At 45.1% G+C, this 144,179-nt stretch overlaps 2 protein-coding genes across 3 annotated transcripts; one reads left to right on the forward strand and one right to left on the reverse strand.

Annotated features, from left to right (window-relative positions):
• Positions 1–44,432: 44,432 nt before the first annotated feature.
• OGDH (oxoglutarate dehydrogenase) lies at positions 44,433–97,835 on the reverse strand. Of its 2 annotated transcripts, none has more exons than XM_083184709.1 (23): positions 97,681–97,835; positions 88,520–88,775; positions 76,264–76,452; positions 72,131–72,233; positions 65,010–65,125; positions 64,745–64,899; positions 62,091–62,237; positions 61,837–61,927; positions 61,547–61,726; positions 61,331–61,459; positions 60,663–60,842; positions 57,216–57,368; positions 56,997–57,099; positions 56,796–56,924; positions 56,558–56,708; positions 53,988–54,115; positions 52,100–52,278; positions 50,790–50,861; positions 48,922–49,047; positions 48,433–48,505; positions 46,901–47,064; positions 46,575–46,729; positions 44,433–45,897 (listed from the first exon to the last, which is right to left on the reverse strand). In XM_083184709.1, exons 2-23 carry the CDS (start codon positions 88,739–88,741, stop codon positions 45,777–45,779), a joined length of 3,066 nt encoding a protein of 1,021 aa, XP_083040835.1. In that variant the 5' UTR covers positions 88,742–88,775; positions 97,681–97,835; the 3' UTR covers positions 44,433–45,776. The 2 variants fall into 2 exon arrangements, with proteins under 2 accessions (XP_083040835.1, XP_083040836.1); XM_083184710.1 differs by lacking the exon at positions 72,131–72,233 and adding an exon at positions 72,475–72,568.
• A 37,178-nt stretch (positions 97,836–135,013) lies between these two features.
• TMED4 (transmembrane p24 trafficking protein 4) lies at positions 135,014–144,035 on the forward strand. Its single transcript, XM_083184711.1, has 5 exons — positions 135,014–135,368; positions 137,457–137,557; positions 139,384–139,509; positions 140,504–140,650; positions 142,182–144,035. The coding sequence occupies exons 1-5, from the start codon at positions 135,221–135,223 to the stop codon at positions 142,329–142,331; spliced, it is 672 nt and encodes a 223-aa protein (XP_083040837.1). The 5' UTR covers positions 135,014–135,220; the 3' UTR covers positions 142,332–144,035.
• The last annotated feature ends 144 nt before the right edge of the window (positions 144,036–144,179 follow it).

Genomic DNA, 144,179 nt, shown 5'->3' on the forward strand with positions numbered 1-144,179 from the left:
GAAAATCAGTTACACTGCGGACACACAAGTCTGGAGAATTACACCAACCGGCCCCAAGCTGGAAATCACAAGGTTCCGGCTGTTTTTTTGCTTCATTAAAGGAACAGAACCCCAACATTTCTAAAGCTTTCCCATATGATTTATGTAATGCATTTGTAAATAAATATATTGCTTGTAAAATGTGAAGCAAAAGGCTCTGCAAAGTCTGAGGCAGCGCAAAGCTACGCACACAGCCATAACACCTCCCAAATGTCCTGATATTGGCATGACAGTCACCATATGAGTGCCCTATCTAGCTGCCCCTGGTGGAACTGCATTGTCCAGTGGGCTGGGCATTAATGATAAATGTCCCAATGGTGTGTGCGGCAGTGAATTGGTGGTTCCAAAGCTGCAAAAGTGGATAAGGGCAGCCAATGAGTGACCACACCCCCGCCGTGATGTCAGAACAGCCTTTTTTATGCCGTGAACACCGCCCCTGTCCTGAGCTGACATGTTGGGAGGGCTTGGCAGTGCTGTATGTAAACAAAGCCATGGTCTCCCACACATAAATCTTTATACAGACAGAACATAAAATCGCTTCTTCCTGGCACAAAACACAAATTATAATTCCTTCAAATATTAAATAGCAATATTCACAATACTTTCACATTTCATTCTTTATTAAGCAATTGAACACATTAGACAAGTATGCAAAAAGGGGGATGCAGGTGCACTGTGCAATCATTACTCCTCACATAATATATACAGGTTGGGTCTCCCGTATCGGTGTATTCGAAAAACCCAAAATAAACAATAAAAAATAAATACCCATAAACACTACACTGGCCTGTTTGACAGAGGGCCTGTAGTTACAGGGCAATGACCCCCATACTCTAGTCTACCTCTAAATGCATAATATACATTTGACCATAGAGATTGCAAGCTCTATCTATCTACTAAAGCTTTGCAGAATCCAGCACAGGACAACAGGCATCAGACTTGGTCACAATACTTGCTGTGTATACAAAGTACACTAATCGTCTCATCATACACAACTACTGCATGACACAAATGCATGTACGCAAAACAAGCAGCTCATAACATATTCATATATCTCAATCTGTGTGCAAACTTCTAAGGGTGGGTCCAGGATCTATCTGGATTAGTGTGGTACTTGTCCTGCCCTGAACTCATTCATCGGCCAGGAATGTGACATTCTCTGTCTGGTCCTTCCCTGTGGGAGAGTGCAGCAGCCAGAACCTCCCACAGACACAAAACACTAACGAACCAAAACACTCATTTATTTATTTATTTTATTATTTATTAACAGTTTCTTATATAGTGCACACAGATTCCGCAGCGCTTTACAAAGCATAATTAGGAGCAAAAACATATATCAAATTACAGTACAAGACAGTTTAGGACAAGTACATGGTAAATACAGATAGTTGCATCAGGGGACAGGACACTGAAGCAATCATCAGGGTGGCAAAGGTTTATATATTCTAAGAAAGGCACAAGAGGAGAGAGGGCCCTGCTCGTGAGAGCTTACATTCAATAATTTGTAGAGAACCGTTACTTCAGATCAACTGTAACTAATATCAAAAAATAGAAACTGTTGCAAAAAAAGATGATATAATATCAAATAATACTTGTGGGATATCCCCGATAACATTGATTTTGGGAAGATACCAGCATATATTAAGGATCCCCTGGACCCACACCTATGGGGGCTGCTTAAATGGCACAATTAGCTAGTAGATCTTTGGCCCCGCAGATAACTCCATCTGCAGATGGCATTGGTCATTGTCATGGTATACGGTGTGGAGTTCTCTTTTTTTGGGGGGGGGAATGTGGATAACCATATAAAGTATGTATTATTGTGTAGCTCAGTCATAAATGCCCAACACATAGGAGGTAATTCCAATTCGCATCCTTGCGAGTCAACCAAACCCCGCCTTGCAAATGGTGGCCTGGCCACCACCCATTTGCATCCTGTGTTCGCACGCACTGACTGCAAATGGATGTTTTATATAAACATCCATTCGCATCCAGCGGGGGAACAACCACATCATTTCATGGTCGTCGACCATCGAATGATGTGGAACGAGCACGCATATCTAAGGTTGCGCAGAGCAACCATAGATGTGTGTGCACATTCTGAGGGAAGAGGGCCCGGCACCCACGTCCTCAGCCGATTGCCATGGGAACACCCATCATTTTCATGGGAATGCCCATGAAAGGCTGGGCATTCCCATGGGCAAGTATCCCTGCCCGCAGACACAACCTGGCGTGGGATGCCAGACTGCAAGGCAAACCACAGCGATTTGGTGCTGCTGGGACACCATGCCAGCCCGCTGCACCAACAGCAGCTCCAGCAATGAGCCTGCGGCAGAGTACTGACCAATGCGTGGGTAAGACGCTTGTGCAAGTGACGTTTTCCTGACACATAACTGTAAGGTGTGCCTCATGGGCTTGAGTTAAAAAAAAAAAAAGAGGGTCTTCTAGAATTGCATTAAAATACAGAGGTTTATTCAGAGCATCTTTAGTAGAAGTGGGGTCACAGAGAAGCTGGGCAGTGGGGACTCTCTTATGAGATGCCTCTAATGCTGGGTACGCACCAGAACGATGTAGATCGTGAGCGGGTCAAAAGAAGATCGTGCGACCCGCTCACGATCTGTGGAGCACACAAAACCGCTCACAATCTGCATCTGATCCAGGCCCGATCCGATCGCGACACATACCCACTACAATGGTCGTTTACAGATCCTATCTGCTGCAGGTAGGATCTGAGAAACGACCTAACGACCCACGGGGCCGCGCATCGGATCGGGTTCAGAACAGAAACGGCCCAAACATGCTCAATTTACATACAATCGGTCAAGATTGTATCTAAATTGGGTAATTTTGGGCCAAATCGTTCTGGTGTGTACCCTACGTATGTATTGAAGCTCCTATAAGAGAGATTTTTGCTCTGCCTTCTTCCTCTTCAGTATTGAGGCCAGTTAGATTAATTTGCCCAGAACATAACATTTATGGGATTTCTACACTGCGACACTGGAGATCTCTGGCATTTCATTCGTTGAAAAATAGTTGTGATGAGCTGATTCTAGCTGAAGCTTAGAGCAAGAGTCGGCCAAGCTTTGTGCATTTCAGACGCCATAAGCATTGTTTAATAGAGTAGTAGGTTTTTAGTGCTGCGCTCTGCCTTAATGTTATATTGTGTGGGATCTGGAGTTAATAATACAATGGTTAATTACAAAACACACTTTACTTGTGAATTTGAAAAAACATATAAAAAACATAAATTTGCATATAACATGCATACGAGTGAATAACTTCTGATAACCTACGCGGCTAACAGTGATTGCACAGTCTAAATATCCCAAATGTTCACGAGGAATACTTGTAAATTGTCTCCAATGTGCATACAATCCCCAATGTTTCAGACGTGTGGTCTAATCTGATCGGGCTATGTGTATGCTCTATTGGAACTGCTGATTGGGTCCAATTGAAACGTCAGAAAAAAGGAAATCTTCACAAAAATAATGGGGAGGGGGGAGGATGAGATTCGAGTCTTTTCTGTGCAGTCTCAGATTTCCTAAATGAGGGTGGCGTCCCGCTAACTCAGATACATTTGCTGTCTTCAGGTACCTCTTTAGTGATATTGACATTGGTGGTAAGTGGTTTTCGGAAGAGGGGTGGATGGTGCATGCAAGGTGTGGCAGATGTCGCTTTTTCACCCGCCGATTGTCTGCCGCACACGTGTGGAAACACAGCGTGCAACACCTTGGCTGTCCGTGGTGACTGCGAGTTACAGGGATGCCAGACGCGCCGCTCTGGTCACCTTCGGTAACTCGTGCGCCGCGTTCTGACCCCCTGCCTGCGAACCCTCCTGCCTCGCTTCTCACTCACTGCCTCCTACTTACCCGTCCTCTCGATTGTTCCGTCTTGCTGTCAGTTCCTGGCTCACATTGTTTAATAGAGAATATGAAGTCAACAGTTTCAAGGAGACATGTGGCAAGACCAATGTCAGAATAATGAAGAAGGTGAAGAAACCCAGGCGGTAAAAACAGGTAACCAGCTGTTACTCGTAGAGGGTGCATCTTGCCTTCCTATGTCACTTTTTGGAGGGTCTAGTAGAGAGTCCCAAGACGCCGAGCTCTGGTACAATGGGCCAGTTCAAATCTCCAACAAAATCAGGGATAACGTTACCAAAGATTGTACTTGGTCGAGGACCTTGGTGAGAAAGCCTGTTCATTCTGTTCAGGAGTGAAAATAGTAAAAAGAGTATGATTGACCATAAACCTCAAGCCCTTTGCCTTCTAGCAGCACAGTGTGCAAGAAATCTTGAAATACAGTTACTCTTAAGGCCCATACACACTGGGCGACTTTGAGCTGAAAGCCGCTCAAAACAGCATGTTTGAGCGGCTTTCAGCTCAAAGCCGCCGAGTGTGTATGCCCCAGCGATGAGTAGTGAGCGCTGCTGCGTGCTCCCGCATCATCGCTGGGGAAGCCGTTCATCTGCTGGTTATACCAGCAGACGAGCGGTTTTGAGGACGGCTTTGCATAGCTCTGCGCTATGCAACACCGTCCTCCCCCATCTGTCGGTGCCGGGCAGGAGGAAAGTGCTCAGTGTGTATGCACTGAGCGGCTTTACCCTCAGCGATGATTAACATCATCGCTGTCCATACACGCTGGGCATAGTCGCCCAGTGTGTATGGATCTTTAGTGTTTTAGCACCACTATCGTTACGGGGGGAAAAAAACAGTGGGCTATTTACAGTTCAAGAATCTCGGGGAGACCCCTGTTTTGAAATGTGTCCCAGAACAAAAACCACTAAATAATCTCGTGGGGCCCTAGTACGCTTCTCGGGGATAATAAGTCCCCAAAAGTACTTTAATCATTTGTACTCACCCATTAACCATCATCGTGTAAGGCAAAAGGCCCTAGGTGAATAGGGTGAAGGAAAAACTCAATAGAAGTGGAATTAGGGGAAGAGACACCAGCAGCAAACAATATAATTGACACTTGGAAATAAGTAATAATGCAATGAAGTAAACTGAAAAAGAAACAACCACCCCCTTGGGGGCTCAGTCATGATGGACATGACTGAGGTCAAGGTATATTCAAAAAGGTTGAACTTGATGGACGTATGTCTTTTTTCAACCTCAACTACTATGTTACTTCTGTATGTAACTATTTAAAGCAAGAATATACTACCACCACTTGGGAGCTTGTGGGTGAGAAGCGCAGCCGAGACCAAGAAAAACAGAGGATCTGTTTTAAACGTTTGGACTAAATTTGTGTTTTAAATACTCTTTTTTTTAATCTATTACCTTGGATCTTTTAACTGCAATATGAGCATCACAGAGCTCCAGGGCCTATACTACTGGTTTAAAGGACAAGCTTTCATTTTATATGTAGCTCATTTACCATGTAATATTTGCAGCTAATTCCCAGAAATCACCTGTTTTCGGAAATATTAATTATTCCCCGCAAGCATCACGGAGGGACTGCAGCAGGAATGCCCCACCATCAGCTGCACCCCCCATAGGTGTCTATGGGGGATGCGATGCAATGTATCAAAATCGGGCAGCATCGCATTGTATCCCAGGGCTACCACCATTCTGAGATGGCAGTAGCCCATTGTAGCCTATGGGGCAGTGCGGTCAGCGAGGGGAGTGGCCAAACATGACCACTCCGAAGCCGTGTATGCAGGGTAATACATTCTGATGAAAGGAAAGCATATTGCAATGCGATCCTGGGCGCTAAATGCATTGCATATGCAATCCTTTAATAAATGGGCCCCTTAGAGATCGAGTAGATTTGACCATGGGATTATTATTACGTTTTGACAAGGACATCGCTACACACAGGTGTACGAATGTGCACTGGTCCCAAGTAGGAGGGAGATATTAATAGGCATTTAGGTGGTATTTGGAAAGCCCAGATTTGAGACCGCCTTGTGTCCTTTATATCTTAATGTTCTAGTGCAGTCATTCCCTTAGAAGACTGCATAATTATTATCTTTTATTTATATTTGCACCACAAGGGATCTGCAGTGCCCAATTACAGAGTACGGTACTGCTTTCCTAGCACGGCGCCCGTCTCATTGATTGTATGCCTTAAGTTTAAGGTACTTAAGGCATAAAATCAATGCGATGGACCCGATTTTTTAATCTCATGGATCTTATGCATACATAAGATGCATAAGATGCATGAGATCCATGAGATCCATGAGATAAAAAAATCGTGAGCCCCCAATAACCATTACCACCACCAATAACGAGCCACCGAGCCCAAAGCGCGGCGAGCGCAGCGAGGGGACGCGGACTACTTTACATGTAGTCCGCGTCCCCTCGCCACGCTTCGGGCACGGTGACTCGCTGCGCTCGCCACACTATATAAAATCAACTCCACGCCGACGTGGATAGTGGGGGTATGAAAAGGTCGGAGGACGCGTACCGTAACCCATGAGGGGGGGTTAGCAATTAAAATTGGGGTTTTGGGGGCTTTTTACATTGATTCCAATGTAAAAATCTCGTTGATCGCGTCGATTGCATCATCTCATGCATCTTATGCCGCACAAACACATAAGATGCATGAGATGCTTGAGATATCAGCCCCACACATACAATCTAGATCGTGGGCGCCGTGCTAGGAAAGCAGTACCCAGAGTACATAAATGAATGAGCAAAACAGTGACTTACAGTTTACTACAACAGAGGACAAGCACAGGTTACATAGGCCCTTATACTGGTTGATTCATTTGGATACACATTCGCTCGCAGCCGAGCAAACGGACCGCACAAACACACGGGGAGGGAAGGCACGCCTATAAGGCCACCAAAGCTGTTTGTTCGGATCAACACACAAAGGGGAGTGGCGTGCTAATGCACGTACACTACCGCGTGCATACGGATCTTTAGCCTGTTTGCTCGGACTTGCAGCATGCAGACGATCGAGCGAACAGGCTCTGCTGGTGTTTAACACGCCACAGCACGAATCCGCACAGAGTAATGCTCAAACCATTACCCAATTACCCAAAGTGTGCTTCCCGTGTTGCTGCCATGCAGTTAGTTAATGGATAAATGAGAGAAACACCTATGCTGCATGAGCGTATTGCATGCAGCTGACTTTTTCGTGCAAGTGTTTGTCATGTGTAACAGCCCGAGCGCTCAGTGACTCGAGCGAAGGGTACGCCCAGCACTTGTTGTCACCACCCACATGCACACGCCCCGGTTACCGCCCAGTTTTAATGCCGCACCCTTTGATACATTATGATTACAAATCTCATTACACCTACTGTGTCCGAGCGTGCTCGGCAGAGTATTTCTGTTCGCTGAGTCATGTCCGTACATCAGTGCTAATCGCTAATAGGAACATTCACCATGTTACAGCATTTCTTCCCAGAGAGCTGGTTAATGCATGTGACAATCCAGAGATACTGCATGTGTGGTCACCTGATGGGTTGATGAGCTAGACATGGATAAATCATGACATGGAATTCTCAGTCACCAGATCTGGATTACAGGCAACCATCCAGTGATGTTCTTGTGGAAGATAGAAAGAATACACAACTGTCATTATTCTACAGTACAGACACTCAGTGGTGTAGCTAGGTGCCACAGTGCCCGGAGCAGGGCACGTTTCGAGCACCCCTGACTTGTAGTAGGTGGGGCTCTTGCGTGGCGAAAAGGGGCATGGCCTACCGCAATGCCCATTGCACATTTTAGAGAATTTTGTAATACCCATTACACATAAAGCCACATGCCGTAATGCCAATTACACATAAGGCCACACATGATGCCCATTACATACTATATAACAAACTGTAATGCCCATTACACATTTGACACATAAGTGCCACTTACCTACAGGCTTGATGCCAAGGGGCTTCATGCTCGATGCCAAAGGGGACTGAAATTGCTTGTTGCCAAGGGGGACTGAAATTGCTTGTTGCCAAGGGGGGCTGAAATTGCTCGTTGCCAAAAGGGACTGACTTCTGCTGCAGCCTGTTCCCCCGCCCGTCCAGCTCGCCCGTTCCCCGCTGTGCCCGGCTGTCCCTGCTGGACTGCTAGCCAATAGGTGCTCGCAGTCCAGCAGCCACCAATGCTGCTTCTGATTGGCTGCTGTACCGCAAGCGCCTATTGGCTAGCGGTCTAGCAGGAGATCTGAATTGAACATAGTGGCAAACAGCCAGGCACAGCGAGCGAGCTGGGTGGGCGGGGGTGAGCTGGCGGTAAACAGCTCCGGCGTCCTGTGGTCTTTCGGCGCCCGGAGCTCGTGCTCCACCCTAGCTACGCCCCTGCAGATACTAATGGCCCAACACTCTACAAAGTGACTTTATAATGGTGATTACATTTGTTTGTTCATTACCTGACAATCCTCTGAGATAGCCATTGGCTTCAGTTCTCTGTGGAAAACTCTCTGTAAAAGATCATGGAAACAAGATTTAAGATAGCAATTCCTAATCCCCCTACTTGGGATGTGTATTGTGTGGCCCAAAGTCCTATAATACTATAAGGGGGAGGTATAGGTTCTCCCTGTGCTGCATGTATTTCCTCCCACACTCCTAAGACATACTGGTAGGTTAATTGGATTTTGATGATATTGGTAATTGTGTGTGTTTGTGTGATAGGGATTATAGGTTGCAAGCTCTCCTGGGGGTAGGGACTGTTGTAAATGACTAAATCATTTCTGTAAAGCTGAGTTAATATTAAAAACACAAGGGGGTAAGTTGAGTACTTACCGCCATAACATGAACTAATATACCTGGTATTATTTATAGTAGAGAGTATGTATTATATCTAATACACAAGCTTTAATAATAAGCATTGAAGTGATTTAATCAGAACTCAATGATCGGAAGACAGTGGTTATCTTGGAACATCCATACACACACACACAAAAAAAAAAACTACAATGTTGTTTGTTAAATAATCTAAATGAATAATTTTGGGGGGTACTTGTTAATTATACAGCCACCGCTAGAGCTATGAGTCTGACACTAATTCCACTTGACTCACCTCTTTTCAAATCTCTGGCTTCCTGGCTATTGTGATCCACTATTATAAGTGATTTAAAATAAGGAGATACAGTGGCATCCAGATAATTAACAGGTACCAAAAAAAAAAAGAAAAAAAACTTTATTCTATGAGTTGACCGTGCGCCCTCTAGTGGCTGGACACGTCACTCCAGTGGCACATAAGATGAGCTCCTGTTTTATAGAATTCCCTGGGTGGCCTGTCATGCTCCAGTCTGACACTAATCTACAATATAGAATAAACAGATATTAACAGAATATTATTATTCAGCTTTGGCTACATATTGGCAAAATATCTTTTGGCAATGTGTGCATGCGCACACACTCCATTGTATGGGTACTGCAGTCGCATTGCGAAAACTGGGCCACCAACTCAGCATTTGCATGGGGGGGGGGGGGGTAGCTGTCTGGACAACACAGGACCATTTGGAGGGGCCGTAATGGCTGCATGTCTTCTCATGCGGTCACTGCGTCCCAAAAGATTGGGGTCTTGCGACTGGCTTTGCAGCTACACTGTGCAGCTAGGAGGCCTTAATGTGCAAGGGCTTCTCTATGCAGCGAAGTGCTATGCACGATAGAAATGTATTTGCAAAATGTCATCGCGAGGGGCGGCCAGCAGTATGATGCAGAGAAGAGTTGTAGTTTTGCGACTCATCACAACATGCTGAACAAGGCGCATTGTCAACTCCCATCTAAGCTTGAGCTTCTGCAGGGAATGACTTGAAACATGTCACACAAACTAGAATTCAATATAGCCTACACCTAACCAGGCTAGGAAATGACATTGCCTTACAGTCGCTGTAAGGGATTGGATGTGTAACACTTCCTACTTCACTGTGTCTAGACTGGGAGCAGGGGCGACTTAGGAACTGAAATTGGCCCTGGGAAATGTTGTAGAAGTGACCCAACATGGGCAGCACCAGAGGTATAACGTGGCAATGGAAGCATCACTGGATGGCAGAGGTTCTGTCCTGCAGAGATAAAATAACAGAATGAATGTGGACAATGCAGTGTGGTGCAGTGGGCTGTCTGTCCTGCGGGGGATGGCGCCACCATAGGCACATCTACGGGGTGGTCCGGGGGTGCACCGGACCACCCATTAGACCACCGGCCGTCCTGCCCATTAAGCAATTTAAAGCTGTGACAGCCTGGCAGAGAGCTGTGCGCTGCCCGGCTGTATACTCGAAGCAGGTTCACCGCTATTTTCAAATCTCGCGCTGGACCGTGAGCCAATAGGAGCTTGCGGTCCAGCAGCCAATCAGGAGCAGCATTGTTGGCTTCTGATTGGCTGTCGGACCGTGAACTCCCATTGGCTAATAGTTGAAAATAGCGGCGGAACTGCTTTGACGCTCTCTCTTCTCCGCTGTCATTGCTTTAAATTGTGTGCAACCAGCGTCTGTCAGTCTTACAAGGAGCGGCAGCATTTCACCCTCCCCTTGGCAAAGAGCAATTCCCACCCCCTTGGCAACAAGCAATTCACTCCTGCTTGGCAACGAACAATTTCACTCCCCCTTAGCAATGAGCATTTAATTCCCCCTTGGCAACGAGCATTTAAATCCCACTTGCCAACAAGCATGTATTCCCCCTTGGCAGCAAGCATGAAGCCCCCTTGGCATCAAGTATGAAGCTCCTTGCATCAAGCAAGAGCGCCCTAGCACCGGGCATGGCAGGCGAACCCTCTCGGATGTCCGGTACAGTAAGGATCGGCACACTAGAATTTTCTTTGTGGCTGACATGTTTAGGCCCAGGGGTCATGGAAGTAATAGACTCAGGCCCGGAGACCACGGAGGCTGGCTCAGAGGCCACGGAGACTGGCCCGGAAGCCGCAGAGACTGGCCCGGAAGCCGCAGAGACTGGCCCGGAGGCTGCAGAGACTGGCTCGGAGGCTTCAGAGACTGGCCCGGAGGCCGCAGCACACAAGTCCTCATGCCTGGAGGCAAGGGCAGATAGGTCCTCATGCCCGAAGGCAAGGGCAGCTGGGTCCTCATGCCCGGAGGCAAGGGCAGATAGATCTCTACCAGGAGTGACAGACCTGGAAACCCCACCTGGGGTGACTGGCTCGGAACCCCCACCTGGGGTGACTGGCTCGGGACCCCCACCTGGGGTGACTGGCTCGGGACCCCCACCTGGGGTGACTGGCTCGGGACCCCCTTCTGGGGTGACGGACTCGGGACCCCCTTCTGGGGTGACGGACTCGGGACCCCCTTCTGGGGTGACGGACTCGGAATCCCCTTCTGGGGTGACGGACTCGGAATCCCCTTCTGGGGTGACGGACTCGGAACCCCCTTCTGGGGTGACGGACTCGGAACCCCCTTCTGGGGCGACGGACTCGGAACCCCCTTCTGGGGCGACGGACTCGGAACCCCCTTCTGGGGCGACTGACTCGGAACCCCCTTCTGGGGCGACTGACTCGGAACCCCCTTCTGGGGCCACTGACTCGGAACCCCCTTCTGGGGCGATTGACTCGGAACCCCCTTCTGGGGCGATTGACTCGGAACCCCCTTCTGGGGCGATTGACTCGGAACCCCCTTCTGGGGTGATATATAGAGCCCCTTCTTGAGGCAAAGTGCTCAGTGGCCTAACCTGGGAAGCCACACTCAGAGATCCTTCCTGGGGTGTGGCGACCAGAGGATCCTTTTGGGGTGCAACTCTCGGAGATTCCTCTTGGAGTAGTGTACTCAGAGGACCTTTTTGGGGTACCACTTTCAGAGACCCCTCTTGAGGAAAAGGACTCTGTACCCCTTCATGGGGCTCGCCATTCTGAGACCCCTCTCGAAACTCAACACTGAGAGAGTCCACTTGGGGTGAAACACTTTGATGCCCCTCTTCGGGCAAGACACTAGGAAGCTCCTCCTGGAGCACAATTCTCGGAAACCCCTCCTTGGGTCGGACTGACAGGGCCCCCATCTGGGGCTGGCTAGACAGAATCCCATCTTTGGGTTTAATACTCGGACTCCCATCTCGGGTCTTGATACTCGGAGCTGGAGACGGTGGACCCCCACTCGGGGCCTGGATCGAAATTTTACTGGTTTTAGGTAAAAAGATTTTAGTTCTTGGACCCCAGTGATAACCACAAAACTCTTCCTGAGTGGGCACAGAAGCCATAACCTTATTTCTGGCCTCTCGGAGGGAGCAATCTCCAATCAAATGGTCCTGGCCTCCACAATAAAAACATAAATTTAAGGACCTGCACCGCTGGCGTTCCTCCTCTGACAACTGGGGACGAGGCCGACTCCTGCACTTGTCCTTAAAGGGCACAGATGTATTTGCCAATGGGGTACCCGGAGTGGAATCTGAGGGTCTCGCAAGCACCGAACCCAGAGTAGACTCGCCGAGCAGTTTGCTGACTAGGGTAAGGATGTTAGACAGCAGCTCCTGTAACTGCTGTATTAGCAGGCGAGGCACCCTAATATACTCTGGATCAGAAATCACTGGTATTGGAGAGGATGTAGCGAGGTCCATTTGCTGCTGCAGAGTTTGCAAGCTTTGCATAATCAGAGCTTGGTCCTGTTCTTGCTTGTCAACCCGGACCAGCAGGTGTTCCAGGAGTTCTTTGTGAGACAAACCACTGGCGGAATCCATATTCCAGTTATGGCCATAGTATTCTGTCACAAACTTGGGGTGCACTACCACTCGGGGATTGGCTAGACCTGACACAGGGGCGCGGAGTCTAACCGTGCCGGGGGTTTTCTGCCAGTGACCCCTCCAAGCGGGATATGGGCTTCTGCGGCACCCGACACGTCGGTCGCGGCCCCCTGGTCAGGTTCCCCGTATGAGTGGCGGTAGCTTGTGAAATATGGAAGCGTGGTCGTCTAGCCGAGTTGGTATCAGTGCGGGCAAGTAGGAACACAAGGGAAAGGCAAAGGAGTATCCAAGGACAGGCCGGGTCATACACTGGAAGCACAGTTCGCGGTACACTGGGATAAGGCTGAAGAATAGTCAAACGGCAAGCTGGGTCATACACAGAGTCACTGGACACGGTACCAAAGGATCAGGCAGGAGAATAGTCAGGAAACAAGCCAGGGTCAAATATGGTAATCAGGAAACTGGTAATATACTAAGCACAAGGACGCTGGAGCTGGTGTGAACCTATACTCTGGCAGCTTCTTTCTGCCAGAGGCTGCCTTTTATAGGAAGCACAGGGAACTCACAGGTGAACTAATCAACGGGCTGAGCATGCTCAGTTTACACTGAACTCTCCTGCAGGAGAGAGTTACCAGGTGTTACTAATTAGCTGAGCTCAGATCTCACAGCACAGTTCAACTATACAGAGCTTGTCAGCAGCAAGGACTCCTCCAGGTGCTGTAATTAGCAAAGCTCAGGCCACACAGAACTTCCTTGCAGCATGGAGCAGGCTGAACAGACAGGAGAAGCCACAAACCAGGTAAGAAACAAACAATAACTGAATGTTGTGACAACACCATAATGTCCATTACGGATTATGCCAAACACCATAATGCCTATTAAAAATGATGCTACATAAGTGCTGCTTACCTACATGCTCATTGCCAGGGTTTCCATGCTCATTGCCAGGGGTTCCATGCTCATTGCCATGTGGGATTACATGCTCATTGCCAAGGGGGAATACATGCAAGCAGTAACTGGGGGACAGCCGTCGCCAGGCAGATATGACAGCCATTGACAGCTGGGCAGAGAGCAGGGGGTTGCCCGGCTGTATTCAGAGCACTGCAGGTCCTAGCTATTTGAAATAATACCCCTTTCACACCAGAAAATGCAGGGACTTACCCGGGAATATGGTCCCAGGATCATGCAGGGACATTCCCAGGCTGGCCCCTTTTACACCAGCCTAGTCCCTGCACTTTCTGGTGTGAGGGGGAGAGAAAATCACCCCCCTTTAACCAACCAGCTTTATCTTCGGAACCAACTGACCCATTTACATGAGACCAGTATCATATTGAAGAACTTTTGAGTGGGCTTCAAATGATTTTGGTCCCGTGAAACTGGGCCATTTGCTTCCAGAGAAACCTGCCCTTAAACAACATGAACAGCCATGAAATTACATTTCAGAATGAAAAAATCGATTTACCCGCAATATCTCTGGAACCAATGAACCCATATGGACCAGCCTGGTATCAGATTGAAAACTGAGATCAACCTCGAGCTTTTGTGATGTCGGAGGGGGAACTGGCAGCCCAGTGGCAGAACAAGTGAGTTGTGGGCCCAGGTGCAAAAATATGTTTTGGGCCCCCCACCCCCACAAAAAAAGTGTTGTTTTTTTGTTTTCTTTACTGCAAATTTCAAGGGCACGCTTCTCCTCACACTTCCAGAAAAACAGCCGGGTAACAATCCTGTCAATCAACTTGCAAACAACTAGCAATTTAAAAGAAAACTGGATTTTATTGCAGTTTGGCCTTGCGCATTGGTGTATATTCAAAGATCCAATTCAGCAAGTTGGCAGGCAGTCAGGCCATATTATGGCCCGATTCCCTGCCAGTATGCACGGTTTTACTTGCCTCTGCTATTGAAGATGATAAATAAACATAGTGTGCTGCCTAACACTCCTCTTAAAAAAAAGAAAAAAAAAAAGAAAGGTCTCTTACTTTAGAAGAATATACATCCAGGGGACAATCAGTCATCGTCTCGTGTGTCACAAGTACAATTTTCACAGAAAACCTTGTGTCATAATTCAAAAAAAGAGAACGTGTTATTCTTAAGGCCCCCATACATTACACAGGGTTTGGGCATATTTCACCCGTTCCTGACTGATCGGGGCGATAAATCGGCCCAAATCGTATGCCATTGATCCTGTGCACATTGTACCTGAGACCGCTGACTTCGGACCCACCTCACAGCAGTGGGGAACAGGGGTCACATGAGATACATCACATGATTTATTATTTATTTATTATTTATTTGCAGTTTCTTGATACATCACATGTGAAAGGACCCGGGCGGCTTGCGAGGGATCAGTTGGCCATACACTGCTATGATACAGTACATCACAGTAGTGTATGTCCACCTTTATCTCGTGTTTCTCTAACATTCAATCCAACTGCCTGTCTGACTCTGAGTGCAGTGTATTCTGGGCTACCATTCAGCAACAGGCAGCCTCACGATTGGCTGCCTATTGCTATGCTGCAGCTGGTGACATTGACAGGAGGCGGAAGGACCGTCACCCCCAGCATGGATGCAGATGTCGGGACTGCATCCATACCTGTCAGCTGTCCATCGCCTGCCCAGCGGCATCCTGTCAGGTGCGTATCTCCCGGCCGTGGGCCCGCACACCCACACTGCCGCTGCTTTAAGATAAGAAAAACCGGAATTGGCAGGTATCGGGGCCGGATTAACAATGGGCCTGATGGAGCTACAGCTCCAGGCCCATTCTCCAAATAAGCCCATTTTGTAGCTGAGGGCCAGGGCTTTCCAACGAGCCCAGCCCCACGTCGGTAGCCCCCCCGGGAACCAGAGAGACCGCCAGGCAAGCCTGGAACGTTTTCCCCATAGGATAACATGGGACCCGCTAATTCCGAGCTCCACCCGGTTCCAACGGCTGCCAGTTCCCCCTCCGGCATCACAGAAGGTTGAGGTTGATCTCAGTCTAACCCAAATCGCTGGGCCTTCAATCTGATACCTGGTCCATATGGGTTCATTGGTTCTAGAGATATTGCGGGTAAACCAATGTTTTTTTCATTTCTGAAATGTAATTTCATGGCGGTTCATGTTGTTTGACATATTTCTCTGGAACCAAACGGCCCAGTTTCACGGGACCAAAATCATTCGAAGCCAATGGAGTAAATGGGTCAGTTGGTTCAGAAGATATAGCAGGTTGTTTAAAGGGGGGCGGGGTGGTTTTCTCTCCCCCTCACCCCAGAAAATGCAGGGACTAGGCTGGTGTAAAACGGGCCAGTCCGGGAATGTCCCTGCATGATCCTGGGACCATATTCCCGGGTAAGTCCCTGCATTTTCTGGTATGAAAGGGGTATTATTTCAAATAGCCTGGACCTGCAGTGCTCTGAATACAGCCGGGAAGCCCCCTGCTCTCCATTACAATGGCATGCGATGCAATTTCTAATAGTACTGGCACCCTGATGGGTGATTACTATGTTAAATGCACCCACAGTGTTAACGGCACCCCCACTATCAACGTCAACCCGAAGCGAGCGAGCTCGAAGGTTGGCGAGCGTAGCGAGCCCCGCGAGGGGAAGCAGAATACATATGAAGTTATCCGCGTCCCCTCGCGGGGCTCGCCACACTATAGAAAATCAACACCGCGCCGACGAGGATAGTGGGGGTATGAAAAGGTCGGAGGACGCGTACCACCACCCCCGCGGGCTCGCTGCGCTCGCCACGTTTCGGGTTGACGTTGATAGTGGGGGTGGCATTAACAATGGGGGTAATCACCCATTAGGGTGCATGTACAATGAAATCATCGTTTTCATCGCATCGATCGCATCGATCTGGTCGCATGCGATGCGATCAATGCGATCAAAACTGTCATAAGAGTAAAATCGTGAGTGCCATGCTAGGAAACAAGTACCTAATTTTTAATAGACATTATGGTGTTTGGCATAATACGTAATGGAGATTATGGTGTGTGGCTTAACATGTAATGGGCATTATGGTGTCGATTTTTAATGCGCGCCTTTGGCGCACAATGCCCCTATTTATGAAGCATGTTGTGCACTATTGCTCAATCAGTTTGGTATAATAGTGTGTATTTTGGCTCAATCCATGTGGCATAATGTGTAAGAAGCAAGTACAGTATAAGGGGGTTACTATTGTGTTGCATGATTTGTATATAGGGTATATGGTGTGGTAAACTTAGGTGACCACATAAAAGGTGCTGAAATGTTGTCTACCAAGTTTTGGCTTTCAGTATTTTTTTTTATGACTGGAGTGCCGCCTCACCCCTCAAGTATCTAAGGACATCGGCATCCTGCGGGTGCACCTTTGGAGGGCACCCGCCAATATATCTCCCTGCATTTTTCTTATGCCAGTCCCCTGCCTTTACCAGGCATATATAATTAGTTGAAAGTATTTACACAAATAGAGACACACCCATGAGCAGACCACCCAACCAGAACACTGGTCACGCCCCCACATTATTAGGTGCTGGCCACAACCCCTATTATTGTGCATAATAGGCCCTTGATCATTTTCAGCTCCAGGCCCATTTAGACCTTAATCTGGCTCTGGGCGGTATGCGGTGCAGACGGCAGCGGCGGTATGCGGTGCAGACGGCAGCGGCGGTATGCGGTGCGGACGGCAGGGGCTGCGAGCCCCATGATCCTGTTGGGCCCCGGTGCACTGCACCAGGTGCATCGGTGGTAGTTCCGCCCCTGTGGCAGCCGTTGGAACCAGGTGGGGGTCAGAATTAGCGGGTCCCATGTTATCCTATGGGGAATACATTCCAGATTTGCCTGGCGGTATCTCCGGTTCCGGGAGGGCTAGTGACGCAGTGCCAGGCTCGTTAGAAAGCCCCAGCCCTCAGCTAAAAATTGGGCCTATTTGAAGAGTGGGCCTGGAGCTGTAGCTCCATCAGGCCGATTGTTAATCCAGACCTGGGTATATAGATGGCAGCTATTTAACTCTATTGGCATTTGATTGATCTTAGAAAATAGTTTAAATGTACATTTTATAATATCCACTGAATATTACACCTCTTTGAATATTAAAATAGAGATGAGGTTATTAATTATAATTGTATTCATATTATTTCTGATATCTATGATAAAATATGTTGGTTTTATACAGACACAGGTTATTATTACATTATATAGCGCTGCAAGTAGTCCGCAGCGTGGTACAAAGGCAAACACTAACACAAAACAGGGTTAAAACACGACATTACAGTATTCAAACATAAACAGGACACATATAGCTGATCACTAGAGACAGGATTATATGCATTTGCATATTTGCATATGCATTTGCATATTTTGCCCATTCTCACTGGTTATTGCATATTTTACCTAAAATCTAGTGATGGTGCATATTTTAGGCCCGTCCTCGTCCCACCTGTGAATTACAGCACTGGTTTTCCCTGCTGCTGCTGGCCAGGTAGTGGTAGAGTGTGCAGGCTGGGGCAATATGTGCGCAGTGTGGGGAACCTTGGATGTACAATCCATGTTGATAAAAGTCAGTCAGGGCGGATGCCATTACGAAGCTCCTGAACCTTTGCCTGCCCCTGGCCTGGGACTTTACACCAAGAGACAGACTTCTGCAGCAGAGGAGGCGGGCGGAAGGGTTGTGACATCACATGGCGCGGAGGAAATGCCGTGTCACAGGGAGTATGCGGCGCAGGGAGGAAGCCTTTCACTGCGCCGCCCTCACAGCTATGCTGACATTTGATCCATCAGCGCTGGAGACGATGGTCCGTGTAGTTAATGCAAGAAGAGCTCTGGACGCTGCAGTCTGCTGTAGCAGCCAGGAAGAAAACAAATCCCGTGTACAGCACTAGACATCTGCAGATGCTGTGGGCCTATTTTTTAGGTTTATTTGCAACTAATTGTATGCTGATTTTTAAATAAATAAGTTCAAAATTACTTTTTTTTATTATTTAATGTAGCATATTTTAACACTTTTCGTGCATATTTTAAGTATTTTTCATGCATATTTGCATGCATATTTCAAGCTTTTTATGTTGCATATAATCCTGTCTCTACTGATCACACTGGCCCAGTTCTTGCACAGCTTTCTCTGCCATGGGCAGTGGTAGGGGATTCCGGTGAATATGCCAGTGGAACTTTTGATACTATGCAGTTAGTATACACCCGTTAGCAACTAAAGTGATTGTAATTGATCCCAAATAAAGATTAGCTGTCCTCTAGGCTTTCGCTGCAGTTTTCTTGGTTGCCAAGTGGGACATCCTTGTTCTACATGAAGCCTTGCCCAGAGGGATGCAATAAGCCACAGTATATCCCAACTTTGACTCCAGTCACAATGTAATTCCAAAACCTGGACTGAGCCTTGTTCTCCGTTGTTTCCCAATTATACTTGCCTACCCTCCCAGAATATCCAGAAGGCTCCGAAAAACCTGGTGGCCCTCCCGGCCTGCTAGAAAGGTGGGCATGTCCGCCACATCTCTTTAGACTACCGCAAGTCCTTCAGATCCCCCCCTTACGAGCACAAGTGAGTGGACCAAGGGGTCTCGCTGCGCCATCAACCCCCCCCCCCCATACACACACACATAGAGTCTTCCCTCTTCACCACACCTCCCAGTGTAGGGGACAGAAAGATCAACGACTAGGTAGGACCTTCATACATACTTGCCTACTTTTGAAAACTAGTTTCAGGGAGATTATAATTGATAATAAAATGTTACTAAGTGCCCCATTGAGGGGGCGTGTCAAGCTCCTTGTAAAGGGTGTGTCAAGTTCCATATATGGAGAGATTGTAAAAAACGATGAGCAGACCACCCAACCAGAACACTGGTCACGCCCCCACATTATTAGGTGCTGGCCACAACCCCTATTATTGTGCATAATAGGCCCTTGATCATTTTCAGCTCCAGGCCCATTTAGACCTTAATCTGGCTCTGGGCGGTATGCGGTGCAGACGGCAGCGGCGGTATGCGGTGCAGATGGCAGCGGCGGTATGCGGTGCGGACGGCAGGGGCTGCGAGCCCCATGATCCTGTTGGGCCCCGGTGCACTGCACCAGGTGCATCGGTGGTAGTTCCGCCCCTGTGGCAGCCGTTGGAACCAGGTGGGGGTCAGAATTAGCGGGTCCCATGTTATCCTATGGGGAATACATTCCAGATTTGCCTGGCGGTATCTCCGGTTCCGGGAGGGCTAGTGACGCAGTGCCAGGCTCGTTAGAAAGCCCCAGCCCTCAGCTAAAAATTGGGCCTATTTGAAGAGTGGGCCTGGAGCTGTAGCTCCATCAGGCCGATTGTTAATCCAGACCTGAGTATATAGATGGCAGCTATTTAACTCTATTGGCATTTGATTGATCTTAGAAAATAGTTTAAATGTACATTTTATAATATCCACTGAATATTACACCTCTTTGAATATTAAAATAGAGATGAGGTTATTAATTATAATTGTATTCATATTATTTCTGATATCTATGATAAAATATGTTGGTTTTATACAGACACAGGTTATTATTACATTATATAGCGCTGCAAGTAGTCCGCAGCGTGGTACAAAGGCAAACACTAACACAAAACAGGGTTAAAACACGACATTACAGTATTCAAACATAAACAGGACACATATAGCTGATCACACTGGCCCAGTTCTTGCACAGCTTTCTCTGCCATGGGCAGTGGTAGGGGATTCCGGTGAATATGCCAGTGGAACTTTTGATACTATGCAGTTAGTATACACCCGTTAGCAACTAAAGTGATTGTAATTGATCCCAAATAAAGATTAGCTGTCCTCTAGGCTTTCGCTGCAGTTTTCTTGGTTGCCAAGTGGGACATCCTTGTTCTACATGAAGCCTTGCCCAGAGGGATGCAATAAGCCAAGTATATCCCAACTTTGACTCCAGTCACAATGTAATTCCAAAACCTGGACTCAGCCTTGTTCTCCGTTGTTTCCCGATTATACTTGCCTACCCTCCCAGAATATCCAGAAGGCTCCGAAAAACCTGGTGGCCCTCCCGGCCTGCTAGAAAGGTGGGCATGTCCGCCACATCTCTTTAGACTACCGCAAGTCCTTCAGATCCCCCCCTTATGAGCACAAGTGAGTGGACCAAGGGGTCTCGCTGCGCCATCAACCCCCCCCCCCCCATACACACACACATAGAGTCTTCCCTCTTCACCACACCTCCCAGTGTAGGGGACAGAAAGATCAACGACTAGGTAGGACCTTCATACATACTTGCCTACTTTTGAAAACTAGTTTCAGGGAGATTATAATTGATAATAAAATGTTGCTAAGTGCCCCATTGAGGGGGCGTGTCAAGCTCCTTGTAAAGGGTGTGTCAAGTTCCATATATGGAGAGATTGTAAAAAACGATGAGCAGACCACCCAACCAGAACACTGGTCACGCCCCCACATTATTAGGTGCTGGCCACAACCCCTATTATTGTGCATAATAGGCCCTTGATCATTTTCAGCTCCAGGCCCATTTAGACCTTAATCTGGCTCTGGGCGGTATGCGGTGCAGACGGCAGCGGCGGTATGCGGTGCAGACGGCAGCGGCGGTATGCGGTGCGGACGGCAGGGGCTGCGAGCCCCATGATCCTGTTGGGCCCCGGTGCACTGCACCAGGTGCATCGGTGGTAGTTCCGCCCCTGTGGCAGCCGTTGGAACCAGGTGGGGGTCAGAATTAGCGGGTCCCATGTTATCCTATGGGGAATACATTCCAGATTTGCCTGGCGGTATCTCCGGTTCCGGGAGGGCTAGTGACGCAGTGCCAGGCTCGTTAGAAAGCCCCAGCCCTCAGCTAAAAATTGGGCCTATTTGAAGAGTGGGCCTGGAGCTGTAGCTCCATCAGGCCGATTGTTAATCCAGACCTGGGTATATAGATGGCAGCTATTTAACTCTATTGGCATTTGATTGATCTTAGAAAATAGTTTAAATGTACATTTTATAATATCCACTGAATATTACACCTCTTTGAATATTAAAATAGAGATGAGGTTATTAATTATAATTGTATTCATATTATTTCTGATATCTATGATAAAATATGTTGGTTTTATACAGACACAGGTTATTATTACATTATATAGCGCTGCAAGTAGTCCGCAGCGTGGTACAAAGGCAAACACTAACACAAAACAGGGTTAAAACACGACATTACAGTATTCAAACATAAACAGGACACATATAGCTGATCACACTGGCCCAGTTCTTGCACAGCTTTCTCTGCCATGGGCAGTGGTAGGGGATTCCGGTGAATATGCCAGTGGAACTTTTGATACTATGCAGTTAGTATACACCCGTTAGCAACTAAAGTGATTGTAATTGATCCCAAATAAAGATTAGCTGTCCTCTAGGCTTTCGCTGCAGTTTTCTTGGTTGCCAAGTGGGACATCCTTGTTCTACATGAAGCCTTGCCCAGAGGGATGCAATAAGCCACAGTATATCCCAACTTTGACTCCAGTCACAATGTAATTCCAAAACCTGGACTGAGCCTTGTTCTCCGTTGTTTCCCGATTATACTTGCCTACCCTCCCAGAATATCCAGAAGGCTCCGAAAAACCTGGTGGCCCTCCCGGCCTGCTAGAAAGGTGGGCATGTCCGCCACATCTCTTTAGACTACCGCAAGTCCTTCAGATCCCCCCCTTACGAGCACAAGTGAGTGGACCAAGGGGTCTCGCTGCGCCATCAACCCCCCCCCCCCATACACACACACATAGAGTCTTCCCTCTTCACCACACCTCCCAGTGTAGGGGACAGAAAGATCAACGACTAGGTAGGACCTTCATACATACTTGCCTACTTTTGAAAACTAGTTTCAGGGAGATTATAATTGATAATAAAATGTTGCTAAGTGCCCCATTGAGGGGGCGTGTCAAGCTCCTTGTAAAGGGTGTGTCAAGTTCCATATATGGAGAGATTGTAAAAAACGATGAGCAGACCACCCAACCAGAACACTGGTCACGCCCCCACATTATTAGGTGCTGGCCACAACCCCTATTATTGTGCATAATAGGCCCTTGATCATTTTCAGCTCCAGGCCCATTTAGACCTTAATCTGGCTCTGGGCGGTATGCGGTGCAGACGGCAGCGGCGGTATGCGGTGCAGACAGCAGCGGCGGTATGCGGTGCGGACGGCAGGGGCTGCGAGCCCCATGATCCTGTTGGGCCCCGGTGCACTGCACCAGGTGCATCGGTGGTAGTTCCGCCCCTGTGGCAGCCGTTGGAACCAGGTGGGGGTCAGAATTAGCGGGTCCCATGTTATCCTATGGGGAATACATTCCAGATTTGCCTGGCGGTATCTCCGGTTCCGGGAGGGCTAGTGACGCAGTGCCAGGCTCGTTAGAAAGCCCCAGCCCTCAGCTAAAAATTGGGCCTATTTGAAGAGTGGGCCTGGAGCTGTAGCTCCATCAGGCCGATTGTTAATCCAGACCTGGGTATATAGATGGCAGCTATTTAACTCTATTGGCATTTGATTGATCTTAGAAAATAGTTTAAATGTACATTTTATAATATCCACTGAATATTACACCTCTTTGAATATTAAAATAGAGATGAGGTTATTAATTATAATTGTATTCATATTATTTCTGATATCTATGATAAAATATGTTGGTTTTATACAGACACAGGTTATTATTACATTATATAGCACTGCAAGTAGTCCGCAGCGTGGTACAAAGGCAAACACTAACACAAAACAGGGTTAAAACACGACATTACAGTATTCAAACATAAACAGGACACATATAGCTGATCACACTGGCCCAGTTCTTGCACAGCTTTCTCTGCCATGGGCAGTGGTAGGGGATTCCGGTGAATATGCCAGTGGAACTTTTGATACTATGCAGTTAGTATACACCCGTTAGCAACTAAAGTGATTGTAATTGATCCCAAATAAAGATTAGCTGTCCTCTAGGCTTTCGCTGCAGTTTTCTTGGTTGCCAAGTGGGACATCCTTGTTCTACATGAAGCCTTGCCCAGAGGGATGCAATAAGCCACAGTATATCCCAACTTTGACTCCAGTCACAATGTAATTCCAAAACCTGGACTGAGCCTTGTTCTCCGTTGTTTCCCGATTATACTTGCCTACCCTCCCAGAATATCCAGAAGGCTCCGAAAAACCTGGTGGCCCTCCCGGCCTGCTAGAAAGGTGGGCATGTCCGCCACATCTCTTTAGACTACCGCAAGTCCTTCAGATCCCCCCCTTACGAGCACAAGTGAGTGGACCAAGGGGTCTCGCTGCGCCATCAACCCCCCCCCCCCCCCCCATACACACACACATAGAGTCTTCCCTCTTCACCACACCTCCCAGTGTAGGGGACAGAAAGATCAACGACTAGGTAGGACCTTCATACATACTTGCCTACTTTTGAAAACTAGTTTCAGGGAGATTATAATTGATAATAAAATGTTGCTAAGTGCCCCATTGAGGGGGCGTGTCAAGCTCCTTGTAAAGGGTGTGTCAAGTTCCATATATGGAGAGATTGTAAAAAACGATGAGCAGACCACCCAACCAGAACACTGGTCACGCCCCCACATTATTAGGTGCTGGCCACAACCCCTATTATTGTGCATAATAGGCCCTTGATCATTTTCAGCTCCAGGCCCATTTAGACCTTAATCTGGCTCAGGGCGGTATGCGGTGCAGACGGCAGCGGCGGTATGCGGTGCAGACGGCAGCGGCGGTATGCGGTGCGGACGGCAGGGGCTGCGAGCCCCATGATCCTGTTGGGCCCCGGTGCACTGCACCAGGTGCATCGGTGGTAGTTCCGCCCCTGTGGCAGCCGTTGGAACCAGGTGGGGGTCAGAATTAGCGGGTCCCATGTTATCCTATGGGGAATACATTCCAGATTTGCCTGGCGGTATCTCCGGTTCCGGGAGGGCTAGTGACGCAGTGCCAGGCTCGTTAGAAAGCCCCAGCCCTCAGCTAAAAATTGGGCCTATTTGAAGAGTGGGCCTGGAGCTGTAGCTCCATCAGGCCGATTGTTAATCCAGACCTGGGTATATAGATGGCAGCTATTTAACTCTATTGGCATTTGATTGATCTTAGAAAATAGTTTAAATGTACATTTTATAATATCCACTGAATATTACACCTCTTTGAATATTAAAATAGAGATGAGGTTATTAATTATAATTGTATTCATATTATTTCTGATATCTATGATAAAATATGTTGGTTTTATACAGACACAGGTTATTATTACATTATATAGCGCTGCAAGTAGTCCGCAGCGTGGTACAAAGGCAAACACTAACACAAAACAGGGTTAAAACACGACATTACAGTATTCAAACATAAACAGGACACATATAGCTGATCACACTGGCCCAGTTCTTGCACAGCTTTCTCTGCCATGGGCAGTGGTAGGGGATTCCGGTGAATATGCCAGTGGAACTTTTGATACTATGCAGTTAGTATACACCCGTTAGCAACTAAAGTGATTGTAATTGATCCCAAATAAAGATTAGCTGTCCTCTAGGCTTTCGCTGCAGTTTTCTTGGTTGCCAAGTGGGACATCCTTGTTCTACATTAAGCCTTGCCCAGAGGGATGCAATAAGCCACAGTATATCCCAACTTTGACTCCAGTCACAATGTAATTCCAAAACCTGGACTGAGCCTTGTTCTCCGTTGTTTCCCGATTATACTTGCCTACCCTCCCAGAATATCCAGAAGGCTCCGAAAAACCTGGTGGCCCTCCCGGCCTGCTAGAAAGGTGGGCATGTCCGCCACATCTCTTTAGACTACCGCAAGTCCTTCAGATCCCCCCCTTACGAGCACAAGTGAGTGGACCAAGGGGTCTCGCTGCGCCATCAACCCCCCCCCCCCCCCCCCATACACACACACATAGAGTCTTCCCTCTTCACCACACCTCCCAGTGTAGGGGACAGAAAGATCAACGACTAGGTAGGACCTTCATACATACTTGCCTACTTTTGAAAACTAGTTTCAGGGAGATTATAATTGATAATAAAATGTTGCTAAGTGCCCCATTGAGGGGGCGTGTCAAGCTCCTTGTAAAGGGTGTGTCAAGTTCCATATATGGAGAGATTGTAAAAAACGATTGTGAACGTGGCACCTAGAAGCGTGGGTGTGTACTGCTACATCTAAGAGGAATCTTTTACAATGACTTATATCCAAATATAGATGATCCCCAAAGCAGTTAGTAAGAGCTACTATACTTGGTAAAGTGCTGGGAAATGGTGCTGATGTAAATGCATCTATCTCTCATTCCTTTTCCCCCCAAAATGTACAGTGTAATGTGGGCTAGGTGAAATGAGGGAGATTGCTAGACTAATGAGGGAGAGAGGGAGTCTACTGCAGAATGCAGGAGGGTAGGCAGCTATGCCTTCATGTCCAGTGGATACATTTTACAGCCTGTCACACTGGAATACATTGCTAAAAGGACTGTCAAGCACTCTGTCCACTTATCTGGTAATAACCAGAGATGTGCAGTGACCCATGTATTTTGGATCTGATTCATTTTTGTATTTTGGTTTCGGTTCTGGTCTTGCAAAAGAAATGTGTTGGTTTTTTTTTAAATACAGATTCAAAACCAAAAGAAAAAAAGCTAAGCAGCTCAATGGTTCAAATAATATAGCACATCTATGAAACATTGAAGCACAACAGTGGCAGATAGGATGTTAGCTTAATTAACTGGTTTAATGACATCATAGAAAAATCACAATTTTAACTGTAAAACACATCCAAATAGAAATCAATGCACCATCAAACCAATGCTGCCAGTGCCAGTGTGTAGCTAGGCAGTAATAATACCCTTTCTGTCCTGATGCCAATATACACAGTGCCATATTCCTAATGCCCATCTGCACAGATCTGCTCCATATACCTCCATCTATACAACGCCGGTCACCTATACACACAGTGTCAACCTGTCCCATCTCCAGTGCCAACCAATACATAGCAGTGCCAGTCACCTCTATATATACTGAGACATATATATAGTGCCAATCACTTCTCTCTCACCCACCTGGTGGTCCCTGCTGCCAGCCCTCACCATCACCTGCGCCCACCTGATTTAATAATACTCACAATATGTATCTTGCCTCTGGGCAACGGGGGTGAACATAGGCCACTAACACTGATGAGGGAATGGATAATAAAACCTATATGTGACACCTAGACTGGCCAATGTAAACCCTGCTGTGTGTGGAGCTGTGACTCGCACTGTGCTAGATTGGGGATGCCGGACTGGGCTGGCGCTACTCCCCTGGGTATTTACCCAAGGGCCCACTGCAGGCTTACCCATGCAGCACCGACTAGTCATCTGATTACCTGCCTACCATTAACTGTTGGCAGACTTACCATTTGGATCCCACAACCACTGTTCCTGCCTATTGTCTAGACCTGTGACATCCGGGAGTTCTCCCCCTTCAATTCCTTCCACGCTTGTGTTGGTTTGGATGCCAGTAACCTGGGGATGGAACTACTGGACTCGGGTGCTGGTTTGCTCATTCCTGCTTGTCAGTGGGAGCTGTGGTGTCCTAGGGTCTGCAGAGGTCGTGCACCTGCATTGCACTGGTCATCCTCAGTAACCGGGCCAGGGACACACTCCAGCAGCACAGGTCCCCCAGTGTAGTTCCATAGACTTTTGCCTGTCAGATCTTAGCAGCAGCACCTATCATTTTAACAGGCCACTGGTTTGGCTAAGAGACAGCAATTCTCAGACAGTCATTGGCCTGTTACCATGCTAGCGGCTGCTGATTGGATTTGACCAAAGAAAGCATTCCTGATCAGGGACATAAGTTTATACCAAGCGCCCGGAGGCAAAGTAGAAGGTGGTGCAGTGGCTTCAGCATGCACATTTGCTGATGTCCTAATTGCAGTTAATTGTGGCAATAATGAATCTTTATTTTTGGGTGCTGGCTGAAAGTGATATTAAACAGACAAAATTGTGAGAACTACAGTACCAGCCAATCCGCTTCCGCCCTACATTTTACAATGCTTGAAAAATAACAGGAGCGGATTGGTTTGTACATTATCTCTCACAAGTTTATCTCTCTCCAAGCTTTGTTAACACCCTATAAAAGATTTAATAAACTAATGAATGCATTGGCTTAAAACAAATTCTGCTCTCCTGTATTTCATCACATAAGTCACAACAGCAGACCTGTAGTGCACTATACATACATTCCAAGACTCTCCAGCTCAAGGGGGCTGCAAAGGGGTTTTGTGAACTTGGACAGCAGCCAGCAGGGACTGTAGACAATCTCTATGAAATGAGTGGAGAGAGATCTGTCCTGGTTCAGCAGCCCCTCAGTCTTCTTTTCTTGGTGCCCCTCTGACAGCTGGTGACCAGCAGTCAGTGCCTCCAATGTCTTCACTGTGCCAGACCAAAACACAGAGTACCTACGCCGGGAAAAGGACTTTTTGCCTTTTTTTTTTGTGGGGGGGGGGGGGGGGGGGTGCTCAAATTTGGATGTTTGAATAGATTATCGGAGAAAAGTCCTGCTATTTAAAGCATTGCTTTAAGAGCCAGTGTTGGGATATATTATAGTTAAATCATCATTGGTTTCTTTTGTATACTTATTTATTTTAATAATAAATATACGTGCCAAATTGTAAAATTTTTTTTTTAGTTAATCCATTAATTGTTGCTATTACTATATATAAACACATAAACACTAGTACAGAGATATAAGTTGTTTAAAGGCATTACATGTACGGTGGATTACTGAGAATACTACCATCAAAAAGTGAATACAATTTGGCACAACAGGGACATGGGTAAGAGAGGAGCTAGTCAGTTTATTGATACTCCATGTCGACAGCGCAGTGTCAAGATCATTATGCCGACATGGCTAGTTAAAGCATATTGTCTGTATTGGAAGTACCTTAAATATGGATGTAGTATGTGTTTTGAAAGTTGTACTGCCATTAAAATGCTTTAAACAACATTACATCCACCTTGCCATAATGATGTTGGTGCTATCCCGCTAGCATATTAAGCGCTGACAAACTGTATGCATTCTGCCTCGTTCATGGCAGAGTTGATGACAGGACAAGACCCATAAGGAAGTCGAGAGGCCTACAGCCCGGAATATCTGGTAAAAACTGGTCACCACCCCATGTGACAACAATTGTTTCTGACTTGTTTTTGTTGTCGGCGAGATCACATTTAGGAGCATACTGTAAATCGTTATCACTATGCCAGAAAACATTTTCTACTTGCAGCAAAAGATCTAGCTATCCTGATACCTAATATCAAAAGCAGATTCTATAAAATAATAATAACAATAATAAAAAAAATGTTATGTTTTAAAAAAAAAAAAAAAAATGACTGTCCCCCCCCGCCATTATCCTGCGATGGTAATAGTGATCAGAGGACGGTGTCAGTATTTAATAATTAAGCAAGGTTGAGCTTTACCATGCTTTGACTGAGTGGCTACACCCACGATAGTGTTTGCTAATCAGAAAAAAAATGTCTATCTCCATTTAAAATAGCCAATTTCACAAGAGAGCTGGCTTTTCGGGGGTTTAGAAAATAAAGCCCTACAGGTGTAAAGAGATCAAATATGATTTATCTTGATTACAATCTAATATCACAAAAGCCTGATATTTCAGTAATGGTGTTCAGACTTTTTCTATCAATTGCTTGAACATTCTATTGTCCTAACTAGTTATGCTGCACCTTTAAGTGGTTAATGGGAGATGGTTGGAATGTGGGTATATGTGATTATGGGGGAATATGTGATAAATGGTTGGGGAGGTGGGAGATGAGGAAAGGAGGAGGGGGGGGGGGGGTGTTTTAGTGCAATGGAGAGCTAAGTGGAAAGTCATTGCTGGCGCTAGCTGCCTACCGCCCCCTCACCCCCTCCATGGCTTGACAGACTCAGGTTGCCATGGATACAGACAGTAATGCAGCTCTATATAATGGGAGGGGGAGTTTAGATAGGAACAGTCTGACTGATGCCAGTTTAAGGGGGCCCATTGTCTGGGCATCTTATAATTACCATCTAATAATGGAGTCTGTAGTGTTTTGACAATGTAATAATCGTTTTTCCGGCTGGTAATACAAATCTATCAGAATAAAAAAACAACTAAAATAACGTTACATGTGTTATATATATATATATATATATATATATATATATATATATATATATATATATATATATATATATATATATATATATATCCCAGTGTTAATGCAATTATGTTCTCATGTATGCATTGTTGCGTAGAATGTGACTGAGACCGTAATGATGGTGTTGGTATGGAATGAGTTAATGAGATATGCAGATTATTGGCAGGGAAGAGGTTAGCCCGCAGGTGCCTCACTGAGGGGAGGGGGATCTGCACAACTCCGGCCAGCACAGGAAGGGTTAATAAAAATGCAGCTGAGTTTTTGTCAGTCAGGAATCCACCTTAACACGTTCCTGGGTGTGACTGGCAGAGGAGGCAGCTGAGGAGGGGGGCAGAGTAAGGAGATAATCACAGGGTGGGAAGGAGCTGGGAAAACCTGGGGAGCTGGGCAGATAATGAGGGAGAGAGACAAGGCTGAACAATGGGGAGGAGGTGGGAGTTGCAGCAACTGAGACAAAGAGGAAGGGTGGAGAGGGAAAGATGGTGGAGAGGAAGGGAGGTCAGCAGAGCCCTGGCACTATGACAAATGGAGGGGGATGGGTAAGGTGCTACATAAGGACGGGCACAGCCTGGCAGGGGCAGAACCTCCTGCTCTTCAGTGCCCGGTGTTTCCATGGAAACAGCCAGGTATAGCTGCTCATCCTTCTACATACCTGGGGCAGCAGGGATTAATTAACCCAATACTTCCACATACAGTATTATCATGTACACACCTATGCTGCAGCTGGCCACCCGCAGCCATTACCTGACACGTGTGTATGTAGTGAGGCTGAGAATGCTAGTCTCACATTTATTTAATGTTTGCAGAGAAAAGCCAGCCTGCACTATGGATTAATAATGTATACATGGCATATACTTACACACATGCAGTGATATTGGAGTACATGGGGAATGTCATCATTAGCAGTGGCGTAACTAGACCAGCTTTGGCAAACTGTAAAATGTGTCTTTACTATATGTAGCAGGCAGTATAGTTCTCATGAGCTCAGTGTTTCCCTCCCAGCTAACAGCAGCTATTACACTGGTGGTTTTGCTCTTCTGTGTGTGGCCTGCACTGGTATTAAGTAAAGGCATAAAGCAGTCTGCGGCTCCCCCTAATTCCTGGTGCACCCTGCTGTTGTCATCACTGCGGTAATCCAGGTTTTTTTTACTAGTTTGTACTTGTTGTGTGGTGGCGCCACCTTGTGGTCAGATAAAGTAGGCGCAAATGGCAAGGACAGAATGCTGTGGAGGGAAAGATCACCCCCACTGTTTCTGTTGCCGCGGGCATTAACCATGCCTATTAACATAGAAACATACACTTTGATGTCAGATAATAACTACTTGGATGGTATAACTGTTAGTAGTGCAGGGAGGAGGGTACTCTTTATCCAGGCACCTTGGAGAAACCTTCTAAGGAGAACAAGAACTTAAGTTGCCCATAGCAACAAATCAGCTTCTACTTATTATTTATCAAGTACATTCTATAAAGGTAGAAGTTGGTTGGTTGCTATGGGCAACTTCTCCACATGTCCGCTGTAGAAGGAGGAAATGTGGCAATAACTTTGACTTTATATTAGCCATGCAAATCAGCATGGTTTAAGATTATTGATCGACTGCATGGGTATGGATTGTAATACATGCCTGGGGCCAAACAGTGACAAAAACAGCATTTGACTGACAGGAAGACGGCTTTTGTGGGTGATAACCTGACATTTTCTGGGAGTATCAGCAAAAATGCAAATGTGCCCAGGCGTTTTTAAGGCCTCATGTGACGTCATGCCCTCCCTGAAAACGCCTGGGAACATCTGCAATTTTCCTGACATTATCAGAGCAGAGTTGTGGAAGGGTCAGGGTTTGGCACAGACTGCACACGCTGGAAAAATCATTTGATGGTGAGTGAGTTGCGAATGGATTTGCAGCTGTACAACAATCAGCAATATTATTCCCAGACATGCACAGGGTGGGTTTTCACTCTGTCAGGGCTCTGCAAAATTGCACAGCAGCGATCATGTCTGAATGATGTTGAAAAATGCTGGTTCGTTAGAGCTAAAGGGGCCTATAATAACACTGCTGAGCAATGTAGATGGCTCTGCAAGATCGCTCAGTGGTGTGTCAAGGGCCCTACATACGCAGAGATGTGTGCCAGAGATACATAACGGGAGATTCAGCACAAGAGATTTCACTCTTCTGGCTCATTTCAGACAATGAGCCACATACAGAGAGATTTGTGTCAGAGATTCAAATTGGGAGATTCAGCACGGGAGATCTCAAATCTGTCACGACTGTCACAGCCGCACATGCCATCAAACTGCACTGTGTATATATATATATATATATATATATATATATATATATATATATATATATATAATGTGGTATAGGGGTCCCCATCCCCATTCCTAAACATAGGCGTCTAGTGCAAACACACAAACTGTACATATAAACACACACACACACACACTGTATTATTCTTTATTATTGACTTTTTTATTTGTAAGGTGACAAAGTTTCCGCAGCACCATATAAGTATCTATACAACTACAAGTCCCAGCACATGTACTCTGACTAGCCTGACATTAGCCAGGGAACATGCACATTATTGACATCTGCAGCCACCTCACCCATATATATGGGGCAACCAGACATTTGCACCAATGTGGGAGAGCATTTCATCACCAGCCCTGCAGACAATTCTGCCTCCATTGATTACTAGAACACAATGGTCCCTGGTATTTACAAGCCAATGCTGGCTGATGTCTGTGATGGGGCAGGGCAGGCTGCTCCCGCCTATCATAGCAGCAGCTTCCCCGCAGACACTGCCAGCTCCCCAAAAACCACCAGGTCCCGCCATTAAGGTACCTGTAATAAGCACCGGCTGAAGTGGGTGCCTGTCACAAATGGCGATAGCAGCGGGTCCAGTCATTAGCGCCGGCTACCGCGGGTCCCGACTCCCATTAATGTCAGTGGACCCTGTAATCACCTCGGCAGCAGGGGTGCCTGTCCTGTCATTAGTGCTGCGGCAGCGCCAGCGGAAGTAGTAGGACAGCCTATAGCGGGAGTAATATATGACACTGCTGTGTGCTGGGTGCCCGGGGGTGCGTTGCAGGGAGCTGTGAGAGAAGCCAATACTTACTTGGAGTCGGACTGACGCAGGAATGCTTCCGGGTGGCAGCGGCTTCAGTCGGCGGTGAGTGACAGCGGGGCTTCTTGTTGGCAGCGTCTTCAGTGACGGTCGCTCAGATGGCCCTGCTCATCCCCGCGCCACACATGCGGGAGATGAGCAGGAGCATCTCAGCGACTGCTCTGAATTGACAGACAGGTCCGTTCTGAATCTTGTGCAGATTCAGAACGGCGGGGGCGCGCATGTAAATCGCTGTGTGGGCTATATACACAGCGATTTACATGCATTTTCAGGCATTTTCTGAGCGATTTGTTCAAATCGCTCAGAAAATGCCTGAATATTGTGCTGTGTGTGGGGCCCATCAGCGCTGTGTGCTGAGCAATCTGTCAGGGCCAGTGACCCTGACCAGTGATGTAACTAAGTTTATCCAGCATGCTGGATATTAATCACCGGGCGATAGCGACGCTATCTAGTCAGATTGCTTAGAAAATGCCCTGAAATCGCCCCGTGTGTAAGCCCCATAGCTATTTCCACTTTATATCTTCCCAAGTTTTTATAAATACCCCCCTTAATGTTAGTACTGTATATATGTTGCTTGCCAGAGGTTACATATACAATCCAAACAGAAAGGATTCCAATGGTCCTTTAAAACAATCAGTGGCGTAACTACCATATTTGCGCCCCCTGCCAAAAATATTGGCAAAGCCATCCGCCCCCCCCGCTGACACCATGCCGGGCAGGGGGGAAAGCTGCTCATTGTGTATCCACTGAACAGCTTCCCCCCCAGCGATTGACACCAATCATCGCTGTCCATACAAGCTGTGCAAAATCGCCCAGTGTGTATGGACCTTTTGGACTTGATGAATTCCTATGTTGACATGATTTATTTACCTTGTCTGTGTTTCTACACCAAATTATAATTACATTAATTATAACTTGCAAAAATAATAGTTCTTTCTAGTAAAGACATAGGGCGGGATTCTCTAATAACCCCCGCAGCACATCGCCGGCACTCGCAGTGAAAATAATCGCATATGCAGTAACATATGCGATTATTAACGCAAAAGTGATGGCCGGCGATGTGCTGCGGGTCCCCCCTCCCTCCCTGAACCCTTACCTGGCTGTGTGAGGGCTCCTTTTCCTCCTCCCTATAGAACTGGCGTAACCCCCCACAGCGAAGCCCCAGCGGTGGGGCTTTGCTGCATGTGCAAATGCGGTAAAACCCCCGAAAACAGGGTTTTTACAGCATTTTTAGTTTGGAGAATCTCGCCAAAAAAAAAGTTAAAAAAAATTTCTGCTCAGGAGAATAATGAAAAGTGAATTATCACAGTGTTAAATATTATAATATGTCATAATGTCATTATAATTATGGTGCAAAAAGTATAGTATGATCCTCATGTTCTACAACCAAGGCCAGCTCTATTATTAGGCAGCAGCCTAAGGGCTCCAGGATCTGGGCGTCACCCTGAGACTATAACAAATGTAACTGACTTGTCCTTGTTATACTTAATGCAAATGGCAAATGATGAACGTCTAAGATGCGACCTCCTCACTTTCACCTGAGGTTCTGGAAAGTCGGTATTGGTGTGTGGGAGCAGTAAGCTGAAGTTCTGCCTAGGGTGCCCACAAACCTTGCACCGGCCCTGTCTACATCTGATCTTTTCCCATTCCCAAGAACACGAAGTATATTTGTTTTGCCTTAACCCTTCTAGATAATCTATGACCAAGAGATCAATGATTTGTTCAGGCCCCATATTTTGCGGAGTAGGCCAATGATCGGTTACAGGTTTACCAGTGTAAATGACATGTCGCAGCAATAAATAATGGAGTACTGTTGGAATTTACTATGAAAACACCCACCTGCTAGGCACAAGGAAGTGCTGATGTGAGTATGAAAAAACTCCCACGCATGTGCACAGTCATGTGACCTGGTGGATATCTAGCAGATCCTCCCCAGCTTTGCTGATCCCCATTGCTGGTTATACCCAACACCATACTTGCCTATTTTGAAAACTAGTTTCAGGGAGATAATAGTTGGTAGTAGAATTTTTGCATAATGTGTCACGCTCCACCCAAAGGGCGTGTCTAGTTCCATATATGGAAAGATTGTGAACGTGGCACCTAGAAGCGTGGGTGTGTAAGGTCGACAGTCAAATCATCTACATGAGTTTCCAAAACAGACAGTATTTCATACCCTACCATCCACTAGGGCGTGGAGGGAGAATATAATAAGTGTGCCGAGCGCAGCATGGCGAGCGCACGTGTTACACTGATTAAGTGTCCATGTCAAGTTATGTCAAACTTCAGGACAAGAAAACGTGAAAAACTCAACATTCCAACCATAGCCATTTCAAACTATTTTATGTGTCGACCTAAGCCCTATCATCCAGGAAAACCTTCATGGTGTCAACCCTGTGACCCATCCATAAAACCCGTACTGTAATGGTTATGCCGTCTTAACCATAGTGGCCTATGGGGACAGCTGTAATGTTATGTATATAGTGCTGTTCTCTTAAAAGGACACAATGTTTTACATTGCGCGTACAAGCAAAATACAGTAGCCTTTAGTCACTGGTGAGGTATGATTTTTCTGGGTATGGGTCAAAGGTCAACATACATTAGGTCAACCAGTGAAGGTTGACAGGCCTTGGGTCGACACATTAAGTTTACCCAGGTATGTCGATATGATCAACTTCCAAAAACTTTCCCTGGTTGGTAACAGTTTGTTAACAGCAGCTTCCAATGATCTTGTTACTTGTGGGTTAGACCTCTGAGGTACCAGTATTTTTTTGTAAGTCCCTAACCGCCAGAATCCTCTGAATGTTGACATTTCACATGTCAACATGGAAACATTCTGAGGATTGCCAACAGCTTGACCATGTGACAGGATACCGTTAGTTATCCAGCTCCCGTCTCACTTTTTTTTTTTAAATTGGAACATGGGAAAACAACAAACAGAGGAATACATGGAATGCTCCTCACATTTAAAAAGGGGGAACTGGCTGTGTGGGCATTGTGTGAGTAAACAAATGTGACAGTTGATAAGAACTATATGGCCCAACCGGTCTGGGCTTTCCCATGGGTGAATACCCCAGTCTGCCACCCCCCCACCCCACATTGTTGGATACGTGCACCCGGCACACAGCCTGTTCGCTGTGGCCGCACACATCCGGCGTATGCACATGTGCAGAAAAGTAATGCGGCTGTGCATGCGAGCAAACAGACCTGAATAAGGTCCTTAAAGCATTAAAGAGGAGGAACCAGAATAACAGTCTACCTGAAATCTCTACTACATTAACATCTATTTTAAGGAAAGTGCTCTATGTCCTCTCTCCAAATCAAACACCTGGACAGTACTTTCTGGCTACCCTGCCATGTAATAACATTGTTAGCGAATACAGGAAAACCAGTGAATATAGTGGGAACCGCTCCACAGATTTCTGCATGCCGGCAAACACATCTGATAACGTGTTTTAAAGTATCGTAACTTTTTACCCAGGCAGGGACACAGCCAGAATGTTGAGGGCCCTGTGGCATCATTTCGATGTTGCTTAATGTTTCTGGAGACACAGCTCTGTAGTGGTATTATGCTTCATAATGACGCCTTAGTTCATGATAAATCAAAGTTCATATTATGAAAATGTAGATTGCCAGCTCACAGAATGCCTCATTGTGACATCAGTACACATTATGCAATGTCCGTGTTCATTCTACATCAAAGACTGGTATCTCATTTACCTGTTACCTTATCTCACCTTATTAACAGGTGGCAGCACTTCAAGTGCTCCATCCCCACTGGCAGCTTTGGAATCTTAAGGTGCGTACACACTAGCCGATATATCAATGCACCATCGGCCAGTGTGTACTATCAATATATTAGGGTATCGTGCTTTGTGTATGATCTGCTGACCACCCATACAGGGAGCTGGCCGGTGGTGGGATGACATTAGTTAAGGTAAGTGTATAAACAGGAAATGAGGAAGTGGGAACAAACAGGCTGATACCTGAGGGTGACACTTCCTAATAGAGGAAATTTCCACTTTCGATGGAGATCTTGCTGTACCTTTCTGGGGTGTCCTAATCTCAGAGCTCAATCTCCACCCACAGGGCTCACTTAATATTGCTTTAATCAAGAGACGCATATTCTTCAACAGTGCCAGGCTCTTTGATTGGCTCAGCTGTGCATGTAAGGGTGACACAGGTGAATAATCACATGGCTGTGGAGCTTTACTGAGAGGGAGAGACAGACCACCACGTACACAAGTGCCAAATCCCATTTTCAGGCAGGACACAGTTGCTTAGCAGGCAATCCCAGGAACTTGGTAAATAATGACCCGTAAGGAGATCTGCATACCTAAAGGTACATTAGGGCGACTTCTCTGCCAAGCCTGCCTGGCCCAGCTTCTGTGCAATATGCATGGGACCGCGCATCGCATCGGACCTGCTGTAATTCACCTGCAATTGGGCTCTTTATCTGTGATTGATTAGTGCGATCACAGGGAAATAGCCCAAATTGCAGGTAAATTGTATAGTGTATGGGAGTAATAAGTCTCTGGGCCCCTAGCAATGGTACCCACATATTCTTTGCGAGTCTTGTTCATGAATGGAGTAAAAGGCTTTTTAGAGGCATATTTATCATCTGGTTCTAGACCCAATAATTATACTTTTGCCAGTTATAGCAGCAATATGAAATGACTGTTCCCTTAAATAATCACACGCAGTGGCAGGCACAGCCTGCCCCTACGTGTCAGAAGGGATCAGAACCATTCTTGTGCAGTGTTGTTGTGCCCACATCTCCTGCCCTTTCCTGGTAAATACTGGACGAAGCACACTATAGGCTACAATGATAATGCGCTCTGCACAAGATCTGCGTCTCTCATCGGAACTCATTACTTGCTCCCACTTACACACCTTTTGTTATGCAGCACCCACCCTATGGAATGCCCTTCCACGCACAAGAAGACTCTCCTCTAGTCTCCAAACTTTCAAGCACTCCCCGAAAACTCACTTCTTCAGGCAAGCTTATCATATTTAAGTACCACACGCATAACCCTCTGAGGCACTTATGTATTACAGGTTGAGTATCCCGTATCCAAAATGCTCGGGACCAGGAGAATTTTGGATAACGGATTATTCCGTATTTCGGAATATTTTAATATTTCAATGATGTATTTTGAAGTATCTTGCATGTATGCTGTATAAACACATAATATACACACAAATATATTTTATTACCACATAAAATGCACACAAATATATTTTAATTGTTCAAAAAACAAGGTTTCAAAACGTGAAACAAAATGTGTGTACTATCTCAGCACTGAATTTGAATGCCAAGCAATCATTGTCTTGCACATATATAGTGGCAGTTACATATCATGTCCCCAGTGATGCTGTTACAAATGTCCCCAGTGAGTTTTTAGCAAAAAAAAAATTTTTTTTTCACTTTCTGGAATGTCCATATTTCGGAATAATTCGGATAACGGATACTCGGATACGGGATACTCGACCTGTATAAGGAATCTGCTGTGCTATATAAGAAACTGTAAATAAATATATTGGCTGGGGCCTCTTCTTTATACATCCCTGTACGCCGCATTTCCCACTGTCTAGCGCTGCAGAGCATTGCATAAATCAGGGACAATGTTCTTCAAAATGCTCACAGCGTGAGTCTGCATACATTAAGAAATGGGTATGCGGTGTATGCTACTGAATGTTGCCACATATTACCGATTAGGTGGTTCCACGGTTTATCAAGCAGGAAATGTATAGTCATGAGCTGACAACAGGCCCACCATAACAGTGCAATTTATCATTTTACCTTTCAATATCCAAGTTCCAGGTGAGAATTTCTTTCAAGATCGAGACCATTAGAACTTACGTGTGATGATAGCTATTTTCCTAAACTGAGCAATTGGTCACAGACCTTTGTTCCTGGTAGTGTACATTGCTGTCCTTGTGAGGAATATCCACCAAAGTGACTTACTTTATCAAGCTTTGATTGGTCCCCTTGGGTAACCAATCAGAAATGTTTGCGATGGCTAAACCGTAAACAGGAATGACATACCGCATAGTACTTTTGCAGGGTGAAGCACTGAGAAAAGGCTATGTAATAAATCAAAATGAATGTTTGTAAATTGATCATTTCAATTACATTGAAATCAAAAGGAAATTCAGTTTGAAAAAAAAGAAGTCCCTGGTACTTTTTGAACTAGATTTCATCTAATGCTTGTGTTGACCTGTCAACCTTAGCCATGTCCACTTATTTCAGGTGTCGACCCTAGAGAACAGGTATCAGGATTTATTTTCTCAGCGAACCCCTAACACAAGTTAAATTTTTTTATAAATTAAGTAAATTGTGATTATACGTGAACCTTAGGGCCAGCTATGTTGTGCATGACAGGGCTGCACTTCTGTGTGTCCACATATTATATGATTGTCAGCCACCAGCACTGGGTTTGCTCAGAACATGAATAATTTGACTTGGTCCTGTATCACCAGCCCAGGGCACACCTGTAGGAGCCTCGCAGCAGTTTTGGAACCACTGACAGATATGTCAAAGTCACCTCCAGGGGATACATCCATCCTGAGATCTTTAGTTTCTCTATATGGCAGAAGAAGGGCAACTAAAATGGTGCATGGCCTACATCACAAAACTTACCTTGGAAAGACTAAAAGTTCTTAATATGTATAGTTTAGAGCACAGAAGGGAAAGGGGGGACATGATAGAAACTTTCAAATATATCAAACAAGGTACAGGTGGGAGACATTCTTCACAGGAAGAGGAGCAGCAGAACACGAGGACATGCACGGACACTAGAGGGAGGAAGATTCAGGAGAAATGTGAGGAAGAATTACTTCACAGAAAGAGTAGTGGATAAGTGGAATAGCCTCCCATCAGAGGTGGTAGAGGCAAATACAGTAGTACAATTTAAACATGCTTGGGATAGGCATTTTGATATCCTTACAAAAAAAATAAGGATCAAATATGGTTTGAGGTAACATGTTTAACCCCTTCACGACATTTGACGTATATATACGTCATGGTCGGGAAGTACTTCCCGACCGTTGACGTATATATACGTCATGACTTCTAACTGTCACTGCGTCTAGAGACGCAGTGACAGTTAGGTGATGTCTGCTGTCCCTGACAGCAGACATCCCCCCTCGTCGCCCAGGGGGGGCAGGGGTGCCCCCCCCGGTCGGCGATCGCTGTGATTGGCTGTTCAAATCTGAACAGTCAATCACAGCGTTTCCTGTGTTACCGGCGGCTAAGCCGCTCGGTAACACAGAAAACGGTGGTGATCGGTGCAGCACCGATCACCACCGAGCGGCAGCACCCCCCTCCCACCCGCCGGGCACTCACCCGGCAGCGGCAGCAGCTCCCCCGGCTCCCCCGGTGCGCACGCAGCGCTGCCCTCCTCCCCCCTCCCCCCCGCAGCAGCAGCAGCAGCAGCAGCATCATGCTGCTAGAAAAGTTAAAATTAAATAAAAAAGAAGTTTTGCAAATGTATATGTATATATATATATATATATATATATATATATATATATATATACACACACACACACACATATATATATATATATATATATATATGTGTGTGTGTGTATATATATGTATATATACAGATGGGGCCGGGCTCATCTTTGCAGGGGATGGCGATGGCGTCGCCATCGCCATTCCCTGCTCCCGCGCCATCTGTGTGTCGGAAGGGGACGCGCGCGCACGAGGTGCGCGCGCGTCCCCTTCCGACGGTGCTGCCCTCGGTTGCCCGGTGCCCACACCGGGCGCTCGCACCCCCCCACAGCCTCCTCGGGTCCCCCCAGCCCCCCTCGAGCGGGAGGCGGACAGTATTGTGTCCGCCTCGCCGCCCGGATACTGAGACGCGCGTGCGTGGGGGATGCACGCGCGTCTCAGTCAGATGGCGCGCCGTGTTGCTGGCGGATCGCCAGCAGCATGCTGCTGGCGATTCGCCAGCAAGCATAAGGCCTGCGCTATCTGTATATATATATATATATACACACACATATATATATATATATATGTGTGTGTGTGTGTGTATACCGCACCGATCACCAACGATCGCCAGCCCCCCCCCCCCTCCCACCCGGCAGCCCCCCTCCCTCCCACCCACCCGGCTGCCGCAGCGCCAGCACCCCTCCCACCCCCCCGCCAGCCGCAGCGCCAGCCCCCCTCCCAAAGCTGGTGACCAAAATGGGGTCACTTGTGGGGGGGTTCCACTGTATTGGTGCTTCGGGGGTCTTGCTAATGCGACATAGCACCCACCATTCATTCCACCACCAAAAATCACTCCTTCCCTTCTGAGTCCTGCCATGCACCCAACTGGTATTTTTTGGTCACATGTGAGGCATTGCCGTACTCGGGAGAAATTGGGGCACAGATTTTGGGGTGCTTTGTCTCCTTCATTCCTTGTGAAAATTAAAAATTTTGAGCCAGAACTGCATTTTTGTGTAAAAAATTAAATTTTTTTACACAAAAATGCAGATCTGGCTCAAAATTTTTCATTTTCACAAGGAATGAAGGAGACAAAGCACCCCAAAATCTGTGCCCCAATTTCTCCCGAGTACGGCAATGCCTCACATGTGACCAAAAAATACCAGTTGGGTGCATGGCAGGACTCAGAAGGGAAGGAGTGATTTTTGGATTTTGCAGCACAGATTCTGGTTGAATGACCCCCGAAACACCCATACAGTGGAACCCCCCCACAAGTGACCCCATTTTGCAAACTACACCCCTCAGGGAATTCATCTAGGGGTATAGAGTACATTTCAAACCCCCCGAGGTTTCACCAATTTTGATACAACTGAGCTGTGAAAATGAAAAATTAATTTTTTTCATTTTCACTACCCAGTTGTACCACAATTGGTGAAACCTCGGGGGGTTTGAAATGTACTCTATACCCCTAGATGAATTCCCTGAGGGGTGTAGTTTGCAAAATGGGGTCACTTGTGGGGGGGTTCCTAACTTTTAGCATCTTATGGTGCCTAGAAACCTACATGGTGCCTAAAAAATAATCTCATAAAAAGGAGGCTCCAAAATCAAGTAGGTGCTCCTTCTATTATGAAGCCTGTGGTTTGGTCACCGTGCACACTAGGGCCACATATAGGATATTTATGAAAACCAAAGAATTGGGGGAATCAATTTTTAGTCACATTTCTCTAGTAAAATGTACTGTATTTGTTAGAAAAATGTATTAAAATTGAAACTCTGCAAAAAAAATGAAATTTTGAAATTTCACCTACACTTTGTTTTAATTCCTGTGAAACACCTAAAGGGTTAACAAACTTCCAAAATGCTGTTTTGAATACTGTGAGGGGTGCAGTTTTTGAAATGGCATCATTTATGGGGGTGTCTCACATACAAGTCCCTCAAAGTCACATCAAAACTGACCTGGTCCCTAAAAAAATCAGAGTTTGAAATTTTCTTGAAAATTTGAGAATTTGCTAGTCATATTTGAAGCCTCCTAGTGTCCAAAAAAATGAAAAGGGGGTTGAAATAATGATTGCAACATAAAGTAGACATATGGTCTTTGTTAGTTATTAACTATTTTGAGTGGTATGATTATTTGTCTCACAAGCAGAAAATGTGACATTTTGCATATTGCTAAATTTTCCATTTTTTCACGATATTTTGGTATTTTTCACAAAAAAACACAGACTGTATCGACCAAAATTTACCACTAACTTGAAGTACAATGTGTCACGAGAAAACAATCTCAAAATCACTGGGATAAGTAAAAGCAAAAAAAAGTTATCCCCACTTAAGTGAGACATGTCAGATTTGAAAAAAAGGGCTCTGTCATGAAGGCACAAACTGGCTCTGTCATGAAGGGGTCAAAAAAAGGGGCAGACTAGATGGGCCAAGTGGTTCTTGTGTTTCTATGTTACGGCAGAGGAATTAATTACTGTAGGAGCATTTATTTGGCCAGGCAGCATTCAACAGCGGCGTCCCAGTCTGCCCAGCTCAGCACATTGTACTAGTCCACAACTGCCAGGCTGAGCAGGCTCCGCAACAACTGCCTGGCTGATAGGTCAACGGGAAAAAGGGCGACATGCACAAGGTCGACATTGACATAAGGTCAACACAAGCAATAGGTAAACACATGAAAAGGTCGACATGAATTTTTCATGATTTATTTTTCACACTTTACAATACACGTGGACTATGATTGAGAACGGCAAATGGCCAGGGTATATGTTACACTAATTGGGCATCAATGTTGGCTGATGTTGACACAGCCACCAAAACAAAAACTCATGTCAACCTTTTCCAGTGTCTACCATTCCCATGTTGACATGATTGTGTCGACATTTTAACATGCCAACTTTTTTCCATGTGTCATCATTGTCAACCTAGTCATCCACACCCATTTTTTTAAAATTTTTGTAAAGGGGGAAAGGTATCAGAAGGGGACTCTTGTGGAGGAATCTGACATGTTACAAATGTCTATAATTATATCAAGTGTTTACCTAATAGATAACTTTCCCTACTGACATTAGCACACACTTGGTTGGGTTTGTTTAGTGGTGCCATTGTGGTTACCTTCTGCACCAACATGCAGCCCCATAGCCAGAACCTTGTTGTGAAAAACTGATACAACAGATATCCCAGTCCCCGGCCACCAAATGAACACTATGGGCGGTATTCAATGCCGCGGTGCGGGGGTTTCTATGGCGAGGATGGCTTATTTTTGGCGAGGAAAAGCCATATTCACCGTCAAGCCCCCTCATTGTAGTATTCAATGTTTGACCAGAATCCTCGCCGTCCGATCCCCTTAAACGGCGAGGTTTGCTGTAAATGCAGTGAGTCTGCTGCCTTTTGTCGTGAGCCCCGCCGTTTTAATGGTCACACTGGCTGTTTCCACCAGAGGAAACCAGGGAGCTATCAGCACTTCCCGCCGTCATGGGCATTGAATACCTCTCTATAGATTTGCTCCATGTGAAGCGTAGGGGTATATAATAACAATCAGTTCTTCCAAAGCTGCTGAGCATGAAGAGCTGGATTTTAGAAGGCAATAGTAATACACACATCATCTTTGTGTGTATTACAGATGCCCATTTAAAGCCAGCCTTCAAAACTGATCTTTAGTAAATATAGCCCTAGGCTTCTCCTATAAGCACAGAAAACAGTAACGCAGGCATATCCAACCTGCGGCCTTGCCGTAGTTTTAGCATTCCCTAATATCAAAACTGTGGCAAGGCCTTCTGGGATGTGTAGTTTCATAACAGTTGGAGGGCCGCAGGTTGGACATGCCTGCTGTAACGCCTCCTTGTGCCCCTCCCCCTCATTATTTTACTATCCGCCCACATCCAAACATCTTCTATACTGCTGACAGGTCCTTTAGTAAGAAGCCCACTGGACACTGTTCATTGCTGACAGAATCTAACAGATTTGTGAGGACACAAAGAAAATCAAAACATACACTTTTGTAAATAAAAACGGAAAGATATAGAATGAAAGAAAAAAAATGTTTTCATTTAAACCTACCAATAAATTATTCTTGGGATAGTATCCGAACAGCATAATGTGTCCAATCAAAGATTTTCCATTACACTTCTTAGGTATATATATTTTTTTATTTATTTTAACAAAATAAATAAGATTGAATTATGTCAGTGGCCTCTTTATTATATATATTTGTTTTGCCTGTTTTATTTCAAGGAAAAACTCTTTTCATTGCCTTCCCGCTCCTGTGTGGGGGTCAGAATTTGGCACATGCATTTACAATGGGTCAGCTGTCTTCAATTCAACCAAATGAACATTTATGCTGGGCAAAGGATGCTGGGTAAAGCGGCCATATTTGAATGTTTGTGGATGAGTGACTAACATGTAAATCACTTACTTGCGCATTCAGAAGCTTCAATATTAGCATGGCCGTGGATAAGAAATAGGACGGGAAATAGTGGTTCACCATAAAAATTATATTTAATTGTCCATGAGCTGCACATTGCACGGAAGGCAAATAATTGTTGTCAATGGTTACTAGGTGGCTTGCATTGTTGAAGAAGGTGGCAGATAAAACCTTTTCCCCTTGTATGTACCAAAGTAAAAATAATAAAAGAAGTAAAATGACTAGTTGTTACATTATTGCTGTGTCCAGCAAAGCAGTGTGATTGCTCTCAATAAGTTTATGAATATTCTACAGTGCTTTCTAGAAAATATGGCTAAGGGAGTAATATAATTATTTGGATGCCAAAAAGTGGTTCAATATAATGCGTTTACCTGAATTCACCATACTGTGCATTAAATATATAGATCAGAGGTAAACAACTAGTTGTACCCAATAGGCTGTGAAACTACAAATCCTAGTTGGCCCTGCCATTCTTTGGGCTCATTCTGAGCAGACCTGTTTGCAGTGAGTGGTTATCGACCAATTAATATACAGGACCACAGAAAGGTGGCCTATTGCTGGCCAGATACAGTAACCCAATAACAGCCAAAGAGGCAGAAGTCACCTGATGTGGGAATATATCATCACACTGCTATTTTGAGCCCAGAGGACTCTGTGTTTACTACAGAAGGGTGAAATAAAGCTCGTTACTTGTTTAAAAAGTAGACATGTGCAGCCTGACAGCCATCTTGCAACCGGGATCTAGGCTTGCCCTCAAAGCAACTGCATATCAGGAGCCGGCAGCAATGAAGGGGGTTTTACACCAATCATGTCCCGGTTCTCATTATTTAAGGAATAAAACCAGGGCTCCAGCACAGGTCCTATTTCTATACATATATTATTTAGCTGTACTTTGATTAGCTCTCTTTTTCTTTTTAATAAACGAAACAAAACTGCTTCATTTTGCCCTATTAATGAGATTTAATGGTGGGCGGTTTTCCAGCAGCAAAAAGCCGCTGTATTCATGTCGGTGGCCAAGTGACACGGAGAAGGTTGTCCTCAGTGAGTGTACAGGGATGGACAGTGGGGAGTGCAGATGGAGGGAAGACACTGAGGCCGGACTAAGAGAATTCCTTGTACGAATCCAGGCTGAACGCAGTGTCCAAGAATCGCTTCAGTTCGGTCATGTGGGTTTTCTTGTTGCCAGTGGCTGGAGCAGCTGCAGGGTCACGGCCAGCATACCTGGAGCAATAGAAAGAGATAGGAGGTCTCTAAGCAATGGGTGCATGGCTGCTGTGTGCATACAGCCAGGTCACTCAGGCACAACATGTGCTCGTCACCAATGAGCCTGCTGATACGTCACTGCATTACTTCTAACAACAGGAGCAACTAGTTTGGACTTTTTAATTGTATCCAGAGACAGCCAATAACAATGAACTAGTCACATGACATGACACCTAAGTATTGAGCTAATTATTGGCTGATTTACTCTATGTTACATTAAAAAGATAGCTTAGGTTACTATAATACAGCATGCGTTTCAGGGGGCGCGTTCTGCTACTAATAACGTTTGGGTCGTATCTTAAAAACACACATTTTGTGGTGACAGAAACAGGAAAACATACCCTGCTATTATGATGGCAAAAGGGTAAAACTACAAAGCAAGTCATTTATTTGTCAGCTCTCAGTAAAGCTGCTATGTCATTGGATGCTACTCGCTCCAGGGTGGTTTCTGCTTGGTATGTGCGCAGTATATACTTATACAAAGAGGAAGATGTTAAATGCCAGTGGGCGACACTGTGCTAATGCAGCCACTTAGATGCACATTAATGCACAACAGTAAATGCACTTTCTCTTGAAGTAGATGCTATTTGAAACCTATAAAAGTGCTGGATGTAGGTGGAGAAGCGGCTGCTTACCAGACAGGTTTAGTGCGCTGTATTGTGGTACGTAATCTTGGTTTCACGTAGTCATAGTAACCCTGGTTTTTGTGTTCTTCTTGGCACCAAACAACGTCGGCATTCGGATACTTATTCACCTCCTGCTCCAAAAGGTCAAAGGGGAATGGAGACAGCTAGAGGGGGGTGGAGGGAAAGTGACAGGGATTTATATATTTAAATAACGACCTCAGAGCATGTAACATAGCACATACTACAATACAGATTCCACACACACTAGCTACTAGTATACGTACTAGTATAAGTGGCAATAGCACAGATTATATTAAGCAGCAAATAGTGCTCACCTGCTCCACACGGGTGATGACCACCTCCGATTCCATTCCTCGGTTGCTGCGCTCTTTGGTCAGTTCATAGTACACTTTCCCTGTGCAGAAGAGGATGCGCTTCACCCCAGCAGGATTCTGGGAGGCCGGTCCAGCGTCAGGGATTATTCTCTCAAAGTGAGTGCCTACAGTAATACAATGGAACTTAGTGAGAGATAAAGGGGAGATCAACTACCCATAAAGGTGCTCCCACAACCTAGACACAGACACTAAACAATTAGGTACAATCCGGTGTTTTAAAACAAGATACAATGGAATTTGTTTTTGTAATATATAATCCCATTCCTTTGAGGAAGATATGCAGTGGAGCAGTCTTTGAGGCACCATTGCCGCCATTTCCATAACAACTTATCCCTTTCTTGGCCAATAGGTTTGACCCCATAGACCTAATGCATATGAACTGTAATACTACAGGCTAACACTCGTCTTACACATCAGAAACAAATCACCACATAAAGCCGCAATCCCATGTCTGCCAGGGTCAATCAGTGATAGTCTACAATCTACCCCATGTAGGAAGAGATCACCCGGCCATAATTCTACAAGAAAGTGGTTCTTCCAGTTGAAATCTCTCACCAGAAACAGGAATACAGGAATTAATAATACATGGGCACATACAAAGTATAGCCGGGGTCTTGCCCGCAGTGCTTCTGACAAACACCTAATTGAAGGATGTAATGTAGCTTGCAGGGCAATTTCCTGATTTGCTCTAAAACCTGACATGAGAAGAGTGTTACAAGATCTTCTGTTGTGGTCTTTATAAAACACAGTGGGACACATTTATAAGATGTGAATTCTACATGTGAATACACATCTTAGTAAATTTCCCCCAGTATGTGTGTTAACGAATGTTTGGTCTTTTGACACTGCTTCAGTAGTATGTAGACCTCAACATATATATAGTAGAGACATCCCCGACAGAATAGGGAGACTTCACTTCACCATACTGCATAAGAATAAGGAGACCTCGTCGCATGACCTTCAGTGCAAGGTAGACGTCCCCACACCACAGTGAGGGTAAGTGGGTGTCTGACGGACAAAATCTAGGCTGACAGTCAATAGGTGGTTGACAGTGACAAAATGTAGGCATGGAAAAAGTTGAATTTTTTCCTTATTTTTCATACTTTAACATGGACCCTGATTGCCGGAAGCATGGTGAGTGAAGCGAGCCATGTCAGGGGACGCAGTACACTAATTGGTCACATGGACAACAAATAAAGGCAAAAAACTCATGTCAACCTGTTGCACGTTGAGTTCTTGCTGTCGACGCAATGACTGTCAACTAAGGCAGTGTCTGTGAGCTATACCACACCCCACATCAAGGGGACATGAAAACACACACCTGTGACATTTTTCCAAGTACAAATAATAACAGTAGGTGCAAGGATTTGCAGGTCAAGTATTATATTGCTCTATATCTATATAGACCACAAATACAACTAAAACATGCATACTAGCCATGTCATTGCCTGATGAGGGACATTGCTTCTTACCTGCCAGCATCTCATCAAAATTTGATCTGGCTTCAGGGAGACGAAGAAGGGACTTTGGAGTGAAGATTATCAGCTGTTACACAAAGACAAGAATGGTAAAACAGGGAACAAAAGAGGATCAATAATGGAACTGAAATAACAGAGTAACATTACATACATACACTACTACTGCAGCATATATCACAGGGTTAGTTAAGATATAGGAGAACAAGTAGGAATATTTATAGAACACTTAAGATAAACTGATCACGCATACACACACATGCAAACTGATTCAAAAAACATATAAAGCTGACTGGCTTGAAGTATGGAGCACATACTTCGTAAATGTTACCGGAAGGTATGTACATGCCAAAAAAAAGTTATCTCAAGGCGTATAAACCCTTCAAAGTCTTGTTTAGATGTGACCATTCACACCGTAAGCAATTATTTCTATGCACTTTATTAAGCCCTAAACAGTAACAGATAAGGACATACGGACTACCATACCGGTTTCCGGAAAGGAAGCAGGATCTGTCTGCGGAGAACATGGAAGAAGTTGGCGGGAGTGGAGCAATTCACAACAATCCAGTTACAGTCATACAGCTGGCGGACAGCAAAGTCCTCAGACATTTTCTGGCAAGGAAACAGGCAGAAAACAAAGATCACTCAGGTGCGAAAACCTACACCAACACATAAATGCTTCTTCCTACAACAGTGTATTACTGCAGACTTTATCCTCCTGACATTGCAAATCACTCATTGCAAAATTGTCATACAGGGACCCTCCCAAAATTAGTGCCTTTTATTCCACTAGTGTCATACAGGGCCCACTACCTCTCCCTCTTATTCCAGTAGTGCCACACAGTGCAGCCCATGTTTTTATTCCGGTAGTGTCATACAGGGCCCCCTAACTCTCCTGCGTATTCCTGTAGTGTCATACAGAGCCCCCTACCTCTCCTCCTTATTCCAGTATTGTCAGACAGGGCCCCCTACCTTTCCTTCTTATTCCAGTAGTGTCATACAGGGCGCCCCCTACCTCTCCTCCTTATTCCAGAAGTGTCATACAGAGCCCCCTACCCCTCCTCCTTATTCCAGTAGTGTCATACAGGGCCCCCTACCTCTCCTCCTTATTCCAGTAGTGTCAGACAGGGCCCACTACCTCTCCTCCTTATTCCAGAAGTGTCATACAGAGCCCCCTACCCCTCCTCCTTATTCCAGAAGTGTCATACAGGGCCCCCTTCTTCTCCTTATTCCAGTATTGTCATACAGAGCCCCCTACCTCTCCTCCTTATTCCAGTATTGTCATACAGAGCCCCCTACCCCTCCTGCTTATTCCAGTAGTGTCATACAGGGCCCCCTACCTCTCCTCCTTATTCCAGTAGTGTCATACAGGGCCACCTACCTCTCCTCCTTATTCCAGTAGTGTCATACAGGGCCCCCTACCTCTCCTCCTTATTCCAGTAGTGTCATACAGGGCCACCTACCTCTCCTCCTTATTCCAGTAGTGTCATACAGGGCCCCCTACCTCTCCTCCTTATTCCAGTATTGTCATACAGGGCCACCTACCTCTCCACCTTATTCCAGTAGTGTCATACAGGGCCCCCTACCTCTCCTCCATATTCCAGTAGTGTCATACAGGGCCCCCTACCTCTCCTCCTTATTCCAGTAGTGTCATACAGGGCCCCCTACCTCTCCTCCTTATTCCAGTATTGTCATACAGGGCCACCTACCTCTCCACCTTATTCCAGTAGTGTCATACAGGGCCCCCTACCTCTCCTCCATATTCCAGAAGTGTCATACAGGGCCCCTTACACCTCCTCCTTATTCCAGTAGTGTCATACAGGGCCCCCTACCTCTCCTCCTTATTCCAGTAGTGTCATACAGGGCCACCTACCTCTCCTCCTTATTCCAGTAGTGTCATACAGGGCCACCTACCTCTCCTCCTTATTCCAGAAGTGTCATACAGAGCCCCCTATCCCTCCTCCTTATTCCAGTAGTGTCATACAGGGCCCCCTACCTCTCCTCCTTATTCCAGTAGTGTCATACAGGGCCCCCTACCTCTCCTCCTTATTCCAGTAGTGTCATACAGGGCCCCCTTCTTCTCCTCCTTATTCCAGTATTGTCATACAGGGCCACCTACCTCTCCTCCTTATTCCAGTATTGTCACACAGTGCCCCCCATGGTTTTATTCCAGGAGTGCCATAAAATGACCCGCCCCCCTCTTCATTATTTCAGCAGTGTCACACAGTGCCCCCCATGTAGGACCCCCCTCCTCATTATTTCAGCAGTGTCATTCGTTGCCCTGCCTTCTTATCTCCGCAGTGTCATACAGGTTATTATGTCTACGATGCCGGTATGTCTAATTAGTAACTTACAGGCCACACATCTGGGTCATCATTGCACATCTGCAGGAAGCGTTCAGGTCTAGCAGAGGAATGTTCAGGACCCTGAGGTACAGACACACAAATAGTTACATTTACACACATACTATGTAACTTCATATATGTAATCACATTTACATTCCCAACACCATATCTAGACCGGTCCTGAGAAGCTTCACAGTACATTTCTCAGGCTGGAAAACCTCATGGTGCCAGTCAGACCAAGCATGGCATAGACACAATTATACTTTGTAATGTAGATGTTACAGCATACTTGCCTAACTGACCCTCTCCTTCCGGGAGAAAATGCTCTGTTCCTGGACTTCCCTGGTAATGTAGGATTGCCATCACCTGTGGTGAAACACCTTTCTTATCAATTACCTAGCTCCCCACAGGTGATGGTAATCTTACATTACCAGGGAAGTCCAGGAACAGAGCATTTGCTCCCTCATGGAGAGGGTCAGGTAGGCAAGTATGTGCTACAGTAGCAAGATTAAAACAGGAAGATGGAATCTAGACTATCTATATACATAAAGGTCCATAGACATACAGAATGTACAGAACTATGCCTGCCTTGAAAAAGCTGCCCCCAGTGACAGCGAAACACGTTGGGGATCGAACAGGACCTATAGTAGACACTCTGCCCACCACCTGCTTAATTCTCTGGACTTTGCTTAAACACCTGGAGCATTCGATACCTGGCACTGTGCACTTTATAAAGAGCATCACACAGCCCTTGGACTGGGAGTTACAAAGTGGCTTATCAATTGGAGCATCCACTCCACTGTTACGGAACACGCACTTTAGAGAGGATCCTCTTAAGCCATTGAAGTCTATTGCGGACTGGGATACCTCCAGCGATCCATTGGGATTTCAAATTGGACTCCAGCTACCTCATACTCTCTCCCCTCCAGGTTGAGACACACCAGAGCAGGTTATATCAAACAGGTCCTGTATTGGTTTCAAGTGATATATTGTTTTTATTGGCTTTTTATATATATACCTTTTTTATTGTATGTATATTTTTTTGTGTCATAGAATTACATTTATATATCAATTGGATGAATTCATTAAAATATATGAGCGCTGCAATATTTCTTTTCTTTCTAAGGTTTACCTAAGCCTGTAGGACAAGAGCAGGAGTGCAGAACTATACACAATAGCAGTAGCTGTCATTTTTAGTAATGGATGATCTTCCATATGGATACTGCACAATATATATATATTAAATCAGAGTCAGTAACTTGGTAATGTTGCATCAAATTTCACACAGAGATAACATGCAGAAAGGATTATTCCCTTACCATGCCCTCCATGCCATGGGGTAGTAGCAAGACTATTCCATTCTGTCGCACCCACTTAGCCTGCCCGGGGCAAATGAACTGGTCGATGATACATTGAGCGGTGTTGTGGAAATCTCCAAACTGGGCTTCCCAGAGAACCAGTGCATTGGGACTAGCCATGGCAAACCCAAGCTCAAATCCTGGGGAGACACAGACAGTGGGACTTGATCAGTGATCAGTGTGCACCAGAGCACCACTTACAGAGTACCACCTACTTCTACCCAATAGGACTTGTCCTGTTTGTAGATGCGCTTTCATAATGCGTTTTACACTAACACGGCAAAGATCTACCTGATTTCCAGGGGTTTATTTACTAAGATGCGAGTTCTATTTAAGATGGGATGTTGCCCATAGCAACCAATTGGAATTTACTTATTTATTTAGCACCTTCTATAAGACGATAGAATCTGATAGGTTGCCCATAGCAACGTCCCATCTTCAATAATACTCCCATCTTAGTAAATAAACACTCCTCTGTCCATCAAGCAGCAGAGAATACAGTGTACTATATGCAACGCCCAGTGGCAGAGAATACAGTGTACTATATGCAATGCCCAGTAGCAGAGAATACAGCGTACTATATGCAATGCCCAGTGGCAGAGAATACAGTGTACTATATGCAATGCCCAGTGCAGAGAATACAGTGTACTATATGCAATGCCCAGTGGCAGAGAATACAGTGTACTATATGCAATTCCCAGCAGCAGAGAATACAGTGTACTATATGCAATTCCCAGCAGCAGAGATTACAGCGTACTATATACAATGCCCAGTGGCAGAGAATACAGTGTACTATATGCAATGCCCAGTGGCAGAGAATACAGTGTACTATATGCAATGCCCAGCGGTTGAGAATACAGTGTACTATATGCAATGCCCAGTGGCAGAGAATACAGTGTACTATATGCAATGCCCAGTGGCAGAGAATACAGTATACTATATGCAATGCCTAGTGGCAGAGAATACAGTGTACTATATGCAATGCCCAGCAGTTGAGAATACAGTGTACTATATGCAATGCCCAGCGGTTGAGAATACAGTGTACTATATGCAATGCCCAGTGGCAGAGAATACAGTATACTATATGTAACGCCCAGTGGCAGAGAATACAGTGTACTATATGCAATGCCCAGTGGCAGAGAATACAGTGTACTATATGCAATGCCCAGTGCAGAGAATACAGTGTACTATATGCAATGCCCAGCGGCAGAGAATACAGTGTACTATATGCAATGCCCAGTGCAGAGAATACAGTGTACTATATGCAATGCCCAGCGGCAGAGAATACAGTGTACTATATGCAATGCCCAGTGGCAGAGAATACAGTGTACTATATGCAATGCCCAGCTGCAGAGAATACAGTGTACTATATGCAATGCCCAGCGCAGAGAATACAGTGTACTTTATGCAATGCCCAGCTGCAGAGAATACAGTGTACTATATGCAATGCCCATCTGCAGAGAATACAGTGTACTATATGCAACGCACAGCAGCTTATTTTAACAGTTCCATCGCTACTGCGAGGGTGAGAATTCTGATGCGTTACAACAACACCTGGGAACAAGCATACCCGCACAGTAGCCCATCACGTAGCCTCCGGGTATAGTGCAGGCCTGGCTAACCTGTGGCTCTCCAACTGTTGTGATACTACAAGTCCCAGCATGGATTGCTACTGTTTTGCTAATAGGAAATGCTAACACTGTGGCAAGGCATGCTGGGATGTGTAGTTTTACAACAGCTGGAGAGCTAACCATTATCTGTTGTCTTGTACCAAACCTCAGTAGAGAAATAATGGTCACCCTATTGGCACTATTATACAGTAGATCCTGCTGTAACTTATGGCACTCACCCAGTACGCCATACTCAGACAGCGAGCTGTTGCAGACGGTGTACGGAGCTTGGTTCGCCCACAGATGGTTCATAGGGATACAAGTTCTCTTGTCTACATTTTGGTCATGTAAGACGTGATGACGATGGCTGCAGGACAGACAACACACCCCAAATGTATGAGAGCATATAACTGCGGCAACAGTAATATCCTGCTGCAAATCAACCTTAATGTACATTTTACATCAATGCATTTATCTAATAGCAGACACAACACTGTAACAAACAGATAAAGCACATACATGTACATGGTCAGGCTGGTGCAATACAAGGTGGTAGCCAAACATAAAGAACACTTGGGGAGTGTAGTATTACAGAGGAGAGTGTCTATATAGACAGTGAATAGGTCAACACCAAAAGACTGACAGGATCAAAAGGTCAACATGGGAAGGGTCGACATAAAAAGGTCAATGGGTTAAAATGTTAACACATAAAAAGGTCGACATGGACCCAACACGTAGCTCATAGAACTGTGTGACTCACACATGCAGTATTGTTTTTTTTTTTAATTCATCTTTATTGAGTTTTACATTTAATAACAATATCATAACAAACATCACAAACCTACATATAAAAAACCTGACCAGTTGCAGAGAGAAACATTTTGAGCAATAGTTTCAAGTTAATGAGCCGGACTAACCAAAAACAGCTTAAATACTTTACCGAATCTCCCCAAGCGGAGAGAAAATTAGATCCTATGCAGCCTATAGCGAGTTGATATTAATAACACCGGTATCTCCAGGGAACTACAGCCCCATTCGTTCTTTACCTTTTCTGTTCTCATTTCCTTTCACTTTTCCTCCTTTCCATTCCCCCTTCTTCCTTTCTTTCCTTCCCTACTTACCCTACCTTTCCATCTCCCTTCTCTCCTTTCCTTCTTCCTCTTTCCTATTTTCCCCATTTATAGTGACAGCAAAACATCAAGAATGCTATAGTAGACCCTAACGCACTTTACCCCTATACCGAGGACCACGTATAGACCCTGCCAATTAATCATAGTGACATAATAAGGTACTAAAATACACATATAAACAATAATCATACAACCGTGGTACTCAGTGAAGCTCAAAGTATCATGAGAAAAAAGAAAAAAATCAATCAAATCCGTTTTTAGTGTAAAACATTATATTGGGGAGGGTGTGACAACGAAAGGGGGAAAAAAAAAACAACCTTGAAATCGCGGTGTCGGAATAAATGTAAAATTTTGTGTTTAAGTATTTCCTTCTTTTACAGAGTCACACATGCAGTATTGTAGATTGAATGACAAATCTGCACAATGTAAATTCTGCCTCCCTATTAACACTGTGGGGCCAGCATGTGTAAAATAGTACAGTAAATCAATGGTGCAGCTGACAGGCTATGTGGCTAATGGGGCCTACACATGTAGCGATATGTGTAGATGAGTCGCTGACCATCAATTGATGAAGGCGCACGCATATGTAAGGGTGGTCCAGACCACCTTTACATATGCGTGTAGAATTGCAGGGAATTGGGCTGGCAGCTGACATCCGGTTATGTCAGCTGTCCACCCCCCGAACGTGTGTCACGGGCACATTAGCATGTGTACGGCCAGTGTAATCATGGGAACGGCCATGAAACGCTGGGCGTTCACATATGCTAATGGCGCAGACCAGCACCCAATGCCCCTCTCCACCCCCACCCCATGCTCACAAGGCTGGGTGCGAGCACCCGGTGAACAGACTTTTCTACGAATGTGCACGCACCCAGTATATACACATGCACAGAAATACATCTGCGCATGCGCAAACCATTGGTTCCCGTGCGAATTCGCGGCCGCTGCAAATAAACCAGAATAAGGGTCTATGGTAGCTACGGAGCAGAGGTTCAATCAACACATCAATGTCAGTAGTAAGTTATACAAGCACAGTGCTCTGATCCACCCACACACATATAGGTTAGCCGGCGCGCGCTTCGCAGAGCAGCTTACACAAGATAAGATGCCAGGAGGTACTAAAGCAATCATTAATACATTGCGCTGGAAGCCCGCAGCAGTTGATATTATAGCACAGACTTTTATTCTTTTTCAATTGATATGTATCTTTGTTTTAAATATTTTGCCGTCCTAATTAATCTAATCAAAGTTAAATTTTAATATTGAAGGTGCACCAACAAAATTAAAAAAAATTCTCTCTCCATGTTCATGCCTACCCATTTTTATAGTGGTATCACACCCCATATTCTAATTGCCCATTTACTGATACAAGGCATACTATATTACTAGGGGGTCTCTTGTTGTAGGATATCCTGTGTGATTTGTACCATACCCTCTCCTATTTCCAAGAAAACAAATCATCTCGCCCACTACGGGTATATAGGAAACAGGATACAGTGGTATACAATCCGGGTACAGTATTGTGCATTTGGGGAGGTCTGTGGGCTGAACCAGTATTCTTTGCAGGGCACCAATGATGAGCTGCAGTCCTATAAATGTCGGATCAGACCAACCCTACCTTTTCCTACACATCCAGCCCACACTGCCAATCTAAGAGTAAGGAGAGATTGCCCCAATACCTGAAGGTGCCCCTCTCCACGTCCTGCCCACTCAGACGAATGTGGATGCCTTCCTTTAGGAGGGAACCAAATGCCATATACTCAGCCAGGGCCCAATCAACGGTCCTGTTCTTCACCATTTCTCCTCGAGCTTTCAGTACGCGGCTAAGTCCTGGGGACAGATGGCGTTAGGTTACATGGACATAGAACATTCAAGTGGAGACGCCGCAAGTGAATGCTGAGGGTAAAGCAACATTACCTCCATGAATAGTAAAGTCCTCTACGGGGACAGAGCTGGCCACGTTCCCGATGTGAGACAATTCCTCCTCGCTGAGCCCTGTGGAGGGACAGGTCATGCTGCGAGGCTGCCCATCCAGAGTGAAGAAACCTGCAGCACAACAGACGACAATGGTACCACAATCCTAACAGGATCTAACTGGGCAGAAGCTGTAATACCCACCAGGCCATGGGGAGTCCAGCCAATGCTTAATGTGAAGGATCTTCTCATCCTTGGAGCGTGTGAGAGCCTCCTCGCAAATCTTGTCATACTTCGCTATCTCCTCCTGTTATATAAAGACTTTATTACAGCAATGTGCCTCACCCTATGCAGCAACATGCAGCTGTTACTGTACACTACAAATTTACATGGTTTTGTCTAGTACACTGCAGAGCCCTTTACCTCGTACTCGAGCTGGTTGACCACTCCCTGCGATACCAGAGTCTCTGCATATTTCTGCAGTACCGTCTTCTGTTTGCGGATCTGTTTGTACATTAGAGGCTGTGTAAACATGGGCTCATCCATCTCATTGTGTCCATTCCGGCGGTAGCACACCTGCAGAGGACAAAAGACAGGTGTGGAACACAGATAGGAATTGCTGACATTAGCACATACGCATATACGCATATCGTGGAGTCCTTTTACACACCACATGTCTGTCTGTTTGCTCACTGACTGCACTATCATGTGGGAAATGTGCACTGGGATTGAAAGATTAGAAAAGTCAAATTTACTTACCATATGGACTGTCCCTTATTAAAGGTCCACTAAAAACCAAAATGGGTTTATATACACCAAATAAAGATTTAAGTCAACTGTTCCTAGGCGATCTCTCATTAATAAGCCTGTGCGATGCACATGTATCCACAGGCCATTTCCTCTATCCAGCATCCTCTTTCCCTCTCCTTCATTAGGCTGCACCTATGACCTGTAATGTTTCCTGTCACTGCTGCACTCACCAGCCTACATCAGCTGAAACAGACCTCATGACCATAAATCACTCTCTTATGACCTCTTTCTAAACGCCCTCTTCATTTTTCTTTATAAATCAATGGTTATTGGCATTCACAAATAGATATAAGCAATACAAACATTGTCCACACAACTATAACATGAATGCAGTTTCTTCTAGCAAAATACAAAAGAGAAGAAAAATATTAACTAGAAAAAACATATGAAAAGGGCACAAGAGGGGAAAAAATAATAAATTGGAATGTTTGGGAGAAAGGATGGGAGGCAAGGTTTAGGAAAATGATTCGAAGTGAATAAAGCCATCACTAGTCTATGATCTGATCCTGGGGTCTTACAGGGAGGTGTAAAAAAAATGGTCAACTATGGCTGCCTCAGAACCCTTAGCTGAGAGAGCTTTCCCAGCCAATCAGTGGCTGCCTGAATGTGAGGTTCTGTCTCAGCCAATCAGAGGGCCACCCAGTGTTTTGAAATGTTTTTTTTTTTTGGTACTTGTTTCCTAGCACGGCCACAATCTTGTGGATCGTGTACCTTTAAGTTAAGGTACACGATCCACACGATGGACCCGATTTCCTTTGAAATCAGGTCCATTTTGCCGGCAAAGGTACAAAATCGGGGGGCATCGCGTCGGTCGGGACCATTAACATTGGTCCCGACGCGACCGACGCGATGCCCCCGATTTCCCCATAGGCTTCAATGTTAAAATATTTTTTAACATTGAAATCGTGAGGATCGCGTCGGTCTTGTGCCATTATAATGGCACAAGATGAGATGGACTTGATTAAGTCCATCTCACCTTTAAAAAAATGTGAAAAATGTGAAATGGGCCAATATGACCCATTTCACATTATAGATGTCCCCGTCGTCACCCCACGATAGACGCCAACCCGAAGCGTGGCGAGCGCAGCGAGCCCGCGAGGGGCGGCGGTGCGCGTCCTCCGACCTTTTAATTCCCCTACTATCCACGTCGGCGTGGAGTTGAGAATAGAATAGTGTGGCGAGCGCAGCGAGCCACCGAGCCCGAAGCGTGGCGAGCCCCGCGAGGGGACGCGTATAACTTCACAGGTATACGCGTCCGCTCGCCACGCTTCGGGCTCGGTGGCTCGCTGCGCTCGCCACACTATTCTATTCTCAACTCCACGCCGACGTGGATAGTAGGGGAATGAAAAGGTCGGAGGACGCGCACCGCCGCCCCTCGCGGGCTCGCTGCGCTCGCCACGCTTCGGGTTGGCGTCTATCGTGGGGTAGGGTTTACGTCGTTAAATTTGGGGGTCTAGGGAATATTTTACATTGAATCCAATGTAAAATCGGGTCCCAGGGACCCGATTTACATTTTATTCAATCAAAAAATCGGGTCGGTCGCGTCGATCGCATGCGACCAAATCGCATGCGATGCGATCGACCCGATTTTTCCGACACGACCACCCCGATGTAAATCGGTGTGGCCGTGCTAGGAAACAAGTACCTTTTTTTTTTTTTATTCTACCACCGACTACCGCTGCATGCTTTGCAATGTCGCATCCGATTGCACAAGTGCATGGGCACCATTAGATCCACCTTAGTGTTGGTAACCACCTCTCCACCCTGTCTACAGAACATTTCCTGTGCTGCTACCCACATAGGTAATTATCTACAACACACAAATACAATCTTCCACAATCTTAAAATTCCAATCTCTCTGAAACCCCATATTTGTGCCTACCACATTCTCATCTATACTAATGCCCCCTCACAACTGCACCAAGTCACCTCTCTTCTCCAAACTCCTATTTCAGCATAGCCACTCCTACCATGGCAATGATAAGTAACCACTACTCCCTACCCTTTTCTGATCTGTATTTAGCTTTTCCACCTGTATGTCCTCTGACCCAATGTTCGAACTGCGGAGTCTTATAAATAACAGAATAGAGGACAGTCATAAGCACAGAAAAGGTAAATACAATATCTAAAGTTGTCCTGGCATTGAATCTTTTTATTACAAAAAATGAGGGGGGGAAATTGTCTTTTCACGTTTTAACTGTCATTGGGGTTGTTTGAATATTAAAAAAACGAGTTTGGTAACCAAGATTATAAGAGAGACTTATTTCTTTGTGTGGTTTGTAGTATAACTACTAGGTTAGGGTCATTGTTTGGGCCTGGCCAGAGCAATCCGCACACTGTATAGATAGTAATTGATAATATCACGTCGGAGCCTTCAGTATTAGTTGTAGAACTGGGTAACGCCTTCAAGGTTTCCAGAAATGAACTGATCCCTGTCCAGGACAGAACGTCTCTTAGAACATGAGATATAAGTAGCAGTGCACAGTACTGCCATTGCAGATAAAACGCACAATCATTAACACAGCAATAATTCCAACAGTCATCCAAGATGCAGTGCAAAGTCACCTTGCAGTGCAGACAGCCAGTAACTGTTCTGTGCAGGCAGGAAACCATAGGACCACAGAAGTAATGGCACAGTAATGCTGTGTACACACGGTTCGATTCAGTATCATTTTCGATTGCACTATATAGTCCAAATCGAATCGAAAATGACACGGAATCAAATAGTGTTTAGCTGCATTCGATCCTGATGCACGGCTCCGTGGCATCGGGATCGAAAGCAGAAATAAGTGGCAGGCAAGTCTATTTCTGCTTTGATCTTCAGATTGAATGCAGTTCCATGCTGCTCAATGCAGCGGTTCCCAATTCCTCCTCCCTCCTATCAGATGCCGGCACCTGTCCATATCAAATCGGTATTGCCGGCCGCCGGGATTTAATTGTGTGTACATGGCATTAAGTCCAATTTTCACAAGCCCACAATAGAAAATCCTAGTTCACAACGAAAACCTCCCCCATAAATGTGGATGAATTTGAACAGTTGGATGTGGGAGAGCCACGTACCAGGTCCACCACCACGTCCTTGTGAAACGTGTTTCTCCATTCCGCAGCCACGTTACACACATACACGACAGCCTCAGGGTCATCAGCGTTGACATGAAAGATTGGGGCGTTGACAACCCTGGCCACGTCTGTTGGGTAAGGAGAGGAGCGTGCCATTCGGGGGTCAGTGGTAAAACCAATCTGAGGATGTAGATATACAGTGTTAGGAGGTAAAGAAGTCCAGGTACATATAAAATAACATGGCAGATTCAGAAAGACCACAAGCAGGTAAAGCTACAGGAATAAGGCAGTGGAAAGAGCAATCTATGGGACTGGTGAATAGTGCTTGAAGCTACTAACAAACTTAAACAATACAGTGATGAGTATTTTCCAAAAAGTGATTCACATACAAACTGGACCTCCTGCAGCAAAGTTAGAGAGCATGCTATTCCTAAGCCTGTTGTTGCTGGGTTTTGCCTTTCAAATGACAAATATGAATCAATGGTTCTTTACTTTCCTGATATGTTACTGAATAAGCCTGAATGACTGGTTTTAACTAGAGCTTCTGCCCAATCTCCTATGTCCCTAAGAACTCCTGCTCAACACCACACACAGAGGTGAACAGCAAATAAAAAGCACATAACTTATGCAACATGCAGTGCCTGCAGAATGGCCAGGCAGCCTCGTACCTGGTTGTTGGCCACCACATGCACAGTGCCGTGTGTAGTGTAAGACGGGAGATCACTCAAGTGGAAGGTCTCATACACAATCCCTTGTCCAGCGAATGCAGCGTCTCCGTGTATAAGGACAGACATTACCTGTATGACCAGAGATAGGAAACATCTCAGCACGAGGATTCAGACACCTACAACTCGTACTTACCTCCTCCACCCACTGCTCCTCACCTTTTTACCCTCCGTATCACCACCATAGAACTGCTCGGCTTTGGTTTTGCCCTGGACGATAGGGTCACAAGCCTCAAGATGGGAAGGGTTGGCCACCAGAGACAGGGTGATGTTCCTCTCGGATACCCTGTTTATCCTTCTGTGGTACATTCCCAGGTGGTACTTAACGTCACCAGATCCCTAGAGCAGAAACGTGAGCATATCATACTCCTTCCTGCTTATGTCATAGTTTTATAATATAACGACACGTTCCCATGTTTACAGGCAAAATCAGCATTTACAGAACGCACCTCATCTGCAGCTTCCAGCTTGGAGTCAAACTGACAAAAAATCTGCTCCAACTCTTTCCTTATAACATTGGCCAAGACATTAAGACGACCTCTGTAGAGAATGGAAAAGGCGTCATATGAATGCATGCCTGGGAACACTAGGCACAGGGAGTTATGACTGCAGACAATGGAGTCAGAACATTTGTGCGGTGAAAGACGACCATAAGGACCAATGAGAGTTGGTTACACACGCAGATCACATAGATCATCAGTACCTGTGTGGCATTCCCATGATTACATAATCTACACCATTCTCACTGGATTTATCAATGATGGTTTTCAGGGCCGGTATTAGGACTTCACAGCCTTCTAGTCCAAATCGCTTCTCAGAAGACCACTTACGGTGGAGGAACTCCTCAAACCTGCATACAAGAATTACAATTATACTACGGTGTTTGCACACAAAGACTAGGAAATACTAGGAGGAAACTATAAGCCAGATAGGAGGCACTGTGGCCAATATGTAATCTCCCAGTATCAGTACCACTATGTATTACTGCCATATACTACTATAACAAAAATAAATGTACTCAAAAAAGCAAGCAATTATCTGCATGTGATAACAGTATAAAGTTACAATATGGAGTATAAACAGCTAATTTTCCCAAATCACAAATATGACCTGTAGAGCATAAAAGAGGGGACCTTTCTCGCCCCTTCTATCCTCCCTCACCACTTACTTTATATGAAGCTATGACACGTTTTCATTTCCTCCCATGCCACATATTTTCTTATTTTCAAGCCATACACTATTTAGCCTGTTTTATCTAAACGTCAACCAAAAAGATATCACAAATCCCTTTGATTCTGATATTCGTACTAAAACACACCCCATATCTACTATATACGCCCGTATCCGTTCTGAATAAGATCCTGAGACAGATATCCCAGCACTCACTAAACAGGCCTCACAGACCCCCACTCTTGATCCTGATGCCAACATACATTTTTACTAAACCTTAAAAACTTAGCCCGGCTAGTTCTTATCAAGAAATTCTCTACAACATTTTTCATTGGGCTTTTTTCTCCCCCAAGAGATGTTATTTAATGGGCACTGCTGAGAGGTCTGATCACTCAAAATGGCACGCACCCGAAGCTGATCTCTTTCACCGTCTCTGGGACTGCTCCCATATAACAAGCCTTTGGTATATACTACGGTCTCTTTGAAGTTATCATTTTAAGTTATGGGCATTATTTGGCCACATAGCTGATCAACCTTCAAACATGATATAAAAAATAAATAAATGACCATGCTCATCTCAGCAGTAGGCAAGAAATCAATCCTTCAACAACGAATTCATGATTCTGCACCTTCACTAGATATGGCGACTTCAAGGTTACTTTTTCTATTTACCATGGACTGGTTGGAAACCTCATTGAACAGAGAATCTTTAACCCCAGCATTGTTTAAATGGTGGGACAAATATAGTCAAACCTTGCCATCTCAAAGTAAGCGTGCAATTCAAACTGGTTTCCAATCTACCTCATGGTATACTCTCCGACTTCTACAAATCAAACCTCCTGCCGTCCTTTGACCCTACTTTTTTACTTTACCCCATTTCTTTCTTTATCTTTCTATGCTCCCTTACTCCCCTATCTTTATTTCTTGCTGGACGGCTGGATCGGTCCATGAATGGGTGGATGGCTCTGGTTTGAGAGCGAACAACGGTTTTATTGTTTACTTATTTCATTGTTTGATTGTTTTTCTTGATCTGATTTTGTTTTGATTTTATGTTGTTTAATTACGGTGGTTGTTTCTTTTATGGTTTTTTTACATCGTGATGATTTCATGGTCAAATCATACTTTATCTTTATATGCATTTTTTTTTACTTTTTATGACACTGTGATATTGAAAGACATGCTCCCTTTATTATTTTATTGCCATAGAAGATACATCATAAAGTCCCGTCATGCCTTGCCACAGTTTTGCTATTAGGGAATGCTAAAACTATGGCAAGGCATGCTGGGATGTGTAGTTTAACAACAGCTGGAGGGCCACAGTTTGGAAATAGCTGATGAAAATATTGGAAAATTGTGGTTTGTGCCTCATTTGTATTGCCATACTATTCATTGCTCCATTTCTACTGTACACAACTTTTGAAGTTAAAAAAATATTTTGTAAAAAAAATAAAAAAGATTAATCGAAGCGTGAAGAGAGTACAAACCAATCAGCTCCTGTCAGTTTTCAACACAATCTACGACATGGCAGTTATGCGCTGATTGGTTAGTACTTTATCCCCAAGAAACTATAAATCTCCCCCAAAAGGCCGCTGAGTGTTGGGAGTGCACAAAGAGAAAACAGCTGCAGGTACCGGATTTGGAGACTGTTAAAGTGAAATGTGATATAACATATATTGATTTGCTTTTGTAAGAATGGATTTTGCATAAAAAATTAACTACTGCTATTAAATAATAAAATATATTTTTTTCTAGCAGTGAAGAGCTGGGCAAGACATTATTATACTAGAGCAGCTGTTCTCAAACTGTGGGTCCTGACCATCTCAGCATGGGGTCGCGACTTCATTTTGCTGCCTGTCAGTGATCCAATCAGTCTGAAAAATCACACTGAATTGGCTGTTGCTTCATACTCCTCGCATCATTTTGTGCCACCACAATGCTGCCATGCATGTGCTGTCTGCTGACCACAGGTGTGTGGTAACCTCCTGGTAACTTGCTGGAGTCCTTTAATAATTATTATTGTTTGATGGGGTCCCAGAGCAAAAAAGTTTGAGGAACCCTGTGCTAGAGTGTGAACCGAAAATTGTATTCTTGCACCCATACACCCCCCACCCCGCCTTTACCTGCATAGGCATCAGTACATTGTGCAAACAGACCCAGACACACTCACAATTAGGTTAGTCATCTCACCTGGTTGACCTAACCAGCCTGGCAAGCAGAGTGCGCTTCTCCTCATTGGTGAACTGCATGATCCCCGGCCTCTCAAACTTGTGTCGGATCCATTGACATTGCTCCAGGTCATTGATAAACATGAACTCCACTCCAATGTGCTGGCAGTAAGAGGCCTGCACACATGAAAGAAGATGAAACAAGGCAGAAATAGGCAAGGTACTCAGTTATATAGAACACTCATCATTTCATCAATGGGCAACACCGGCGGGTAATCTCTCCTCACCTCTAGCCTCTTAATGATCTCTCGAAGGGGCAGTGCGGTCTCATTCCCTCCAATGAATGTAGTGGTTGGCAGATGGAAGACTTTGTCCAGGTCAGATTCCTCCAGCCCGTAAAACCCTGCGGAGGGCAGCGGTCAGAGACACAGACGGAGGAAGCGTTACAGAAGGAGTAGCACAATGCAGCCGTCCATGCAGAGAGGGTACAATGGCATTGGTGTGATATTTAGCGGGCAGGTGGATGGCATGGACCAGAGAACACAAATAGGAGGAGGGTACAGGCAGCACAGTGAAGGAGGAGAGAGGTTAAGATCACACGGAGTTGTAAGGTTATATATAGTTCCGGTGGGTGGTCCAGATTTGGAAGACAGACGATTAGACACAGGTGGCACAAAGTTAATGACAAGAAGCAGATGAGAACAAACAATGATAGGTGGTGGGAAGGGTAAAATACAGACATTAGTCTACAAATGACCCCAATGTACTTTTTTAATTACATTTTTCAACGTTTCCCCATTACAATAGGAGTAAGCAACAGTAACAAACAATATAACGCACCAACATACTCAAATAAAACAAATTATATGCCAAACCAATAAGTTCATTATAAACTTTCTTGCTACCATAAAAAAAAAAACAAGATACAATGTAGAAACACAACACCCACTACATTTGCTATATTACTTCCAACTGTCACACAAAGGGGAATCTTTACAGAATTATTCTCATTCACAGCTCCCTTTTATTCCAGCTTCCTTTGATGCTTTGCTGTCACATGGCTCTAATATTAAAGGGCTGTCTAGACATCTAGGAACAAGCTAAAGTAAAAACATGGTTAGCTACCGAATGTACTCTGCAAACACAACGTACATCACTCACAACAGATAGTGCTAGAACAACTGCTATACAAATCAGACCACAGAACAACAACCAGTCAAGCTCTGTTATCCAGTGACTGATACAGCTACAAATGAGGTATACCACGTAACAAACCCCCATCCTAATAGAATGGACGAGAAGATTTCAATTGAAAGGTGAATGTTGTTAGAAAACATGAGAGTCTACCTCATGTCTTTGCCTGCAGTGATTCTCTCAGTATATTCAGCAACATCTTACAGTAGTTTGCAGGGTCGCTGCTTGGGTTTGACAGGTGACCCTGGCCATACGGGTCAGTACTGGTTACTAAACTTGATAATTACATGTTTCTTATCACTGTACTAATTGTATAACAAGAATATAATACAATTTGCACCCAGTGTGCAGAACTGTACTGTGACCTTTGCACGTAAACACATTCCAGGAACCGTTCTTTAATTTATAGGACTTTTACAGGACACTAAACACCATTTGCAACTATAAAGGAGAACATAATGTTCTTTTATTAAACAAAAATTGTGAAATTGCCATTAGTCAAGAGTCGTGATAATAGGGATAGTGTATCATACTAGTATATATTACAACTAAAACCATGAGATTTGCTATTTTGTACCTATAGCCACACAACATATTTACATGTAATGCCTAACAGTACACCACATCCATACCTCATTTACATGTAATGCCTCACAGTACACCACATCCATACCTCATTTACATGTAATGCCTCACAGTACACCACATCCATACCTCATTTACATGTAATGCCTTACAGTACACCACATCCATACCTTATTTACATGTAATGCCTTACAGTACACCACATCCATACCTCATTTACATGTAATACCTTACAGTACACCACATCCATACCTCATTTACATGTAATGCCTTACAGTACACCACATCCATACCTCATTAAAATGTAATGCCTTACAGTACACCACATCCATACCTCATTTACACGTAATGCCTTACAGTACACCACATCCATACCTCATTTACACGTAATGCCTTACAGTACACCACATCCATACCTCATTTACACGTAATGCCTTACAGTACACCACATCCATACCTCATTTACATGTAATGCCTCACAGTACACCACATCCATACCTCATTTACATGTAATGCCTCACAGTACACCACATCCATACCTCATTTACATGTAATGCCTTACAGTACACCACATCCATACCTTATTTACATGTAATGCCTTACAGTACACCACATCCATACCTCATTTACATGTAATACCTTACAGTACACCACATCCATACCTCATTTACATGTAATGCCTTACAGTACACCACATCCATACCTCATTAAAATGTAATGCCTTACAGTACACCACATCCATACCTCATTTACATGTAATACCTTACAGTACACCACATCCATACCTCATTTACACGTAATGCCTTACAGTACACCACATCCATACCTCATTTACACGTAATGCCTTACAGTACACCACATCCATACCTCATTTACACGTAATGCCTTACAGTACACCACATCCATACCTCATTTACATGTAATACCTTACAGTACACCACATCCATACCTCATTTACATGTAATGCCTTACAGTACACAACAATCACATATCATTTACATATAGTGCCTTGCAGTACAGTACACCACAGCTAATTTACACACATTGCATTACAGGGCACCACATCCACAGATCATTTACATATAGTGCCTCAAACTATACCCCAACTCATCTCCATATAGTGCCTTTCAGTGCCCAACTCATTTACATATAATGCCTTACAGTACAGTACATCACATCCCACATTTACACACAATGTCTTGCAGTCCTAGTTTATGTGGAAACTCACATATGAACTCAGTCACATAAGTATGTTTAAGGGTGGATTATCACAATCTCAACCTTTGAAATACTTTAAGTACTAATGACTAAGGACTATGCCATTATTTATATGTAAATTAGAGTCATAATCTGGCATGTCCAATAAAAGCCCTGATACTGTATCGGGGAATGTACAAGTTACAGTGGATGATCTTGTAACCATTAGTTATTTAACATGATATTTAAACCACACCCTGAAACAATGCAGAACCAGTAGTCGGAATGGAAGTAGGGGACATACTAGTGTATTACTATCCAAGCTGTACTTGCAGCATTCACACATCATTGTCATAAGACTCCACAAGCGGTAAACGGTATACGGTCATTGGGTCGACACACTAAATGTCAACACGGTTGGAAAGCATTAGGTTGATAGTGTCTATGTCGACAGTCAAAAGGTCTACATGGGGTTTTCACCTTTTTTCTTTAAGCCGACAGGCAGTACTTCATGCCCTACCATTCGCTAGGTGGAAAACCCAATGTCGACCTTTTAACTGTCGACCTAATACTTGCGTGGTACTTCCAAATATGTTGACCTATTTCAGATGTCAACCTAAGCTGCGTCGACCTTTAGAGGTCAACCCAATGCATGTCGACCTTTGGTTGGTCAACCCAATGACCCATACCCCCACAAACATTGAATGGGAGTCACATTTTGTGTAACTCATCCTGCAAACACCACAATCGATATTTAAACAACCTTCCAACCATCCAGGCAGCAGGTGAGATCGCTTAGAAAATGCCCCTGAATCGCTACGTGTGTAGTCATAAGAGACAGTCAAGTGCCAAGATGGAGATAGGAGGGAGGATCACTAGGCAGCAGGGGAGGGCTGTGGAAAATGTACCGTACCTCCTACGGTGAGAACGCGAGGCCGATCCAGAAATGCTGGCAGGTTTGAGTGGGTTGGGAGAAGAGGATGCAGCACAAGGGGTCAGGGGTTAAGGGAAGAAGAATGCAGCACAAGGGGTCAGGGGTTGGGAGAAGAGGATTGCCGCATGGGGAAAAACAGAGAGGAGTTCTTAAATCTAGAATTTTAACGCCACAGGGAATGAGGGGGACCATCTTTGTGGGGGGGGGCTTGGAGCATGCGGCCGTGGTCCCGGTGTATGAGAGTCACTCTGCACAGTAAAAAGTCCAGACACATACAACTCTGCAGTAAACTAGTTTTTTCAATACAGGCTCATAAAAACAAGAAACAAAATAAAATAAACACACTCTCACACATACAGGTTTGAACAGAAACAACAGCACAAATGAAGGATACAAAGTCATTTTTCCCATGGCAGCGGCACTATTCCACAATATATAGAGGTCTCACCAAGGGGAACATTTCAATACAATTCACTGTAGCATCATGGACCAAAGCAATTCAGCTGGACAATGCCATCTTAATAGGGATATAGGCCCCCAAACTATCACTATTACGCCACTCCCTAATAGAAGCCTTACATGGGCATTGATTTGCTGCTTAACCTGTTGTTTCCATGGTGTCTTGCCCCCACCTGTACATGTACAGCACACTAGTATCCCTTGTTCCTCCATCAACGATGCGGCATCCCAGTGACTCTGATTGCATTCAATAGGATGTTCCAGGATAGGGGACTGCTGTCCTGATGGATAAACTCACCTGTGCAGCAGTCCATGTCCCACATCGCTTATCCTCATCTCACCCTGTATTATAAGCTTGCACTGTATACATGCTGTCAGTGTAAAATGCTATGGGCAGTGGGAGGCTACCTGTGAGGCTCTCAACTTAAGGGTCACTGCCAAAGCCTGCTTATAAACAAACCTGCACACTACTAAAGGCTGTATCACCACATACCAAAATACTAGGGGGTCCCAGTCAGAGCCCCAGTGTCAGATATTTTTACTAGGGCTGTAATACAGATGGAAGAATGGGAGAAGTCATAATCATTGCATGACGCATCCGACTACAGGTAAGAGCTCCTAAGCACAAGTTGAACCCAATTTCCAAGGAGCATCCCGGGAGAGCTCATTTGACACTTGCGATTTATTGCATGTAACTCCCTGGGAGCTGCAAGTGGGGACAGAATTCTAAAAAGCCTATTCAAAAGAATGGGTGGCGGTTGATTGGCCGAGAGAGCTATCGGAGAAAAGGGGTTTGAGAGCCGCACAAGGTTCTCCCCGCCGAGTGTGAATTGGGTCAAAGGGGACCCCTTTCACCGCTCTGGTGGGGTTCGGCCTGAGTTGCCTGTAACCAACTTTGTAGACGTAATGTCCCTTACGGGATAGGTGGTCTTTGTGTGTTGGTGGTGCTCCCCTGAGTCCAATATGTAAATGCAAAAAAGGGGGAGAGGGGAAAGTGGACTCTCTTTGTGGGGCACTCTTGTTTCTGATAATGAATTAAAATTTAACTTTTAATATTATTACTTTAATATAGGGCGGACATACTTTGTCCAACAGAAACCACAGGACAGACAAAAACAAACGACATAAAATTTGCAGTGAGTGGCCGAGAGAGCTGTCAGCCAATCAGCAGCCGGTCTATTCTTTATTTATTATTTTTTTTTTTAATGTCCAGCCCTCTGGGGATGCAGAGCAGAGAGAGCGCCTCTCCTGCCCACTCTGCAGATAGGTGTGTGCAGACACCGAATACAGACAGTATCAGACAGTATCATTTTTTAGCACTGTGGGTGCTAAAAAATGTACCCAAGATGTACCGCTGATGGCTGCACATACAAGTTCTTTTACATGCAGCCCGTCAGACCTCCGACTCCGGTCCAATGCGCGCAGGACAGTGCATCAGATCGGATATCATACACATGCAATTGGGGCCGACTTCACCCGATTTCTCGGCATGATCCTCCACAATTGGGGGAAATCGGGCCCAAATCGCATAGTGTATGGGGGCCTTTAGTAACACATTGTCACTAGTAGTGCACCTTTATCACATACAGTAATGGGACCTGGAAACTCATAAAGATGATGGAAGGCGTAATCTCGAATCACTGGCAAAACAACTAACACTGCAGCCATGTGCAGTGTATATAGGGCTGGGAATAACTACGTGGAGCTGTGGTGTGAATGGGGTCTGTCCTACATAGCAACCAATTTTCAAATACTGGGTTAGACCTGGGATTTTGGTGTGAAAGGAGTAACATTACAATGTACTGATTTGTAATGCCAATTGAAATAAACAGTATTTAATAGAGCATATGCTACTATTTATGTCAAGCTAGGTGTTTAAGAGAAAAGTAGCTTCATTATTTAGTTTAGTAAACTCTCATAGTAGTGACTAAATTGGTGTCTTATTCCATTTGATTTCACCATCTGTGCTAAAACATTGATTTCCTGAAAACCTGGACTGTTAGTGTGCCTTGATTACCGAGTTTAGGTTAGAGGCGAGTAAATAGCTAGATGCACTGGTGAGGGAACGAGGCTCATATGACAGAGAAGACTGCAATTGGAAAATCAACCAAATAAACAAAACCACTTTGTTGTACAGTTCTCAGATCAGAATGCAAACACATTATGCCCACACACCGCATGCAGTAACCCCCAAGCAGGCACAATCACATCCCCAACCTAATGCCAGCACACACCCTTTACATGCCGTATGCGGTTAGTTGTGCTCACTACGTGAACTAATCTATGTTAGCAGCTTTGGCTGTGACAGCAGCAGGAACTGTGTGGCCTAACATAGTAATTATCATACATTCTACAGCCAGAGGCCACACTAACAGCTTCCTTGGGTCAAGGACAGTGAGGGCAGACTTACTGTAACTCAAGTCATTTGCTTGATTACCTCCAGAAAGCTGGTAAGACATATAGGGGCAGATGTATTAAGCCTGGGAAAGTGATAAAGTGAAAGGTGATAATGCACCAGCCAATCAGCTCATAACTGTCAAGTTACAGACTGGGTTTGAAAAAATTACAGTTATGAGCCAATTGGCTGGTGTGTTTTTACCTTCCACTTTTTAATTTCTCCAGGCTTGCTAAATAGAGCCCATAGTAACAGGATGACCGCCAGCGGTGGCTCCACGGGTGGGGCTACGGCACAGTCCAAGATTCAAATAGGGGAAAAACAACAACTGCCAGTGAGTCAGTATGGAATGGCAGTTACTGTGCCCCCTCCATCCCTCCCCCCCAATTTCGTAGAGCTCACCCGGACCTCAAGAGATATCTGGGTCTGCCATTACATCATCGAGGCCCCAGGCGATCCCAATTCTCTAGGAAGGTTTTCTGATTTGGGATTACATGACACCCGTCATCATTACACGACAGGAAAAAGCTGTTAGTTGTGACCTCTGCACCTACGTTCTAACGAGCAGGGGACAGACATACATTGTAGGGGTGAGAGGGAGGCGCAGAAGCAGTGTTTATACTAGTAGTGCTATTGGCCCTCACCGAGTTTGTCTGAGGATGTGACAATGTCAGCTGGCACACAGGAATCCAGATCTGCATCCAGAATGCCAAGTGGGTCAAGCTGGGCAACATGGTGCCCGCGGATCTATACAGAGGAGAGGTGCCAGAGTAGGGTGGGGGAAGGGGACAGGAAATGTAGGTGCAGAAGAGTAAAGGGTGGAAAGGGGGAGGGGGAATAAATAACGGGAAGAGAGTGGATGATGGAGCAAATACAGAGGGTGGAGAGGATAGAGGCACCACATAAAATAACAAACAGACAGAGAAGGAGACAAGGAGGAAAGCAGAGAAGAGAGAAGTTACAATGAGTTTGATACAGTAATCCTCACCGACATTTGGAGGACCGACAATTACTGGAGTGTCATCAAAATTAACAGAGCTAATCCCGAGAGGATCAAGTTTTGCAATGTTGTGACCCCTTACCTAGAAACAATGACACAAACTGGTTAATGACTCCTCCCTCCCACCCACAGACAGCAATGATGTCATCAGTATGTGGATGGAAGGGGCTGCAGCCTCAGCATATACCACTGGTAAGTAATGACATTATCCCAGGTCATATACTGAGGGTTCTTCCACAGTCAGACAGTGATTGTGAATACTCAGCAACATTTCCCATTACACAACTACAGTGTACGGTGTTTACATTCATTAAAGACACAAAACCCCTAAAGATAACATTCATTTAGGAAGTTGTGTGTGCAAGCAGCAGCATAAATGGTTCATGTACATGGCTATACAGTATTATCACGTGTGTGCTAATACGTCAGTGCAAACAGTGGTACTCAAAATCCTTCTTTAAAAGACACTGATAACATGGAGATTACATATTGCTTTGGATAACAAAATGTTCTGTTTCAGTATCTTATCCTGGCACTATAACTATACTTAAATATTAATAATAATCTGGAAGAGAAACAGGGTGAGTGCACACAGATACAGGAGGCATCAGTCAGTGCAGAGATGGACCTGTTAGCAAAGCAGCAATTTTTGCAGATGGACAAATCCACGTTGCACTGCAGATGGGGCAGATGTAACATGTGCAGAGAGAGTTTTAGATTTGGGGGAGTTATTTTGTTTCTGTGCAGGGCAAATATTGGCTGCTTTATTCTTAAGGTGGCCATACACTACTGCGATGTATCGCAGCAGTGAAGGCCCATCCGATCCCCCACGTGTGATGTATCGCACCTGACCCTTGTTCCCGGCTGCCGGGAGGGGGGTCAGAGTCAGAGGTCCTTCTGCATAAACTACAACCTTGCTATCAGGTCTGTATCAGGCCTCTAAGCACAGAGTTGTTGCAAATGGCAATGAATTGAACATTCTGATGCCCAGGCTGTATATACAGAAAAAAATAAATCACATTCCTGGGATGTAATGGGGTAGGTTTGGTGAAGCATACTGTAGGACAACTCAAATAGAAGTATTGGTGGTTAGGTTAGAGTTCCTGTTCCAATGAAATCCCCCCTGTAGCAGCAACACCCCATGGTAATGTGACTCTTCCCAGCCCCCTTCTCCTGCAGCACCTGGCGCTCTCACTGACAGAGAGCTGGAGCTAGGCCCGTCACTCTGATCACAGCTAAATATACCGCTGTCATTCCAAAAGGCCAAAGGTCACACTGGCGGCTGGTATGTACAGTACTGTGTGCTGAGGGAAATATAACTAGGAGGTGGCTTACAGTATGAACTATCATGTGGTTTATTGAAACAGTGTATCTGGGATTATTACATCTCTAAGAACCAGATGTACCTAGTAATCAGGCCTCTTGCAGAATGGAGAACAAACCTACAAGTTGATCTTATATAAAAAGCGGTATACGGTTGTTCAGTCGACACACTAAAGGTCGACATGCGTTGGGTATTGACCTAATCTTTGTAGAGGCAATGCATGTCAACCTTTGGTTGGTCCACCCAATGACCCATACCCATAAATAGTACATCTTAGACACAGTGGCCCTTTTTCAAATCTGATTGCAGTACAAATTTAGTTGGAAAATGGGCAAAACCATGTGCACTGCAGGTGGGGCAGATGTAACATGTTCAGAGAAGGTTAAATTTGGGTGGGGTGTGTTGAAACTGAAATAAAGATGCAGTGTAAAAATAATGCAGCCAGTATTTACCCTGCACAGAAACAAAATAACTCACACAAATCTAACTCTCTCTGCACATGTTACATCTGCCCCACCTGCAGTGCACATGGTTTTGCCCATTTTCCAACCAAATTTGTACTGCGATCAGATATGAATAAAGGCCAGCGGGTGAATCTTTATAAAACCCAGAGCAGAGATAACATGCAGAAAAAGCCGCTGTAACCAATACCGACCAATAAAATGTTTGGATATATTTTCTGACTTGCTCACACTGGCATCTATGTTAAAGTGCCACAGTGCTGATGCGTTTACTGCGCAGGAAACCCATGTAACCAATGAGACTCATTCACCTCTGACCCTTGTTGAGGTGAAGCACCGACACTGTGTGAGAGATCGATCAATAACATTTCTCCAAACTGCAGAACACATCTGTGTGGAGCGGTTACAGTGACCTATTTTTTATATGTTACCTCTGCTCCAGTACTCAGTGAGCCTGTACAGCAGTAAAATATCACCTGAGTACAAAAGAAGAGCAGACTTTTCGGGGGCAATTCAATTAGCGGCACTGACAGCAAGGTGCTGGCTTTCTTTTGGCACCTCAACATTGCAGATTGTACCCTTCTAGATGATGTGCGGGTAGATCTGCTATGTTGATGTACCTTACAGATTATGTGCACAGCTGCACATTGCGGATAACTGAATTACCCCCAGACTTCTGTGCAGAGAAATATTTTTTCCCTGAGATTAGTCAGCCTGAAATACCGTAGTACATGTAGTAGAAATATAGTTACCAAAAAACATTTCTTTCAGTTTGTAGTCATCATCTAAGACAGAACCACTAATAACACGTTAGTATTCAGTGACTTCACCATAACGTGTTCCTGCACAGCACTTGGTAACTAAAGGTGCGTACATACGGATAGATTTGGCCAACGATCTGGGTGTTCCCGATCGATTGAAACGACCAATCGTTCATATCGTTCCATGTGTATGAACGATATATCGAACGATGCGCATACCCGACGGTCGTTGGTAGAGGTCGCTGATCTTTCCTGCATGCAGAAAGATCAGCGACCAATCGTTAACTTGTGTACCAATCGTTTCATGTGTATGCACGATGAACGATTTGGTAAGGCTGGTTGACTGGCTCCCTCTCTCTCCACCATCGTTAAAGATCAATCTTTCATGTGTAATCGTTTGCTCATTCGTTCATCATTTGTCACCAAATCGTTTGTGCAGGAGGTTCAGAGGAAATCGTTAACGAGATTGAATCGTTGGACAAATCTATCCATGTGTACGCACCTTAAATTATAAAAGACACAACCACATATTACCTATATTACTCAGCAGCTCTAATGTACAAAAGTGTTGTACAGTTGCTGTTGGCCTTATTATAAAAAATGTCTATTATACACATTATAACAGGCATGGCCAAACTATGGCTGTTGTGAAACTACAAGTCCCATCATGCCTTGCCACAGTTTTGCTATTCGGGAATGCTAAAACTGTGGCAAGGCATGCTGGGATGTGTGGTTTCACAACAGCTGGAGGGACACAGTTTGGTCATGCCTGCATTATACCTTGGATTTATTTACTACAATTAGAAGTATATTAATCAGATGACTTCTATCTGGATGTATGGCACTAATTATGTACATGGTCATGTTAGCTGCAGTCCATCTATCAAGGATGTGCTGGCCTCATTTTCCACTCACTCACTGCTTAGAAAAGTTTGGTTGCAAGGCGATCTCGCAGTCAGTGTGTTTCGCAAGCCAACAATTGGCCAATGGGCTACCCAGACACATGCTGACATGGCAATCCGGCTCTGAACCACAGCAGCAAGAGGTGAATGGAGGTCAGAGATAGAGCGTGTAGCTGTAGTCAGGTAACATAATACTAGATGTAGACACTTGGCTCTCTTTAAGTAGAGTATTGGGTTTCAATACAGAAAACAAACAGAAAGACACTTCCATCACAGGTATACCAGTACCGCTTATTGAGAAGTACTTACGGAGGCCTGACTTTACATACCTGGTAAGCCCGGATGAGGGACTGCACAGCAAGATGATCTCCCACTAGCTTGTCTAAATTTGGCTGACCCTGAACCAAAGATTGTGCCTGTGCGAATGTGGACAGGCTGCTACTGAGGGGTGGGGGGCTCTGGTAAGCTGTTCCAGGTGCTGCTCCTGCATTGGCGTTTCGGAAGAAGATGTCCCAAGACTATGAAAGAAAAACAATATATAGATATATTTATCTGAAGGAGATAAACAGACCACAGTATAACATGGGCACATTGTTCAACCTACAAACATCATCATATACCCCCCCCCCCTCCCCGGCACCTGGCTGAGCAGTTCACAGGGACAGGATCTTCTTAGAGCCCCGTCTCTGCTTCTTACAGAATTCCACTGACAGGATTTCATATTGAAATGCGATCCTGGGCGGTAGTTCCCGCCCAGATCGCACTGTATATGCGATCCCATAGTAAATGAGACCCTTCATAGTCAGTCACGTTCCCAGTGGGTGCCACTAGATGGCGCTGAAAGGAACAACTGGTGCTCTGTTCGGGTGCGAATAGCCACCAGGTTGTAAACATTTCAGCTTGTAGCGTCCCGAGGTGTGAGCTTCCCATCACTTTACATAGGAGATCAGGCAAAAACAAATGGTTTGTCCCTTAGCCTTGTGTTTATGTAAATCAGGCAGTATTACATTGCAAAGCGATTTACAGGAAATGGCCGTTGGAGGCGACAACTAGAACTTTACAGGAGACATTTGGTTAAAAGAAGGTGTCAGGTCCGTGTATCTGCCCTCAGCTGCAAGCTTGTAAGTGCAAACACATGGCATTTACGTCGCTATTCTGCATAGCCATAGGCCTACCCTTAACCTCAATGTCCCTCTATTTTTGTGTATTCTGTGAATGTGGGCACAATTGCATCTCTTTTCATTCCTGGCCGCCAGCTCCACTTGCTGACAGCAGTTCCGTAGCCGAGAAAACTGCAGTTGCTTTTGCTTACAACCATGAATTAGGCCCATAGCCAGAATAGAAGAAGGGAGCTTCTATAAAGGACCAACCTATTCTTGCTAAACACAAAGAAAAACAAACCGTGATTGGCTGATGACTCCATCTTCTGTAAATGAAACACAGAGGTTTAGAATACCAGAGGACTGACTGGACTGAATCTGCATGTGGCTCTAGGCCAGATGCTTATTGCTTATATTGGTTACTCCTTTCTGCTCATCTGAGGGAAAACAGACTTTTCTGAAGAGTTTTCCAAAGACATAAAGGCGATCATAATGCCAGGCCTGGAAGTGCAAAACTTTCCACAAAAGGTCACAAAATACTAAAGTGATAACATACGCTCCATACACTGGTTGGTCAATGCGTGCACTTGTCCTGCGGGTGATGCAAGAGATAGAAGTGGGGACTAACATGGTCCATGACACATTTACTCTTCCTTGGAATAGCTATAGCTACCAATCCAAAACGGCATGTGAAACATCTCAAAGAGGACATCCACTGTGTGACCCTCAGACACTGCACTAAGGTGAAAAATGAAAGGTATAAAATAAATGCCTGAAGCCCCACGCCTCCAGCTTTCTATGCAGAGCTCAGCGAGGGGGGGGTGTAATGGGGTGTGGATTACACGCCTTCTGCGTTTTAAAGCTCCTCCTACATTTCCAAAGAGTAAATCCATTATTATGTTGTATTTCTAACATGCAGCAACAAGCATATGAAACATACACATGACAGAAATGGAAACAGCACAGACACAGCCGGGTAGCTGACCCCAGTCCTCGCACAGTACTGGCAGCTCAGCAGGATTTCCTATTACTACTGCACTATGAGTAGGAGGTGGCTCTGTGTGCAGGGCTGTGCCTCCCTATAGCACACCTGTGTAGGTACCGGGCTGGCCCCATAACGGCTTGCTGTGCACAAACAGTCACTCCCTTGCCTGAGCATTCAGCAAGCAGGGAAACCGGAGACGGTCACCCAGGCAGGCGATTCTGCCAGCTAGACACCATTTCCTCCTCTGTTTGAGAACACAAAGTCCTGGCGAAGCTGTGTAGTAACCTCCCAGGAGAGGCCTTAAAGGAAAACTAACCAAAGGAAAAAGCCACACTGTCTATTACAGTGTAGAATTCTGTCAGGACGTAGGTGCATATTAAATGTCTGCTACAGAATATCTAATGCTAAAATGTCTTTCTCATCATGATGGACAGTTAATTAATATGTGCATGGCTTATGTCCATATTACAGATAGTGTACCTGACATCTACACACAACTATGCATTCAGTCCCAGCAGGATGGGTCGGCTGCATTCTCATTGGATCTCATTTATGCAGCACATATATGGTCCTGCCCAAGGTGAAGGCCCGCTTAGTCACTGGGGACATCAGTGCAAAGTAGAAATGCACTGTGGGTAACACAAATCACATCAAAGTCCCACCAACAATCATTATAAAATCCACTGAGAAACAAACACTCAGCATGTCTGAAATACTGGTCAGCGCAGCCAAATTAATAGTATTACTTTAATAATGTAACTTTTACACTGCTCTGAATAAAGCTGTTGTCCCGTCACAGCTACTTTGTGCCCGGCCCCTCAACACAACTCCAAGCGTCAGTCTTTACAAACATTACCCTGCTCTGCAGACCAGCGCAGGGCTGGGGCGATGCAGCCATAGAGTCTGTGTCACACCGCGGCTGTTATGTGCCTAATAAAAAGTGTCACACTCTGTGTAGGTGACGGATCATGTTAACGAGTCGGAAATATAGGAGTAAAAAAAGGCCATCTGAAAGCTATTCCAAATATAATTGCCATAATAAAGCCTAAAAAACAGAGGATGTTATTCTTTTTTTTTTTTTTTTACCCATCTGTTTTTTTAAGCATCCAACTTTGTTCACAGATCAGCCCATAACCTCTATTTAAACCCAGAAGACAATGTTAAATAATAGACCCAGAGGTCATCTAAAGAATGAATGTTCCCACTCTCAGTCAAGTCTATTTTAAGAGACCTGTCTGCGGGGGATAACCTGTAGGTAGGTTCGAAGATGAACGATTGGGACTGTAATTATATTAACTCTAATCATCAATGATTAATAGGCTCACTTGCAGGGATACACAGGAACACGTTACAGCCAACGCAATACACAATTATTATTCTGAACTCTGGGCTTAGAGCAAGGAGAACACTATGTAGCCTGTCTGAGGGGTAGGATGGGTTATATGGAGAACACTTCCGCTGTACAGTGTTACCAAGTGACGTTACACCTCCAGGGACAGCGTGTCCTCTACTGGAGTGGTGAGACCGCTACCATGTGAATTCCTATGTACTGCACGCTTGCAGACTTTCCATCACATGTCACTGGCGAAGTTAACCCTTCAGAGGTATATCACAGTACAGAATGGGAAGACATTACAATGATCACAAGCACAGGAGATCCCCCGGGTGAGCACTGTACTCCATGTGACTAGGGGGTAGATGTATATAACAGTGATAAGGGAGGAAAAGTGAGCCAGAGGAGAACCAACCAGCACTGAAGTAACATCTATAATTTGCACAACATAAAATTATAAAGAGTAGCTGATTGGTCGCCATGGGCCAATTCTCCTATGGCTCACTTCTCCCTGATCACTGCTTCATATATCTACCTACTAGTCACAAGTATGACATCTACATAACACATGTGGTGTGGCCCACCAAGCTCCTATTTATGCAGTAAAAAACTCTCTTCAACCTCTAGTTAGTAACACTTTTACAGGAATGCACTTTTAAAAACCATCGAGAGAGAGAGAGAGAGAGAGAGAGAGAGAGAGAGAGAGAGGTAGGTATGTAGATTATTCTGCTGATCGCTCACAGATCTCAGCTATGGATCTCTAATGGAGGAATTTACAATGGCAAACAAAAGTTGGCAGCGAGAGCTGCTGGTGGATTAGCTCCAGGCACAGCAGGAATGGTAGGACAAACAGCAGGAAACGTCACTACAAACTAGTGGTTAAAGTCTGCATGACCCACCTCTAAGTGGCTTCCCCTGATCAGACTGGAGCCTTGTGACATGCTATTTATTCCAGCAAGAACTGGCCTACACAGGGCGACTTTTAACCCTGCGCATGCACAGGACCAGCAGGAAACGCTCCAAAATAAAAAACAGTGGCCACTGTGTGCTGCATAAAGGAGCAGTGTATTGTGACAGACAATATCATTACACATTAGATGGACTGCTTAACAAAATGCCAAGTTGCTTTAATTTATCGAATATACTATTAAATGCATGGATCGATATAAAGATGTTCAGCATCAATGGAGGGGATTAACTTAATATGAAAGCCCAAACTAGAGCACAATGGGGCAGATGTATTAAGCCTTAACAAGAGATAAAAGCAAGGGTGATAAGGAGAGATAAACGTCCAGCCAATCAGCTCCTTACTGACTTTTGGCAGGTGATTGGCTGGACGTTTATCTCTCCTTATCATCCTTGCATTTATCTCTTATTAAGGCTTAATACATCTGCCCATCTAATAATAATCTTACTGGAAAAAGTAGGACCAGTGTCACACGTCAGTAAATGGGTATGGATCATTGGCCAGACAAGCATTAGGTAGACAGTCACTAGGTCGACCACTGAAGGTCGACAGGGTCATTAGGTCAACAGGACATGAGGAAGGTCGACATGGTGTTTTCACTGGGTTTTTTTTTTTACCTGAATGTCAACACAGTCGACATAGACACCAAAATGTAAATAGGCACCATACTAAACTCGGCACACTATTTTGTTCTCCCTCCACGTCCTAGTAGATGGTAGGGCATCAAATGCCGCCTATAGGCACGTCGGCTCAAAAGACATTGAAAAAACCCCATGCCGCCCTTTTGACCCTTGACCTTTCCCATATCAAGCTAATGGCCCTGTCGACCTAATGACCCTGTTGACCAAACCTCATGTCAACCTTCAATCATGTCGACCTCATGACCGTATCCCCAGTAAATAAAGCAGGGAGACTGCTGTGACCAGTTATCTTCAAGCCACTAGTAGTGCTGGACATGACCTAGGCTAGAGGGCAGAACAGGCCGGGATAGTTTTGGATGCACAACCTGGGTTTTTCCACTCTGAGACTCCATTTCCCTTGTTTATTCCTTTCAGACATAGGTCTTGTCTGCCAGGATGCTCTCATGACGCACGAATACAAGTCATATTATATATATATTGCGCTGATGTTTTTTTGCACGTTTTTTGCCTTGATGATGTAATCCAGTTTTTCAAGTTTTTGGAGAGTGCCACCTCTTGTTGTCATTTATTTGAAAATTGTCATATATATATATATATATATATATATATATATATATATATATATATATATATATATATATATATATATATATATATATATATACATACACACACACTTCACATGTGTCAAACACGTAATATACACACATGCGTCATACACCAGCAACTAGACCTCACCACAACAGGCAGCGCCTCTGTTGCTAGGCTACACCAGATGCTTCTACCACCACTACAGCGCGAACTGCAGCAGTACGCCTGCCATGGCAGCTCGACCCCTCCAGGCAAACCCAAGCACCAATCAAAGGCTTCTAGGTGTGACCTGGAGTAGGTGAAGCCCTGGTCAGTAGCAGAGTTGCTAACCCGGTAATGTGTTCCTAGGTTGAAGCCTTTCAGACATACGTGAGACCTGGGTAGTTTGTCTGAGCCGCGGCAAAAACCTGGGAATCTCAGTATGTTTGCAAGGTGAATGTGTGCCACATTCAATATTAGCAAGGGTACATATCTGCTCATATATCAGCACGTGAACTATGAATGGCTAGGAACATGGCATGGTGCAGGGGTACGGAGGCGGGATGAGGGATCTGATGTCATTAATGTGAGCAGGCTGCTGATGTGACTGATCACATCAGTCACATTAACCTATGCTCTCTGGTTAATACACGGTGACGGCAAAGGCAGGCTGCTAAATCAGGCTAGCATGAATACGTACACTATAACTACACCAATAGTAAAAGGCAGATAATACTAAAAGCAAGCAAAAAATTATAGGGTCCATCACTTGTAAGGAGGAATAATCCCCAATACACTGAATAAAAGAGCAGTGTCTTATTTTATCAGCAGGTCCCTGAGGATACACCACTATTCTAGTGCTGGTGCCAACATAAATCTGATTATGGATTATTTGGTAACATATAAGGCTATGTGATAGTGTTTTTAAATAAAGCAGACCCATCAGTTCACTTTCCTCAGCTCTGCAATGCATTTGGCTGGGGTAAAAAATTAGGGGTACAGGGTGGAACTAGTTCAACCTCCACCATGGCTCTGCACAGTAATTCTAACAGAAAAGCATTATTGTTTGCAGGGGGTGCCAAAACCCTACCACTGGCCCTGCCTCTGCCTAATGTGTGGAGGGGTGTAGGGGTAATTAGGTGGCAGAGGGAAATGAGTCGTCATTGTCCCCTACCTCCACAGAACCACTTTAAGCATTGCATGCCGCTCAATGCATTGGTGCAGCAGCGGGTTGCCAGTCCTCCGTGCGTGTGGCTTGGAATCCACACAGGCGGCGGATGAAGATGACGCAGCTCTCCAGCACCCTCACTGCACCCGGAGAGCTGCGTCATCTGCACCCACCGCCTGTGTGGATCCCCGGCCTGCATGGCGGACCAGGAACCCGGGGTGAGTACTGTCTAATGTCCACTGCCTCTGCCACCATCCCACCTCCTGCCCGCCTCCTTCCCACACCAGAAAATGCAGGGACTTTTCTGGTGTGAAAGGGGCCAACCCGGGAATGCCCCGACATGATCCCTGGGCCGTATGCATCAGGACAAAACTCCTCTGCTACTAGCCCAACTAAAAACTCCACTACAGGTATAGGCCACAGTTCTGATCCAAACGCCATGGAAACGCAGCCTACCAATGCAACTAAAAGACATTACACAGGAAGCCATTTCCTGGGCAATATAAGAGGAAATTTGGTGTTTACCTGCGAACCTGTTTCTATATATGCTTTGGGTAGTGCTGCTGGTTTCTCAGGGCTGTTCTCCCTGATTTGTTAAATAGAAATGGTTTGTTGTACCCAGTCTCTGATGTGCTGTAGGGGTGCAGAGTGATGGTAATCAAGCGGTGTGTTGTTGATACAAAATAAATACAAATGAAATACAATCTGTCACTTGTTTATATAACTTTCAAACCTGTAGTGTTAAACAGTTGTCATCCCCTCCCTAATCACAACAATCAGGACCAACATACAGGCAACATGCATGGAATGTAACAATACACTGTTTCATTTTGAAAGGTATAGAAACAAGTGACAGATTGTATTTATTTTGTATCAACAACACACAGCTTGATTACCATCACTCTGCACCACTACAGCACATCAGAGATAGGGTATTGAGCGCTGTTTCCCACAACAAAACATTCATGACAATATCTCATGAGGTACTGATGTTTCCTTGATCAGTGGTTCTCAAACTGTGGGTCCTCACCCCAAAGTGGGTCCCGACCTTCTCAGCATGGGGTTGCGACTCCATGTTACTGACCATGAATTCTCATCTCAGTCAGTGATTCAAGGAGTCTGAAAAATCTTTTGCGTTGTCTGTTATTTTAGACTCCTCCCATCATTTTGTGCCTCCACAATGCTGCCATGCACGTACTGCCTGCTGACTATACATGTGATGGGATGATCTTCTGCAGTAACTTGCTGGGGTCCTGTCATTAGTTTTATTGTCTGATGGGATCCAAGAGCAAAAATAGTTTGAGGACTGCTGTCCTAGATCATTTACTGGCTGCATTCTCCTAAACACCTGCAAAATGGCAGCCCCCACTGGGAGGAGACCTGTCACCCCAATGATGGCTATGATTTAGCATTAACTTCAGTGTCTGAAGAACACGTCCTCGGTCAACTCAAAAAATGTAAATTATTATGATATACTCTCAAGCCCCGCATGCAATCTGCAGTGCCGCATAACTAATACCTTTAGCATACTGAACACATCGTGTACCCAGCTTAAGACATGCAATACTTTCTCTCTACAATGTGAACAAAGTTATGTGCTGCAGTCACTTTGTTCTAGCTTGCCCAAACCAGTTTCTTACTTTGCTGGGGAGGTGAACAGCTAGAGGACGGTTCATGCAGATAAAGAGAGATATTACTACAGAAACAACGCCAAGCAGCGCACTATAAACCTACAAGCCAGGATTATTGATCAGCTGTCACCTTGCGGCCAGTAACCTACTGTATAACCGATATACATACAGATATATTACCCCTGTACAATGAGGTGGTAGCAGAACAGATTAACTACAATTATAAAAGCACATTTTTATCACAACCGAGAAGTTCCTAATCACTTTGGAGTTTCCTAATGGGAGAGTGACCTTCCACTTACTTTCAATTTTTCAACTTTTTCAATTGGTGCATGACAGGAAGATTTCTGGCTTTGCCACAATGCATATAAACAAACCCTCCATTTATATACACTATGACCATAACTATTGCCATAGTTACCAGAAAACTATGACCACACAGGAAGCAAAATACGAGAACAATTCTGGGCTTAAGAAGGTGGGAAAGGCCTACAGAGGGTGACAGGAGGAGCTGTAAGAGGGAAAATGTGAATGAAAACTGGGCCCTGGCACCCTACTTAGTAAATAATGACATGTGGTTCTCCTGATTGCTGCTGCTGCCGGAGGAGTTGTTGTACTCAAAAGTTCTGACTGGCGCCCAAGATAGCTGTGAGTATGGCCTGGCATACCAGAGGCCCATTTATATTCACTCAGAGGGAAAATGTTCATAGATCACTCCGATTCGGCTTCTCAGTGGCACGGCAGTGTGATAACATAGCAGGGGCTGATCAGGTCCCCCTATGACTGACAGTCGAGGTGTGAGTGGTTCATAACAATGGAAGCAAGATTACAGGATGACAGGTTAATGAGGGAGTGTTAATTCACAACAGAGGGGCTAATAATGATTGATGAATGCCTTCATTAAGTAGTAACAGATAAATATTGACAGGATTCCATGTGTTAATGAAGATGTGTTAATTAAATTGTAGCTCAATCACAATAACGATTATCACATGAGCTAAAGTAGGTGTAATATCTATATGAGGGTTGAGCTGGGAGAGCAGGTCAGGAGCTAGGTGTACACTACACTGTCAGAGGATAGAATATAACAAATGGGATCAAACTTGCCATGTACTTAAATATATGAAGCAAGGCCCAGTAAAGCACTGAAAGTAGTAATGTAAAGATCCGTGGACCACAATGTATACTATTCAGATAAAATATAGGCTGTTCAGGCCAATCAAGTGAACAAACGCAAACTACATGTTTGCTGCACTAAACAAGGTTGGACAAATTCTGGGTGGGGGGGGGCATAGAGATATGGTTGGCCAAAAGTAGTCAACCCTATAATTAGATGCACATTTAAAAAACAATATTTAAAGTACCAAAGTCTCAACCAACTACCGACCATTAAAGCGCATGTTGCAACGGTTTCCAGAAACTCAGCCATTTCTGTTATCTACAGAGATCGGCGGGGGTAGAACACAGCTCACACATTGGCGCACAGCTCCTGTGTGAACATCCCTGAGGCCACAGATCCAGGCCAGCAGAATTACAGTGGAAAATGTACAGTTCCTGCTCCAAAGAGTGTTTCTTAAGCCTGGTACAGAGTATCTGGACGACCGCTCAGATATTGGCTCGAAAATTGTTTAGTGTGTACGATGCATCAGGGCCTGCGGTCAGTTTATGGTATGCAGCCGATGGTTTGACACCTTCAAAAAGTTGACATGGTCAAAAGGTCAACACAAGCAATAGGTCAACCTAGAAAATGTTGACATTTTTCATGTTTTTTTCACGTTTAATCCCAGATCAGGGGGGAAATTTAATAGGATGAGATTCAGAAAGTGAGAGATTTGGTAAGAAATCTCCAGTTTGATTTTGCAGTGTAAATGATTGCCGCTTTAAAAAAAAACTGGCGATTTCTTACCAAATCTCTCGCTTTCTGAATCTCTCATTCGATTAAATTTCACCCCAGGTGTCAGGTGTTTTTTTGGTACTTGTGGAGTATCACGGCTCCCACGACCTGCATCGTATGCAGATCGTATGCTAAAAATCGCATCGCATATGGCATACGATGCGATACGATGTTTTACCGATTTTTGACAATTTTTGCTCAAAAATCGTATGCCATCGAATGGCATTGTATGCCATATGTAGTGGCATACGATGGCATACAATGCGATACGATGTTTTACAGATTTTTGCTCAAAAATCGTATGCCATCGAATGGCATTGTATGCCATATGTAGTGGCATACGATGCGATACGATGTTTTACCGATTTTTGACCATTTTTGCTCAAAAATCGTATGCCATCGCATGGCATCGTATGCCATTTGTAGTGGCATACGATGCGATACGATGTTTTACCGATTTTTGAGCATTTTAGCTGAAAAATCGTATGCGATTGCATCGGATGCCATACGATGGCATCCCGATGCGATGGCATCCGATTTTGCATTGAAATGCATCAGAATGCATTGAAATGTGTATTAAACTTGTGAAATGCCCCCAAATGCCATTTTTCATAGTGCACCACCCCCACTATCAACGTCAACCCGAAGCGTGGCGAGCGCAGCGGTACGCGTCCTACGACCTTTTCATACCCCCACTATCCACGTCGGCGTGGAGTTGAGAATAGAATAGTGTGGCGAGCGCAGCGAGCCCGAAGCGTGGCGAGCGGACACGGACCTTCACAGCTATACGCGTCCCCTCGCGGGCTTCACAGGTATCCGCGTCCGCTCGCCACGCTTCGGGCTCGGTGGCTCGCTGCGCTCGCCACACTATTCTATTCTCAACTCCACGCCGACGTGGATAGTGGGGGTATGAAAAGGTCGTAGGACGCGTACCGCCGCCGCTCGCCACGCTTCGGGTTGACGTTGATAGTGGGGGTGGTGCACTATGAAAAATGGCATTTGGGGGCATTTCACAAGTTTAATACACATTTCAATGCATTCTGATGCATTTCAATGCAAAATCGGATGCCATCGTATGGCATCCGATGCAATCGCATACGATTTTTGAGCTAAAATGCTCAAAAATCGGTAAAACATCGTATCGCATCGTATGCCACTACATATGGCATACGATGCCATGCGATGGCATACGATTTTTGAGCAAAAATGTTTAAAAATCGGTAAAACATCGTATCGCATCGTATGCAACTACATATGGCATACGATGCCATGCGATGGCATACGATTTTTGAGCAAAAATGGTCAAAAATCGGTAAAACATCGTATCGCATCGTATGCCACTACATATGGCATACGATGCCATACGATGGGAGCCGTGATACTCCACAGGTACCGTTTTTTTTATTAACTCTCTACGTGGACATAGAGGGATAATAAAATAGTGGGCAGAGCCCAGCGAGTAGGGTGGCCAATCCCGGGATTTGGCCCCTAAAACGCCGGGGTTGGAGTTTCCAATCCCGGGATTTGGGGATTAGACTGCTCATGTCAAACTTTTTAATGTCGACCTAATTCTTGTGTTGACCTTTTGTCCCTGCCGACCACAGCCATATCGACCTTTTCAAGGTGTCGACCTATGGCATGTTGACCTATTGGATGTACACCTTAATGGGCTCGACCCTATGACCCATACTCTCGGTTTATAACCTGTCAGATCCGTCACTGATCTAGCTGCACATACTACATCGGTGTGGTCGGAAAAGCATTGTTCAAAAATTGTAATGTACAGAGTCCGCCCCAAACCTGCATCTAAAAAAAAAACCCTGAAAGATTTTAAGGCCGGGTGACAATAATTGTGCAGTGCGTACGCTCTAATATTGGTGGTATTACGATGGTTTCAGTCTTTAGAATTTGTCTAGTCGATGCCAAAAACTGTCAAGTGTGTAGCTATCCTAACAAATACAGACCAGTAAGGTATCACATTAAGTCTTCAAATGAACAGTATTATACGTATTTAGTAATTGTTACGTTAAGCACACAGACATAGCAAAATTAAGAGGTAGCAATTATTGAACCAGTATTCCGATATTCTGTGTTCAACTCAGACCCCCGGCTGTGACCTCACATTGGTGCAAATGAGGGAGAATAAACCAGGTAAGAGACTGCAATGAGAACATCCTTCTCCAGTGGCTGATATCCAGGACTTCTTCATGTAAGCTGCTCCCGGGGTATTCCATGCAGACCAGGCCTATTGGTGCATCCTGAGAATATCTACCGAAGCACCCGCTTCCCTCCTTACCTTGTGGACACTCTTGGGGTTCTCCAGCCATGCATAGTACATTTCCTCCACATAATTAGAACTAGTCCCACTGAGGAAAGGCTCTGCGGCCGCAGGTGTACTGAGGCACCTGATTGGCTGAAACGTCCTTGGGGCCGCAGGCCGACTGTGTTTAAGCGATCGAACAGTCTGAGAGGCCGTCAAAGGCCTGAGTTTAGCAGCACAAGTCCTTAAGTTAAACATGTCTGTGTCTTTGTGGGAGACCGATTACCAGAACCTGGGGAACAAGTGAAAAATGTTATTAAGGAGAGCCAATGACAGCACGGTGTTCATATGGGAATGTGCCTTCCTAAACAGTGATTACACAGTATTATCAACACTTATTATACTAGGCATTTCATTATGTGTACTTTTATTAAGGCCTTTGTTTCCAACAGTGCACAGCACTTTTAAACCAGTTGTGGCGATAAAGGGAGGGGAGAGTCACACAGGAGGATCTGCTGGACAGTCAGTCTATGATAAAGGACACTAAAGCCCTTCATTTACACTCTGTACTGGAAAAACCTGTGTCAAATAACCTTACACCCGTTAATGGCCTAGAAACAAAAATGAGCACGTAACTTTAAAAAAAAAAAAACACCCTTACAATAAGTGTTTATGCTAAATCCCTCAGACAAATCTAGATAAACATTTTTTTGTTTGTTTTATTTAAAAATCCTCAAGGACACCGGTGTCACAATACATGCAGTTCTGTTACTAGTACAACACACACAAGTATGCGTTACACTGGAACACGTTGTTCTCATGTTACCCCATGCACTCACATTAACGTCTAAACTAGGGAACACTCCGTTTGCTTGTGGTTTATTGGATTCTGATGTTAGCAAGTACGAGCAAATTCACTTTCCACAAGCTGCGTCACTGGCAACTGAACTAAAAAGGTCTTTTCTAGGTAGCTTTAATCTAGGCATATATTTGCTGCTTGTCAGTGACCAATAGTAAAGGATATCCTGACTGAGAGAGGAAAAAGTATGCAGACTGCAACCAGCAAAGGATCCATGATGAAATGACATGGCACAATGCAGACTCATAGTAAGGTCCCCAGCGCAGACAGATGCTTACATCACAACCTAAAAAGGAAAACAAGTGGGGTGTGGCCGAGCGCTTGTCAATACACTGGATGACGGCTTCCCTCCAGTATGACTAAATATATGTATAAATGTGGCTTTCTTAGGGATTTTTATCTTTAATAATATATCATTTATGTTAGAACAATCTGAAGAATAGCAAGCCAAAGCAGCAGTCAAAGTGTGGGTACTCAACCACACAATCACAATGTTAAAAAGAAAAAAGACTGCGCTTGGATTGAGAGTCCTAGTATAGACCTGTCTGAATAATGCCTGCCTTGGTAATGGATTACATATGAGAGTGCTGAAATTCCTTTATGAGTAGCATAGTATAATTATACAGTATAGTGTAGTATTAGGAAGGAATGACAGGGAGAAATCAGAGAAAAAATAAAAAAACAGGGAAAAAAATAACCAAAATGGGAAATGTTCGTCACTTGGACAATATACACTGCCTGACTCAGCTCACAGACGATGAGATCTGCCGGACAGCTCACCACATCCGTCTGACACAGCTATACACTCTGCATTGTCAGCCAGATCTGTCCTGTATTGCTCAAGACACTGCAGTTGTTGGTTCTAGGCCATACCAAACAAAAATATACCAGCTCAAACATGTATCCAGAAAGTTATGTTCTCTTTCTCTTATACCTCCCCTCACTGCACTAAAGTACAACCTCGATTTTGTCCTATGGACACCAATTCCTCCTTCTTCCTTGGCCCCCCACACAGTGCATGGTTTCCATGTCTCCTCAGAGAATCACAAGTGATATCATTAACTCCACCTGTGGATCTTTCAAAATGTGTAACCGAGTAACGAATGCACCTGTCGGGCGACCTGGAAAACATGCACTGTGTGGGGTCCTGATGACAGAGTTTGAGAACCCCTGCAGTAGAGGTAGTCTCATGTTCTCTTACAACCAACATACATGTTAAACACTTTATTAACGGCTCCCGAGAGAAGAAATTTGCAGACCCCCTAATACTTTGAGCCCTTATTATTATTACTACACCTTAAACAAGAATTTCTACATTACAATATTCTAGCTATCTAAGCAGCCCCTATCCATGAAATGGTGAAATCTCGCAGGCAGGCTATTCCCCACAAACAAAAAGAAGTTAAAAACCTATTTTTTCCCATAATAAAAATGAGCACTATATTTTCTGTTCTTTCCTAGTGCCTGTCACAAGATGTCACCTGTGTATGGTTTCCATATATGTATATGTCTTTTTGGTGCTTGTATGCTTGTTGTAATGTAACAACTTTAACAAAAAAAGAAACATTTTTTCATTTGTACAATTTTACAATGGATAAGACTACTGATAAATATCATAAGGCCTTAGAAATTCCTTGTTACTCTGTCCTGAAGGGGATACGTCACTAGGTCAACAAGCATTCGTTCGACCACTGACGATCGACACAAGCATTAGGTCGACACGGAGAAGGTCGATAGTCAAAAGATCGACATGGGGTTTTTCACTTTTTTTGAGCCGACATGTGCCGACAGGCGGTATTTCATGCCCTACCATCCACTAGGGGTGGGAGAATAAAATAGTGCATGGCGATCGCAGCGATCTATGCGAAGGGACGCAGTGCACTTTTTTTAGGGTCCATGTCGACTGTGATGACACTCGGGACAAAAAAGAAAGAAAAAAAACCATGTCGGTCTAATGCTTGTGTTGACCGAATGTCTGTCTATCCAATGATCCATACCCTCTGCTGTCACGAGGCACACTTTACCATGCCAAGATCCGCAGTGCCGTGAGGTAATTAAACGCCCCTTCAGTGTGACATTACAGTGAATGAGAGCGCTGTTCCCGTAACACTCAGCTGTAAGAGTCCGGCTTGCAATGGTTTCATGGTGGAGTTGTTGCTATGTGACAGGGGCACATGCTTCACATGTAACGTAACGTCACACTAATGTAGCCTGAATCCCTTCAGAATGTAAAACCCCCACGTGCCAGGGCACCAAAATAACTGCACACATTTCTAGAACCCAAGCCACTTGCATAAAGGTGAATTTCTATCTTGAGCTATTAAACCGTACAAATACAATCTAAATACACAAAGGTTATTATATTGCAGCCTATTACAGAGTAGCCCTGCTATATTGATTTTCTGGTGCGTACTTTACAATGTGATAAAGACTCATTTGCCTGCACTTCGAGTAGAAGCAGAACTAGCTCTTGCTAGCCTAAGTACCCTGGCGCCAGCGGTTGTGCCCTTATTAATCAATGTCATTATTTTCATAGCGAACTTGACAGCAGGACCGAAAAGCTTCACATTTCACTGGGAAAGCCTTCATTTTAGTTTGCAATTTGATCCATGGAGGAGACAATCAATGTGAGCAGCTTTATAGGTTTAAATAAAGGCATAGCGAAACATGCATCATATATGTCATATATATAATAAAATGCAGCACAGGTTCCCAGAATCCCAGCAGCACGCACTATGGACGTACCCGCAGCTGCCTTGCTGCAGGATACCAGGGGGATATACTGTAATTGTTCTGTTCCTTATTTCTCCTGTTTGAATAACTTAGGGTACTCTTTACCTAGAACGGCGCCCGCGATTAGAATCGCGGGCGTCGGGGGTAAAAAATCGCGGGTACATAAAAAACGGGTGCGACGCGATGCCCGCGATTTTCCCATAGGGATCAATGTTAAAAGTCAGATTGGTCGCGATTTTAGTGTTAAATGCCTCAATGCCCGCGATTTTTACATAGAAAACAATGTTAAATGGGCCACAGAGCCCTAATAGCCCCCCTGAAGTCTTAAATGGCCCCCACAATTTTTAACGCCACCCCACGATCAACGTGAACCCGAAGCGTGGCGAGCGCAGCGAGCCCGCGAGGGGCGGCGGTACGCGTCCTCCGACCTTTTCATACCCCCACTATCCACGTCGGCGTGGAGTTGAGAATAGAATAGTGTGGCGAGCGCAGCGAGCCACCGAGCCCGAAGCGTGGCGAGCGCAGCGAGCCCCGCGGATACCTTCACAGTTATACGCGTCCCCTCACGGGCTTCACAGGTTTACCTGTTTACCTGTGAAGGTATCCGCGTGCGCTCGCCACGCTTCGGGCTCGGTGGCTCGCTGCGCTCGCCACACTATTCTATTCTCAACTCCACGCCGACGGCCATCGCATCGCACCCGTTTTTTAGTGCATTCGATGGTCGCGATGGGCGCCGTTCTAGGTAAAGAGTACCTAACTTAGTTTATGGGCAGTAGTCAATGCTTTTTGTGAGCTGTGACAGCGAGCAGTGCTGACTGCACTCACATTCCATCTCGTTGTGTTTTTACAGTGACGCGAAAACGGAAAGTGCGGCCACCAAAACAGCGAGACTCGCTGCTAAATGCAACCGGCTTCCTTCATTAGCCGTGAGTCTCGCTGTTTGGGGGAATCCTCACCGTCCTCTGACAGCGAGGATTCCCCTGTAATGTTGAATACGGTGAGCAGCCGGCGTGGGTGTTAAATGGTGTTTTCAGCGATCCTCGCCATTTAAACCCCTTTCCGGCCAAATCGAATACGGCCATTCATGCATGCCTGTGTGTTCAGAGCGGGCTGTAAGGACTATAGTTTATTGCCCTCAATGACCCGCTAGCTTTACAGGAAGGTTAGTCATGTCAGTGTAACACATGTCAGGGACTAATGCCTCTTAGATAACCTGGGTTACGGCAGGGGCAAGCCGGCACAACCCAGGTCCTGGCTCAGTGTGAAAGGCTCAATTGGGTTGTGCGTCTCAGATCAATGTCATCTTCAAGCTGCAGACCAGACACAGGATCAGTGTGAATGGGGTTTCCCAGGCCCAAGGCGCAGTGTAAAAGTAGTATGAACAGCTGTGATACTGTTAAATCAACATTCAGCATCCTGGCTCGAAGGGTTATAATAGACTGGCCTGGACATCATGTAAAGGCCGCCATACACTATGCGATTTAGGCCCGATTTGGAGGAATCGGGCCGTGAAATCGGGCCAAATCGCATGTGCAGACATCCCATCCGACCCGATGCGCGGTCCCGTGCGCATCGGGTCGGATTCGGGAGGTCGGACGGGCTGCACATAAGATTTGTTAAAACTTGCAGTCCCCCACTCGGCATCTGGCTCCCTGCACCGCAGGTACTACAGGCTGCGTCCGCTGCCTGCTTGCAGCCCCCATGCCCTGCTCAGCTCCCGGCTCCCACTGACAGCAGCTCCCCGGGGGGACTGCATGTGATAAATCGCATGCGATTTATCACATGCAAAACCTGGCACATCAAGTGCCAAATCGTATGTGACCCCCCTAGGGGAGTTGTCAGTAGATTAGGTCCGACTTGTCCTTCGGACAAGTCGGCCTAATGTATGGGGGCCTTAAGAGTTAATCCAGACCTTACCAGAATTCTATACAACACCAGGAATTTTGGGTGTAACCAGGTCACGTTTACTAGCAGGATGAGGCTAGGAGCAGGCCAGATACTCAGGGACATGTAAATCTTGGTCTGGCTGCACGTGTGCAGGAAACATGGTGCTGACCTTCAGGAAAGGACACACAGAACTAAATGACATGGACCACACCTGACCTTACAGAAATGCTCTACGGAGAGAGGTTATTGTTTTGTGCATTCCTCCTTTAAGAGACAGGCTTCAAAAGGGGAAGTGATAAACCTAGATTAAAGGAGGAGTCATAGGAATGTTGAGGTTTGGTATTATTAATCTGCTTCACATTTGTATTTTATCCATTAGACTAGTGGTTCCCAAACTGCGTACCTAAGCACCCTGGGGTGCTTAGGTTGGTGGACCCCGTGTATAATAAAGATGTGCCCTTGACTGGTAGGAAAGACCAGAGCCTGAGATATCACCTAGATCAGCTGTTCAATATCATTATTGCAATACATATCAAGTGTATCTAGTAACACACTAGGTGATAGAATGAGTAATGTCGCTCATCTTGGCACTTTTGAGGGAAATAGTTTATTACTGTATATTGCTTGGTGTGTATGCCTGTAACAACGGATAATGCACAGCCCTGTGACCAACAACCACGCCCTTCATCATCTGTGCATGTACAGATGAGGGAATGAATCGTTATTGAGGGTTGACATATTTGATCCTGTAATTTGCTTGGCAATGACAACATAAGTGAACTTCTGCACTGTACACCCCCCCCCCCATGGTCCACGTGCCCCTTGGTTACCTTTATCCAAAGTGATATTTTTACATGGGATGTGTGTATTGAACAGCTAATAAGAGCTGCAATGTAACAAGTCTGTTCCAGAGTGGAGTTCCAAGTAAAACCTGGTTAGACCCAGCATTACCCAGCCCTGTGAGGATAAACTGTGTGGGGACTGGGGGGAAGATATACCAAAGCTTGAAGAGAGATAAAGTGGAGAGAGATAAAGAAAGTCAGTCAGCTTATATCTAAAAGGTAGATGACATTTTAATTGATATTTCCGACAAAAACAAAATCTGTTATATCGTCCAAGGTGTGCGCACTATATAGTTACTGATACACACTCCCGCAGGTCGCTAACAAGGCCTGCCGGCTGTATACTCAGCACAGTCTGATGGTATCGTCAATGACAGCATACTATAGGATGTGTCCACTAATGACATCTTTTGTGAAACCGGCCAGTGCATACGCACAGTATTGCTTGTCCGAGGGCACAAGGAAAATCGTGAACAACATCTTATCGGTTTCATGACATCTAAGTTTACAGGCTGTTTGAAAAGAACAGTTAATAGCGAATTAGTTGGTACTTTATCTCTCTCCGAGATTTGATCATCTCCCCCCTAATCTACACATAATACTGTATTTAATTCTGAAACCATGGACTGGACTTGCTGGCCATCCAGCGGAAGATAAAATATTACAGGGTGAAACCTAAACTAGGAATCCTATAATAGGCCTTATTATGGTCACACGTCTGGCACAACGTTACACCTACCTCAAACTATTATAGTACATGTCATTATATATTCAGGTCAATGCTATACTCTGGAAATTACTCACTGCATCTGATTATATGTACAGTGAACCATTCAATTTATATACATACTTCATTCTTCTTCACAGATCTCATGAGCACAAGTTTCATCTAGAACACTTTCAGACTCTTCACATCTCTACAAAAAAAAACTTTAAACAGGCTCTCAGGACCCACTTCTTCATTAAATCTAACCATTTCTCATCCTAACCCTCTATTAATGCTCACGTCTATCCTTTCTGTGTCATCACAGTCTGTCTAGCCCTTCCCATTAGAATGTAAGCTCTCACGAGCAGGGCCCTTTCTCCTCATTTGCTATTCTTAGAATATATCGCTGTCACACTGATAATTGTGTCAGTGTCCTGTACCCTGTTGCAACGGTCTTTATTTACCATACCATGTACTTGTCCTAAATTACATTGTACTGTAAATGATTTTCTTGTTTTCCGCTCATCTGTGTATTTTCAGGAGCATCAGAACCCTTGTGGCGCCATATTAGTAAATAACACGTTCTCAAACTCTTTTGCTCTGGGACCCTGTCAGCCAATTAAAAATATACAAGACCCCAGGAAGTAGATGTAGAATGGTCACCCCACATGTGGTCAGACAACGGCACATAATGTTGCGAGGAGTATGAAGTCAACTGATTTTTCAGACTCCTTGGATCACTAACAGAGTAGAGAAGTCATCAGCTGGAGGGTCCACAATATGGAGTCACGACACCATGCTGGGATGGCCACGACGCACTTTGAGATCAGGACCCACAGTTTGAGAACAGCTGCTCTAGAAAGTAAAAGCCACCTGTTCCTTTACAGAAGTATAATGGGTTATAAACTTTTTTTCCCCTTGGTCAAGGGCACAAAGCAGAGTAGGCAGAGTGCCAGGATTGTCCAAGACGGGTATACCACTGCCAGTAATAGCTATACTCTTTGCTTTTAATAATTCAAGTGTGTGCTGGCCTTCTGCTGCAGAGACAAATTATACATAAGTAGTTTTACTTCCATTCTCAAATAAGTACTGTGCAAACAAGTGCTGTAACTTTGTGAGCAATTATTGTTATTCTCACTACCCTGTGAATTAGCAAAAGAGCAGAGCTGACAAAGTGTGGCACCAGTAGCCCACTAAACCTAAATCCCAGTCCCGGCCTGGCACACTGCATTACTGGGGCGACACTTGTAAAGAGGTTTTTTTTATTACAGCTTTTTCCGCTGGTAAATGTATAGCTGTGAGTTTAGTTTATTAAAGTTCCTAAGCAGACAACATACTGTAGGTCATTAGTAACATTTATGCCCTTGCTTTTATACAGGCCAGAACAGAGTGATTGGATTTACTTAAATCACATTACATAGTGGGTGACTCCAGAATTGATGCTGACCAAAGATTTCTAGCACAGTAGATATAGATCTATATTATGTGCACAAGATGCCTCAGCCAGATAACCTCGAGTTTTGTTTTAACCCTGTGGGAAGTTTTCTATAGACTCCTTGGGGGTAAACAGTTAAGAATCATACATTCTCTGAAGAACATATACTTAGTACACAGAACAGCAGCTTACACTCATGTTCTGTGGCTGTACGGGAGGGTTAGCACCATTCCATATACATACACGTCAAGTTATTAAGTGCATTATTGTTGGAACTATTAGGAGGCAAGCTCCAGCATAATCCACATTCACACACTAATGGCTATTTATTGGGGAGGGGATCTGGACTTCATACTACTGTAGAACTGCAAGTTCCAGCAGGCCTAGCTATATCCGTGTCCAGGGTCACCACCATGTGATGAGGAGACCCCGGCCTCGGGGCTGTTGGTTCCTGACCTGCACCGGCCCACCTAACTTGACCTCGCGGCGGCCCTGGACACATACAGCACACTTTGCTGCAGTCCAGGACCCGCCCACAGGCCCCAAGCGAGCCAACGGCCGACGCTGTAACTTAGCGCCGGCCGCAACGAGCCTCCTGATTGGCTCCACACCTGAATAATACCGGCATGGAATTTACCCCCAAACCGCTACCCGGGCCCCCGCCACTGACGTCACAGGCTCTCCCTACCCCCGTTGCTGCCCTCTCTCCGTCCCACTGTTGCGAGCACGCCTCACCTTGGCTTGCAGAACGCAGCCACAGCAGTCCGCTCCGTCCGGCTCCCGCCCGACGACTGGCTGGGAAGGCTGGAGGGCGCGGCCACAGCCCGGAGTTTCATGCCCTGCCGGTTATTGCGCACTGTCCCCGCCCATGCAGCACTGCGTCACTCAACCGCCTCTTCCTTCAATAGTGAAACTTTATTTACCGGTAACACACAGTCACTGTATGAACAGCTGGATCTCTCTTACTTTACTGTGCTGTCATGCAATTTGTGTACATACTAGAACACGTGGTCTTCTCAGTCTCACCTGTCACCTGCTCACAGGGGGAGGGGGGAGAGAGTTTATGGACTGACCCAATATTCATGATAGTGCACCCTAGGACCTAGTGGACTACACCCTGGAGAACTCTCCAACCAAGGTCTTCTGAAACATTCCACGACAATATGCACAATAAGCTGTAGGTGTCCTAGAGGGTTTTTATGGAAATCAGTGTATTTGTAGTCAGTCAATGGGGCAAATCCAGGAGAAGGGATACATACCTGACCTAGTAAATACATTCATTAACCATTCAATGATGCGTGATAAATTAATTGATGCACTCTGTATTCAAAATACAAGTATGTACAATAAGAAAATGAAAAAATACTTCCATTCAAATGAAATGGCTGTTATTCCATCCTGATGTACATTCTTTCCCTTCATTTCATAGGGGTCCAACTAGGTTGCCACCTCTCCCGGATTTCCGTGAATCTCCCGTGTTTGGTGGCAACCCTCCAGGAGGCTTTTTCAGTTTCCCAGATTCCAGGTGTCTGACAAAGCCTCCCTGCCCTATTCACCGCCTCTCCGCGTCCCCAGTGCCCAGCCCGCCGCAGCGCCTGACAGGACTGCCTCCGCAGACTGACAGACGCACTCGCGAGATGATGATGTGATCATCTCGCGAGTATTAACCTGTAGCCCGCCGCCCGCTGTATAGATGTGCTGTGCTGCTGCTAGCCGTGGACCTCCCAGCATGCACTGCCTCCGCCCTCCACCATACCTCCCAACTTTTGATCTGAAGAAATAGGGACACTCGCGCGGCGAAGCCGCGTGAGCGCCCGAAAAGGGGGTGGGGCGTATGCAAATGAGGGCGCGGCTTATGCTAATTAGCCGCAACCTCATTTTCATACGAGAATAGATGCTGTGCGCATGCGCACAGCGTCTATTCTACTAGATTGGGGGGTCTCCCAACTGCCACCCCCCGCAGCGGGACAATGCCTGCCGCGGGTGGGACAGCGGGACAGGACCCGAAAATCGGGACTGTCCCTCTAAAATCGTGACAGTTGGGAGGTATGCTCCACTCTCCGCCGCTGCCTGGACTGTACACCGCGCCGCTGCTGGCCACCTGCTTGTAACCACCACTGGTGAGTGGACTTGAGCCCCCGAGCCCCCCCCCCTCCCTCCGGCGTGCCAGCGCTGCCCCCCCCCCCCCCCCGGCCTGCCATATGCCCCCCCCGGTCTATATGTATACGTATGTATGTATGTATGTATTTATTCCACTTTGGGGGTAGACCACGCCCACTTTTGGTCAATCTCCAGGAATCTATTAACAATAAGGTGGCAACCCTAGGTCCAACCCGGATAGAGAGCATAAACAGGAGGATCGACTTCATATAGTGAAGCCAGTTTTAATACATACACAGTAAAAATCACAATAAAAAAACAATAAATAAAATCCAGGAGATAGTAGCAATTCCAAGCTGATGGTAAAGAACTGGTTTGAAACCGTTCTAAAAGCATAACATAGTCACCAGCAGTGGCAAAGGCAGGATTTTTACAGGGGGGTTTCCAAATGCAATCCAAAATCTTCAACTCTGCAGCACATTGGAGTAAGTACGGCAGTCTGGGGGAGTAGTAACAGCCCTGAAAATTGGTCTTTTTTATAGACTGGACATAGTATGGAATACAGTATTAATATTTTACAGAACAGGTGGTCTATAGTATAGGCTGTTTCAAACATTTATATAAGATAAGTGGTCAGAAACAAATCTGGCAAGCTTCTGGCCAACCTAATTAAAGGACCACGCTCCCGCACATGGGTTCACACAATCAAACAATCAGGAACACTTCTCACTGACCCCAACGCCATTTGTGCAGAATTTATGGATTTTTATAAATCTTTGTATTCAGTAGGCCCAGACATTATAGCTGAAAGTGACGTTTTTTTAAAAGCCTCTAATCTACCGACACTCTCACAGGAGGAAAGTGACATGTTAGATAGCCCTATCACAGAGGAGGAAATATGTACCACCATTAAATCCCTCCCTAATGGCAAAAGTCCGGGCCCAGGTGGCTTAAGTGCTGAGTTCTACAAGCTACTTTGCTCTGAAATTTCCCCGACTTTGGCCCTCCTTTTAAATCATATTCTGACCTCAAAAACCCTACCACATAATTTCAATGAAGCCAAAATTATAGTCCTCCCGAAACCCGACAACGACCCCTCCCTTGTCGGCTCCTATATCCCTTCTAAAGCAAGACTTTAAAATTCTAAGGAAATGAATGGCTAATCGCCTGCAGAAGTGTCTACCACCATTGATCTCGCCTGCCCAATTGGGCTTTGTTAAAGGGAGACAATCTGTGGTGGGCATCCGTGCAGCTATTGCCGCAATCTCCTATACTCGTCTCCATCAAATTCATGACAATATTCTACTGAATTTAGATGCCGAGAAGGCTTTTGACCAGATTGCTTGGCCTCATCTCCATAGAGTTCTGGCTAGTCAACTATTTGGTGAGTCTTTTCGAGCTCTTATTAAATCCCTGTACACCAACCCCATAGCTAAAGTAACAGTTAACTATGTTACCTCCCCCTCCTTTCCCCTTGAAAGTGGGACCCGTCAGGGGTGTCCCCTATCTCCCCTACGCTTTAATTTAGCACTTGAACCGATCCTCTGCTATATTTCATTGTCACCTCACTGACAGGGTATTTCTATAGGCACTAGGGAGTTACGTACAGTGGCTTTTGCTGATGATGTTCTCCTCTTTCTATCCAATCCCAACTATTCTGTCCCTTTTCTAATTGATACAGATTTTCCTCCTTTGCTGGATTTTCAATTAATTTTCAAAAATTCTAAGCTCTGGCCATATTTGGCCAGGCACGTGTAGGATGGTCCGCTCCTTTTCCCTTTAAATGGGCTCCCTCTCACATTACTTTTCTAGGCATTATTCTTCCCCCACATCCCCATAACCTATACACCTGTAACATCACTCCTGTTATTCAAAAAATAAAACAGGAACTTGCTCTCTGGCAAAATCTGGCTCTTAATTTTCTAGGGTGCTGTAATCTCTTTAAAATGGCTAGCATCCCCAAGCTTCTTTATACTTTACAAATGACCCCAATTTTGCTTACCAAATCTGATCTGTCAGCACTCAATGCCATGATCTCTAAATTTATTTGGAACTCTAAAAAACCTAGGATCAGTCTTTATAAATTAATGCAAACTACCCAAAGAGGTGGTGTCAACTTGCCCAACATTAAATATTATAACCTGGCCTGTATTCTTCGCTTTGCAGTAGATTGGATTACTGACTCCAACGTCTTTAGAGATGTATCTCTAGATTCCCAGTTTTGCTACCCCCTTTCTTTATTTTACATGCTAAACCCTCCCAATTAAAATACAACCAATACGACAACCTCCTCCTTTCTTCTACTGTTTATGCATGGCGACATGCAAGGAATTTAAAATGTTATCACTCCCTGTCTCTCCCTTTAGTTGGCAACCTAGAATTTCAGAACGGCAAAGCCATGTCTCCTTTTATTTCTTGGCGCTCTTCAGGCATTCTGGGGGACATTTACCAAAATGGATTCGTAGAAAAAAGGTGTATTTGTAGGGAGAAATACACCTTTTTTTTACGAATTTGTATTTTCGGGATTTACAATCCCAAAAATACAACAATTCGTAGTCCTAAAGATGGAACATTCGTATTTGTAGTTACAAATACGAATGCCCTACACCATCGATAGGATACGACAGAAATCACCATTCAAAAGAATGGTGGTTTCTGATTTACTAAGCAGCCGTACTGATAATACGGCTGCTTAGTGGTGTAAAACACCCACGCAAATACGACAGGAAAATAGAACACCATTTTCCTGTTCTATTTGCGTTTTAGCCTGCACGGATCAGTCAGATCCGTGCAGGCTGCAGTGTAAAAAAATAGAAAAATAAATAAATAAAAAAAAAAACGGCGTGGGGTCCCCCCCACAGCCGAAACCAGCACCAGGCTGAAGGAGCCGGGGCCGGTAATTAAAAATCAGGGAACCCGACAAATAGGGGCTCCCCGATTTTAAACAACCAGCCCCAGGCTCCAGGTCCGGGGCTGGTTCCCAAAATACGGGGGACAAAATGACTAGGGGTCCCCCGTATTTCAAGAACCAGTCCCAGGCACAACCAGCCGGCAGGGTAATGCCACAGCCGGGGGGAGACTTTTTATGCAAGTCCCCCCGGCCAAAGCATTAACCCTACCGACCAGTCAGCCTGGCCAGGGGCCCTGGGGGAGTGGGGACCCCCCCAATGAAGGGGTCCCCCCCTCCAGGACTTACCTGACCAGGCTGAAGCCTGGTACTGTCCCCGATGCCCCTGGGCGGTGGGCATCGGGCTGATTATGGTGTAAAAATAAGGTTAAACTATTGTTTTTTACTGTGGCACTACAAGTGCCAGCAAGCCTCCCCAGCAAGCTGGGACTTGGAGAACCACAAGTCCCAGCCTGCTGGGCATTAAAGGGCCCGCTGGCACTTGTAGTTCCACAGGTAAAAAAATAGTGCACAAAACACACTGATACACTTTTAAAATAAAACTTTATTACATACAAAGCCCACACATACTAATACTTACCTATCTTCTTTCCGTAGGTAGCCCTGATGTCCTGTGTCGGCGTCTTCTGGTCCTGTGTCGTCTTCTTCCTCCATGTCGACCGTCGCTGTCGCCGTCCGGATCCGACGAAATCCATTTGGGAAGCTGTGGAAGGAAACCATACTCACCTGTCCCAGCGCGACGTAGTCCAGGTAAGGGTCTTGGCAAAAAAACAAACCGACACCCGAATCCAGCCCGGACACGGAGACGCACGGTACTGTGTGTACATCGTGCGGCTCCGCCTCCCGAATGCCGCTATTGGCCGCCTTGCGGCCTAGCGGCTCCTGATTGGCCGCTAGGCCGCAAGGCGGCCAATAGCGGCATTCGGGAGGCGGAGCCGCACGATATAAACAAACACCGTGCGTCTCCGTGTCCGCTTGGTTTCGGGGTGTCGGTTTGTTTTTTTGCCAAGACCCTTACCTGGACTACATCGCGCTGGGACAGGTGAGTATGGTTTCCTTCCACAGCTTCCCAAATGGATTTCGTCGGATCCGGACGGCGACAGCGACGGTCGACATGGAGGAAGAAGACGACACAGGACCAGAAGACGCCGACACAGGACATCAGGGCTACCTACGGAAAGAAGATAGGTAAGTATTAGTATGTGTGGGCTTTGTATGTAATAAAGTTTTATTTTAAAAGTGTATCAGTGTGTTTTGTGCACTATTTTTTTACCTGTGGAACTACAAGTGCCAGCGGGCCCTTTAATGCCCAGCAGGCTGGGACTTGTGGTTCTCCAAGTCCCAGCTTGCTGGGGAGGCTTGCTGGCACTTGTAGTGCCACAGTAAAAAACAATAGTTTAACCTTATTTTTACACCATAATCAGCCCGATGCCCACCGCCCAGGGGCATCGGGGACAGTACCAGGCTTCAGCCTGGTCAGGTAAGTCCTGGAGGGGGGGGACCCCTTCATTGGGGGGGTCCCCACTCCCCCAGGGCCCCTGGCCAGGCTGACTGGTCGGTAGGGTTAATGCTTTGGCCGGGGGGACTTGCATAAAAAGTCTCCCCCCGGCTGTGGCATTACCCTGCCGGCTGGTTGTGCCTGGGACTGGTTCTTGACATACGGGGGACCCCTAGTCATTTTGTCCCCCGTATTTTGGGAACCAGCCCCGGACCTGGAGCCTGGGGCTGGTTGTTAAAAATCGGGGAGCCCCTATTTGTCGGGTTCCCTGATTTTTAATTACCGGCCCCGGCTCCTTCAGCCTGGTGCTGGTTTCGGCTGTGGGGGGGACCCCACGCCGTTTTTTTTTTATTTATTTATTTTTCAATTTTTTTTTACACACTGCAGCCTGCACGGATCTGACTGATCCGTGCAGACTGCCTACAAAGAATTTGTATTAGCAGCCGTATATACGGCCGCTAATACGGATGGCTACACCATCGGAGGGTTACAAAGCAGTCGTATCTGACTGCTTTGTAAATCCCCCTCCGGAACACGAGTTTGCATACGACTTAAACAGTCGTATGCAACCGTAGGGAAAAAACCAATACGAAAAACTAGGTTTTTCATATTGGTAAATTTCCCCCTCTATCTCTACGCCACTTACTGAATACTTCACACAAACCACTAACTTTCGACAAAGCCATGTCACGCTTTCATTTGGCTCCTCAACATAAATTTGCTTACCTCCAAGCTATTCACTACTTAAGATCCATACTGCCCAAACTAACACCTCAAGATATTACGAACCCTCTTGAATCCGTCATTCGCACCCGTACACATACTATATATATATATTATATGCACAAATACGCCCCAAATTGGATCCTGATTCGGACCTTTCGGGTCTCCACAAATGGGCTTCACAAACCACGACCCTTGACCCTGACACCATCTTATCCACATTCCTTTTAGATCTGAGGCTCATCCCTGCTAGCTCTTATCAAGAAATGTCCTACAAGATCCTCCATAGGGCATACTTTTCCCCTAAACGTTGCCACCTGATGGGTACTGCTGATTCCTCTGACTGCCCAAAATGTCACTCACATGGGGCAGACCTATTCCACTGCCTATGGTCCTGCCCCCATATTCAAACCTTCTGGAACACCCTGCATAATTATCCTGTCTCCTCATTGAAATTGACCTTTCACTGTAGTGACTCCTGGGCTTTATTTGGATATATTGCAGAACAAACTGATGGCCCCAAACATGATAAAAAACTTCTTCTACTCTTATCAGCGGTGGGTAGGAAGGCTGTTCTACAGCAGTGGATACATGACACTGCCCCCTCTTTGGAGATGGCAACCTCCCGATTACTTTTCCTATTTACCATGGACTGGTTGGAGGCATCTCTTCATAAAGAATCCATGACTTCGGTCCTGTTCCAAGTGTGGGACAAATACATTCAGACCTTGCCCCCCAGGACCAAGGAGGCCATCCAGACCTGCTTCCAGTCCACCTCATGGTATAATCTTCAGCTTCTTCAGAACAGAACCCCTATAGCTATCTAACTACTAGGCCTATGCTATTCTCTTACCTGCTCTCTTCTTCTTTCACATATCCCCTTCCCTCTCTCCTTCTTCTTTCCTGCTGGACGGCTGGATCGGTCCATGGATGGGTTGTTGGCTTGGAGTTGGGAGCGGACTGTTGATGTTGTTGTTATTTTTTTTTATTTTTTTATTTTTATGATTATATCTGCTATTGTTGATTGTTTTTGGTAACCCCCCTCTTCAATGATTGGTGATACCACTGGCTTCACACACGCCATATGTATCCCTACACCAGTATTATGTCCAACATTGAATTACTATAGTTACCATATTATGTTCCTTTCTCTGTTTATATATGTTTTGGAAAATTTGAAAATGGTGGATTGTTATCACTTGATACCTTTATATTAGCTTTATTGTATGTATCAATTATGACTTGTGAGGATCAATAAAACATATTTTGAAAAAAAAAAAAAGATAAGTGGTCAGGAAAAGGTTAAACATACTATAAATAAATACACAAACATAATAGAACCAGTACTGCACTTCCTAAGCTCACAATCCCCCACTTCGTGGTAAGGCTCCTGTCTCTTCCTCCTTGCATCCCCCCCCCCCCCCTGCATTTGCCTATGACCAGCCCATCTCCCGGCTAGAGGGCCTGTAACATGGAATGAAGCGGGAACAAGGGTTGTCTCTGGATCCCTCTGGTGTAAAAAATGGGTGCCTCAAACTTCCAACGCGTTTCAACCCTCTCTCATGGGGTCTTGATGTCGTGTCCATTTATTCTACTAATAGCCAATCCTAGTATACTCGTTCCGTACATTTGGGATGCAACTTCCGGTATTTGGAATGAAAGCACCCTGGCACTTTTGTAACAACAGATCTCGATCACATGGAGCCTGTGAGTCGCACCACCAGCAGGAGAGATGTAATGCCTTGCAAAAGTATTCACCCCCTTGGCTTTTTACCTATTTTGTTACATTACAACCTGTAATTTCAATGTTTTTTTTTCTATCTGAATTGTATGTGATGGATCTGCACAAAATAGTCTAAGTTGGTGAAGTGAAATGAGAAAAAAAAAAAAAAATATATATATATATATATAAAAGAATTTAAAAAAAATGGTATGTGCATATGTATTCACCCCCTTTGCTATGAAGCCCCTCAAACGTTCTGATGCAAACAATTACGTCACGTAATTAGTGAAATGAAGTCCACCTGTGTGCAATCTAAGTGTCACATGATCTGTCAGTATAAACACACCTTTTCTGAAAGGCCCCAGAGGCTGCAACACCACTAAGCAAGAGGCATCACACCATTAAGACCAAGGAGCTCTCCAAACAAGTCAGGGACAAAGTTGTTGAGAAGTACAAGTCAGGGTTGTTGTTTTTTTTTTTTAAATATCCAAATCTTTGATGATCCCCAGAGCTCTATCAAATCCATCACCTTCAAATGGAAAGAACATAGTACCACAACAAACCTGCCAAGAGAGGGCTGTTCACCAAACCTCACAGATCGGGCAAGGAGGGCATTAATCTGGAGGACTGCCAGAAAGGCAGTACAGACACCAAAGGTAACACTGAAGAAGATGCAGAGTTCCACAGCAGAGACTGGTATATCACCGCATGGGACCACAATAAGCCGTACACTCCATAGAGCTGGGCTGTATGGAAGAGAGGCTAGATAAAGCCAGTACTTAGTGCTAAAAATAAGAAGGCACTCTCCAAATGTATGGAGGAAGGTGCTTGGGTCACATGAGACTAAAATTGAACTTTTTGGCCACCAAGGAAAACTATATCTCTGGCACAAACCCAACACATCCCATCACCCCAAGAGCACCATCTGATGTTTTCCAGCAGCAGGGACTGGGAAACTGATTTGCGTTAAGGGAAAGCTGAATGTGCTGAATACAGGGATATTCATAAACAAAACCTGTGTCAGTCTGCTTGAGACTGGGACAGAGGTTCACCTTCCAGCATGACAATGGCCTGAAGCATACTGCTAAAGCAACACTCAAGTGGTTTAAGGGAAAACATGTAAATGTGTCAGAATGGCCTAGTCAAAGCCCAGATCTCAATACAATTGATAATCTGTGGTCAGATTTGAAGATTGTGGTTCACAAGCGGAAACCATCCAACATGAAGGAGCTTATCCAAAGCGACTTGCAGCTGTAATTGCCGAAAACGGTGGATCTACAAAGCACTGACTTTAGGGGGGTGAATAGTTATTCACGCTGAAGTTTTCTGTTATATTTGTTGTTGGCTTCACAATAAAATAATGGACGACCTCTTTGCTCGGAGATGTCACCCCAGTGTATGGGCAGCTTTAGGTGCTGATTGGATAGAGCGCCATTTAACATTTGTAAGGAGGTTTTATAACTGCCCCATAGTTTGCAGGGGATCACTGAACACTTTAGAAGCGTCCCTGACTAGTTGGCATTGCAGCCATTACTAGTGCCACAATTATACCTCATATGTTTCACACTGCTTCAGTTATGATTTATTATCTCTGATTTTATACTGTTATATGGATTCTCTTGCTATATTTAGTTTTCTTTTAATATATTGTTAAGAACTTGTAAATAAAATTTGTTCAAATACATATACTAGGTCAAATGAAGGGGTCTTGTAACTAGATATGAACAGGAACCTTGTGACCAGTGTCACTGGAATGTGCATTGTGCTACTTGTCTGCTTTCACTGGTTTGTCTTGAGAATATGAAGGGTAGAAGGTAAAAGATTGCCATGCAGGAAAGAGTTTACACTAGTCTTCAAGTGAGGGGAAGAATTCATAGTACACAATAAACAACTAAGAAGTGTAATGTTACTGTTGGTGCAGGTAGTCTCTTTTGGGAATGTACAACAGTGGAAATTAAAGGAATACATCAGGGTTGCCGACTTTATTATTCTCCTCTCCTGGAGAAGCCGGAGAGGAGAGTTTCAGCAGCCGCTCAGGGGGCTGGGCTTAAGCGTGACATCACTAAGCCCCGCCCCATGATGGTAAACCAGCAAATTCACGGATCTCCGTGGAGGGGGCAGGGCTAAAATGACGCTATTGTGTCATTTTAGCTTCGCCCCCTCCTCTGAGACCCGAGGATTGCAGCATTTTAATGCCGCAATCCGGGGGACAGCGGGGGTCCCCCCTGAATCTGGGAGGGTTGCCCACCCTTCCGGGGGGCCGGGAGGGGGACCCGATTTTCGGGAGACTCCCAAAAATTCTAGGAGGGTCGGCAACCCTGGAATACATTTATTTTGTAGGGATAATTATTTAACAACATTTTAATGTTTGAAACGACATTCCATTGCATTATACTGAAGAAAAAAAAACTGCTTTTATTGGCATTCATAAATGCTATTTAAATTTACCTTGGCCAGATATCTTACATACAAATGACCAGTTCCAGTATTATAATCAATACAAATCTGGAATAACTGCATGCAAATATAATGCAAAACAGAAGACATCAAAATACTTAATCCCTCTAGCAGCCTAGCAGGTCTCTCAAAGGGAAATACAGAGTTGTCTTGCAACAGGTGATCCGCTCCGCTCCCTTGTTTTCAGGCAGACTTAACTAGTGCAATCCTGGACATCAGAAATAAGAAGCCTTACTACAGACCAATACAGCCTCCAGGGGTCCCGATCCCGTTGCAGAACTTGACTAGCTAAAACTTCCTACTCACCTGTGTCACATTAAATAGTAACATAGTAATAAAGGGGTACATTTATCAAGATCGCATTTACAATGCGATCTGGGCGGAATATTACCGCCCAGGATCGCATTGTAAAATGCGATCATATCACCTGAATGTATGAAGGTTGAGGGTGCAGGGACAGGGCTCCGAAAGGAGCCTGTCCCTGCGATACCCAGAGCCGGAAGCCGACCCCCCTATGACATCGCTGACCACACTGCCGCTCGGGCAGTGCGATGTGTAGCCATAGGCAGAGCAGCCGAGAGGAATGCCGGGCCCTGGTAAAATGTTGGGGGCGTGGCCTAAGTGTGGGAGGTGTGGGCTCCTCCCACACTTATGTCCCGCCCCCAAAATGTTTAGAGGAGGGTGAAAGAAAACTCTGAAAACTGTAATCTCAGCAGCAGCACACACCTACAGCATGTGCTGTGCAAGTGTGTGCTGCTGTTGGTACCCGGGAGGGACGGAGGGGGAAGGGAGGGGTCGGACCAGGGCCCTGTGGGGCCCCTCCAGCAAGCCTGGGCCCGGGTAATTAGTACCCGCTCCCCCCCCCTCTCGGCTGCCCTGGCCATAGGCTACAATGGGCTATCGCCATATCAGAATGGCGATAGCCCAGGGATGCGAAGTCGGGCTGCCCGATGTTGATACATCGGGCAGCTTCGCATCCCCCATAGAAACCTATGGGGGATGCGGCCGGCGGCACTGCAGGGATCAGAGATTCCTGCTGCGGTCCCCTTTAATACATTTCAGTGATACTTAATATTTGCAGTTAACATCTGTTTTCGGGGATTTAGCCGCAAATATTGCTTGATAAATGGTCCCCTAAGGCTGAAAAAAGACGTTAGACCATCGAGTTAAACCATACTTGCCTACTTTTGAAAACTAGTTTCAGGGAGATTATAGTTGGTAGTAGAATTTTGCACAGCGCCACATTGAGGGGGCAAGTCATGCTCCGACTCTAGACCTGGGGTAGCCAACTCTAGTCCTCGAGAGCTACCAACAGTGCATGTTTTGCAGGTCTCCTCACAGAATCACAAGTGAGCTAATTATCTCCATCTGTGTATCTTTTAAAATGTGTCAGTGATTAATGAGTGCAGCTGTGCAGCAGCTAGGTTGTCTGGAAAATGTGAACTGTTGGTAGCTCCCGAGGGCTAGAGTTGGCTACCACTGCTCTTGACTAATAAGGGAGAGAGGGAGATTGCTGCTATTTTAGGGAGTCTCCTGCAGAATGCAGGAGGGTAGGTAACTATGAGTTAAACCTATTTGACTTGTAACTAATGACTTCAATAAGTCCTATCTATAGGATTCTCTTAGTGGCCAAAAATGCATCCAGTTTTCAGTTAAATTCATTCCCAACAGTTGCTGTAATCACACCCACCGGCAATGAGTTCCAGAATTTGACTGCTCTAATGGTGAAGAATCCTCTTCTTAATTCAGTTCGGAATTTATTTTCCTCGAGCCTCAGTACATGCCCACGTGTCCTAAGTATATGCCTGTCAGCGAACAAATCCTGTCCCACTTCCAAATGATTCCCAATCCTGTATTTGAACTAGGGTGACCAACTCATCCCTTTAATCCGGGACACAGATTAATTACACAGGTTCTGTGGCTGGCTTTCACCTGGTTTTAAACTGCCACACCTCAAGACTCCATTTCACCTTGTTTTAAACTGCCACAGAACCTGTGTAACTAATATGTGTCCCGGATTAAAGGGATGAGTTGGTCACCCTAATTTGAACATACTAATCATATCACCTCTCAGCCTCTGGGTGAGATTTAATAGGATGATAGATTCAGAAAGTGAGAGATTTGATAAGAAATTTCCAGTTTTTTTTAAAGCGGCAATCATTTAAATTTCAGAATCAAACTGGTTTTGCAGTGTAGATGATTGCCTCTTTAAAAAAACTGGAGATTTCTTTCCAAATCTCTCACTTTCTGAATCTCTCATCCTATTAAATCTCACCCTCTTTTTCTCCAGTGAAAACATATTCAGCCTGGTTAACCTATCTTTGTATTCTAGTGATTCGAGACCTTTTACTAACTTAGGACCTTATTCTAGTTCACTCTTTCTGACAACATCCTTCTTAAACAAACAAAACCATGTGCACTGCAGGGGGCAGATGTAAAATGTGCAGAGAGAATTAATTTTGGGTGAATATAGATCTCACTTTGAAGTAAAACCCCACTCAAATAAGACCTCAAGTGTGGTCTCACCAATGTCTTGTAAAGAGGCACTATCACATTTGCATCCCTTGAATCCATTCCCCTTTTAATGGATGCCAGTGTCGGGTTTGCTTTTGTTGCTGCACTTGAGCAGCGTGCACTATTACTCAACTTTTTCATCTATGATGACCCCCAAGTCCTTCTCTACAGCAGAATTCCCCATAATAACTTCATTTAGCCTATAAGTAGCTTGTCCATTTTTGTTCCCATCATGAATTACTTTACATTTATCAACGTTAAACTGCATTTTCCAAATTTACGCCCAACTTTCTAGTGTATCCACATCCTCTCCTGAGTTAATTTCCTTACTCAATTTCATGTCATCCGCAAATATTGCAATTTTACTCAGCGGCCGTGTCTGGGTGACGGTTCTTGATGGGGAAAGCAATCGTGCGTGGGATTGTACTCACGAAGGGGAGGCAGTACATTGCAGCATGTGGTCAGCCCTCCAGTGACTAATGCCTAAAGTTGCCTAGTGATGCTGTGACTTGCAGCCAATCACAGACATGCAGGGGGGTATAGGTCAGGCCTCTGGCCCTTCCTTCTTGCCTTGAACAACTTGTCTGTTCCCTGAGTACTTCCCTGAAGTCAGCGTTCTAGGCTCCAGGATCCCTGTTCCAGGGTATACTTGTGAAGTGCACTTGTGATCTGCTGCTAATACAAGCTCCCTGGTTAACCATTCATCTGCCAGGTTACCTTCCAGCTAATAACATCTATAGCTTCCAGGAGAATAAGTCTGAGCTTCCCAGCTTGGGTGCCGGATGGGGTCCCGACAGTCAGGATCGCGACAGTCATTTACCTGGCGTTGGGATCCCGACTGTTAAAACACAGACTGACGGGTTCCCGGCGGCCACCGGCTATTCTCCCTCGTGGGGTCCACGACCCCCATAGAGGGATAATAGAATAGGTGGCGTGCGTAGCGAGCCACCGTGCCTGCAGAGTGGCGAGCGCAGCGCCATGCTGTCTGAGTCCGGCCAGTCGGGATCCCGACGTCGGGCTAATGACTTTCGGGATCCCGACTGTCGGAACCCTATACCACCCCCCCAGCTTCCACCAGTAGAGATTACTATTGGCTCTCAAGCCATTTACAATCATCGACTCCCTAGTCGACACAGGTGTCGACTCTCAAGTCTACACAGTCTATCCACGACTTCCAGGGCGCACCCATATTGGCTCCCAGGCCGTCGACACCTACCTCGGCTCCAAGACCGTTGACACCCATCTCAGCTCCCAGGCCGTCGACATCTATCTCGGCTCTCAGGCCGGCGACATTCGTCTTGGCTCCCAGGCCGACACAGACCCTCACAGCTCCCAGGCCGTCGACATCTCTCTCTGACTCCCAGGCTGATGCAGTCCACAGCTCCCAGGCCGACACAGACCCTCACAGCTCCCAGGCCATCCACATCTCTCTCCGGTTCCCCGTCCATTGACAAGTATCTCCGGTTTCCAGGCTGTCGACATCTCTCCCCAGCTCCCAGGCGGACGCAGTCCACAGCTCCCAGCCCAACACAGTCAACAGTTCCCAAGACTACTCAGTCCGTGTCTTCCAAGCCAGGAGTAAACCAAAGACTCTAGTTAACCAGCACTCAGCCATCACTATCCATCCCTCAGTGATTGGCCAATTAGGTGTGGGAACACTGTCAGAGGGCCACGACCTGTCCACCAAATGCAGCAAAGTCCAAACCTCCTTGCGGGGGGTCCCTGGTGAAAACCGTTGGTGGGGTTAGACTCTGTGCCTCTGTTCAGGCTTGTAAACTCCTCCACCTAGCTGTGTCCTCAGTGCCCAATGCTCTATGAACTGTCCTTATATTAAGCCCAGAGGCGTAACTACACCATTATGGGCCCCATAGCAAAACTTTGGAAGGGCCCCCCAGCACTTTACCAAAATGAGGGCGGTGGGGGGGGGGGGGGGTGTTGGTCAGAATAGCAAACGGGGATGGGTATGATTTGGTAGAAGGTATATTAGGTATAAGCAGGACAATAGGGAGAGGACAACAGAGACAGGATAGGACATTAAACATAAGCTCAGGACAATAGGGACAGGACAATAGAGACAGGACAATAGAGACAGGACAATTAGGATGACAATAGGGATAGGACAGGACAATAGAGATAGGAGGGGACATTAGGAAAAAGCACAGGACAATAGGGACAAGACATCCCCACTCACCAAGCATGTACTCACCTTCATTCAATGGATCCAGGCATCGCTGGAATTGCCACTCATACACCAGGGTGCAGGCTAGGCAAGTGCCATTTCCCTGGATCACCCGCTGGAGTAGGGGGGGAGAGACCCTGCTGTTCCCTGCGCTGGGTCTCTCTTGCTCACATGCGCTGGGTGGGTGAAGAATAGACACAGGCAGCCACTGCTCCCTGCTTGGTCTCCCCCTCACACGCGCTGGGGGGGCAGACAGGAATCCCCGTCAGGTGCTGCTCTCTGCTGGGTCTCCCCCGTTGCTCACACGATGGGGGGGGTCCCAGGTCCCGGCAAGTGCTGCAGTTCCACCGCCACTGCCAGGTCTCTACCCCGCTCACATGCGCTGGGTGTGCGGAGAGCCAGAGACAGGACACGGGAGGCGCAGGCAGCTGCTTCTCCCCGTCACAGGTGCTGGGGGGAGGGGAGAGACAGGAGATGCCGACGGCAGTGCTGTTCCCTGTTGGGTCTTCACCAGCTCAGAGCCAGCGCAGGAAAAGGCAGGGGAGTGCTTGCTGTTCATGGGGCCCCCCCAGCCGCCGGGCCCCATAGCAGCTGCACCCCCTGCACCCTGGGTAGTTCCGCCACTGATTAAGCCTCCCATGTTCCAGTTGCCTGACCCTTCCACTGGCTCACTGCTGCCACAGCCGGGGACACCAGATACCCGAGCCTTTACATTGTATCAATAAACCACCCAATGGTGCTTATAAAGGAGGGTATGTATAGGAGGAGGGGCCAGCAGCCAGATCTGGACCCACTAGCATCATAAAGGGGTGGTCAAATATAGCCAGGATGCATTGACAGGTCTGGGGCAGGAAGAGAGTGACCAGTGAATAACAGTTGAACTGGCAGTGGTGGCTGTAAACTGGTGTGGCAATCTTTAGCTCTGGGGGCACACTTGAGAACAGCTCAAGGAACACTAGTATGCCACGGCACAGTGGTTGATTTACAGGTTGTGACTGAGGAGGCATGCACGCACATAGATCTGAGAGCTATGGACCAGAGTGCCCATGATCCCATAACAATCATATATTTACCTTGATATAAAGTGTGAGAGTTATGCATTTTCCATCTGGCACTTGAGAACCAAAGGAAGGATTTTGCTAAAGACATTTCTCCATTATACCCATAAGAGGGACAGAGAATTTAGTTCATTTAAAAGAATTGTATGCTACTCATCTTATTTAACCACCTAAAAAGTGCACCTGCCAGCCCAGCAGTAGCGAGTCCCCCCTAAACTAGTAGCATGACAACTGGAGACAAATGATTTTGATCATGATTTTTGGTGTAGTCCCCCGCACCCACAGAAGAGTTGGCGGCTCTCCCACATCCTGCCAACTTCCTTTTTAATTGGGCAGGATGAGGATATAATCCTGCCAATAGCGGGGTCATGGAAAGAATGACCAAACTTGCATAATTTTAGCTCCACTCCTTCCCCACGAACTTGTTATTCACGCCATTGAGCTGTTTTGAGTATAATGACACAAATAGCCACTCCTTTGCTCATTGCAGCTTATTTTGCCTGAATCGGCACTGTGTATGCACCATGTATGCACCATGCAGATCTGACACTTATGCATGTCTTGACTTTGATAGGCTGAGTACAGAAAATTTGTGAACATATGCAGGCTGGGAAAAAAAGATACAGTAATGCCGGTGAAAGCACTGTAGTCAGGGAAAGGTGCAAAAGCATATATTAATGACAGCCACAGGCTCTAGCACAACACTGATTTGGCTGTTTGCGAATGATGCACTCACTGTAACACATGCTACAGTTGCCTAGCAACACACATTCTAAAATGATTGAAGCTTTGTATAACAGTCACCTTTGCAACATTTTTATTTTATATAGTACTGTAAATGCAATTTGCATTCTTGATTTAGGGTGCAGTTTTGGACTTCCATGCATCAGCCGCAGAGTACACCATGATGCAAAACAGGGAGTCAGTGAAAATATACTCTTTTGAGTAAGAATACTATATACTTTGGGTAAATAGAGACTTTAGATCCAGGAGCACACAGAGCACCAAGCTTACATAACACAGTGTGATTGGACACTAACACACGCACCCACCATAAAAAAAATGATGCTGAGCCAGCTGATAACAGAACAAGAGGGGTAGAAGCTCTAAAGGCCCCCATACACTAGGTCAACTTGTCCTAAGTAGCTGGCAGCTGCCCAGGAGGGCCCACATAGGATTAGGAACTTGATGTGCCATTTTTTACAAGTGATAAATAGAATGCAATATATTGCATGTAACTCCCGGTGAGCCGGGTGTGGGGACACTGAGAGCTGAATGCAGGAGAATACCAAAAAATCCCATGCAAATGAATGAGAGAGCTCTCAGCAGCCACCTATTCATTTGTATGCGCCCCCCGCATCGGATGTGATACAAAATGGTTGTTATGGACCCATGGGCGCTACTATCCTCATCATGACAGGGCTTTCTGAATTGGATCCTACCATATATTTCGCAAATCAAAGACTTTTCCGTAAACAATACAGTAGTCATTTGCAAAACCCGGAGAATAATAGTAGTTTGGAATGTTCTTCCCAGAAATGTTTCCAGCCAGGTAGCATTTATATACCTTATAACATTACAGGTCCCTGGCCCAGAACTTCATGCATTTGTCAAGGTCATGCTTGTGTAAAAGTCAGCATGGTCTAGTGTATGTTAGGCCACACCCTTGGCGCATGATATTTTGGGGGCGTGACCACATGGGGCTTGAAATACCTCCAGTTGGTAAAAACAGAATTTTATTACCATATGAATAGGAGAACCCTGCATTCTGTGCTTGCGGCAGAATGGTACACGGTCACTAGGTCGAAAAGAGGAAGGTGGACATGCATTGGGTTGACCACTGAAGGTTGACATACACTGGGTCGACCACTGAAGGTCCACATTCATGAAGGTCGACATGGAGTTAGGTCGACAGGGTCATTAGGTCGACCCTTACCCGGCAGAATACTTTCAAAACCCACCGTAAAAGTTGACACTGGGACAGTATGGGAGATACTGAGGGGGGGGGGAATTCAATTGTTAGGTGCCCGTCCTGGTACGCATGCTCACACATCTTTTTCAGCTCGCTACCCCCGAGGGGAGCAAGCTAAAAGACAAGAAAAGTCACCCTTTGGGCACCCAAACTGGACTTTTCTCATTGCACCCAAAGCGCCTAAATCTGACCATAATGGACCTTAAAATAAACATTTGTATATTGCACTGTGATCTCCCATCACTTTACACAGGAGATCGGGCATGATAAAACATTTTGAATCCCCCCCCAGAGTATTTTGGAGTATAGATCTTATCTATAGGCTTTCTCAAAAGCTGTTTAATGATGAACATTTATTGTGTTGTTTGTCTGACCTCAGCTGATAAGAATTTATCCAGGAAAACAATGTATTCAAGGTGACAACGAGCCAGAAGTTATGCCATAAACATAAGTGCAAGACAGGTAGGGGGGAATTCAAATGATTTATCCTGGCCGATCTCCCTTCAAAACTCGACCAAACTAATGGGCGCAACAAGAAAAGTCCTGGTATTCTTGTCTTTTAGCTTGCTACCCCCAGGGGTCGCGAGCTGAAAAAATGTGTGCGCGTCTGCCGATAGTAACATTTGAATACCGCTGGTGTGCATGCACGTGTGCCGGAATGGGCGCCCAACATTTAAATTTCCACTGTAGTGTAACAGAGCAGCATCATTCATATAAAAAGAATATCCAGTCAGGCAGTGAGCTAGACAATAACCATACAGGACATGGCACACTGGACTCATATCACACATTAATTACTGTTTCCGCTTCCTAGATTTCATCTTTCTCTCGCTGATTACTTCATTAGCCTCCTCTTCCTCCAAGGCTGCCAGATATCTTGCTGGTACTAGCCTGGAAACATTGTCACATCAGTGGCAATATAAGTCACGCTAGGCTTGGGTTGGGGAACTGGGAGATGGTGTGAAGTACAGTATCTCAGAGGACGTATCACTTGTAAAAAGAAGGAGGACACTGAATAAACTGTTCAGTAGATTTAATGAAGATTTTGAGATACAATTCATTCAAAGAATGCAATACGAGATCAAGCATATATGATATACGGCAGGGGTTCCCAAACTTTTTTGAATCACGGCAACCTAGAGCATCAAAATGTTTTCATGGCACCCCTAGGTCAATTGTTTCTTATTGAGAAATTTAGGAAAAAATATATAAAGTAAGTACATTGAGTCACAGTTATCTGGTGAGGGACAGGATTTGCTCCTGTTTGTCCACATATGTTATGATTGGCAGCCACTAGCACTAGTTTTACCTGTTACATTGCACATAACTAATATGAGTTGATCCTGGTCCACCAACCCAAGGCACCCCTGTAAGTGTCCTGAGGCACCCCAGGGTGCCTAGGCACACAGTTTGGAACCACTGATTATACGGGATAAACATAGGCACTTGGTAACGGTTAAGACTTGTAAATATAAGATGGAGTCCTAAACTGTGAATTACAGTTTTTAACTGAAGAGACTGACGAAGACTTGAGAAGCTGTAGATGACTGTAGCTGAGAACGATGACTTTGATGCTGGAGAAAGGAAGACTGTGATTAAATATTATAGGGCCGAAGACAATAGCTGTGGAGTTGAAGAAACAAGAACTGTAGCTTGAAGATAGTACCAATAACAACTGCGGCTTGAAGACTGTAGAGCCACAACTGTGGGTATAAGCTGTAGACTACAGAACTGTGGCTTTGAAGACTGTAATAATAAAGACTGTGGTTTGAAGACTGTAGAAGAATACTGCGGCTTTAACTGAAGAAGAACACTGTGGCTTTAACTGTAGACTCAAGAGCTGTGGCTATGAAGACTGTAAGAAAATTGCGGCTTGAAGGCTGTAACAACAGGACTGTGACTTTAAGGCTGTAGACTCAGGAACTGTGGCTGTGAAGACTGTGGGCTCAGGAAAGTGAAGCACTGCCAGATCCAGGTTAATACCCCGCAATGGTTCAGCGGTTCTCTCCTTGGCAACTTGTGGAACCAAAGTACACGCATAGCTGGAGCAGGATGCCAAAAAGAAACAGGAGCTGGAACTAGCAAGAGTTATCAGGGAGCACAGAGTCAGAGATCCTTACTGCATGAAGTTACCTGAAGCACTGGCAAGGTACACAAGGGCTCAATCCCTTTTAAGGGAGACTGCACCAGAGTGGCTGGAGATCTGCCTGAGCAGCAATTGGGCAATCCTGGTTTCCAACATGGTGGCTCCCTGTACAGGAGACACTTGTGGAACCAGGGCACATCCATGTACTACCCAGCCTCCCAGCACAGCGCGCACCTGCTACGCCAGTCTTCTCAATGGTGACTGCGACACGCCGTGACTCGGCACCCGGACTCTGCCTCCTAGCTGCCACTGTACCCCAGTACTGAAAGAACAGTACGCGCCTGGCGGGGAGACCGCTAAACCCAGAAACTGAGGTAAGCCTCCGAATGCTTACTATATAGAAGAAATGAACACAAAAGTGTCCCATTTGTATTTCTGAGTTAAGGGGTGTACATATGGTGCAATGTACTTTTTATTCAATCCAGATTCGAGCCTGAACTAATTGGGAAGGAATCACATGGTGCCGTGTACACATTCGATTTAGACAATATAGAACTGCCAGGAAGTTCCTGAACCGGAGGAGTATTCAAGTCTTCCAAAGTCTGTCTGTGCTTGCCCTTCCCAAGTAAAGTGAGCGGTTCCGGTGGCCAGTTACGTGAATCGCTCTAAATTGTGTATTCATGCTCACACCCTATGATTTACAATTAAGGTAATCTCGCCTACTGCTCATTCACACCTACACAGCAACCATCCATGCTGTGCTCAAGCCCCCCCCCCCTTCCCACACACACACACACTTTGGCCTGGAAAGTGATAATGAGACATGACATATCTTAATCAGAATGGACAGAAAATGGCTTGAATCTGAAACTAAAAATGTTGTACCCTACTGCAGCTTTGGCCACACACTGAATACGTCCCCTCTGGATGAGCTGTTTGGGTATCTGAGAATTTTAAAAATTGTATACTTAGATGTAATTTAAAAATAGAGATGAAAGAGTTCCAAAGCCTCTCTGCTCATTATATGATCTGTCGCGCGCAACTCATATTTTTCCACTGGGTGATTTTGAGCTGAAAGCAGCTCAGTTTTGTCATTTGAGCTGCACTCAGCTTTAAAAGCCGCCCGGTGTGTATGGGCCAGTGATGAGGAGTGGGTGCTCATGCCTGCTCCCGCATTCTTGCTGGCTGCCGCTCATCTGCTGGTGTTACCAGCAGATGAGCGACGTGGCGGATTGCTTTCCATAGCGTCCTGCTTTGGAAATTCGTCCACCCCTGGGTAAATCACTCAGAATGATGAAAATTGCTTAGTGTGTATGCACTCATAGTATTCAGATCAGCGATTTTCCCCATCATTGTTGTCTGTACAGGCTGGGCAAAATCGCAGTGCGTATGGACATTTAACTAGGGCTGATCATTACAATGGGTTTATTTTAAATAGATGGGATAAAATAATTGAAAACTAGAAAGTGTATGGGTGGGATGTGAGGCAGTAAAGAAAATGTAATGGAAGAAACAGATAAAACCAGGCCTGTTATACGGTATAATTCATGAATGATCTATGACGTAGATTTTTTTTCTGAGACTATTTTAATCCATCGTTCCATGTCACCACACCTGGTTATTACAAGAACTGAACAAACACTTCCACTTGCTTCTATTTTGAGTGAGGTTCTTGGAAAACTGGTTATTGCTATTAGAATAAAATTAGTACAAAACTGACCACACCCTGTGTTGTGGCAATGACTACTCGCGGGCTGCAGCTTGTCTTTCTGCAACGCATTACCTTTATCCTCTGTGCATTATATCAGTGCCTGCTTGTTAGGCAAACCCAATACAGCAAGTACTGGCAAACAATATATATAAGTACCAAAGAAACAGTAACCTACCAAACTAAAACTTTCTACATTGCAGACACGGAAACATTTCCATCTTGTGTGGCAGTAACATTTATGAATAATTATTCTATGAGATCAGTGGTTACATATACGTATAGGTTGTGGGTTTCAGCTTTCCTTTCCAACGTTGGTCACCAATTTTTCACAGATTCTGTAGGATAGATTTATTAAAGCTTCTAAACAGGTGAGTAGTGCTGTTGCCTGTAGCAACCAATCACCTGGCTATCATTTCATGCTAGAAAAAGATACACAGAATTGGGTTGCTATGGACATCACAGTGTCTCCTGGTGCCTCTCTCCTTCGTGTGTGTATTGCAAAGGGGTTCCTAGCATTGGGATCAAGGATTTAAATGTTCTACCCTTGATCAACTGAAAATGTCTCTTCAAATGACATGCTTCTTTAAATATATCCGGCAGATTGCTACAGATTTGATTTCAGCTGTATCCTTATCGGCTAAAATTTGGATATTGCATCTTTGCATAAACACTAGTGCAGGGATACCAGTGGGGCCTTATTTGTATATGTCATATGCAACATGTAATCCCCTGATGAAGACCTGAAATGACGAAATGCGTAGGGTGTGGTTGCTACAAGTCACACAAAAGGGTTTATTGCCAAGAGTTTATAACTCCACCAAGGGTGGGACAGGTGGTTGGGAAGACATAACCAGAGTGTTGTATTGTCAGGGTCTATGAATGGTTTTATTTAAGCACAGCAGCAATTATTGTATAGAAAATTGTACCGCAAGTTGTCTTTTTTTTTTTTTTGTAAAACAATTTTTATTTATTTTCATAAATTTTCGTTGAAAAACATTACATGTAAACATACACTTATTGCCAAAAGTGGAAATTCACTTAGATTCCTTTACCTTAAAACCTATATCAAAAACAGGTTCTACTACTCAGTTATCAACCCATGGAAGATACAAGACATTCATATTGGTGAAGGAAACCTAGTCATCACAATACAAGTTTTCTAAAGTAATGTCAAAAAAGTTAAATATAATTCTTCTCTATCATGAATAATGTATTAATAAAATCTATGAATTTCTCTTGAGAAGTCTTGTGTGTTGATTTACAGTTCCGTTGACAACAAATATTCATCATACAAAGATCATAATATAAAATAAACCATCACTCCTATATTGCCTTTTGTACCTCCTGTACTTTACATAAGTTCCTTTGGCAGATTAATATTACTAATCAAACAACGAAATATAAAATTAAGCTTGAATCGTAATAAAGAAAGTAAATGTGAAAGGGAGGGGGGGGGGGGGGGGGATCAAACATGAGGAAAGGGGGGAACACAAGGGATGACATACCAGGGAGGGGGGAGGGGAAGTGGATTCCCAAAAAGTTCCTTTTTACATCATTTTTCCTATCGCACAAATTTAGGTCTCAGAATATGTTCACTTATTATACACTTAATTAACCCTTGAGCTGTCATCCACAATTCGACGATGTAAGTACCATGTGGTATTCTCAAATAATTTCTGTATAAATAATTGAGTATCTTCATTAAAAGTTGTTATTACACACTCCCACTTCTTATAAAATTTAAATACACCTTTCTCTACATCTTTAAGGGTCGACTGTCTTTCAAACAAAATTATATCAAGCAGAGCTTGTTTAAATTCCTCAATAGATGGGGACCTTCTGCTTATCCAGTGACGAAGAATCATCTTCTTTGCTAATGTTAATAGAACCGTTAAGGCTGGGAGGATCAGTTTTTTGTTGCAGCCCATATCCCAGTCTTTAAAATATATAAATAGACAGGGAATTGGGAGGGCTTTTAATTTTATTTTAAACATATCATTAAAATAGTTGATCAGCTTGTGCCAAAACACTCTTATCTTTCTACACTCCCAGAAGTTGTGTAACAGGGTAGCTCCCAGCTTCCCGCATTTTGGGCATGATCCATCATCGTCTGGAATAAAATGACTTCTCTGTTTTTGTGTTACATACGCCCTATTAATAAATTTCAAATGAGTTTCCTGGAGGGACGTGGAGCATAAGTATTTTAAGGTGTTTGGACATTTTTTAAGTAAATCTTCTGGTTTCGGGAGCAACGGAATATCTGATTTCCATTTATCGAATAATACAGCCCTTTGGGAAGACAAATCGCATGTCACCAATAAACCATATAGATTACGTAATCTGTATCCTAATGCTCCCTGTGAGCCCAGCAAAGAGACCACTGGGTCTGTAAGATCAGTTCTAGACCATGGCACGGGTATAGAGCGTGCGTAGTGGCGTGCTTGTAAAAACATATAAAACTGGTTTTCCGTAATGTTAAATCTTTCCCTTAGGCCAGAGTAAGTAAGAATAGTCCCTCCCGGGTCGAAGACATCCCGTACAGCGCATATACCTTTGTGTCTCCAATGTGAGAAATTTATGTTTTCTAAACCAGGGATGAAATTAGGGTTTCCCCAAAACGTAATAAAAGGGGAGCCCTCGTATTTGCGGCCTATTCTCTTATTCAATGCCAGCCACGAGTCATATGTATTTTGAAAAAGAATTGATTTGAGTAAATGTGGGGGGATAGAAGATCTTGGTAAGTGTAAAAGTGCTGCAAGGGAATAGGGGGAGGCTATGGCTTCTTCCAATTTACTATTAGTATATACCGATTTACCCAGAAACCAGTCCGTAATATAGCGGAAATGCGTAGCTTGTGTGAAGTATGAAATATTAGGTAATCCGAACCCTCCCTCACCTTTTGGCAAACATAATCTTGAATAAGGGATTTTAGGTTTTTTCCCTCCCCAAATAAAATTCCTGAAAATGGATTGACATTTCTGTAAATCTTTTTTTTTTTAAAATGAGAGGTAGCGTTTGTAAGATATATGAAAGTTTGGGGAAAACTATACTTTTAATAACGGTAATCTTTCCCATTAATGAGAGTGGTAAAGTTTGCCAGTTGTCTAATATCTTAGAGATAGAGATTAATACTGGGCCGATATTTGTTTTATATATAAGGTCAATACTAGTAGGGATATGGATTCCCAAGTACTTCAATGTGTTTTGACATATTTTAAAATGATCAAACAAGGGATCCAGTGTGAAATATGATGTTGGGCCGCTTAAGGGAAGCAATTGGGACTTGTCATAATTAACCTTAAAACCCGTAAATGTGCCGTAACAGTCTATAATATCCATTATCTTAGGGACAGATATACGTGGGTCAGAAATAAATAATAAAAGGTCATCAGCGAAGAGACCCAGCTTCAGCTCCTCCCGACACACCTTAATTCCCCTAAACTCCGAAGATGCTCTAAGATGAATCGCCAGCGGCTCTATTGCAACCGCAAATAGCAAAGGGGAGAGGGGGCACCCCTGGCGTGTACCCCGAAGTATGGGAAAGTTTGGAGAGAGATATCCATTGGACAAGATCTGGGAGGAGGCACCACAATACAACAATTCAATTGTTTTAATAAATTCTTTTGGAAGGCCAAATCGGGACAATGATTCAAATAAATGATCCCAGGTAACAAGATCAAAAGCCTTCTCGGCATCAAGTGACAACAAGGCCTGTGGATCTGTGGTGCTGTTGGCTTGCACCCAGTGCATTGCCGCCAGCACTCGTCTGATATTTGTTGTAGAGTGCCTCCCCCAGATAAACCCGGATTGATCAATATGAATTACTGAAGGTAACAAAGTTTTCAATCGGTCAGCTAATATTTTTGTGTAGATTTTGTAATCAGTATTCATCAAGGAAATTGGCCTGTAGGAGGCAGGCGAAGCTGGGTCCCTCCCCGGTTTTAAGAGAAGTTTAATAGTAGCTGCATTAAAATACTGGGGAAAGGGAGAACCTTGTAGAAATTCATTAAACATTACTGTCAGGAGTTTTACAATTTTTGGAGCTAGGAGTTTATAAAAATCGTTTGTAAGACCGTCTGGGCCTGGGGATTTATTTAACTTTAGATTTTTAATCACACTTAAAACTTCTTCCTCTGATATTGGAGTTAATAGTGTTTGCGCCTCTTCTTCAGAAATCTTTGGGGTTTGAATTGAGTCCCAAAACGATTTTTTGTTAGTCTCATTTATCTCTGGCTGTGTATATAGGGCCTTATAAAAGTCATGTAGAATACCTGAAATGAGGGGGCCTGAGTTATGTGTGATGCCATTTGAATCTTTTAAAGCTGTAATAATGGTCGGGGGTTTCTGCCCTTTCAATAGGTTAGATAATAGTTTATTTGCCTTATTACCTAAGTTATGGATACGACTTTTCGTTTGGAAAGTTTGCCTAGATTCTTGTTGAGTCAATAAATTATCGAAGAGTTGTTTATGATGTGCATAGGCAGCTTTATTCTTTTGAGTGGGATTACGTTTAAATGACTGATATGCTTCTGTGAGCTGGGCCTGGGTTTGTAGATACAGCTGAGACATTTTCTTATTAAAACTAGCAGTATATGAAATAATGTCACCTCTTATGACAGATTTTGAGGCCTGCCAAAAGATTTGGCTCGACCTTGAGGCCATATCTGCATTTTCGTATTCATAAACCGTCCAGGAGTGTTCCACTGTTTCTTTAAATTTTTTAGAATTTGCCAATCTGGCTGGGTACCTCCACTGGATATATGTACCCTTATCTATTCGTGAATCAATTTCGATCCAGCAAGCGGCATGATCAGAAATGCAGATAGGTTCAATCCCTGTCTTAATCAGCCTAGGGAATAGTGTAGTGGATATTAAGACATTATCGATACGGGATAGAGTATCGTGTACCTGTGAGTGGCAGGAGAATTCCCTTTCAAGAGGATTCTGAGCTCTCCAAGCGTCTGTTAAATGTAGTTGTGACAGCAAAAAGGGGATACCTGTCTTAGGAGATGAACGACGGCCCGGGAGGGAGGGGGATCTATCCAAGGTTGAGGAGGAAGTCGCATTAAAATCGCCTGCTAGAATAATAAAACCAGCCATATTAGGAGACAAAAGAGACATAACATTACGGAAAAATTCTGGTGAATGTACATTCGGTGCATAAATATTACAAAGTGTGTAGCGAGTGTCATATACTGTGGCATCTAATATGATATACCGTCCTTCTGGATCCTTAACCGTTGAGTGGATAGTGACGGGAATATTTTTCTTGGTTAGAATTGCCACCCCTCTTGACTTAGAATTATAGTGGGCTGCAGCTTGTAAGGTCCAGCCCAGCGTATTCAATTTTAACAACTCAGGGGGCAGCAAGTGTGTCTCTTGCAGATAAATAACGTCCATTTTTAATTTGTTTAAGTAGTGTAAAATTTTCTTCCTTTTTGAAGGAAGATGGAGCCCACGTACATTAAGTGTACCAATTTTCAGTTGCACCATGGGGTATATATATAAATCGAGTACAAATAAAGAGCAAAATTTACATAAAGAAAATCAACCTTCTGTGGAGATCGAACCCGTACAGTGTTCTCTTGGGAATTAGGGGGGAAGAAGGGAAGACAAGACACATTGGGAAAAAGGAAAACAATACCAGGATAAAAGAAAGTATGGAGAAAAACTCTAATATCAACATCTTTTTGGTCGTCAAAAGACATGGGGGTGTTCCTTTTGGCTATTGAGCCCAGGTTCAGAACCCGGTACCAGACCAGAAAACTAAACATGAGCTCAATTATGCCCAACTCCCCCAATAATCTACTCGGACCTCCGGAAAACCAGGGCCTCAATGGGTTTCCTGGTCCTCCCGTGTGAAACATAACCAAGGCAGAGACCAAGTTTCCCTTAGCCCCAGCCTTGGAACAACGCTAACCGCCCCAGCATTTTTCTAATTTGCAAAACATCAAAAAACATTACATTACAAAACATGGTTATAATGATCTAACAAATGAGTATTCCGTGTACATTAATATACCACAGCCTGAACACGAATCAGACCAATAAGGAAAGGAAACCTTATAAACTACACCTCCTGAGCCCTCTAGTCCACCCTTAGTAAAAGACCTTACTTCAGGTTAAATCTAACCTAAGGTGGAGGGGGGGGGGGGGGGGGGGGGAAGAAGACCAAAGCTGCATGGTATTTTTTTTCCCTCCTTTTTTTGGTATATCACGAAAAAAGATCTAAGAAACCATGGTAAGCCTTAGCTCACAAAACCGTGCCCTAACCACCATAATATAGAAATCTATTGCCTAATACTTTGCAAAACATCAAAAAACATTACAATACAAAACTATGGTTGTAATAATCTGTCAAATAAACATTCCGCGTATAATAATATACCGCAGCCTGATCATGTTTCAGATCAATAATGAAAAGAAACCTTATAAACTGAACCTCCTGAGCCCTCTAATCCACCCTTAGTAAAAACCCTTGCTTCAGGTTAAATTTAACATAAGGTGGGGGGGAGGGGAGGGGGGGAAAGTCCAAGGTTGTATAACATGTTTTTTTTTTTTTTTTTCCCTTTTTTTTTTTTTTTTTTTTCCTTTTTAGTATATCACGAAAAAAGATCTATGAAATCATGGTAAACCTTAGCACACAAACCGTGCCCTAATCACCACAATATAAAAATCTGTTGCCCATTATGAAGAATTGTTATGGGTCATTTGCAGAAGGCGAACGATGAGGTTCTCCCTGAGCTTCCTCTGCAATAAATGCTTCAGCATCCTGAGGGTTTAAAAAATCTTTAAATGCATCTCCCTGAAATAGGCGAAGCCGTGCTGGGAACAAGAGCGCAAATTTTCTGCCCTCCTTTACCAAATTTGAGCAAATTGGGGAAAAATCCTTTCGGGCTCTCTGTACCTCAGCCGAGTAATCTTGGAACATTAATAAATTATTGCCATTCCACTGAAGACGTTTAATTTTCCTGTATGCCATCCATAAAGTTTCTTTATGCAGAAAGTTTAAACACTTAAAGATCACTGGGCGAGGCCTAGAATCTGAGTCTTGCCGTGACGGGCCCAGTCTATGCGCCCTCTCCACCACAATTCCATTACACTGCTCCTGTACCCCGAGAATACCCGGGAGTGTTTGTGCAACAAAAGAGTACAAAGCAGGCCCCTTGATAGACTCAGGAAGACCAATAATTCTAAGATTATTTCTTCTTGAACGATTCTCAAGACTGTCTACCTTGTTCATAAGCTGAAACTGAGATTTCTGGAGGGAGTCAGTGCATGATTTCAATTTGGCCACGTCCTCGAATACTTCTCCCAGCCTTTGCTCTGTCACCTGTACTTTCTTGGTCACTTGTTTTATCTGGGATTTAACATCCTGGATTGCTTGGGCTAATTTAGCTGAGTGAGCATCCATTATGGGGTTAACTGTCTCACCTACCGCGCGCACTATGTCCTCATAAGCCAGGGGAGCGGTGTATTGGGAGAGGGGAGACGCAGATAGCAGGGGGGTAGTGGAGGTATTGATTTGGCCGAACAGGTCTGCCTGAGTGTCCTCCAGGTCAGGCTCTCTCCCTGTACTCACTGCGCACCCCGAACGATGTGGCTGAGAACGCTGCGGCTCCGGATCAGGTGCGTCCGCCATCTTGGGCGCGGCTCTGTCTCTCTGTGTACGCCGCTTGTTCTCCCCTTCTGATTTGCGTTGCTCCATTTGAGCTGGCACCGCGATGTAGCTGGCGTCTAGGGGAACGGGAGCGTCGCCTCAGCAGGTCGGTGGGTCGCGATGAGGGCACCGGGAAAGCTTCGTAGTGCTGGGGCGGCTGCGGAGCTCCAAGGTGCACGTCTGTTCACATCCCCACCGGAACCGGAATCCCGCAAGTTGTCTTTTATTAAAATAAATGTTTGTATATTTGGCTAATAGCCTGTTTTTCTTAGTGTTGGTGTGAGGGTTCATTTACAGAATTATCTTTCACAAACAGTAACAACTTAAATCTAAGGCAGGTGGCAGGTAAAAAAAACCCAGAAAAAACACTAACATAGTAGAAGTCGCACGCTGCGGCCCTCATTCTGGTTGACTCTCAAAGCTGCGGATTCGGTGACGTCAGCTGCCCACCCCCTGCACCCGCGTCACGGCCCCATTGCCATGGGAATGGCCAGTATTTCATGGGGACTCCCACGAAATGCCGGGCATTCCCATAGGCGCTACCCGTCCTTGCCGCCCTATGCCCCCTGCCCGCACTGCGGTGCCAGTGAATAATAAATTTGATGTGCCTGCTTGCAAATGGAGCCGGCACATGTGCAGCACCAAACTATCGCTCCCCTGTGTGAACGCGCATGGGAGCGAGAGGATTATGCTGCTTTCACACTGCAAAACCTGCTTTAGACCAGGTATTTAAAACGTTTTTTAAAACGTGTCAGAGGAAGTTTACCCCCTTTCACACCGCATCTAAATACCTGGTCTAAAGCAGGTTTGTGGTGTGAAAGCGATTGTGAAAACGGCTCACACTGCTCCCCTGTGCACTGTGGCCGGTCCAGGCTGGTGGGGGGGGGGGGGGGAGAGAGGCTGCCCGCGGGTCCTCCCGAAAAACTGATTAATTTATTTGGGGGGGGGGGGGGCTGGGCAGCCTCCCCCCCAATGAATCAATTTTTACAGAGGACACCTGGGCAGCCGCGCGCCCCCCCCACCCCCCCATAAATGAATCAGTTTTGCCGGAGGACCCGCTGGCAGCCTCTCTTCCCCCTCGCCCCCCCAGCCTGGACCGGCCACAGTGCACAGGAGAGCAGTGTGAGCCGTTTTCACAATCGCTTTAACAGCCTGGACCGGCTGGACACTCACCGCAGGACAGGAGCAGCCGGTTATCTGCAGCACTCCGTCCCGGTGATAGCAGACGCTGGAGGTATGACGGGGGGGGGGGGGGGGGGGGGAGGGCAAGGGGGGAGAGAGGCTGCAAAATGGCTACAGCTCTCATGGTAACTATTATTTGCTACCCCACCTTGCTTTCATTGTTCCAGTTGCTACTGGTAAAATTCTTTCACTGGTAATACTTTTATTGTTACTAACTATCTGTTATAGTCACAATAAATGCTATCTGTGTAATTATACTAGTCCACTCCTCATTATTGCTATACGGGCACCCCCAAGTCCCCTTTTCACCCACCGCACGGACACATTAGTCTCTGAAACCGTACCAGCACATCGAGACTAGGGGAAGTCACCCATCATCGATATCGGCTGATACATCGGAACCATACGGTAAGCTACTACTACCTTTTCTACATACCACCTGCATACCCTGAACCACTTACGTTATCTTCGGAGGTACATCATCTACTCCAGGATTGACGTGAAGGGATCTGGGTACCGCGACACCACCACCATTTGGTGAGACAACAGGCATTGCCTAACCGCTGGACAGGTTACTTTAACATCTGCCTCAGTCAGGGATCACCTTCCCATCACCTTCATCATCAACATCCTGCCTACAGTTATTGCTCCTAGTCTATACATCATCCCAACACCCAGCCTACAGTTATTGCTCCCAGTTTCCCATTTTTCTTTACATCAAACTATCCTCACCAAACCCCCGAGCGCCATTACTCCCCTCTCCTACTCTCTGCAAAACGGCACGGTATGGACATGACGGGGGGGGGGGGGGGGGGAGAGGCTGCCCGGGGGTCCCAGCGTAGGGGGTCCCTACAGTGTATGTTATATCAGTGGTGGGGTCCCTGCAGCGTATGGGAACTAGTAGCTGCAGGGACCCCGCCACTGATATAACATACACTGTAGGGACCCCCTGCCTCCAGCGCGACTATTTCCCTAGCTGCGCTGCCCAAAGGGGTGGGGGGGTAGGAATCCCATTTCAGATCCGTTTTGACACCAAAAAAAAAACGGGTCGAAACGGGTAGGACCCTGCTTTTTTACCGTTTCCAAAAACCGTTTTTTTGGAAACGGTAAAATCACTTTGCACCTTTCAGACTGCACAGATTACCGTTTCAAAACGGTTAAAAATATTTTTTTTTTTGTGCAGTCTGAAAGGGGCATTAGAGTGAGGGCCTGCAGGCATTGTGCAAGGAGCAGGAAAACAGACAAACAACAGAACAATTCAGACATGTAAACACTGTAAGTTTACATATAGCTTTACCTAAAACCAATCTCAAGTCAAATAGAAAAAAATCTCTCACAGCCCTATTGAAGGCAAGGCAAGCAATAGGCTGATCTAATTGACCAGTGATATACCACACAACAGTGGGTGGCAGCAGTTGGCCCCTTATACCACAGGGGCCCCAATGCAATGCACCTGCTGCACCAATGGTAGTGCTGCCTCTCTGTGTTATCTTCTCTGTGTTAGTTTTTCAGGACTGGTTGTGTTTGTAAACAATATGATTTAGGGGAGTATTCAATCCCCCGCCACTATTTCCGACGGGGGAAATAGCGGTGGGTGCCTATTCAATGCTGTCTTTCCTGACAGCATTGAACAGGCATCTTGTCAGAACGGACCCGACTTTAAAAGCAGTCAATCCCATTTTCATACCTCCCAACTGTCACGATTAAAGCGGGACAGTTCCGATTTTCGGGTCCTGTCCCGCTGTCCCACCCGCGGCAGGCATTGTCCCGCTGCGGGGGGTGGCAGTTGGGAGACCCCCAATCTAATAGAATAGACGCTGTGCGCATGCGCACAGCATCTATTATCATATGAAAAAGAGGTTGCGGCTAATTAGCATAAGCCACACCCTCATTTGCATACGCCCGCCCCCTTTTCGGGCGCTCGCGCGGCTTCGTCGTGCGAGTGTCCCTATTTCATCAGCACAGAAGTTGGGAGGTATGCATTTTACCAAGAACGGTCGTGCATTGTGGAGCTCAGGCCGGATCTCCTGGACATGGCCCCTTTTCGGTGCTCGGCAGGCGGGACAGTGAATCCCGCTGGCCGATTATCAGTCGAGCAGGCCCAGAACGGGACAGGGTCAGCTGTCGGGACGTCCTGACAGTCGTGACCCGAGATTGAATATCCCCAAAAATGGAAATTGCTTTGCAATATGCTATATAGCCACTAGATGGCTCCTTTGAACAGGCCCATGTAAACAGTGACAGTCAATGATTTTCTTTGAAGATGGAATAGGACTTTGTCTTGCAGATTTGACCACATCACCCGTTTGTGCCCTCGCATTATGTGTGCGGAAAAGATGTGTCTATTTGCCTGTATGCAGAGTGCAATACATCTCTAAGCCTGGTCTGCTTCCAAACGTACTCTTAGTTTTACAGATTTTTCATTATCATGATGCACATGCACTAGCCTTATACTTGCTACAAAATATCGATGTGAAAACAAGAATAAATATGCATACATACAACTCTGTATAGCGTGCGTTTACCCTAATGCAGCCTTGCTGAAATGAGCCTAGTTGTGATTATCCTGTAGCACACAGTTACACCACTTCAGCTGCACATGGAGATGTGATTGAGATACAGATGTGTGCCCCAGTTGTGTAACAATAGCGCCGCAGACCCTGCAGTCGCTTGGAGGTGCTAGGTAAGTTTGGGCGCCGCGTGGTCTGCGGAAGCTATTGCTAATGGGGGACACCACCGCCGAATCTCTGCTGTCTACACGGTGCTCCTGCTCCTCCTGTTAGAATGTCATTTGTAAAATGGTCGCCTCTTCACAGCAGACAGGTATTAAGGATACTAGAGGATGCGGCGAACCACCTCTTGCATCCTAAATAATGGTCTGCTGTAAGGCGGAGGCCATTTTGTATGAGACAATTCTAACAAGAGGAGCAGGAGCGCTGGGACTGCAGACAGCAGGTCCAGGAAGCTGGGACCGCAATGGATTGTCAGCGTGGTGGAAGATGCAGTTGTGAGGGGGTGAGTGGGGGGAGGGGTGAAGGTGGGGGTGCACCCCAATTGTAGTCACGCCACTGGTGTGCACTCAACTCCTGAGCATGCCCAGTGCGGAAACATGCAATCTATGTCTTGTATAGGTCACTAGGTCGACATAGGAAAGGTCAACATACATTGTGTCGACCACTGACAGGGCTTAGATCGACACCTCCAAAAGGTCAACATGGCTTTAGGTCAACAGTGTCATAAGGTGGATACATGCATTAGGTCGACAATGGAAAAATTGACAGTCCAATGGTCGACAAGGGCTTTTCACTTTTTTTGAGCTGATATGCCGACAGGCGGTATTTCATGCCCTACCATCCACTAAGGCGTGGATGGAGAATATAATAGTGTGCCCGAAGCACGGCGAGGCACCGAGCCCAATGCTGACACTGTGCACTTTTTCGTGTCCATTTCGACATTGGGCACAAAAACATAAAAAACCGTGTCGACCTTCCCATTGTCAACCTAATGCATTGGTTGACCTTATGAACCTGTCAACCTAAAGCCATATTGACCTTTTGAAAGTATCAACCTAAGCCCTGTTGACCTTCAGTGGTTAACCCAATGTATGTCAACCTTTATTGGGTTGACCCAATGACCCATACCCCTATGCCCAAAGTTTGCATTAGCCCCTCGATGTCTTGTGTACTACATCCTTGACTTAGTAATTTTGCAGGAAAAGTTGTAATGTACACTGAAACTATAGAAAAACAAGCTGAGACTGCAATACTACAAATAATAATTAATGTAGCTTTCTCCAATAGTACTAAAGGTTACCAGATAGAATAAATATAATACAGTACAGAAACAATGAAGTCACAAAAAAAAAAGTAGTTGTGACGGATGCACTCCAAAAGAACTAGGGGTGTTTTATTGTATTTATGGGAGCATTCTCCAAATTCATACCAAAAGTGGGGAATCCTATTAATCTTTATTAGTTCATGGATTCAGGAGACACCCAGTATAATTGCGAAATGAGAGAGGGTAAAATGTAAAACATACGACATACATGTATATATTATAGTGAAGAATGGAAATTAAGTTTTGAATAGACTTTATAAAACATAGGTAGATGGGGATGTGAAGTGTGGTGTTTATTCTTGATTTGGGATTAATACATCCAGGATATACAGTAGGAAATGATAATATTTATTTCTATTTCCTTTGGGGTGTGTGTGTATTTATAATTGGCCTGTTATTGGCTTTGTTTGATACACATCATACCCAAATAAAATATTTATCCTTAGGGGGACCCTTAGTAAGCACTCATTGGTGAATACTCTTTTCCCGCTTTCACACTGCTAAAACGTTTAAAAAAAACGGTATTTAAAACAGGTCTGAGCCTTCACATTGCAGTAAATTACCGTTTTAAATACCGTTTAAGTACCATTCACATCAGTCAACTCATTTAATCCCCTGAATTTGTTAAAAGGTAGAATACAGGGGCCAGCCTATCACAGGTCTGTAATCTGTTGTTTTTACTAAATACCGTTTCATAGCCATTCTCACTGCATAAAAAAACGTCTCTGAAACGTGTAGGACTCTGCTTTTTAAATGTTTTGAAATACCGGTTATCTTTAACCAGTAAATTAACTCTGGTGCTTTCCCACTGCAGCCTTAAATGTTTTGAAATGGAAATAAAACGGCAATATACCGTTTAACAAGTGCGGTGTGAAAGGGGTATTATGGTCATATATAACTTGGGGTTTTGCCAATAGGTGGTTTAAAGAGAATCCCACTTGGTGATGTAGTTTGTAAAGCAATAAATATACTGCAGGAGTGTCTTAAAGGTGTCACTGTTACATTAGATATAAGCAGGGCTATTTTTCAGTAGGCTCCAGCAGGAACTGAGGCCCTTATTCTAGTTCACTCTTTCTGACAAAATATTTCTTAGATGGACAAAACCATGTGCACTGCAGGTGAGGCAGGTGTTACTAGTGCCTCACCTGCAGTGCACATGGTTTTGTCCATCTAAGAAATATTTTGTCAGAAAGATTGAACTAGAATAAGGGCCTCAGTTCCTGCTGGAGCCTACTGAAAAATAGCCCTGGATATAAGTATGTGTTTTCACCTGCAAAGATACATTTGCTTTAATAATTCTAAGCTCTATTAACAATGAGACCTACCACTTCTAATACTAAAGCATACTTCACTACTTTTGAAAATGAGTTTCAGGGAGATTATGGTTGGTAGTAGAATTTTGCACAGGTTGAGAGGGCGTGTCATGCTCCACCCAATGGGCGTGTCTAGTTCCATATATGGAGATATTGTGAAAAGAGATTGTGAACGTGGCACCTAGAAGCGTGGGTGTGTACTGCTACATCTGAGAGGAATCTTTTAAAAGTAATTTTATAATGTATATTATATCCAAATGTAGATGAGCCCCAAAGCAGTTAGTAAGAGCTACTATATGTGGTAAAGTGCTGGGAAATGGTACTGATGATTCAATGTAAATGTATCTTTCTCTCATTCCTTTTTCCCCAAAACATTTAACAATGTAATCTGGGTTAGGTGAAATGAGGGAGATTGCTAGACTAATGAGGGAGAGAGGGAGATTGCTGCTATTTCAGGGAGTCTCCTGCAGAATGCAGGAGGGTAGGCAACTATGTACTAAAGCCATCTATTCCTAGTGAAGCCCACTGCCCAGCTTGGAACTGTGGAGGAGGCTGCTGCTCCCTGCTGTGTTGTGCCAACAGAAAAAAGACAAGTATCGAATGTTGTGTCAACCCTAATTAGGGCGACAGTGTCCCCTTGTATGGCGAGCAATAGGGACCTTGCTCAGCTACAAGTCTCTGGGCCAGATGCACTAAGCTTCAAAAGTGATAAAATGGAGAGTGATAAACAGCCAGCCAATCAGCTCCTACCTGCCATGTAACAGACTATGTTTGAAAAATGTCAGACAGGAGCTGATTGGTTGGTTGTTTATTACTCTCCATTTTATCACTTTTGAAGCTTAGTGCATCTGGCCCTTTATCTCCAATCTTAGGCCACATGAGTGGTATAGGATGGAAAAGTTGGGGGGGGGAGCCTTGTGGCGGCCACATGTGTGTCAACCATTGCCTTGTCGTCTTTCTTTACCTGTAAACCAACCTCATACCTGTCGACATAGTCAAAATGTCAACCTAATGCATGTAGACCACAAGGGTTATACCTAATTTAGGTCAGCCAATCATCTGGATACACTTAACAGCTACAGGGAGAAACACTGATGGAGCCACCACCACTGAGTAGTAATAATAACATGGTCATGGCGGCCGCCGTAGGGTGACGTACACACCCCCAGCAGCCAGTGGCACAGTGCTGACGTTGCCGGTGTGTCCGGTCCAGGCCTCGCTCTCACACAGCCACCTCCCCCCCGGACAGGTGCAACCAATCCAGTTAGGCCGCCGTTCCCCACACCGAGGCCTGACCCGCAGGAGGCGGCAGCTGAGCGCACACCCATTGGCCTCTGTTCGCCCGTAGCCAGTCATGTCTCCCCGCGACCCCAAGCTCCCGCTGCCGGTGCTACTATTGCTGCTGCTACACCTGGGCCTGTGCCGGGGCCTCTACTTCCACATCGGGGAGACGGAGAAGCGTTGCTTCATTGAGGAGATCCCGGATGAGACCATGGTGATAGGTGAGATTCCTACCGGGTACTGGGTGCTGACCGTGCTTTCACACGGCGGGTCACCATACGAATTGCCGGGCACAGGGGATTATCCGTGATTGCACCCTGCGAGGGGTATGGGTAAAATCCGGAATCGGAAAAGACACCGGAATGCCGGACTGGACATCAAACTCTGCATTCCGGAGCTTGTAGTATCCGGTCTGGGGGTGTCCTGTCCGGGGGTGCTCCATCTGATGGGGCTGCTCCATCTGATGGGGCTGCTCTCGCACCTGTCACCTGGGAGAGGAGAGGGGGGAGAATACAGCCTCACCGCATGGTCCGGGGGTGTAATAAAAACTGGAACGGTCCAGACCACACAGGGAGGCTGTAATCTCCCCTTCCCCATGTCCCTGGTGTGAGCAATCACAGGCATCCCCCCGGACAAGACACCCCCCGCATGGGACACCCCTCGGACCAGACACTATAAGCTCCGGAATGCAGAGTTTGATGTCTGGTCCGGCGTTCCGGTCTCTTATCCGGGTCCGGTTTTTACTTAGTCCCCCCTGCGAGTCAACATAGCACCTGCTGGCAGCAGGGGGTTATCCGTGCATATACCCATGGGGTGGGGGTCAGGGATAGAAACTACCGGGCGCTGAACGTACTTATACCCGGCTGGTCACCATAGCACCTGCCAGACACCCGGGGACTATCCGTGCATATACCTAGCAGGTAACTATAGCACCTGCCAGGCATAGGGGACTACCCATTCACCCAGCGGGTCACCATAGCAACTGCCTGGTACTGGGCTGTCTGTACACCCAGTGGGTCACCATGGCAACTATTTGTGCATATACCTAGTGGCCAACAGCCAAACATTGGGGGCTAGACCCAGCGTGCATAGACCCAGCGGATCACCATAGTACATGCCTGGCATTGGGGACTGTCATGACATGTAGCCAGCTGGTCAGGTCAGTATAGCAAATGCTGGGTGCAGTTGAGTGACTATACATACACCCAGCGAGTCACCATAACAACTGCCGGGTAACAGGCCTGACCATACATACACTCAGCGGGTCATCATAGCACCTAACAGGTACCAGGCCTGATTGTACACACCAGAGCGGCTGCTGAGTACCAGGCACTGTCCGTACACACACCCATTGGGTCTCTTTAGCACCTGCTGTGTTACAGGGCTGACTATACATGAATACGACTGGTCAGTAACTGAAAATTGGTGAAATGAAACACCTAGAAATATGCATAGAAGCAAATGAATGGGAAGGCGGGAGCTGCGGTCCATTTGCACAGTGCACTCATTCAGGAACTGTGCATACCAAAAATGAGTGATGCAGAGTCAGGCACATTTCTATTTGACGCTGAGTAGTAGGTGTAACTCTCACGTAGGCAGTGGTTAGTTGGGGGCACATTAGCAGCTATGCAGAGTTGGCTAAAAACCTAAATGCACCTGTTTTATGATGACTTTCTTGCACCATGGAAAGGGCTGGTGCACATGATTATGATTACGGCCAATGAGGCAGTCTGACTGCAAAGATGGGTACGGTTGTGCATATGGATCAATATAAGTCTTTACCGTGCACACAACGTAACAGAATTCTGGACACTTTTTTTTGTCAGCTCTGCATTGGTACCTGTGTGTATATCTTCATTTCAGTGTAATATTTCAAGGACAATGTGGCCTACACACATAGCGATATGTCAGTATTTTCTGAGCACTTAATTTAACTTCATCTCTCAGAAAATGCCCCTACATCGCTGTTTGTGTAGAGGCCATAGCGATGTAGATATGTGGGCCCACGCATCACTATCACCTGCTGCTTTGATAACCCGCACGCAGGTTGTTAATCGTTCGGGGCCAGTGTTTTCACAGGAGAACACTGGCCCTGACAGATCGCTCAGCACACAGTGTTGTGTGCTGAGTGATCTAGCATCTTTCAGAACGCTCTCCTACACTCCTCGCTACATGTGTAGGACCCATTAGACTGTCAGATCTCTCCATATTATTTTTACTTATACACCTTGGTGCTGGGCAGACTGAAGTGACAGAGGAATAATATTGAATGCTGTCCATACTATCTCCCCTCCTTGTTTTCAATCTAGGAAACTACAAGACTCAGCTGTGGGATAAACAGGCTGAGACCTTCCTGCCATCTACCCCAGGTCTTGGCATGCACGTGGAGGTGAAAGACCCAGACGGAAAGGTGAATGGAGATCGCTGTTTCTGTCCTTCAATATTTATACTGCAAGTCAACCCTGTCTCTTCTATTAATTGTTGGAAATATGTATCAGATCGTTGATACATATTTCTAGAATGTTTTATATTGATTAGGGTTTAGTGGCGGAAGGATTATCTGTCCGTCCTGGGTTGTATCCCAGCATTAGCTCCTTGTGGTCTGCTCCATACACACTAAGCTTTGTGAAGAACGACTGGTCACGTGAAAATCAACAATACCGAAATATAGTTGAATAAAATGGTTTATGTAGTCTAGTGTGTGTTCCGTCCATTTATTCATTGGGCTAGCTTGTTGAACTTTGTCATTCTCTGGCTATAAATCCATCCTAAGGCAGATCATAGTCAAGCTGGCTACACACCAGTAGACTTGTTTTTGTGTGCACTTCCTGATGAAAGTGTGGGACGCGGTTATTGGGTCACCACCAGCATGTTGACAGTCATTAGATCCACATGGGTTAGGCGGACAGGGTCATTAGGTCCACATGGGTTAGGCGGACAGGGTCATTAGGTCCACATGGGTTAGGCGGACAGGGTCATTAGGTCCACATGGGTTTTTTCACTTTTTTTTTTTTTTCTGAGCTGACATGTGCCGACAGGCATGCCCTACCATCCACTAGGGCGTGGTGGGATAATAAAATGGTGTGCTGAGTGTAGGGAGGCACCGTGCCCGAAGCATGGCGAGCGCAGCGCTAAGTTTCAGTGTCCATGCCGACATTCTTGACAAAAATTTTTGAAAAACCCCATGTCGACCTTTTGACTTTCGACCTGACTGCATGTTGACCTAATGACTGTCCACCAACATTGTGGTGACCTAATGATCCATACCTGAAAGTGCGATATACTGTATATGGAACATTCTAGAGGAGACCAAATTGCACTGCCTGCGGCCATGTTCTGCTATTACAATGACTGAGACGGTGGAAAATATGATGGTTGATGACTTCCATCAACTGACACAGACGGGGTAAAGGGCCCCTTGTGAGATTTTGTCAGATTTGACCCAATTCAGGCGGATTGGGTCAATTTATCTGCCAAAATCTGATGTGTAGGACTCAGTGCATAATCCCGTGCCATTGGGTATAACTAAGAGATTGCAAGAGATTGATCCTCGTGCACATAGGATAAATCTTGAGTCATCAGGTCCAATTTGTTGAACAATAAGTCGGACAAGTGTAAGGGGGCCTTTAATTTATTAAAGCTTCTAAAAGTGAAAAGCCAACCAAACATTCTGTCTATTGTCTCTTTTATAATAGAGAGCATTTGATGGAACACCCCACAAACACCCCCTTGGAGTGCTGCACAGCTCCTAACCCTTTGCAGTGCTTGCTCAGCTGTATCTGTGCAGTGAAGCCATCCAGAGTTTCCTTGTTATTTTGACTGGAGATTTTTTTTTTTTTAAATTCAATAATTTTTTATTGATTTTCAAAAACACACACAAACAAAAAACATTAACAAGCAGTTAACATTTCTGCCTTAACATTATTGTTGTTATTGCTGTTACATTGGATTTCTTACATGTTCAACTTGCAATGTAAACAATATAGAGCTGGTCCTACATATACAATAAAGGTGCTACACTAAGTATTAAGAGTAAAGCGTGTTCTATCCTGTTTCCCACCAAGATCATGAGGGTTGTCAAGCACACCTCTCCCGTCCCCGACTGGAGATTTTTAATAGGCTTGTATTACTGTTAATTAAACACTACTATCTAATATTGCTACACAAAGTATTTATATGTAATTTAAGTTTCGAATCATTGAATATTTAAACAAAAAAAAAACTTCCTTCCCCCAGATCATCCTCTCCAGGCAGTATGGATCAGAAGGACGATTTACCTTTACATCTCACACCCCAGGGGAACACCAGATATGCCTCCACTCCAACTCTACCAGGATGTCTCTGTTTGCTGGAGGCAAGCTGGTAAGACCAATCTCACTAATATTTATTGCTCCCTCCGGGGGTGGGGGGGATTGAATTGATATCTGGGTAGTGCTAATTATTTGATATTATATTGCTTTTAATTGCATTTAATAAAATATTTTCTTATACATTTATTCGTAGTCCTGGTTTTGGTGTCCAAATGACAGACTTTTAGCATGTTTTTTGCTGGCTTCTCATGAGGCTGTGAGCAGAAATGAGTCCCTCCACCACACTTAGAACTGAATGAAGCAACAATTAAACTGCTCTGTCATGCTTCCACTAGTGACAGCCACTGTGGGATGCAATTGAATTGAATGTGTCTGATTTTACATCCTAGAACGTTATGTAGGTATCCGCAAGGAAGCTACAATGGGCACTGAATGATCACACGCCTTAAGATACATGATGCAATGATACATATTTTTCCTTTACCATAACTTATGAGAAGGCAACATTTAAAAAAAAAAAAATTGGTGATCTAATACATTACAAAAACTGTCTACCCAGTAAACTTGTCAATTAATGTCCCACAGTTATAGAAATTCTGTAACTGCTGGTTGTGGGGTTTTTTTGGTGCAGAAAGGTCTGTCCCCCACAAGTTTGGAGTGTGTAATGTTTTTTTATTTTCCCACCAATTTAAATGTCTTTCTGCCAGTGTATGCTGGCCCACAAATGGGTCACAGACGGTTGTGGGCAGCTTTCCCTTGTAATCCAATCATTCAACATGTTACTTGGAGAATTGGTTCTATATAGTCAGTCTGCTGGTAGCCTTTCCCCTATGGGATCCAACACTCTTCTTGGGTAAAAATGGTAATCTAATCTGACCTTTTCACTGTGTGTCCAGAAGTCCCAGCCTATCAAAGTAGACCAGGATTAGTAAACCGTAGGAAAATCAGTCTGTCTGGAATATGTCATACAGAACACAGCCGTAGGAATATAACAGCAGATGGGTAGATGTTGTTAGTGCCGTGACCTGACTCTGTCTCTCTTGCAGAGAGTTCACTTAGACATCCAGATTGGAGAACACACCAACAATTATCCAGAGATTGCAGCAAAGGACAAACTGACAGAACTACAGCTCCGAGTGAGACAGCTTCTGGATCAAATAGAGCAGATTCAAAAAGAGCAAAACTATCAGAGGGTAAGATGGGGTGAGGTGGTGTGTGTGTGTGTGTGTGTGTGTGTGTGTATGTGTGTGGGGGGGGGGGGAGAGAGAGGAAGGATTTGTGATGGATTGTTCTCTGAGCTGTAATAATGTGGGCTTAGGTTTAGGGCTCTGAGCGAAATAGCAACTCATTCTGTGTCTGGAACACACCATGTTGCAATGCAGGGGGAACAAATACATTTACGGATGTAGCCGCACTCTATCCCCGATCGTCATGGCTCACTCCAGTTTGTCACGGCAAAATTGGTCCATGGCTCGGAATTGCCACTCTGCGATAACGCTGCTCAATGTGTTTCTGTGCGCTGCGGAAGCAAATTAGATCGTGTGGGGTTTGGCGCAGGATAGAGGAGCTCGGCTACATCTATATTTAATTTCTGTGCAGGGCAAACACTGTCTGCTTTTGCATGTAGCCCACAGATGTTAGACAGCTTTATTTTTACACTGCAATTTAGATTTCAGTTTGAGCACACCCCACCTAAATCTACTCTCTGCACATGTTACATCTGCCCCACCTGCAGAGCAGCATGGATTTGCCCAGCTGTGTGCTCTTTTACATTGCTTGCAAATCTGATACAGGCCCTTGGTACAGTAATTGTATTAACAAAATATATCACTGCCTTTTAGGGCTGTCCAGGAGACAGACAAGGAATAGGGCCAGGGACCATTCATATTTGCTGTTTGTGAAATGAAGATTATAGTCAGGGCTTCAAATTCACAGCCCTGAATTGGGCCCTTAGTACAGAGTTTTCCACATAGTACCCCTACTTGTCTAAGCACTTGTTCCAATGGTTGACCAAGGCATCTATCTCCGCATAAGCGCCGTGTTAAGCGCCTGAAGTCAGGACATGGCAGGTTGCTGAACTTCCCCAGCTGTGACTTTACTTCTGCCCAGGTGCTTCTTTAATGGGCCAAAGAGATGGAAATGACTGGGTGCCAGATCAGGGCCATAAAGAAGATGGTGCAATACTTCCCAATGGTAGCACCGCAACAACTCACACTTGGCTTGGCTTGTAGATGATGTTTTTAGCTGCTGATGTGCCATTTAGATGCAGAAATCTGGTCACACTAAGCTCCTCCATGTTGTTCATGTTACCGCCAGCCCCGGCTTCTTACACCGGACGTTTCATCTGTCCAATCTATTTAGTGGGAACGAAAATCTGGTAATGTATGGGAGCAAAGGACAGTCCTCCATTTGCTCACAAATGCTGTAAAGCAGACCATAATTATCCAGACAAATTGGTTAAAATCATTTGGATAAACAGATGTATCCAACATTTGGGAGCAAATGGTGAATTGTCCTTTGCTCCCATACATTACTAGATTTTTATGAAGGAATGGTAAGCGAATGCTGTACTGTACACGCTGAGTTACAGGCTGTGCCAACTCCATCACTTTTATTATTGTGCTATGTATTTGACTCTAATGCAGAAAAACCTAATCTAAAACTTAAGTTTTTTATGTTATTTCAAGCTTTGATTTATTTTTGTCTTATGATATCCCTCTGCAGTATCGGGAAGAGCGGTTCCGACTAACGAGCGAGAGCACTAATCAGCGTGTCCTATGGTGGTCCATTACTCAGACTCTCATCCTAATCCTCACTGGCATCTGGCAAATGAGACATCTTAAGAGCTTCTTCGAGGCCAAGAAATTAGTGTGAAATGCCTACCTCGTGCTCACCTGTATACTGTACTCCTCCCACAAAGAGAAACAAAATCTTCTTTCAATTCTAATCCCCACCCTCCTTTACACCTCTGCCATGCACACCTCTGTATACGTACCCTTATCCCTATTCCTACGTACGGTGTAAGCAGAACAAAGATCTGTGGGCTGAGACCCATAATTACTCAGGGCCCACTTCCTGTTATCCATGTTCCTCACTTATGGGGCAGCCCTTGCTTGCTGGCAGACAGATTGGGAGCTTAGGTATAATTTTGATTTATTGAATTGGGGGTGAAGCAGGGAGTTAACTGGGCTCCCACTATCTGGAATTATTGTGCTAAACTACATTGGTAACCTAACCTATTGTTTCCAGCCAATGGTAGCTGTACATGCCGCTTTCTTTGTCAGCTGTTTCTATACGTTTCTTAATCTCTGAATCTGCATAGAACATTATTGGTATATGGCAAGAGCTCACATAATGTCCACAAAGGTTTTTAAATTATTATTCAGTTTGTAATAGGTGATCAGCATCTCCCAGCTGTAGTGGAATTACAAGTACCTACTTTATCTGGTATTGCATACAGCGCTTTGGAACTTATCTGCTTTTAGGAGTTACTTGTCTACTACTGATCTGATGCTTGCTGGCAGACTGTAATAGTTCATTATATGTAATAATTGCATATAGGAATGGATTATTTGCAATGGTCTGTAAACAGGGCTTTGTTCCAGTTTACTGTGTCCTTTCTATAGGGCTTATTTAATAAAATGAATACAATACACAACAACCAATCCAGTGATAGATTTTATTAGATAATGCTGGACTTCTAAAAGCTGGCACTTGATTGGTTGCTGCATTTTTATTAATTAACCCCCCCCCCCATGTCTGAAATCCTCATGTTGTCTTCTATGTCCTTAGTCTATAATGCTGATTGTTGAATGTGCTTTAGGTTGATAGCGGGGGAACCTCATACACAACGTAGTGCTGCCTACAGCTGAACATTTTCTATATGGGGCAGTGCAACTGGTACGGAATTCTGTGTATAAATTCTGTCTGTTTGAAATCCTGTTCATAGGGAGTGGCACATGGTAAGAACTATAATGGCGGTTGTAATCCAAATAAACCTGTCCTCCTTTATGTGTTCTTCTGAGGAAACCTGACCAGTCAGCCGGTCCAAGGTACAACAGGAGTAGCGGTGTGCCAGAGAGATTATTAGTGACTATGTATCTGGTGTAGCATGGTTTTGTCAGGGGTTAAGTGCTTAATGAGGTATAGCCAAACTATGGCCTTCCAGCTGTTGGGAAACTACAAGTCCCATCATGCCTTGCCACGGTTTTGCTATTAGGGAATGCTAAAACTATGGCAAGGCATGCTGGGATGTGTAGTTTCACAACAGCTGGAGGGCCACAGTTTGGACATGCCTGACTTATGTCTCTAGGAGGAGATAAACATCTGGAAGGGCTGTGGGGTATTACCACTAATTTCCACTACCCGCAGTCATGTATTGCAGAACACTAATGGTTTCTGACATATTTTTACAAATCTTTTCCCAATTTACATAAATGCTTTGTCCGTGTTCTTTTCTGCCACTGCAGTTTCCAAAATGATGATTCTAATATATTTTATTTTGTATGTTTGGGATTTAAAAAAAATATTTCGATCCTGTGAGTATTTTGAATTGTAATAAAAGGAATTTTATTTCCATGTCTTTAGTACTATAATGATGACAAGGTTTAATCTCTGGTGAGAAGTTGTGTATAGCACATAAACAACACAAGAGATTGATACTGTAATGAAATGGCATACTTTTCAAAACCATACAGTCATTACGTAATTCAACGTATTAAC

Source organism: Crinia signifera, chromosome 4 (assembly GCF_055691185.1).
Source record: "Crinia signifera chromosome 4, ASM5569118v1, whole genome shotgun sequence".
NCBI lineage: Eukaryota > Metazoa > Chordata > Amphibia > Anura > Myobatrachidae > Crinia > Crinia signifera.

Bases quoted from the DNA above. Each gene is read 5' to 3' on its own strand.
- OGDH (XM_083184709.1), bottom strand. From the start codon at position 88,741: ATGTTTAACTTAAGGACTTGTGCTGCTAAACTCAGGCCTTTGACGGCC. The intron at 61,460-61,546 runs GTGAGGAGCAGT...CTGGTCATACAG, and splicing joins GTGATACGGAGGGTAAAAAG to GTAATGTCTGTCCTTATACA. The intron at 49,048-50,789 runs GTAAGTTACTAA...TTTCCTTGCCAG, and splicing joins ATGACCCAGATGTGTGGCCT to AAAATGTCTGAGGACTTTGC.
- TMED4 (XM_083184711.1), top strand. From the start codon at position 135,221: ATGTCTCCCCGCGACCCCAAGCTCCCGCTGCCGGTGCTACTATTGCTG. The intron at 135,369-137,456 runs GTGAGATTCCTA...TTTTCAATCTAG, and splicing joins GGATGAGACCATGGTGATAG to GAAACTACAAGACTCAGCTG. The intron at 140,651-142,181 runs GTAAGATGGGGT...ATCCCTCTGCAG, and splicing joins AAGAGCAAAACTATCAGAGG to TATCGGGAAGAGCGGTTCCG.